Source organism: Panthera tigris, chromosome A1 (genome assembly GCF_018350195.1).
Source record: "Panthera tigris isolate Pti1 chromosome A1, P.tigris_Pti1_mat1.1, whole genome shotgun sequence".
NCBI lineage: Eukaryota > Metazoa > Chordata > Mammalia > Carnivora > Felidae > Panthera > Panthera tigris.
This window is the reverse complement of record NC_056660.1, coordinates 91,876,674-92,020,852: the sequence shown is the minus strand read 5'-3', so window position 1 is coordinate 92,020,852 and position 144,179 is coordinate 91,876,674. Positions and strand designations below refer to the sequence as shown.

Genomic DNA, 144,179 nt, shown 5'->3' with positions numbered 1-144,179 from the left:
TTAATCCAAGGTAGGGCAATAGCTATAAAAGGCTCTTCCATCCACGCAGTTGGACCACAGCAGTCGTATGAAGTGTTGTCTTTGGTTTAGAGCCATCTCACACTCCAATTTTGGCTATACTAGCTGAGCCACCAAATGGACAAGGACATTAGGTCAGTCTAACTCATTATATCATCCTAACTGCTGAAACTGAGTTACCTAATATTTTTCTAAGCCATCTTTGCCAGTCAAAGGTTATTAAATAAAGACAGACAGATAAAAACCAACAGTTATTAGCTGGTTGCTCTGTGCCAAGGACTCTAATTGGTATTTACACATTAATTATCTCATGTCACATCCAAAAGACAGATGCACGCCAACGGGTGTATGAATAAATATAATGCCTTTGTTTCTCTTAAGTTGTTTTAAACATAAGTGTCTGGCTGGGACTAGCCCAATATCCCTTGACCTCTTTTCCCCTTTTGTTTTCTAGGGTTTTGAGGGGTCGTCTGAAAGACGAAGGCAGGACTGAGGATGAGGCAGAGTTTGCAGAGTTTTGAGACAGTTACTCTGGGGATTCAACAAGAATGGTCAGCAGAAACTATTACTAAGGGCAGATAGAAGGGATTCACTGCCGACTGATCAACAGGATATCAAAACTTCTTCTAGGACAAGGGGAATAAAGGACACAGCCTGAAGATTCTCATCGTCTTCTCTGGAAGAAGAAAGAGGTAGCTAAAACAGTATCAACATATATATTAAATAGCACTCCAATTGAAAGGGCTACTCCTCTCTATGGTACCTTCTCTGGATACACATGGGTAGACACAAAGGTTAAAATCACTTTGTGAAATAGCTTTCTTTCTTTCTTTCTTTCTTTCTTTCTTTCTTTCTTTCTTTCTCTTTCTTTTTTAATGTTTATTTATTTTCACGAGAGACAGAGAGAGAGAGAGAGAGAGAGCGCACGCACAAGCGGGGTAGGGGCAAAGAAAGAGAAAGACACAGAATCCAAAGCAGGCTCCAGGCTCTGATCTATCAGCCCAGAGCCTGATGCAGGGCTCAAACTTGTGAACCGCGAGATCGTCACCTGAGTTGAAGTTGGAAGCTCAACGGACTGAGCCACCCAGGCTCCCCAAGAGCTTGCTTTCTTGAAAAATTCACACCAAGGGAAGTCCACGGGTTGGCATAGAACTAGAATAAGGAGGTAGACCTCCCTGTTTGTAGGTAGCTAACAAATAAGAGATCTGAGAATTGTTTACATTTTTTTAAATTTTTTTTTTTAATGTTTATTTTATTTTTGAGACAGAGAGAGACAGAGCATGAACAGGGGAGGGGCAGAGGGAGAGAGGGAGACACAGAATCCGAAGCAGGCTCTAGGCTCTGAGGTGTCAGCACAGAGCCTGATGTGGGGCTTGAACTCACGAACTGTGAGATCATGACCTGAGCTGAAGTCAGACACTCAACCAACTGAGCCACCCAGGCACCCATTCTTTTTCTTTTTTTGTTTAAAATTTTTTTTTAATGTTTATAAAATTGAGAGAGAGAGAGAATGAGTGGAGGAGGGGCAGAGAGAGAGGGGGACACAGAAACAGAAGCAGGCTCCAGGCTCTGAGCTGTCAGCACAGAGCCTGACATGGGACTTGAACCCATGAACCGTGAGATCATGACCTGAGCTGAAGTCTGGAGCTTAACTGACTGAGCCACCCAGGCGCCCCTTATTTACATTTTTATTAATCAATTTCTCTCTTATTCTTACCCATGAAAGACCTTCTCTTTTCATCTTCAAGCCAATGCTACAATCCTAACTCCACCATGATGACCTCCCCACAAATTCTCCAAGCCCAAAAACTTCATGCTGAGACCCCAGAACTGCACTCCTTTTCCAGAACCAAAATCTTCCTTCCTTCACTGCTTTTTGTAAGAAAATTGATGTTTTCCTTACTGGGTCTATGCGTTGAGATATTCAGGAAAGATATTTCATTTAAATCATATATGGCAGAAGGCGCCTGGGCAGCTCAGTCAGTTAAGCGTCCAACTCTTGGTTTCAGCTCAGGTCATGATATCACATTCGAGAGCCTGAGCCCCGCGTCAGGCTCTTTGCTGACAGCGCAAAGCCTGCTTGCAATTCCCTCTCTTCCTCTCTCTACCCCTCCCCTGCTTGCACTCTCCCTCTCAGAATAAATAAATTTTTAAAATAAAGCATACATTGTAGGATATGTGGAAATTATTCATCAAAACCCACAATATAACTATTAAGTGTAATTAATATAATGGTACTATTATAACCAGGTATTTCTTTATTATTTAACATCTTAAATATTTAGACTAATTAGAGAATAAATTAGAGAAGATTTCCTAAGTATTAGCAAAATGGCTTCCTAAAACTGAAGATCCCATCAAGAGATTAGATGTTTATACTTACGTGGAAACTCCATTTTTTAGTTGTACCCCATAATTAGCACAAATATCATTCTGTGAAGTGGATTTTAGGGTGGTATGAAGAGCAAATGAGATCATTTGTGTGAAAATATTCTATAACTACAGGACAGGGGCACCTGGGTGGCTCAGTCAGTTAAGTGCTCAACTCTGGGTTTCAGTTCAGGTCATGATCTCATGGTTCATAGGTTCCAGCACCACGTTGGGCTCTGCACTGACAGCATGGATCCTGCTTGGGATACTCTCTCTCTCCCCCTCCCCTGCTTGTGCATATGCTCTCTCTCAAAATAAATAAATAAACTTTAAAAAAAAAACCTACAGGACATAATGCAAGCCTAAAACATTAGCTCCCTTTCTCTCTTGCCCTTTCTTCAGATAAGACAGACTCACAGTAAACAGGGATAAAATCTGAGTCTGTCCCTCTCATAAATAACATAATGTCTCAGTTGCTAAAACATACTCACTACTGCTTCATGCTGAAGCTTGATGTTTGCCTTCAAATTAATATGGTATCTACCAACATAATTAAATTGAATTACCCAAAGTTGGTTCAACCAAGTACAAAGCATTAACTTTACTTTTAAGAGTCTGTAAAATTACAGACATCATAAAACTTCATTCTTCTGATTCTGATAGGATTTGTATGTATAGATAGATAAGAGCTAAATTACTCTAGCAAATGGGGGTCCTCCAGAAGAACTTGGAGGAGGGACATAGGAGATGGGCAGCTTTTCCAATTGGGTCTGACTGGACCCAGGAACCTATATACCAGGAGGGGACTGGCTATGTCAAAGAAACCTGGCATAATACAGTCTATGCTGTCATTTGGAGACATTTTGCCACCAGCCTGTAATAGGATATTGAAAGACTTCTCTCTTGTCTCAGAATTTCAACTAAAGCCCAAAGCTGAGGATAATCGGTACTAAGAATCCCCACATTGTAAAAAGAACTGTCAGGCACATGTCTGCAGAACTTAACATTTGCACAACTATCACCCTGTACTCCCACCAGCCTGTGTAATTAATAGATTCGAAATTCTGGAATTCCCATGTGTTAACGGAGATGTTGGACTAGCAAAGGTTCTCAAACTGAGGTCGAATTGGAAATGTGAGGAGGCATTTCTGGGAGTGCTATTGACATTGAACAGGCAAGATCCAAGGATGCTAAATATCCTGCAATATAAGGGAGACCTCTGCACAGCAGAGAATTTTCTCACCCAAATTCTCAGTAGCATTCCCACTAGGAAATACTGGCATATGGTGAAAGTCCTGTGGCTTCTCCATTCCCCCCACCCAAGGACAAGACTATTCTCCTACCCCAAATCCCAGCAGTAGGGATTCAAGAAATTAGCAGTGGCTGCAAAAAGGGGCAACTGACATCCATTCTCCAGGTAGACTCTACCTATGAATGGACTTGTTAATCTGTTTCTGTGCCCCTTTGAGAAGAGAATACAAGGGAATTAATTGAGGGAATATAGCTGGCTGAAGAGAGGGGCAGCAATGGAATGGACTGCCCCTACCTTTAGTTATGCCTCCTCTGGGCCAAGTGGACACCCCAGAAGTTATCTAAGCTTAAGCTGCATAGTTATCCAGGCACGTTCTGGCTGCCCACGGAGCAAGAAGAGAATGGCCATTTGATGTCTGCCACATGGTGGACTTGGCTAGCCAACAAAGAAATGCAGCACTCTTCTTACATAGGACACATTTGTTCTTCCTCCATTCTTCCTCCCAAACTCAACACACTGGAGGAAAGACAAATCCCAGGAGATGGAAGGAAAGAGGTAACATGAAGGAGACAGAAGCAATCCAGCCCTCCACCAACACAGGTCTTGTGAGTCTCCAGCCAAGCCTAGTGTAGAAGAGTTCTTTATTAGATAAAAAAAATGAGACTACAGCCTGATTAAGTTAAGCTGGACACGGGGTGGCTGCGTGGCCCAGTTGGTTAAGCATCCAATTTTGGCTCAGGTCATGATCCCACGGTTCGTGGGTTCGAGCCCCGCATCGGCTCTATGCTGACAGCTCAGAGCCTGGAGCCTGCTTCAGATTCTGTGTTTCCCTCTCTCTCTCTGCTGCTCCTCTGCTCATGCTCTGTCTCTCTCCGTTTCTCAACAATAAATGTTAAAAAAAAATTTTTTTTAATTAAGCTGGACTGGAATTTTATGCCCAACTGTCCGGTGGGATCTCTCCAAGATAGTGTTGAGATGGGAAAGACTTAGCTCATGTTTGGTGACAGAAATAAAAAAAAAAAAAGGGACATAAGAAACAAAGCTGTTTCATTCTTACATCTCACCAAATCCTGGTTAATAAGGAATTCTTGGCTGATAACTTTCTATATAAAGTATAGCAGTAATGCCAATATGTGAATAGAGAGACTTTTCAAGTAACCAAAAACTGCTTTTAAAAACTTTATAATAGCTATCTGTGTTGGCCAGGGTCAGTAACCACATGCGACAAATACATAGTAGCTCTCTTAGGCAAAGAGCAAACTTACTAAAGAATATCACAAACCTATAGTGTTCATTCATTCAATAAATATCTATCAAAGCTTCTTTTTCTTCTGTAGACTTGCCTTTCATCTTGCTGTCATTATAGGCAGTTGTTCCTAAAATTTCAGTCACTTAAGTGCACCCATGAAACAGGAATATAGAGTTCTTCATGTCCCCTGGACTTCAGTTTGCCTCCGTGTTGTGGCAGCACTGTGGTACCTGATGGCCATGGTGATTTGACCTTGTCATGCCCCCTGTGCCTACCTGAAGGACATCTAAGAGCCCTTCCTCTTTCTGAATTTGAATCATAGCCTTGATGTGGTCTTTCTTGTTTTGTGTCCTCATTCTTAATATAAAAAGAGTTTAACTGCTTCTTGGTTGTATTGGAGAAGCATTGGGACAAAATTTTAACTGGGTATTCTTTAACCAGTTTAAATAATAAATAAATAATTTTATTTATTTATTTTGAGAGAGAGAGAGAGAGAGAGAGGCAGGGAGGGGCAGAGAGAGAGAATCCCAAGCAAGCTCCACACTGTCAGTGCAGAGCCCGATGCAGGGCTCAAACTCACAAACCGTGAGATCACGACCTGTGCCAAAATCAAGAGTCAGATGCTTAACAAACTGAGTCATCCAGACACCCCTTAACTGGGTGTTCTTGAATCACTTTTACAATAAACCAATTCTATAATCTTGAAAATACATACATACATACATACATACCTATCCAGCACTACTATGTGACAGGTATTATTCTGGGCATCAGGATACAACAGTGAACAAGAGACAAATTCTTTCCCTCCAAAAAGCTCAACTTCCAATGGGAGAGTCAGGTAAAACAAACAAGAATGTATCCAGCATGGTAGATCATGCTAAAAGAAAAACCAAAACAGGGATGGGAAGAAGGAGTTCACTTGTGGGGGTGGGATGCATATTGCATATTTCTCCTTTAAATAAGAATGGTTAGTTCTGGAACATAACATGAAGTTGACATTGCAAAGACTTGGAGGACATAATGGCACCGAACAATGTGGCAGGAAGTGAAATACCACCACCACTAGATGCTTCCGCTGTCACGGAGATGAACACTGAGGGCTGCAGCTACCAACAAATTCTAACCATCCCTTCATTTTTGTCTCTTCCATTCATTTCACCACCTCGCTCCAGGCCAAATATCTATGTAGCTGAAGGCAAGCAGAATATGTCATCCCAAGTATGCCTTTTTGACATAAAAAAGATTTTGAGCTGAAGAAGGATTTAAGAAGCAGCAAATTCAGGAAAAGCTCTCTCTATCCTCCCCACTTTCTGCCTAAAGGCAGGATTTAAATTTTCTTACTGGAGACAGAGTCTTATCAGCCCAGAGACAGAACACGAAGAATCTGCAAACAAACCTCACACCATTAGTTTCCTCCCATAGATTTATCTTCCCATGGTTTGCTGCCCTTGGAAGCCTAAAATCACTTTCTTATGTCCTGTCATTTCTCCACAAATATATTTTTCTTTGTTGAAGATGCTACATAAGCTGGAGTTCTAAGCCACCACTTTGAGTTACTCTATTTGTAAAAGATGTGCTATGAACACATTAACAAGCTGTTTGTCTCTTGTTAATCAAGTCTCATGATGCTCACTCTTTTTTTTAATGTTTATTTTTATTTTTGAGAGGGGGGCGCAGCAAGAGAGGGGGACAGGGGATCTGAAGTGAGTTCAGCAACGAGCCCAATGTGCAGCTCAAACTTGCTAACCGTGAGATCATGACCTTAGCTGAAGTCAGATGCTTAACCGACTGAGCCACTCAGGCACACCCCAAGATGCTCACTCTTATTTTAGGTGTTCCCTCTAGGATTTTTTGCCTCCTATTTTCTCTGCAAGTGGCCAGCTCCTAATCAAGCCAGGTGGTAATTTGCTCAGTGTTTCTCAAAATGTGGTCCTTGGAACAGCTGCATCAGCATCATAGGATAACTTGTTAGAAACAGCAATCTCAGACCCCACAGCTACATCTGCTGAATTAGAAACTGGGGGGTGGGAGCCACTGTCTTTGTTTTAACAAGCCCTCCAGAGGATTCTGACAGAGGCTTAAGTTTGAGAACCACTGCTATAGGTCTTATAGCTATTCTGGATACTGTACCTTCTCAGAGTGGTTCCCCACACCTGGAGCAGCCATCTGCCTGACTCTCATTAGACCTCACATCCCTCTCACAGACATCTGTTGACCTCTTTCATGAAGCTTCCCCAACCCTGGGCACAGGAAATCTCTGCCTCAAAAGTCATTAAGAACTTTTCCTTACCTATAAAGTTCACATCAAACCTACAAAACCTTAAGAGAATAAAATGTGCAATATTGTATTTTGACAACAAAAAGTAGGATGGGTACCATGGTACCTGAGTTAGGAGGCCATGGAGAAAAAACATGTATTTTCTGTATGGCATTCAAGACATTGACAGAGCTGAGCAAATATTTTCAAAATGCTTATCTATTTATTGGAACAGTTGAATCCTGGATGTATTGTTGGCGAACTACCTATCATAGGCCCTTCATGGGTACAGAGTTTGCTCACAGTACAATGGAATCCATGTATGGTGAGATGATTAAAAACAAGGTTCTGGTAAAATTGTATAGCTTTTTATAAATGCAAATTTACACCCCTAGGTAATCTTCATGCAGTCCTTTTTCACCAGAGCAAAATGAGACTCCTGAGTTTCCATGGATTTATGATTCTCCTGAGTCCTGAGAAAAACATTCTAGTATTCTTCCCCAGTGAAATTTTACTTTGGAATACCTTGCAAAATGACTTTTTTCCTACTTCTCTCTAAATCACCTGCACATGTCTTTTGATAAGTTAATTTCTTTATTAATAACATTTAATTTTTCTTATTACAGAAACAATATATATTCACTGTAAAAATGAGAGATTGATTTCAAGTCACTGTTGTATTTTTCTTTTATTTTTATAATTCGATTTTATAATTAGTAGTATTTATCAGGAAAAAGGAACTATTTTGTAGAGATTAATGCAAGAAAGCAATTTGGACCTTCTTTCTTTAATGACAAAATGGCAATCTCTATCCTTGTTGTTTTAAAGTGTTGGTTGCCGGGGCACCTGGGTGGCTCTGTCGATTGAGCCTCCAACTTCAGCTCAGGTCACAATCTCATGGCTCATGAGTTTGAGCCCTGCATCGGGCTCTGTACTGACAGCTCAGAGCCTGGAGTCTGTTTCAGATTCTGTGTCTCCCTCTCTCTCTGCCCCTAACCACTCACAGTCTGTCTCTGTCTCTCTCAAAAATAAATAAACATTAAAAAAAAAAAAAGATGCTGGTTGCCAGTGTGTAATAATGCACACTGTATTTAAGTGAAAGTTTATGGTCAAATTAAGTAAAATATTATTTAATATGCATTGAATATCTCCCCATATCCTAAATGGAGTCACATTTTTGTCCAAACTCTTTTTTTTTTTCCTTCCAAATTTTTATTTAAATTCTAGTTAGTTAACATATAGTGTAGTATTGGTTTCAGGAGTAGAATTTAGTGGTTCACCACTTACATATAACACCCAGTGCTCATCACAACAAGTGCCCTCCTTAGTACCCATTACCCATTTAGCCTATCCCCCACCCATCTAAGACCAGTGTGATCTCTAGAACCCAAGAGGGCCTCAGGCCCAAAGACACTTAGAAGCATGGTCCTCCATCATTTGGCCAAAAGGGTATGAATTCTGCCAACAACCTGATTGAGTTGGGAAAGACTTTTCCCAGTCAGGCCCCCCGCTGAGAATGCAGCCCATCTAACACCTCAACTGCCACCTCATGAGGGCTGAGGTAGATGGCCCCAGTAAACCTTGCCCAGGTTCCTGACTCACACTAACTGTAAGATAATAAATGTGGGTTGTTTCAAGTCATTAAGTTCATGGTAACTTGTTACACAGCATAGGAAACTAATACACTGAGTCAACATGGAACCCTTTTCACTTGGAATCAACAAAGCTCAGTAACACCATTCCTTCATGTACGTGTGATGATTCCACTACAGAATGTGTGGCACTTATTTCTGTGAGGTTTCCTTCCTTTCAGAAAGGTCTGAAGTTATAAATGAACCCCCAGAGATACCTTTTCATTATTTCAAAGAACTAAGGATCACCTCTACTGAAAGACTATTTAGACTAATCTTAAAGAACTAGAGGGGCACCTACATGGCTCAGTCAGTTAAGCATCTGACTCTCTGTTTCGGCTCAGTCGTTATCTCACAGTTTGATGAGTTAAAGCCCCATGTTGGGCTCTGCGCTGGGACCATGGAGCCTGTTTGGGATTCTCTCTCTCCCTCTGTCTCTCTGCCCCTCCCCCACTCACACTGTCTCTGTCTCTCTCTCTCAAAATAAATAAATAAACTTAAAAAAAAAGAATGAAGAACTAGAAAAATCAAGAGTAGAATCTTTGATCTCTTCACCCCCTCATTCTATAAAGCAAAAACATAAGGATTTATTTGAATAACAATAGTGACTCAGTTAGCTATTCTTTCAATATACACTAGAAGAATTGGAATCACAAAATAACCTCTGAGCAGAGAGCGTTCCTCAGGTATTTTTATCTTTAAAACTCTTGTATACTTTTTGTATAACAAGCATCTATGGAAACACGTATTTACCAGGCTTGAGGCACCACTGACAATTTTTCACTCATTCCACAAATATTTACAAAGAACTGTGTGCCAGGCATTGTTCTAAATGCCTTTTTTAAAAAAGATTTTATTTTTAGGTAATCTCTACATGCAACGTGGGACTCAAACCCACCACCCTGAGATCAAGAGTCACAGGCTCCACCGACTGAGCCAGTCAGGCGTCCCCCCGCAAACACTTTTTAAATTTATTAGCCAGTAAATAGAATAGCAAAGAACTTTGCCCATGTGACACTTACAATTTAGGGAGAGGAACAAATAATAAGCCATAAGAATAATAAGCAACCAAGTTATGCCCTTAAAAGTGATAAGCATAGGGGCACCGGGTGGCTCACTTGGTTAGGCGTCAGACTCTTGATCTCAGCTCAGGTCTTTGAGCTCAGGGTCATGAGTTCAAGCCCGTCATTGGGCTCCACACTGAGTGTGGAGCAAAATAAATAAATAAAAGTGGTAAGCATAATAGCAAAATACAGTAAAGAAGGGGTAGCTGAGCACGGGGAAGGGTAAATGGGGTACAGTATGAAAGATGGTGGTGAGTCTAGGGCTCCATATACATATGGCATCTGAGCGAGGACTTACTGCAAAGGATGAATTCAGTCAAGCAGACATCTGAGGGAGGCACACTTCACATGGAGAGAACAATGCAAGCCAAGGCCCTGAGGCTGGAGGCGTGTCTGCCACTCCTCAAGGAAAACCAAGGGGCCACTTACATTAGCCCAGAAGGTCCCAAATTTTCTAAGTTCGGGTCACTCTTGGTGTCTCAGTAATTTTTTTTGCCCCATGCCAGGATAAATACCTAACAGCTCCTTTCATGGAGTCATGATAGCCAAAACACCAAATACATACTTATATCCTAACAGTTTAGTAGCCATTTGGAAAAAACAATTCACAGACATTAAAGGACAAACTGTTCCCCTTAATTATTAAATAACCATAATTAATTACTTGCAAAGGAGATGTATATGCCTCTTAGACACGACAGAGCTCCTTCAACATCGGCATCAGATTAGACACTGCCATCTTTTTTTTTTTTTTTTTAATTTTTTTTTCAACGTTTTTTATTTATTTTTGGGACAGAGAGAGACAGAGCATGAATGGGGGAGGGGCAGAGAGAGAGGGAGACACAGAATCGGAAACAGGCTCCAGGCTCCGAGCCATCAGCCCAGAGCCTGACGCGGGGCTGGAACTCACGGACCGCGAGATCGTGACCTGGCTGAAGTCGGACGCTTAACCGACTGCGCCACCCAGGCGCCCCGACACTGCCATCTTTATTAACGATTCCATACTGAGTTCTATACAGACCTGCTTTTTATCCCATCAACTTCTGAAGACCCAGCTTTGCAAAAATATGATGTCACCCAAAGGCAAGTAGAGCAACCTAATATTTATGCTTGGAAGCCGTTTGCTTGGTTCCTGACAGATGTCATTCTGTTTCTCTCAAAAACCAGAATGTTTCAGGGACACGTGGGTGGCTCAGTCGGTTAAGCGTCTGACTTCGGCTCAGGTCATGATCTCCTGGTTCCTGGGTTCCAGCTCCAGGTCCCCATATCAGGCTCCGTGCTGACAGCCTGGAGCCTGGTTCGGATTCTGTGTCTCCCTCTCTCTCTCTCTCTGCCCCTCCCCTGTTCATGCTCTGTCTCTCAACAATAAACATTAAAAAAAAAAAAAAAATGTGTGTTTAAATCAAATGTATCAGAGCATCATAGTAAGTTTGCTGAGGTACCCCAGGGATGTCACAGCACCCAGTTTAGGAACCGGGGAGTTAACATAAACCTAAACTTCTTTCTTTCTCATGGCACCAGCTACTTCTAGCCTCGTGAGTAGCTTCCATGGGTTCCTTTCTAAACTTTCTCCTTCCCAATCGACTTTTTGAGTGGCCCTGACTGTCTTAATAAAATCATAAGGCTCAAGGAGATAGAGGTAAAGATGTATAGTATATATAATTGTGCACCTGATTACATGAATGCAATTGTTCAGAGGCCTCTATCCTGGTGAAGGACTCTTCGCCCCCACCCTCTGGGTTCTTTAAAGGATTTACCCCATTTGAATGTTTTAAACACCAAACAGATCAAAACATAATTAACAAATTAAAATATGTCCTTTTACACCTATAAACAATAGAAGGCAGGGAGAATATTACCTGTCCCCTCAAAGATAATTCTGTGTATGGTGGAAACCAATGATCTCATCTGCTAGAATTTGCTTTTAGACATTACCTTAAGGCTTATCGCTTCTCGGCCTTTTGGCTAAGATCATGTGTAGACATTACCTTAAGGCTTAACTGTTCAATTATTTTCAACATCATAGTAACAGTCTGAATCACTGAAAACTATTTTTTAAAGGGCAAAGGGGGCACCCAAGTGGCTCAGTCAGTCAAGCATACAACTTCCGCTAGGGTCATGATCTCAGGATTTGTGGGTTGAAGGCCCACATCCGGCTCTGTGCTGATGGCTCAGAGCCTGAAGCCTGCTTAAGATTCTGTGTCTCCCTCTCTCTCTGCCCCTCCCCAGCTAGAGCTCTGTCTTTCTCTCTCTTTCTCTTTTTCTCTCTCTCAAAAATAAATAAACTTTTTAAAATTTGAAAAAATAAATAAATAAAAGGCAAATAAACGTTTTAGCCCATTCTGGGACTTTCCAAGGACTTTGAGAAAACTAACACAGTTGACCCTTGAACTAAGTGGAAGTTAGGAACGCTGACCCTATGCACAGTTAAAAATCCACGTGTAACTTTTGATTTCCCTCAAAACTTAACTACTAATAGCCTATCAGTATTGACCAGAAGCCTTACCTATCACATAAACACATTATTTTGTATCTGATTAACACATATTTTGTATATTCTATGTGTGATATACTATATTCTTACAATAACATAAGCTAGAGCAAAGAAAATGTTAAGAAAATCCTAAGCGAAAAGACGCTTACAGTGTAGTACTGTAATGAAGAACACCCACACCGAAGTGGTTCCGTGCAGTGCAAAGCTGTTTTGCTCAAGGGTCAACTGTACTTTTATGCCAAGGGAAATTGAGTAGTCATTAGCTTTCAGAGAAGGGGAGACCAGAAAACACGTTCTCATTGTTAGAATCAATCACGCACCTTCATTTCTCGCGATCTCAAGTCACCTTCCAACTGCTCGCGTGACACAGAGTTAGCGGCAGGAGGGAGGCTGTCATAGCCCATTACCAACGCCACACACTGTGAACCAGAGCTGGCAGCAGCCTGGCATTCTCTCCCTCAAAGTGAGAATTAAATCTAATTGAACTTGCTTTATGCAGAGGTAAAAAATCATACGGTGGGTCCCTGACCCACCCCTGAAAAAATAAAAAAGGTCACGATTTCTTAACAAGTAAAATGAAGAGGAAATGAGTGAAAACTCTTGAGTTCTTGGCTAATTACAAAATTAGAGATGCGCTCTCCAACCACCAGCCCCGGGGGCCAGTCTTCCCCGGTGACCTGGCGCCATCTAGTGTCAATATCGTCTTAAGGGAATTCAAAAGGTCGTAAGGGGCTCGGAAAACACAACGGTGAAATCAAATGAAATCAACAAATATTTACTGAGCACCTACTATCTAAATACGATATGCTGGTTTCTTTCCCCAATTCTTCATAAGCCTTCTGAAGCTTGAATTGCCCTGAGGTTTGTGGAGATTATTTACACCGTGGTAGGGGGAAAGAAAGACAGCTCTTTTGGAAATTTTAATATGAGTGTGGAGGTGGCCATCAGGTTGCTCAGCTTGAGCGGAGCCCTGATTACATTTACTCCACCCCTTCCCAGAAAAATATGTGGCTATTTAGCATTTATATTGCACTTTTCGGTTCCAAACCACTTTACAGAACCTCTCTGATTAATTCCCCCAACACCCTTGCAAGTAGTTATTACTCCACACTATTAGTTTCTTTATGAAAGATTTTGATGATCGTTTCAACTGCATGCGGGTGAGTTGCATTTACTAAAGAGAATTTCTCCAAAGACTCATGTCCAGAGTCAAGGAACAATTACCATCTAACACCTTAATGTTTTCCCTTTTTTTCAGAGGGGAAAAAAAAGGATTCTAATTAATGTAAACAGTGGACAAATTACCCCTTTCCCCTTCAAGGATAAGAATGTCAGAATTAAAGGGAAGGAGTGGATCATATGCGATTTCTCCCCAGTCCTGCCTCACTGCTACCAGAGGACTCTCCCCTAAAATAATGGCATTACTGTGTCCTCAAAATATAGAAAGCCCAGGAGACAAGTAAGACAGACAGGCTGCTAAGGAGGACCTTATAAATTAAGAGTCTTATATATTGAGGAGCTGACTTTTTCTATTTGAAATCTAAGCATCCACAACTCCTAACTTACTCACTTTTCGTAAACGAACTATTCCTTGTAACATTTAAATTAGTGGTGTAATTTAGAACCAAAAAGAAAAAAAAAACCGTAGAGAAGTTGTACTTTACAATTTCTTTTTTTTTTTAATGTTTATTTTATTTATTTTTGGGAAAGAGAGCACGCATGCACGCACACAAGCGGGGAAGGGGCAGAAAGAGAGAGGGAGACACAGAATCTGAAGGAAGCTCCAGGCTCTGAGCTGTCAGCTCAGACCCCCACGCGGGCTCCATCCACTAACTGTGAGATCGTGACCTGAGCTGAAGTCAGTTGCACAACTGACTGAACAACCCAGGTGCCCCAGAAGTTGTATTTTAAAATGAGTAATATTCACATTTTTTTTCTGTACATAATTCAAGTTTGAACATCTTAACTGGACTCTTCCCTTTTTAAAAAGAAAACGATAAAGCATTTTTAAAATCACAAAGCACATTTACTACGTGACTCCCACACAATAAGGGATAAAATACAAGTGTCCCAAGAGAAAGACCACACATTAAGAAGCGTCCCAAGGTGGGGCACCTGGGTGGCTCAGTCAGTTGAGCAGCCATCTCAGATGGCTGCTGAAGTCATGATCTCACAGTTTGTTGAGTTCGAGCCCCACATCAGGCTCTGTACTGACAGCATGGAGTCTGCTTGGGATTCTGCCTCTCTTCCTCCCTCTACCCCTCTCTCATGTGCGTGCACACTCTCTCTCTCTCAAAAATAAATAAATGTTAAAATTTTTTAAAGAAGAAAAAGAAGCAGCAGCATCCCAGGGAAACACAGAACAGAACAAGGTGAAAGAGCGGGATCCTAAGCAAAAGTATGATGATAGGGGTGGGAGAAGCCAAGACAAACCCATATCATCAGTGAAAGGCCCGTCTCCCTCCCATTAATTTTTCTGCTTTCATGTTTGTCTTCATCCCCAGGATCACTGACCAAAGAGACACATGTGACAGGTATTTCCCAATGCATATCTGATGATGGGAAAACATTTCACATTAGAAATAATCATCCAATAATTTCAGCAAAAAAAAAAAAAAGATTATTCCATGGTATGTGAGAAGCAGTAAGTCAGAACTTTTGAATTATGTTGCGTGACTTAACGTATCGCATGCCATTTCCAAAATCCTTTCTGCAGACCCAGGAAGATGTTTTTGGCGATGTCTCAATGCTAGTTTTTAAAACAATCTCTACTTCCAGCCACTTTTAAGTAAGGAGATTCATTGCCATCCTGTTACTTAATGTATTTCAGTATACTTTAGGATTTAGGAAGAAAAAGTAGATAGTAGGAACCGAAATAAAAACTCTAATGAACATATTCATTGGGCTAGATTATTTCCTAACTGGAAAACTTATAATTTTCATTAACAAGAGATTTTACTTTGGGTTGTTGAAGGGAGCAGTGTGAGTCCATCTTGGGCAAATTGGAAAGTTCAAGTGAGTAAAAGGGAAAAGGAAGTGTATTCATGATCTATAACGCAGATAGCCAACGTTACCAACAAACCCTCAAAGCCCCCTCTCCCTCCCGCCATTGCCGACCAAAGAAGTCTAACCCCATGGCTTGTGTAGGATAATCATTCGATCACACTCCATTCAGATGTGGCCAGAAAGCCTAACTTCTTTCTGGAAAGCTGGCCTCATCTTCTTCATCAGGCTCCAACCTTGCTTAGTAGCATGGATAATTCAGATCTGCAATTGATAATATTTTAATTGCTTTTGTTTGCAACAGTTTAAATTATTTCATTTAAATACTCTGTCTATTCAAAGTATAGTGAGTTTCCATGATCTCTTTTGGTTTGGAATTTTTTTGTGTGTGTTTTGTTGTTGTTGTTGTTGTTGTCGTTTTGACAGAGACAGAGACAGTGTGAGCAGGGGAGAGGCGGAGAGGGAGAGAGAGAACCCCACATGAGGCTTGAACCCACGAACTATGAGATCATGATCTGAGGCTAAACCAAGAGTCAGGTGCTTAACCAACTGAGCCACCCAGGCTCCCCTCCATGATCTTTTTGGATGACTCAGACCCATTCTGCCAAATTTCAGTCTTTCAGATTTTGCTCCCTCACCTCCAACTTCCCCCAAATGGCCACTATATATGTAAAGGGAGCTCACTGTCCCCTCCTGGCAGCAGCAGGGAGTGGTCCTCAGGTCACTATGGCATCCTCTGGATCCACTCTGATCTTTGCTGCAAAGCGGCTAGATTGCCCGACCCCCTGGGGTGCTTTTGGCCATATCTGGCTCTTCAGGGTGACAGGAGAGCATCCACTTCTGGGCCCATGTTTGTCCCCAGTGTAGAGGGCCACACCCATGGAATCTGTCTATTCTCACTCCAGATTTCCTTCAGCTCCCAGATACCTATCTGGAAAGTCCTATAATCCCTGATGCCTGACCTACTTGGCCTCCCTTCATCCCTTCGGTAGAGGGGATGGTGGGACCTCAGACTTTTCTTCCTCTTTGTCAGTGCTTCTAATTCTTTTTCCTAGCAAACATAAAATGTTCTAATATTTGTACCGTACACTGGGGGAAACCAGAAGAGGTCTGGGGACATCTACAGGTGGCTTTCTGAAAATGTGATCACATTGTTTTTATAATATACAATTATAATGAACAAAAGGCCAAGTATTAGGAAAGTTACTAAATTTTGAAATTTTACAAAAAAACACAAGTAAGATATTTTCTAGTGTTTTAAGAGACACCTAAGGTTGATCCAATGGATATAAATTGTGTATCAGTCCAACATCACTTGTCATCAGGGAAATGCAAATCAAAACCACAATGAGATATCAACTCATGTCTGTCAGCATGGCTAAAACCAAAAACACAAGAAATAACAAGTGTTGGCAAGGATGTGGAGAAAAAGGAACCTTCAGGGGCGTCTGGGTGGCTCAGTCTGTTGAGCATCAAACTCTTTGTTTCAGCTCAGGTCATGATCTCCCAGTTTCATGAGTTCGAGCTCTGCATCAGGCTCTGTGCTGACAGTGTGGAACCTGCTTGGTATTCTTTCTCTCCCTCTCTCTCTGCCCCTCCCTTACTCACACTGTCTCTGTCTCTCTCAAAAATAAATAAACTAAAAAAAAAAAAGAAGAAAAAAAAGAAACTTCATGCACCATTGGTGGGAATGCAAATTGGTGCGGTCACTCTGGGAAACAGTATGGAAGTTCCTCAAAAAATTAAAAATAGAACAGTATTTCACTATGATTCAGTAATTTCACTGGGTTTTTACCCAGAATTCACAAAGATATATGCCGCTCTATGTTTATTGCAGCGTTATTTACAATAGCCAAAATAGAAAAGCAAGCCAAGTGTCATTATCAATTGATAATTGAATAAAGAAGATGTAATATATATATATATAATATATATATATATCAGCCATATATATATTATGTATATATTATATATATATCAGCCATATATAATATATATATCAGCCATATATATATTATGTATATATTATATATATCAGCCATATATATTATATATATATTATATATATATATCAGCCATATATAATATATATATATATATAACTCAGCCATAAAAAAGAATGAAATCTTGCCATTTGCAACAGCATGGACAGATCCAGAGGGTACAATGCTAAGTGAAATAAATCAGACAGAGAAAGCCAAATACCATACGATTTCACTCATGTGTGGAATTTAGAAAAGAAAACAAAGAAAGAAAAAAAATAGACAAACAAAACAACAGACTTTTTAGAAAACAAACTGATGGTTACCAGAGGAGAGGTGGGTGAGGGGACGGGCAAAACAGGTGATGGGGATTAAAGAGTATGTTTATCATGACGAGCACTGAGAAATGTACAGAACAGGTGAATCACTATACTATACACTTGAACCAAATATAACACTGTATATTAACTATGTAAACAAGTCAACAAATAAAGTTATGCTAAAAACAAAAAATAAATACATCGTATATCAGCTTTTATTCCTAAAATGGGCACAAGAAATGCCTGATCAAGTTTTGTTTTGTTTTTTTGTTATTTTTTGAGACAGAGAGAGGTAGAGACAATGCACACACACTCGCACAAGAGAGAGCAGGGGAGGGGCAGAGAGATGGGAGAGAGAGAATCCCAAGCAGTCTCCATGTCCAGCGTGGGGCCCACTGTGTGGCTGGATCCCATGAACCGTGAGATCATGACCTGAGCCAAAATCAAGAGTCAGATGTTCAACTGACTGAGCCACCCAGGCATCCCTCCTGATCAAGTTTTTAATGATGAGTTGTTCAAATTCCAGAGACTTGAGACTGATGAGAAACTTTACTATCACAAATGGGTGATAAATTTAAAATCATTGTTTACACCACATATTTTACAACCCTTCCAAATTTTGGAATTTTCTGAAACTCCAAAATGTATATTAGTTGAAACATTGAGAGAATTGATCAGCATTTTCTTTTCTTTTGTAGACAAATAAATGTTATAACTCTTGATAATAATGCCAAAGCGCTTCATTTCCAACCCAACTTTTCCCCACGTCAAGTATTCATACTAATGGTAAAGATAATTTGCAAAGAGGCTCATGCATTTTAAGAGCAGCCACACTGTCGCTAGCTCGGGCCTATAAAAGGGTACATCTGCTGTACTTCAGTGAAAGCATCTAATATGCAGAAAAACAGCTACAAGAGGTCTACCAGAAGCTCTCACCAGGTCTCCCTCTACTATGAACCTTGACGATAAATGCACAGGTTGCACCCCCTGCTCCTGAGCTCAACCTGGAAGAAGAGTGATCTCCAGCAGCATCAGAGGCCATGGGTCCACAATGGACAGCCACACACCCTACCCATCAGCTCGCTGCTGAAGTTCATGCCCGAGTGTAGAGCATGAAGGCCAAGCCCAGGGAGAGTACCTGATTCCATTCTGCTTAAGTCCCAGACAAGATTATCCATGTCCAGAAACTACCAGCCAAGGAGCCTGGTTACCTCAGGTCATGCCAGGTTTTCCTGAAGACCAAAGGTTAAAAGGTGCCTCTAACCCACTGGCAGGACATAGGTTGGGAAGCATCATTCTGTCTTAGTTTCGATTCCTACATGGGCATCAAGCCTTAGGGCCTAGCCAGGCCCTAAAAGGGACAGGGGAATCTTTTCCTTTTGTTATATATTTTTTTTAAGTAGGATCCACACTTGGTGTGAAATCTAACACAGGGCTTGAACTCACAACCCTGAGACCAAGACCTGAGTTGAGATCAAGAGTCAGATGCTTCATGGACTGAGCCACCCAGGCGACCCCCACAAGGAGTCTTTTAAACACTGCAGGGGTGCTTGGGTGGCTCAGTCAGTTAAGTGCTTGACTTCAGCTCAGATCATGATCTCATGGTTCATGGGTTCGAGCCCCATATCGGGCTCTGTGCTGACAGCTCGGAGCCTGGAGACCGCTTCAGATTCTATTGTCTCCCTCTGTCTCTGTCCCTCCCCTTCTCGTGCTCTGTGTCTTTCTCAAAAATAAATAAGCATTAAAAAAATTTTTTAAATACATAAATAATGAACACTGCAGCAGAATCCTATGACCTGAGTCCTAAGGGATGTGTTCTCCACCTGTTAAAGGAAGTCAGAAAGGTGTCTTCCTTTGAAGACAAAACTTGGCTTCCAAGCTCATTGTCTTGCTGCTAAATTCTATGTTGAGTTTCATAAGCTCAATATTAACACTTGCTTTTCATTTCCACCTTGAACTTTAAGAATGCAAACGTCTCTGCTCCCAACGAAGTTGTAGGCCTTGGCTGACTGCAGAGAAAGCCACGAGCATGGAAATAAAAATGGAGAAGCTCATCACTATTTTCCAGTGGACCCTGCTACATGGGCATTCAATGTACCTCAGCCCATCTCTACCCTCGTCTCTCCTTGCGCTTCTCTGCACAGGAACGTTGCCAAACTAGACAACGTGGCACTTCTCGAACAGGTGTCGAGCAATCCTCCTTTGCTCGTGTTACTCATTCTGCCTGGGAAGCCCCTCCCTTCCAGTCGCCAGCCAAAAACAAAACAAAACAAAAGTAAACATCTATCCTTTTCCATCAATATCCATCCTTTCCCGGGTCCCTCACCCTACTTGCTCCATGCTACACTCACGCGTCCTTGGCCTCAGCCCTCCACATTTTCCACATCCTCCTGCGTGTATCCAACTTCACCTTGTGCTGGCTGATTGTGCAAGTTCTTTCCATCATCCTGGCTGGTGGGCTCCTTGACAGTGGCGAGGAGGTCCTGTTTCCCTTTGTGTCTACTCTGTACTTATAGGCTCAAGTTTGAAATGATTAGGGCAGTAGTATCAGTTAGAAGTAGGTTTAGCTCTACTTAAAGAAAAATATTAGGGGCGCCTGGGTGGCTCAGTCAGCTAAGCCTCCGACTCTTGATTTCGGCTCAGATCATGATCTCATGGTTGGTGAGATGCAACCCTGCACCAGGCTCTGTGCTGACAGCGTGGAACCTGCTTGGGGCTCTCTTGCTCTCGCTCTCGCTCTCTCTGCCCTTCCTCCATTTACACCTCTCTCTCTCTCAAAATAATAAAATTTGAAAAAAAAAATACTAGGAGCTTAAATACATAGGGAGGATTCTCTCACAGCAGACGATCCAAGCATAGCGCTGTCTCAGGGTAGGCAGCCCAGGGCATGAAGTTACCAGGGACACAGGCTCCTCTTCATTTCCTGCCCTGCCATCCTCAGAATCTGACGTACATGCTCAAGGACGTGTCACACAGCTGTTCCAGTTGTCATGTATGAATTATAGTCAGCCAGAAAGGGAGAATGGGAAAAAGAGCAAAAAATAGTACACTTATAGCTCCAAAAATAAAACCTCAAAAAATAGGGACAACAAGCTACACACACCCACACACACAATATACCTGACAGAGAAAGAAGTCACAATTCGTGCCCATTGTTTCAGGGAGTGAAGGGATATGAGGGAGCCTGTCACAGGCAACCTGGAGAACAAAGGATTCAAATTACTGGCTTTGGTGCTTCCAAGTCCAGATATAAAGCACAAATATGGCTACTTGCAGAGACCATTTTCCACCCATGACGAGGGCTCTCTCAGCTGCACCAGCAGTCGGAAGGAATGCAAGAGTGCCAGAGACTAGCGAGTGGCCCTGAAAACTACCTCTGCCCTCTTCAGCTGAAAGGATCCACTGTTACGTTTGGGGATGTGTGATCATTCAAGAGCTGAACTTTGCTTCCTAAATGAAATGCTAGAATTCATCCAGACTCTGCAGTGGTGGAGCAGACATGGCGACCACATAGAGGGAGCTAGAGACAGCCCCCGCTGAGTTCTCATGACCCAATGTGGCTTCAAAGAGCATCACAAGTCTCCTTGACCTGACCCTATGGAGGCTCCGTGCAGCAGAGAAAGCCCAAGAACCTAAAGAAGTCTTGAGGTCAGTCAGATTAAAGAAGCAGGGAATATCTTCTAGAACTTGCACTTGAAGCCATTTGAGAAAGGCAGTATTTCATGGATGCTAGCAATGATGGAAGCTGATGACTAAAAGAGGCAGGAATAAGCCATTGTGACTGAGACAGACAGATGCCAGTATGGGCCAATGACCCAAGAATAAGGTGCCTCTTTCCCTCCCTACAAGAAGTAGGACGACTCAGAATTAACTAAATGGGGCTCAAGTTCAATGTTAAATTCCATTAAAAAAAAATAAAGCTAAAGGCACCTGGGTGGCTCAATCCATTGAGTAACCAACTCTCGATTTCTGCTCAGGTCATTATCTCACAGTTTGTGGGTCAGAGCCCCACATCGGGCTCCATGCTGACAGTGCAGAGCTTCCTTGGGATTCTCTCTCCCCCCTTCTCTCTGCCTCTCTCTCTCTCTCTCGCTCTCAAAATAAATAAATAAACTTAAAAAATAAAGTTATATGTTAGATATACAGTATCTTTAAAAACTACACCCAGGCCATCAGTGATGAAAGTAACTGCCTGATCTTTCTGAGGAAAGACTTGAGGAGATGGTGGGGTAGCTGAGCTGAGAAGGCTTCACAAAGCAGTATCAGACCCAAGTATAAGGACCAACTAAAAACTTACCTTGCTGACAAGGTGGTCATAGGAAAATGTTCTTGGCAGAGGTTCCTTGTATATAGAAGTGGTGGCGTCTCCAAGATGAAGGGAAGAGCCCCTGTGGGAGACAGATCGTTCCCACCCTTCTCCTTCCATGGGTTTTGGCTATACACACTTTGGATCCGACTGTGTTGCATTATTCTTCTTCTTTTAAGTCAAAAGTACTTGATGGAATTAAAAATTTAGGGGCACATGGCTGGTTCAGTCAGTTGAGCATCCGACTTCAGATCAGGACATGATCTTATGGTTCTCAGGTTAGAGCCCTGCATCAGGTTCTGTGCTGTCAGCACAGAGCCCACTTTGGATCCCCTGTCCCCCTCTCTCTCGACCCCTCCTCTCCTCGTGTTCTCTCTCTCTCAAAAATAAATAAATATTTTTTAAAAATTTAAAGAGAGTGCCTTGGATACCAGCTAGAGAAAGTTAAGTATATCTGTTTATGGATTCCATTTGGATGTTCATCTCTTCCTAAACTGGGGGAAAGAAACATGATCAAATAGGATGCATTAGCCCCAACTACCCAATTCTTTTTTAATGCTTTATTTTGTTTCAAGAGACAGAGAGAGAGAGCGCGCAAGCAGGGGAGGGGCAGAAGGAGAGAGAATCCCAAGCAGGCTCCACCCTGCCAGTGCAGAGCCTGATGCAGGGCTCAAACCCACAAACCATGAGATCATGACCTGAGCCAAAGTCAGACACCCAACTGACCGAGCCACCCAGGTGCCCAAAGCTATCTTTACAATAATGCCAGAATATTATTTGCCTTTTTTTTTTTACTCTCCTTAGTCAAGAGTGCAGTTTTCTAAAGAATATGTGCAGAGCAGAAATGAGAATCCAGCTGTCTTCTGTTTAAGCTGAGCACTTAAACAATTTGCAAAAATATAAAACAATGCTACTCTTCTCACTAAATTGTTTGCTTATTTTGGAAATTTTAGCTTTTTTTTATAAACATGTGTTTGTATTAAAATGCAATGTGTTTATTATAGTTATTTTTAATGAATTAATAACTACTTCTTAAATTTCTGTTGTAATTTCTAACATGGTAAATATCAATTGATATAACCAACACAAACAAATGCTCTTTGGAGGACTCCATAATGTTTAAGGTCATGTAGAGGGCTTTTGAAAGCAAAGAATTTGAGAGCCCCTGCTCTGGTGAATCAAACCTGAAAGAGTCTGAATGTAAGGACATCCTGAACAGTAGAAGACAAAAATAAGGCATGAAACAACTAGAGAAGTACTGAGTCTATGTACTGATCTATAGAGACTCTCTGTCCCTTCCCTCCATTCAGTGCCCAGACATCTAGGATTAAATCACCCCATTTCAGACAAGAGGTACAATTCTTTTCTGGGGAAACCAACCAAGTAAGGGGGAAAGTCTGACATTTGAGAGTCCCCTAATAAATAACTCTGTGCCCCCAGGATCATCCTACAGTGAAGCCACTAACAGACAGGCCCTGCCGGCACATAGAGCCTACACCAGCTTGTTAATGCCTCACATAAAGAAGAATGGACAATGTGTAGAAAGCTTCTAATGTGAGAGAAAATATCAAAACAGGCAAACAAGACAAGAGAAAGGCCATGGAGCAAAAGAAAAACTTGAAACACAAAATACTCATTGACATCCTAAGAGATGACTTCAAGAAACAAGGAAGGATTGCTTAAAAAAAAAAAAATAACAGAGAACTTGGAAATTTAAAACAAAATTGTGGGGCACCTGGTTGAGTGGCTCAGTTGGTTGAGTGTCTGACTCTTGATTTCAGTTCAGGTCATGATCTCACAATTCGTGAGATCGAGCCCCAAGTCAGGCCTGGGGCTCTGCTCTGTCAGTACGGATCCTGCTTGGGATTCTCTCTCTCCCCCTCCCCTGTTCACATGTGCTCTCTTTCTCTCTCTCTCTCTCAAAATAAATGAATGAACATTTAAAAAAATACAATTGTAAAAGATCAGTGAAGGGTTAGAAAATAAAGTTGAGAAAATGCCCTAGAAAATACAGCAAAAACATAAAAACGTGGGAACCAGGAGAGGAAAGGCAGTTGGAGGTTTAGAAGGTGCAATGTCTGACTTTAAAAAACAAAACAAAACAAAACAAAAGACAGAAAATAAAAGAGAGGAAATTATTAAAGAAACAATTCAAAAAAATTTCCCAGAGCTAAATGACAGATAGAATGGGCTCACACAAATATAAGCCACCAAAGAGGAAAAATGTCAGAAACAAAGGATAAGAAATCAAGATGCCATCATCACTTCCCAGGATGACAAATGACTAATGCCTTCTAAATACTAAGGGGAACATTATTCAGCCATAAAACAAAGAAAATCCTGCCATTTTTGACAATATGGATGGATCTTAAGGGCATCATGCCATGTGAATTAAGTCAGACAGCAAAAGACAAATACTTTATGAACTCACTTATTCTTGGAATCTGATAACAAAGCCAAAAAAAGCCAAATTTATGCCAGAAAAAAAAAAACAGTTTCTGAATGCTAATTGATGAAGACCAACAAGACTAAAATACAGGTGTTCTATCTGTAAGAATAAATTACAGATTTATTCTGTAATAATAAATTTATTCTGTAATAATAAATCCCTTTAGGGTCTAAACCCCCTAAAGGGGTCCCTGGAAGGCTCAGTCTGTTGATCATCCAACTCTCAATTTTGGCTCAGGTCATAATCCCAGGGTCGTGGGATCGATCCCCATGTCGGGCTCTGTGCTGAGTGTGGAGCCTGCTTAAGGTTCTCTCTCTCCCCTGCTCCTCTCCTGTTCACATGCACTCTCTCTCTAAAATAAAATTTTAAAAAATTACAATGAACCAGTACCCCTAATCATTAAAACTTAGCTTTGAGGCAGAATCAAACACGCAAGAACATCAGTACATATCTAGATATATGTACACTTTACACTGGCCTAAACCAATCAATTCTTGGTATCGTGCTGTCCATAGCCATGGGTTCAGCCAGTGGCCCTCTCACTGCAGTGAAGTGTCAGGAGACAGAGGCAATACGGTTGTGAAGACAGAAGATCTGTAGCTGCCCCCAGGGGCAGAGCTTGTCTGAGAAGAGAGCCCAAGTGGAGGGGACAGAACTGCCAGAGGAAAAGAAATTCCACCCCACTTTCATTTTTCGATCGCCTAACGAAGACATTGTGCCTTCTACCAGGATCTCTCAGTCAAGCATCTATCCACCAGTTTTCGGGAGGTCAGACGGACTTTTTTTTTTTTTGTCACAACTGAAAAAGTCCTAAATGATACAAAAATAAAAGATATTTGAGGCAGAGGCTCTTTCACGTTGGCAATGGCCTGCCAGACTGTGACTCCAGCCCAGCCTCCCACAATAGAGACACTTGAACCTGAAAGCACAAAGCTGCCCTCTGGCTGTGATGCATTTATGGCAGGAAGCCTGCATTTATCAACCTTATCCCTCATTTTAACATGTGCTCTGCTGCTGTAGCAGCATTAGGTAATATATTAGTTTCCAAAGCTTCCATGACAAATCACCAAAAACTGGGTGGCTTCAAACAATGGAAATGTATTCTCTTATAGATCTGGAGGCCAGAAGTCCGAAATCAAGATGCTGGCAGGGCCACCTTCCCTCCAGAGCTCTAAGGAAGATTTTATTCCTTGCCTCTTCCAATTTCTGGTGAATATTGGCATTCCTGGATTTGTGGGTACAAGCCTCTGAGGTCAAGTGGCTTCACATAGTTTTTAAAGACTCCCCCAAGTCGTTCTGACATGCAACAAAATTTGGAAGCCACTAGCTTCCTTTTTATTGTTATTTATTATTTTATTTATTTATTTTGTATTTTTATATATTTTTTAATATCTTTTTTTGAGAGAGAGAGAGACAGAGTGAATTGGGGAGGGTCAGAGAGAGAAGGAGACACAGAATCTGAAGCAGGCTCCAGGCTCTGAGGTGTCAGCACAGAACCCAACATGGGGATCAAACCCATGAACCATGAGATCATGGCCTGAGCCATGAGCAAACTGAGTCAGTTGCTTAACCAACTGAGCCACCCAGGTACCCCTATTGTTATTTTTTAAGTATGCCCCCATGCCCAGTGTGGAGTCCAAAGTGGTACTTTAACTCATGGCCCTGAGATCAAGACCTGAGCTGAGACTGAGTCAGACCCTGGGGTGCCTGGGTGGCTCAGTTGATTAAGTGTCTGACTCTTGATTTCACCTCAGGTCGTGATCTCATGACTTGTGGTTTCAAGCCCCATGTCGGGCTCTATGCTGACAGCTCAGAGACTGCTTGGGACTCTTTCTCTCCCTCTCTCTCTGCCCCTCTCTGCTTGTTTCCTCTCTCTTTCTCTCTCAAAAAAATAAATAAATAAACTGTAAAAATTTTATTAAAAACAAAACAAAACAAAACAAAAAAATTTGGCTGCTTAACCATCTGAGCCACCCAGGTGCCCCAGGAGCCAAAACTCTCCTAACAGTTCTTTGTTTCTGTAGATTTTCACTAATCTTCAAGTTCAAAACTCTCCAGTCTACTTTTTCTGTTTGTTTATTAGAACTCTTAAATTTTCTCTTGTGATTTTTCATATTAAAATGAAGTCATTTAACAAAAGTAAAACAAAAGAATATCTTCTTGGCTATTTGGTTATGTTTTCCCTTGTGACTGTGTTTCTAGGAACCTAGAAACAGCTTTCACCCTAGAGACCCACAAATCTGCCAGTCTCTGCCTCAAGTAGGCACATCTCTGCCAAAGGCAAAGGCAAGTTGCTTTGGATTTAATTCCTTTGAGTAAAGCTTTGTACCCATTTGAATTACATATCATTTTCAAAGAATTGCTCTAAATTCTAAAAGGAATTTAAACATTTAAATTCCTAAAAGGAATGATTAAACATTTAGTCTATAAAATATTAAACCCAGAGAAGAAAAACAAGGGATAGAATTTTGAATGCATCTTAATATGAGTGTGGAAAAGAGATACTCCTATTCCTTCTATTTCAAGAGAGATGGTTTGGAATGCTTTGGAATGAGGTCTCTGATCTTTGCATTGATTTACTTTTTTAATTTTTTTAATGTTTATTTATTTCTCTGAGAGAGAGAGAGAGAGAGAGAGAGTGGGAGAGGGGCAGAGAGAGAGGGAGACACAGAATCTGAAGCAGGCTCCAGGCTCCGAGCTGTCAGCCCAGAGCCCGACACGGGGCTCAAACTCACGAACTATGAGATCATGACATGAGCTGAAGTTGGACGCTTAACCGACTGAGCCACCCAGGAGCCCCAAGGTCTCTGATCTTTTTTTTTTTAATGTTTTTATTTATTTTTGAGACAGAGAGAGACAGAGCATGAGCAGGGAAGGGGCAGAGAGAGAGGGAGACACAGAATCTGAAGCAGGTTCCAGGCTCTGAGCTGTCAGCACAGAGCTCGACACAGGGCACGAACTCAAGAACTATGAGATCACGACCTGAGCTGAAGTCGAACGCTTGACTGACTGAGCCACCCAGGAGCCCCAAGGTCTCTGGTCTTTGAGAGAATCTTAGGGCACAGCATTGGTCCTGAGACTGGGTGCATTCAGGAAGATACCTACTCTCTTTTTACAGAAGTTTACCTTCTGTACATGTTACATGTACCTTCTGTTACATGTGAGCCACACATGTAGTTAAACTAGCTCTTACATACTGAAACCATCACCTATCTTCCCATTCTCCTTATTAATTTTTTTTTTTAGAGAGAGAGAGTGCATGAGCTGGGGAGAAAGGGAGGAGAAAAAGAGAGAGAGACAGAGACAGAGAGAATCTTAAGCAGACTCCCTGCTCAGCACTGAGTCCAACAAGAGGCTCAATCCCATGACCCTGGGATCATGACCTGAACTGAAATCAAGAATCAGATGCTTAACCAACTGAGCCACACAGGCGCACTCTTTATTAATTTTTGAATTAAATTTGCCATCATTCTAATCAAATATTTTAGGTAAAGTATTTCCCAGGGTGCCTGGGTGGCTCAGTCGGTTAAGCACCTGACTCTTGACTTCAGCTCAGGTCATGATCTCATGGTTCGTGAAGTGGAGCCCAGCATCAGGCTCTGCCCTGACAGCACAGAGCCTGCTTGAGCTTCTCTCTCTCTCTCTATGCCCTTCCCCGACTCACACTCTTTTTCTCTCTCAAAATAAATAAACTTTATATTTCTCTCCACTCACATTTTACTCCACTCTCCAGTTCATCTCCACTCACACTGAATCTTAAAGTTCTCAGCAAGGATATAACCAAAAGTTGTTGCATTATCCAAAATCCCAGAACAGAATGGATCACAGTTTATAGTTACCAAAAGAAGGATATTAGCTTTTTTTTTTTTTTTTTTTTTAGGCTGCATGGTTATCTGATATCCAGGAGGGGCCAACCTCCCTTTCTTTTTTTTTTTTTTTTATTTTATTTTTTAAATTTACATCCAAATTAGTTAACATATAGTAAAACAATGATTTCAGGAGTAGATTCCTTAGTGCCCCTTACTCATTTAGCCCATCCCCGCTCCCACAACCCCTCCAGTAACCCTGTTTGTTCTCCATATTTAAGAGTCTCTTATGCTCTGTCCTCCTCCCTGTTTTTATATTATTTTTGCTTCCCTTCCCTTATGTTCATCTGTTTTGTCTCTTAAAGTCCTCATATGACTGAAGTCATATGATATTTGTCCTTCTCTGACTGACTAATTTCACTTAGCATAATACACTCTAGTTCCATCCACGTAATTGCAAATGGCAAGATTTCATTCTTTTTGATTGCCGAATAATGCTCCATTGGGTATATATATATATATATATATATATCTCACATCTTCTTTATCCATTCATCCATAAATGGACATTTGGGCTCTTTCCATACTTTGGCTATTGTTGATAGTGCTGCTGTAAACATTGGGGTGCATGTGTCCCTTCAAAACAGCACACTTATGTCCCTTGGATAAATACCTAGTAGTGCAATTGCTGGGTCGTAGGGTAGTTCTGTTTTTAGTTTTTTGAGGAACCTCCATACTGTTTTCCAGAGTGGCTGCACCAGTTTGCATTCCCACCAGCAATGCAAAAGAGATCCTCTTTCTCCGCATCCTCACCAACATCTGTTGTGGCCTGAATGGCTAATGTTAGCTATTCTGACAGGTGTGAGGTGGTATCTCATGGTGGTTTTGATTTGTATTTCCCTGATGATGAGTGACATGGAGGATTTTTTCATGTGTTGGTTTGCCATCTGGATGTCTTCTTTGGAGAAGTGTCTGTTCATGTCTTTTGCCCATTTCTTCACTGGATTATTTGTTTTGTGGGTGTTGGGTTTGATAAGTTCTTTATAGATTTTGGATACTAACCCTTTATCTGATATGTCATTTGCAAATATCATCTCCCATTCTGTCGGTTGCCTTTTCATTTTGCTGTTTCCTTCACTATACAGAAGCTTTTTATTTTGATGAGGTCCCAGTAGTTCATTTTTGCTTTGGTCTCCCTTGCCTTCAGAGACATGTTAAGTAAGAAGTTGTGTGGCCAAGATCAAAGAGGTTTTTGCCTGCTTTCTCCTCGAGGATGTTGATGGCTTCCTGTCTTACATTGAGGTCTTTCATCCATTTTGAGTTTATTTTTGTGTATGGTGTAAGAAAGTGGTCCACGTTCATTTTTCTGCATGTGGATGTCATTTTCCCAGCACCATTTGCTGAAGAGACCGTCTTTATTCCATTGAATATTCTTTCCTGCTTTGTCAAAGATTAGTTGGCCATACCTTTGTGGGTCCATTTCTGGGTTCTCTATTCTGTTCCATTGATCTGAGTGTCTGTTCTTGTGCCAGTGCCATACTGTCTTGATGATTACAGCTTTGTAGTATAGCTTGAAGTCTGGGATTGTGATGCCTCCTGCTTTGGTTTTCTTTTTCAAGATTGCTTTAGCTATTTGGGGTCTTTTCTGGTTCCATACAAATTTTAGGATTATTTGTTCTAGTTCTGTGAAGAATGCCGGTGTTATTTTATATCTATTTTATATTACTAAGTGATTTCCCCACACAAGAAGTTTGACACCAATAACAAGCTATTTCTCAACTGTTCATTTTAACACATATTTACTAGATTAATATCACTTTTACATCATATTTTAATATTTGCTGAAGACTTTAATAAATCCTTGGGGCACCTGGGGGGCTCAGTCAGTTAAGTGTCCGACTTCAGCTCAGGTCATGATGTCATAGTTCATGAATTCAAGCCCTGCCTCAGGCTCTGTGCTGACAGGTCGGAGCCTGGAGACTGCTTCAGATTCTGCATCTCCCTCTCTCTCTGACCCTCCTCTTCACAAACTCCGTCTCTCTCTCTCTCTCTCTCTCTCTCAAAAATAAATAAACATTAAAAAAAAGACTTTAATAAATCCAAAATACTATATTCTCTGTCTTCCAAAGTCATATAGCCATAGGATACAAGGGAACTCAGATCAAAGTCATCAATAGCCGTAATTTATTGAGTGCCTACTTTATTTATAAAATTTTTAAAATGTTGATTTACTTATTTTGAGAGAGAGAGAGAGAGAGAGCAGCAGAGGGGTAGAGAAAGAGAGAGAGAGAGAGAATCCCAAGCAGGCTCCGCACTTTCAGCACAGAGTCCAATTCAGGGCTTGATCTCACCATCCATAAGATCGTGACCTGAGCCAAAATTAAGAGTTGGACACTTAACCAACTAAGCCATCCAGATGCCCTTAAGTGCATTTTTCCATACAGTACATTTTTCCAGAAGTGAGATACCAAGAGGTCCAAAGGCACTCCTGAGTGAGAAAGGTTTGCTTGGTTATGAGGGAAAACTAGCACTAGGATCAGAAGAGCCACTAAGCAAGAAAATCAGTAGGAGAGAAGGACCACAGACACAGAACTATACGTCTCAGGGGGCAGATGCTCAGGTCATTCTTTGTCTTGCATCCACTCCTTCCTTTTCAGGTAACTGCACTCAGCTTCCCTTGGAAGATCCACTCTCATTGGCCGCCATTACGGATCCTTGACCGAGTGACTGAGTGGGCAGTTAGTCAGACAAGAGCCAGAGGCAAAGACGGTGACAAATAGGTGACACATTAGAAGCCTGAGGGCACAACATCCTCACTTAGAGGATTTTAACATCCTGGCTTTACAGTTTCCAGCTCCCAGAGGCCACAGGTTCAGAACACAAGGTCTCCTCTTCAACCTCTGCCCCAAGGTAACCTATAGCTTCACTGGGATACATTTGCATTGTGGTTTCAACCCCCTCCTGGGGAAAGACGGCCATGACAGTTCTGGTAAGAATCTTGTGGGCTAAAAACTCCCCCTTCCAGCTTGTAGGAGGAGTCCTTCTGATGAAGCAACCTCAGTCACCACGACCCATAATCTATGCAAACATAAAAACAAAAGGCACCCCTAACCCAGAGCAGTTGACACCTCTGTGCCTGTCCACTCTCCCTCCTTGAGAGCGTACTCTCCTTAATAAACTGTTTTGTGCTCTCTTCCTTCCTTCCTTCTGGCTAGCTTTATTTGAGTGCTAATCCTCACATAAATCCTTCATCGGGAATCGAAGAACCGAGATCACTATTCAACAATGCAGACTAAACCAGAGGATGCAAAACTCCCAGGTCAGAGTCAAAACACCTGGCCACTCACAGCAATGGCAGTTGCCAGAATATTTGCATTTTTTTGTGTCAATTCTCTGAGCCCCACTTCCCAAAGGGCAATGCAGAGAGATTTAGGGGACACCCACCTGCACACGGGGGAGTGTGTGAAAAATTGACATGACTGGAGCCATTTTAAAATGGAGCAGGTACTGCAGAGAAACTGCCTTCTCCACCTTTGGACTGGGCAACAGGGCCGTTGTTTCAAGCAATTACTGGGAAAGGCAGTGGAAGAAAGGAAATCCTGATCACAAGACTGATAGTAAGAGACTTTCTGAGGACAGACTCAGTAGTCAATGTATAACCCAGAGTAACCTAGCCATTATCACACACACCCCTAGAAAGTTTCTTTCTTTTCTTCACCTCAGGTAGCTCCCTACTTTTCCTCATAAAAATCTCTTGCATTCACCCTACAAGCGGGACACTATTTGGATTCCTACCTGAATCTGTACTCCCTGAACTGCAATTCTTTTAACCCAAATAAAAGCACATTTGCCTCTCATTGTGCCTCTTTACTTTCAGGTTAACAGGTGTGTTGCAGGAACCTAGCCTTTTACAAGGACAGTAAGCATGCCTGCGCTGTGTTCCAGAGGGAGACGTTGTCTCTGTCTTCCAAGGCTGTTTGCTATACACGCATCATTGAAAAGATAGCCCAAAGCAAAGTCACTCAGTGCCTCTGTTCACAAGACAGGCAAAAACACAAGAGACACGGGAAGAATTGTCTCACAATATTGTTTGTGTTTTTCTTTTTCTTTCTTTCCTTCTTCCCAAGAAGTATGCTGAGTGTACAACCACTCAATTAAAATTGACTAGTCATCTAGAGCTTGTTTCCTTAATTCTCCAATGAGAAGTAAGGACCAGAATATCCATATTAGGTGCTGTGCTTAACCACATCTCAGAAAAGCAGAGAAGTCTTGCTGGGAAATTTTGTCCCCGACAACAATCCCCAAACTTTAGCTCTTGGGAGAGGGCTTTGGGTTTCACAGAGAGAGACAGCTTGCAGCCATTTTAAGAAATCATCTTGTTTTGGGGGGCACATGGATGGCTCAGTCGGTTAAATGTCTGACTCTTGATCTCCACTCAGGTCATGATCTCACAGTTCATGAGTTCGAGCCCTGCATCAGGCTCTGTGCTGACAGTGTGGAGTGCTTGGGATTCTCTCTCTCTCTCTCTCTCTCTCTCTCTCTCTCTCTCTCTGCTCCTCCTCTGCTTTCACTCTCTTTCCCTCTCAGAATACATAAACTTAAAAAAAAAAAATCATCGGGGCACCTGGGTGACTCAGTCAGTTAAGCGTCTGACTTGGACTCAGGTCATGATCTCACAGTTCATGAGTTTGAGCCCTGCATCAGGCTCTGCACTGACAGCTCAGAGCCTAGAGCCTGCTTCAGATTCTGTGTCTCCCCTCTCTCTCTTCCCCTCCCCCTCATGCTCTCTGTCTCTCAAAACTGAATAACGTTGTAAAAACCAATCTAAAAACTGCATTGATTTTTTGATGCAATAAACATGCATCAATAATTTTAAAAAACTGAATAATGTTAAAGAAAAAAGATTTTTTTTAATTTTTTTTAAACGTTTATTCATTTTTGAGACAGAGAGAGACAGAGCACGAACGGGGGAGGGGCAGAGAGAGAGGGAGACACAGAATCGGAAGCAGGCTCCAGGCTCTGAGCCATCAACCCAGAGCCCGACGCGGGGCTTGAACTCACGGACCGCGAGATCGTGACCTGAGCTGAAGTCGGACGCTTAACCGACTGAGCCACCCAGGCGCCCCCCCCCAAAAAAAAAAGGTTTTTTTTTAATCATCTTGGTTTTTTTTTCCTGGGGTAGAGAGAACAGTATCTTCTGTGCCTCTGTAAATAGTCGATTTCATTTGCCAGGTCACTTTCAAATGATCTCAACTTAAAGATGAATATGCATCATGGAAATAAAAATATGTTTTCCCTAATTTCTTTTGTCTGATAAAATAACAAAGAAAAATGCTTGTGCTTGGGAGAGGTGGTTTTATTACAAATAAGAGGACTTTTTCTTCTTAACAGAAAAACTGTGGGCAAAAACCGAGGGAGCCCATTACGTTGAAGAGATCATGCCAGTGTGCTCACTTCGGCGCACATAATCTAAAATTGGAACGATGAAACACAGAAGATTAGCATAGCCTCTGTGCAAGGATAGTACATAAATTTATGAAGCATCCCACATTTTCATTGTACATCCCCGAAACTAAGATAACACGGTTAATTACAATGGAAAATAAATAAATAAATGATTTTTTTTTTAAAGAGGGATCATGCCAACAGATTTTTTTTTTCAAAGATTCAGATAAATTCATGGATAAGAAAGGGAAAGCAACTTACAGGGAACACTTAGATATTGGAGGCCATTATACCTAGCCGTGAGATGGTCTCTACTGTGACATTAAAAACATAGATACTAAACTAATCTGTAACTGTTTTATTATGTGTCATGATCTTATTCTGACCTCCAAAAGCTGCATTTAATATGATCAAACACAACGGGATTCTTGTTAATGCCTCATTGATATCATTGTCTTTTTCTGCTCTTTCCTGGCCAGATGAAACCGTGCTTCACCATCTACTGAACAAATGAGCAGATTCAGAATGAAATACTGCCAAGTACCCAGACCCCCATAGGACACTCACCATGCACCCCTACACACACAAAGAAGCCCCTCCCTGGCAGTTCTCTCCAGTTTATGACCTCATACAAGGCAGTAGAAGGTTCACCTTTTTTAATGACAGTGAATATTTGTGAGCACTTACTAAACTGTTTGTACACATTAAAACCATCCAAGGGAGGTGTTGGATCCTTCTGTCTTCAGGTGAAGATACTAAGGAGTCCGGCAATTCGCCCAAGCCCTCCAGTGCAGGGAATGGAGGTGGCATGCTCTCCCCTCTACCCCCACAGCCTTAGGAATAGTAGTTGTTATTCCCTACCTGGTAAGGTACCTGTCAGAGTCAACCCCCTTGCGTTTATACCATTTTCTCAACACATGTCTAGAATTTGAAATGTCACAAGGCGTCTCTTACCCTCAACGTTACGGCTATCATTTGGCACATTATGTGGTCTGGGTTTTTTAAGTGTGTTATTGATTTCTTGGAGCTGTAAATTTCTCACCCTTCACTCAGATGGGTGGAGAAAATGGACACTTTTTTAAATCTTGCCTATCATTCTTCTTATTGTGCCCACAAGCACCCACCAGCCAGTAGTAGCAGAGGGAAAACATTTACGTTTTAGTGTAATCCAGTCATCTGTCTGTCTGCGATTTTGAGGTATCTTTTGAGGTAACATCTCTTTTCAGGACTGCAAGGCAGAGCCCGCAGCCAGGATCATTCAGGAGACACAGCTAGATTTCTGCTTGGGACTCCCAGGTTGGGATAATGCCGGGCTTTCAGAAATTCCCCCATCTTCCCACCTGCCTTCAGATGGGATACTCACTCACAGCAGTGGAGAAAGGGATCTATGGTCTAGGTGGTGTCCTTTTGCTTTTCTGATCTCTACATCAACCACCCTATTTGGACTGATCACTTCTCTCTATACTTACATTTATTTCTTCTAATGTTTTTTTGTTTTTGTTTTTGTTTTTTGTTTTTTTTTTTAGAGAGAAGAGAGGGCAGAGAGAGAGAGAGAGAGAGAGAGAGAGAGAGAATCCCAGCCAGGCTCCACACTGTCAGTGCAGAGCCTGACATGGGGCTCAAACCCATGAACTGTGAGATCATGACCTGAGCCAAAACCAAGAGTCTGATGCTTAACCAACTGAGCCATCCAGGAGCACCTATGCCTACATTTATAGCACAAATTTACATTTATAATTACAGTGCTTCATATAACTTGTGGTTTGGTCTCTTTGGCTTGCTCTGGGCCTAGCAGTGCTCACTGGTTAATTTGGTTCCTGAACGTGTTGTGTGTGTAGGGGCCAGGGATAAGTCACCCCTAGATGCGCCACTTTGGCATGCCAATTATTTACAATTATTTAAAGCTAAAAGCCATCAAGGCCCAAAAAGCTCTGGAAGAAACTTTGGCCTTCCTCTTAACCACCTAAAAGAATTTAGGGATAGAGGACCTGCTCCAGGAAGAGAGCTATTACCATAGATCACTACATTATATGAACTAAATGTGGTAGACAGGGAAGAACCTAGCAAGACTTGTTTGACCAAAGTCCTCTCTTGGTCCCATTGTTTCTGAGCAGCCCAACAAACACTGTCTACCAAACATTTATTCCTTTCATCGCCTTGTGAATTGCATTCCCTCCCCCTGAAGTCTCTTCTCCTTAGTTCAGGATGACACATATACCTCATTTTGTTTCCCTGTCTTTGGTATCTCAGGTTTATGTGCATTCCCCATAAACACAAAATTAAATTTGACTTTCTCCTGTTCATTTAATGTCAGTTTGATTCTTAGACAAGCCAGAAGAATTTGGAAGGGCAGGGGAAAATTTTCCCTCCCCAACAAATGTCTCCTGTGTGATCCTGGCCCAGGGGCTCTGCCTCGCAGCCTTCAGCTACATGGTGACATCTGCCGCCCTGGCCCCCCCAACCTCCACCCCAATCTAGAGCAACTTCCTCTTAGAGGAAGACTCTAAGCAAAATTAGAGTCTCAGCAAAATTTCATGTGTTTCCTAGAGATTTGGGAGCCTTCTAGATCTTCTCTAGACCCTCCACTAAACAAAGGTGAGTGGGAAAGCTATGCTTAGGTCCCTCCTTTATGCCTAACAACAGTGGGTCACTGAGTTTAATTGGATGTGGTTTCTGTCACAAATTAGGGGGGAAATTGCAAATAATCCCCAACCCTCAAGAACAAAATATCAATCAAGGATGCAGCTCCCTGCCCTTGGCATTCCCTTCATATTATTTAAATATTTTAGGCCAGAGAGGAGAGGTTGAGATGTCTCTCACTCCCTACATACTCTGCCTCTCTTGTCCTTCCTTATCCCATAATCCCTCAGGAAATAGGATTTCATTCCATCCTTAGGGCAGCAAGTCTCATGGATTCATAGGTAGATGGGGGTGTTTATTTACCTTTATGGAAGAAACTCTGATACTCTGATCCAAATTATCTCTGTTTGGTTCTTGATATGCTTAAAATGTGAGAAAACTGTCTCTTCCTCAACAAAGTCTGTTGTTGCAAAATTCCTGCAAAATTCTGTCTTCAACGGCAGAAATTGAATGTTAATTCTTTATGCTTTTTATACTCCTACTGTAACAACCCCTTATGAATACCTCACCTCAGCCATATGAATTCCTCAGGGTATAGAGGAAAAATACATGGAAAAAGATAAAAAAGAAAAACACAAATATTTTTAAGAATACCACTCTAGTTACACTCATCTTTTCTTAACTTTTTTTCTAACTAAAACAGTGGACAGTTTTATTTTCACATTTCACAATACAAATGAAAGTTGCTTTTTTTTTTTTTTTTTTTTTTTGGTCCCACTACTCCCCTGCCAAAACTATTCTCTCTTTGATCAGAAGGGGGAGTAAGTCTTCCTTGTCATATTGTTAGAAAACACAGTAAGTCACAGCACTGGGATCTCCAGGTGAGGTAGGACACGTAGTATAAAATGGAGATAAAGAGGTTCCCATCTCTCCTTATCTGCCTGGTCTAGTCATTCCTGAGCACCATCAGGGGACGGGTGAGAGGTCTCATCATGGGGGACCCAGGCATTAGAGGCACACAGCCTCTAATAAGCAGCCTCATTCCAAAAGCCAGTCCCACTGGCATCTACCCAGGGGGAGGAGAGCCCATCGTTGGCATCATGGAAGGGCCCTCCATATGGGGTATTGGCATCATACCCGGATGAGGAGGACCCAGGAGACTTGGGGGAGTCAGGATCTTTGCCCCTGGAGGAGGGGGAGCAGGAGCAGAGAACAGAGTAGGAGGTATCTTTCCTTGTTGAAATGCTGAGGCTGTTTTGTTGATCAGATCGGGTTCTGACAGTAGGCTTTCACAGTCTCTTTGTGTTTCTTACCGCCTCAGTGTGTCTTTCTCACAGATGAGAGTCATGGACGAGGTGTGTGTCACAGGGGTCGCCATAAAACATAGGCCTGTTGCTCTGTAGGCATTGGCCACTCTGTCCTGAGCCGCCCGGAAATGACCCAACTACACTCATATTTAACGGCTATAAGTGTGTGCATATTTTCTATGACTCTTTTAGGTAAATACTGCTTCTCCTTTTTTTTTTCTTTAAAACGTTCCCCTATTCAACTTCAGAGCTGTTCTTTTATCCCTTATGCCACTTACGAGCTTTTCCGTTGACCTTTCTCTAGAGCAATAACAAGTACAGGTAAGTCTTTTACTCTTGATATAAAACTACTAGGAATAATTAAACTAAAGTCAGAAAGTGTTCCTCATCTTCTTATCATTTAGCAACACTTTGCTTGAGGTATCATTTCATTTCTGAGGCATGTTTACCCCCGTTTGTGTGATTCTGATGGTCTGACTTATCGCGCATTCAGTGGGTGTGGATTTCCATGGCTGAGAAACTTACCTCCACAGTTTCAGTATCAACAACAGTAGCAAGGCAGAAGCAAATGCCTAAGAGCTTCACTCTTCTGAAGGCAGCAAAATGAATACAGCGCACCAAAGAGAAGCAGCATGAGTTGCTCTAACGACATGTGGAAGATGCACAGAAATGATGGTGGCTACCGTGCATCCTGAAAACATCCTAGTTCTGAGGGAGGCCCAGCAAAGTGGGTGTGGTGGGGGGCGGGGGGGGGGTAAAATACTTGGAGTTCTCACTTTCCCACACAGGCTGGGGGCAGACCCAAGCCGGGCACTCACACCCGGGCACAGAACCCTGAGCTGCCTCCTAAGACACTAAGACAAGGGAAGCTAAAGCCAAGAAGGTTGGTTAGGATTTGGAAACTCCAACCAACCAACACTCTCTAAAGCTGATCGGAAGCAGACTAATCTGAGAAAGACACTGTCATCAGAAAAAAATTTTTTCAACCGGCATTAATTTATAGGTTCTGTGTTTCAGACTGTGTCCAAGCCGGTGAGAAGATCCTCCTTGTTCTTAAGCTGGGAGACTCTTCAAGGATGAAAACATTAACCCAAATAAGAATAATGCTCCATGGCACAAAAACAGACACATAGACCAATGGAATAGAATAGAAACCCCAGAACTAGACCCACAAATGTATGGCCAACTCATCTTTGACAAAGCAGGAAAGAACATCCAATGGAAAAAAGACAGTCTCTTTAACAAATGGTGCTGGGAGAACTGGACAGCAACATGCAGAAGGTTGAAACTAGACCACTTTCTCACACCATTCACAAAAATAAACTCAAAATGGATAAAGGACCTGAATGTGAGACAGGAAACCATCAAGCAGGAAAAGACCTCTCTGACCTCAGCCGTAGCAATCTCTTACTTGACACATCCCCAAAGGCAAGGGAATTAAAAGCAAAAGTGAATTACTGGGACCTTATGAAGATAAAAAGCTTCTGCACAGCAAAGGAAACAACCAACAAAACTAAAAGGCAACCAACGGAATGGGAAAAGATATTTGCAAATGACATATCGGACAAAGGGCTAGTATCCAAAATCTATAAAGAGCTCACCAAACTCCACACCCGAAAAACAAATAACCCAGTGAAGAAATGGGCAGAAAACATGAATAGACACTTCTCTAAAGAAGACATCCGGATGGCCAACAGTCACATGAAAAGATGTTCAACGTCGCTCCTTATCAGGGAAATACAAATCAAAACCACACTCAGATATCACCTCACGCCAGTCAGAATGGCCAAAATGAACAAATCAGGAGACTATAGATGCTGGAGAGGATATGGAGAAACGGGAACCCTCTTGCACTGTTGGTGGGAATGCAAATTGGTGCAGCCGCTCTGGAAAGCAGTGTGGAGGTTCCTCAGAAAATTAAAAATAGACTTACCCTATGACCCAGCAATAGCACTGCTGGGAATTTACCCAAGGGATACAGGAGTACTGATGCATAGGGGCACTTGTACCCCAATGTTTATAGCAGCACTCTCAACAATAGCCAAATTGTGGAAAGATCCTAAATGTCCACCAACTGATGAATGGATAAAGAAATTGTGGTTTATATACACAATGGAATACTACGTGGCAATGAGAAAGAATGAAATATGGCCTTTTGTAGCAACGTGGATGGAACTGGAGAGTGTGATGCTAAGTGAAATAAGCCATACAGAGAAAGACAGATACCATATGGTTTCACTCTTATGTGGATCCTGAGAAACTTAACAGAAACCCATGGGGGAGGGGAAGAAAAAAAAAAAAAAGAGGTTAGAGTGGGAGAGAGCCAAAGCATAAGAGACTGTTAAAAACTGAGAACAAACTGAGGGTTGATGGGGGGTGGGAGGGAGGGGAGGGTGGGTGATGGGTATTGAGGAGGGCACCTTTTGGGATGAGCACTGGGTGTTGTATGGAAACCAATTTGACAATAAATTTCATATATTAAAAAAAAAAAAAAGAATAATGCTCCAACGCCACCCAAACTGTAGATACCATGTAATTTTGCAATGTAAAATACACTAAGCTCCTGAGGCATCTGGCTGGCTTAGTCAGTAGAGCATGTGACTCTTGACCTCAGGATCCCAAGCTAAGGTCCCCACATTGGGCATAGAGCCTGCTTAATTTACAAATAAAAAAAAAAATTTCAGGGGCACCTGGGTGGCTCAGTCGGTTAGGCATACAACTTCAGCTCAGGTCATGATCTCACGGTTCATGGGTTTGAGCCCCACGTCAGGCTCTGTACTAACAGCTCAGAGCCTGGAGCCTGCTTTAGATTCTGTGTCTCCCTAGCTGTCTGCCCTTCCCCTGTTCATGCTCTGTCTCTCTGTCTCTCAAAAATAAATAAATGTTAATTTTTAATTAATTAAAAAATAAATTAATAATAATAAAAATTTTTTAAACTCTAAGCTCCTAAATGGATAGCTATTCACCCCTGTTCATGTAGCATTATTGACAACAGCCAAACAGTGGAAATAACCCAAATGTGTATCGACAGGTGGATGGATAAACAGAGTGGGCTATTCATACAATGGACTATTACTCAGCCTTGAAAAGGAAGGAAATCGTGACACAAGCTACAACATAAATGAAACTTGATGTCGTGGTAACTGACATAAACCAGTCACAAAGGGACAAATGTTAGATGGGGTACTCAAATATTCAAATTCACAGAGACAGAAAGAACTGAAGTTGCCAGAAGCTGGGGAGAGAGAAGAATAGGAAATTAGTGTTCTATGAGTTGAGTTTCCATTTGGAAAGATGAAAAAGTTCTGGAGATGGACAGTGGTGATGGTTGCACAGGACTGTGAATGTGCTTACTGCCAATGAGCTGTGCACTTAAAAATTGTTCAGGGGCTGGGGCGCCTGGGTGGCTCAGTCAGTGTCCAACTTCAGCTCAGGTCATGATCTCACAGTTCGTGTGTTCGAGCCCCACATCGGGCTCTGTGCTGACAGCTCAGAGCCTGGAGCCTACTTCGAGTTCTGTGTCTCCCTCTCTCTCTGCCCCTTGCCTGTTCACACTCTGTCTCTGTCTCAAAAATAAATAAACATTAAAAAAAATTTTTTGGGGGGGCGCCTGGGTGGCTCAGTCGGTGAAGCGTCCAACTTCGGCTCAGGTCATGATCTCGCAGTCCGTGAGTTCGAGCCCTGCGTCGGGCCCTGTGCTGACAGCTCGGAGCCTGTAGCCTGTTTCAGATTCTGTGTCTCCCTCTCTCTGCCCTCCCCCGTTCATGCTCTGTCTCTCTCTGTCTCAAAAATCAATAAACGTTAAACAAAATTTAAAAAAAAAATTTTTTTAATTGTTCAGGGGCACCTGGGTGGCTCCATCGGTTGAGTGTCCAGCTCTTGGTTTCGGCTCAGATCATGATCTCACAGTTTGTGAGATCGAGCCCCACATCAGGCTCTGTGCTGGCAGTATGGAGCCTGCTTGGGATTCTCTCTCCCTCTCTCTCTGCTCCTCCCCCACTTGCACTCTCTCCCTCTCTCTTTCTCTCTCAAAATACATAAATAAACTTTAAAAAATTGTTAAAAGGGAAATTTTACATTATATATATTTTACCACAACATAAACACACACACACACACACACCCTCCCAGAACTGTGTCCTTGTTCTGAATATAAAATGTTCCTCAAATATGCTCTTGTACTTGCTTATGTACGATTGAGGATTTGATTTTCTTTTTAAGGTCCCAGTCCTGGAAAGCACACTTTCACCCGCTGTAAACCCACTTCCTCTGCCTCAGGGGCACCCTCCTCACATTGGATTAGAGGACGCAGAGGAGGACCCCAGGACTTCTGTCTCTCAGGCTAAAGCATCTTGGTCCCATTCTGACACGTCCCTGCTTGCCCCAGGTGACAGCTACCACTCTTGGTGACAGCTGAACCCAAAGGGCTCTTTGCCTGCTCAGAAATCAGCCCGGCAATGACAGGTATCACTCTGAACATGCATTAAAGATTCAGAACAGTTTGAAACAGTGTGAGACAGGGAGGGAGGACAGCCAGGACCTCCAGGGCCTCACCCTAGCTCTTGACTGAGGAAGCGAAGTGAAGGGTCCTGATGGGGAAGTTAGATAATACAGTAAAATCTTGGTTTGTGAGCATAATTCCTTCTGGAAACATGCCTGTAATCCAAAGCACTTGTATATAAATGCGAATTTCCCTGTAAGAAATAATGGAAACTCATGTGATTCATTCCGCAACCCAAAAGTATTCACATAAAAATGATTACAGCACTGTAATATAATACAAAATAATAAAGAAAATACAAACTATAAAAAAATAAACTAATTAACCTGTACGTACCTTTGCAAACCTTCGTGGCTGGTGTGAGGGAGGTTATTATGGAGGACGACTATCATGATCACTAACGGAATCACTGCTATCTTTTGGCTCAATGGAATCTTTTTCTTTTCATGCAACTGTAACAAGGGACGTATCCAATGACACTTGCTTTTGCCTCCTTTTAAGGATGTCAAGGAAATGTGACATTACACTGATAATCACCCACAATCCTGCAGTGAGAGAGAAAAGAACCATTGGCTCAGTTGCATTCATGTGACATTCAGTGTCACGTACAACTCCTATTACAGGACATCGCTCGTTTATCAAGTTAAAATTTGTTAGAAATGTTTGCTCATCTTGCGGAACACTCCCAGAACAAGTTACTCGCCATCCAAGGTTTTATTGTACTCTAGTTACCCTTCCTTCTGACCTTGCACAAAACCACGTGAATGTCCCCCCCCACCCCCCGCCCCACCGGTGTGGACCCTAACCTGCTCGGAAGTACCATATTACCTCTGAGTCCAAATGCCTTCAACATGAGTTGGAGTAAGGGTTACAAACTGAGGCAGTAAATCCATCTGTGGCCTTTAGAAAGTACCTTCTATCAGGAATTGGAATGTGACTAGAAACATGTTGAGGTCCTTTCATCCTGACAGCCCTATGTGCCTGGTCTTCATCCTGGCCCCTCTGTCAACCACTCATCTGTGTGGAGGACTCCAAGTTAAGCTTCAGGGATGCACTTCCCCACTTGTCATAAAATCTCATTGCAGGGGTGCCTGGGTGGCTTAGTCGGTTGAGTGTCTGACTTTGGCTCAGGTCATGATCTCACAGTTTGCTAGTTCCAGCCCCGCATCAGTCTCTGTGCTGACAGCTCAAAGCATGGAGTCTGTTTCGGATTCTGTGTCTCCCTCCCTCTCTGCCCCTCCCCCACTCATGCTCTGTCTCTCTCTCTCTCTGTCAAAAATAAATAAACATTAAAAAAATTAAAAATCTCATTGCAGGCAGGCACACATCTGGTTCTTCTTTCTTGGGGGTTTTAAAAACAGGTTGGAAATCTCAAAAGAAGTTATTGGATAAAAACTTCTTAGCTGGATCAATGTAATAAATTGATTTTTTTTTCTTTTTTTTTTTTTCTTTTTTTTTTTTTAGTAAATAGACTTTTTGACAAGAATAGGTCAGTCCTGGTGTCCTTGCAGAATTTGTTCATTTCAAATCTGTCTGTGTGTTCCAGGGCTCACAGTGACAGAGTCTCAAACCTAAGACCTTTTGTGGGAGATTCAAGGAAAGAGGTGAAAACAATACCATATGAACAGGAAATAGGAGGGCACTTGGGATTGGCTCAGCTCAGGCTTGAATTAAACCATTCATTAAAGCTCTGAATTTTCTCTAAGCATTTGGCAGCAATTTCACCCACAAATGGCTTACAGTATCACTTAATTTCCCATTGGAGCTCTGGAGGAAATAATGATGCTAAGAATAAAATGAAATAATAGATGTGTAAGCACCTAGCTCAGTGTCTGGTACCATGTCAGCGCCTGGTTGAATTTGAAAAACAGTAATATCGTCTTTCATTCAACCAGTTCTAAAGCCATTTCTGTGTCGACACTTGATGGCGGTGTTGAATGGCAATGTTAAGTTGTCTGTTGGTTGCTTCGGTCTCCAATACATGTAACTCCTGGGTGTGGGAAGGAAGGCACGCAACAGGGCTCCTTCACCTACCACTTCACAGAAAGAAAAACCTAGAGGGTTCAGCTCAACTCTCTCTCCTAACCTCCAAAAATAGTTATGCTTCAGGAATGAGACAAGTCTAAGATAGAGCAACAGGACGAAAAAATCACATGAATCCACTGTCCCCACCCCTCCCCAGTCCTGTCCATAATAGGATTAAAAATGCTTAAAGGGTACAGTAGACCCCATGAAGACATGACTCACTTATCTTGTGGATTTAGGGAGACAGCTGCAGCCTCCTTGCACACCGTCTGCACTCTCAAGAGTGAAAGAAAATTGCCAGACCAAGACAACCGTATTGATACTGGCTTGTTTTTTCAAAGGATAAACCCTTACATGACAGAGCTTGGTTTTACGAGCCTAAATGGGAAAAGGTTCCTCAGTAGATATTGGAGTGCTCCTTATTTATAACTTGTTCAGCTAACGGCATGCTTCTTATGTCACCTGAACCACCTGAAAGTTTTGTTGTTGTTTTCACTGTTATTGTTTGAGAGAGAGAGAGAGGGCAAGTGCCAGCTGGGGAGGGGCAGAAGGAGATGGAGAGAGAGAATCCCAAGCAGGGCTTGAATCCACGACTGTGAGATCATGACCTGAGGCAAAACCAAGAGTTGGACACTCAACTGACTGAGCCACCCACATACCCCAAGAAAGATTTTATTTTTGATGTAGGCTTTTTGCTTGGAGCAGTAAGCCTAGGCTTCATTTCCTGTGTGCTTTCAGCATTATTTATTTTTCTTGATTTCTCTAAAACACTGTTGTCTTAGATTCTACTCCACCTCAGAGCCATTTTTATTCTTTAAAACCAGATAGGTGGTTTCTTTCCTTTGTTTGTTTTTGTTTCCTGACTTTTGTGTTTAGTGGGAATGAAGCCTCATGCTAGGGTATTCCTTGTGAGATAACCCGGTATCCTCTTATTATCTGCATTCTAATTTCAGAAGGCTCTAGAACCACCCTAGACAATGTGTAGGCAGAGAAGAGAAAAACTGCAATGAAACTACTACTTGAGCGGGATCTGTAGAGAAGACAGAAATGTCTAAATATGTTCATACCCTCTCTCTTGGTCACCAAAAGAACACTAATTTTCTTTTTTTTTTTAACATTCATTTTTGAGAGACAGAGACAGAGCATGAGTGGGGAGGGGCAGAGAGAGAGGGAGACACAGAATCCGAAGTAGGCTCCAGGCTCTGAGCTGTCAGCACAGAGCCCGATGCGGGGCTCGAACTCATGGACCACAAGATTATGACTTGAGCTGAAGTCAGACGCTTAACCGACTGAGCCACCCAGGCGCCCCAAGAACACTAATCTTCTAGGTGTAAGGCATCTTTCTTTAGCCCCCAACTGTGTCTCCCCCTCTCAGAACCATTTTACGAGGAGATTGAAAGCTTTGGTGAGAGACTCTGGGTTTGGGCTGGAGCACACGTTCAATGCTCAAAACATTACAATTCTGTCTTAGCCTTCACCTCCTGCTTGCCCAGGGCCTCAAGGTCAACCAGGGGTTGAGGCCTTCTCAGGTCTTTTCTGGGTATGCTCACAGCCTGGCAGATGGCTTTCTAGATTCCCAGGAATAAGTCAAAGCTTTTCAAAGCCTGCTGTGTATATCTTCTTTCCCAAATTTTCCTTCTAAGTTTCGGCCAGGCTTGTTTGTCCCAGCTGGTATCACAGCTTAAAGCAGCCCAGAAGTCAAACAATTGCTGCTTATTGTTCTTGACAAACACCTTGGAGATAGAGCCTTTCCCATAGTTTGGAGTCGGGTCAGGTAACTACAAAACCATTCCTCTTACTAATTGCATTTTGTTTCAAAATATATAGTTCTTTTTCATTAAAAGTATGCTATTTGTGTTAAAATGTAACTAGTGCTTTTTCAATGAAGTAATATAATTCTTACTTTTCTCACTTTTAATATTGGCTACATTCAATACTGATAGATTGATAGATATAACCCATATAAATGACATGTCTTTTGGGTCCTCAATGATTTTTACGAATGTTAAGGAGTTCCAATATCAAAACACTTTAAAACTACCAGCTTAGCTAAAAGTAAGAATCTAAAGTTAAAGGATTTTTCCTTTAACACTTTAAAACTACTTCTCCATTATGTTCTTGCATTCCATGTCATGGAAGAGAAGTGAGCATCAATTTTATTCTTGTTCCTTTATGAGTTATCTGTTCTTTCTTCCTGGAAGCTTTTAGAATTTTAACTGCTTTTTAGCTCTTAAATTTTATGGTAGCGTATGTAGGTGTAGGTTTCTTCTTACTTTTCCTATTCTGTACTCTATGAATTCTTTCTACTTTCGCTCATTCTGGAAAGTTCTCAGTCATTATTCCATAAAATATTTACTGCTCTGTTTATTTTTTTCTTCTCCTTTGAAGCTTTCTATTTTTATACAGACGCTAATATCTCTTTATTCACATCTCTTTACTTTTTGTTCCTTTTCTTAATCAGTGGCAGTTCCTCAAAGTAATTATATAGGGTTCTAATTAATGTTTTTATATTTTTTGAGTTCTCATTCTATTCTATTATCTTCATCTCTTTCATTGTGAAACATGAAAACAGAGGAAAATACATAAAACATAAATATACATAGTTTAACAAATTATTGCAGAGTGAATATTCATACAATCACCCCCAAGGCTGACTTCATGGGGGTGCAGTTACACAGGGACTCCCACTTAGAGGGGCTCCATGCTTGGTCTGATGACCTAGTGTCACTGGATATTTCTAATAATCTTAAAAACAAGGGACCCCACATTTCCATGTTGTATAGACTCCACAATTTATGTAGCTCCTCCTGATGACCATCCATGTCAAGAAATAAATAATTGCCTTATGTCCAAAGCCCCACCCTGTCCCTTCCCAGTTACAATCCCTTTTCTTCCCACGAAGATAAGATCTATCTTGACTTCTATGGCAACCACTTTATTGATTTTCTTAGAACTTTACTAGCTGTGTATGATCCTCAATACTATAGTTTAGTTTTCCCCGCCTTACTGAATATTTCATATTGCAGCACATCATCACGATTACAGATGCCACTAAAATACTATTTGTGAAAAATTATAGGGAATGGAAATCCTGACAAGATGGCTGATTATCATAGGCTCTTGCTTCCTCCTCCAAACCAACCCTGAAGATGTCACATAGAAAAGAGCCATGGGGCGCCTGGGTGGCTCTGTCGGTTAAACATCCAACTCTTGATTTCATCTCAGGTCATGATCTCACGGTCATGGGATCGAACCTCCAAGCTGGGTGTGGAGTCTGCTTGGGATTCTCTGTCCCTCTCCGTCTGTCCCTCCCCCACTCGCACACACTCATGTTCTGTCTCTCTCTCTCTCTCTCTTTTCTCTCTCTCAAAAAAGAAAAATAAAGAAAAGAGTCATGAATGGAGCTAAGGAATTAATGTAAAAAGAAAGCAGCATGTCACAATGATGACCTAATAAGGTACCTGCACAAACAATAATGAGCAAGCAATCCCACAATGAACGTGTAATAAATGTCCAGGAGAAAAGTACCTGGTGCAATAAAAGCACATAATGGAGATCTGACCAAGCCTGAAGTGTCTGAGATCTTCCCAGGAGTAACTTTTGCTCTGAGGTCCAAAGGACTTAACTGAGATGAGATCTTAGCTTTTGGAAGGAGCACGACAGGGCTGAAGGATTCTAAGAAGACAATATGTAGCAAGCAGACGAACCTGGAGAGAGAAGCAGGGTCCAGATCAGACAGGCTTTATCCCAAATGCAAAGATTTAAAATAGGTTAGTGACGTGATCCAGTTAGGTTTTAAATGGTTACCTGAGTTACAGAGAACGTACTGGCAGAGAAAAGTGGAAAAGAGAGACCCATTACATGGCCCCAAAGGCACTCCAGGTGAGATATGCTAATGGCTCATCTAGGGCAGTGGCAATGAAAGGGAAGAGACATAGATTGATCTGGAAGATATGAAGAAGTAAAATGGTCAGTTGTGGTTGGGGAGGTTGAAGCCAAAGGATGTATCCGGATTAAGAACAATGCCCAATTCCTGACATGCACATCTGGGGGAATTGTGGCAACTTTCGCTGAGTTAGGAAACCCAAAAAGGGGAACGTGATGGGGGGGGGGGTTGCGGGGGGGGGGGGGTGTCCCAAGAGTAAGCTTGGTAGAGTTTTAGACATGGTGGTTTAGCTTTCCTTGGAGACATCTTGTGGAAGTGTTGAGTGGACAGTGTGGACCTTAAAAGCCTTTCACGTGGCTTCAGGGGCTCCTGGGTGGCTCAGTCGGTTAAGCCTCTGACTTCAGCTCAGGTCATGATCTCACAACTCATGGGTTCAAGCGCCCCCCCCCCGCAACCCCTGCCTCCCATCAGGCTCTGTGCTGACAGCTCAGAGCCTGGAGCTTGCTTCAGATTCTGTTTCTCCCTCTCTCTCTGCCCCTCCCCTGCTCATGCTCTGTCTCTCTCCCTCTCTCAAAAATAAACAAACATTAAAAAAAAAAAAAAGCTTTCATGTGGCTTCAGATCACACACAGGAGTTTATCATTTAAGAAAGAAAAAAGAAACAGAAGGAAGGAAAGGAAGGAAGGAAGGAAGGAAGGAAGGAAGGAAGGAAGGAAAGAAGGAAGGAGGGAGGGAAAGAAAAGAAAAGGCACAAAAACAATAGTTACTTTGTGCATCTTTCTTATTCCTTTCTCCAGTTCCTGGAGAAGCTAATGAAGTCACAGAACTATTCTTACTGGGACAGTCTCATTCCCAGGTCATGACTCTATCTGAAGAGCTCTATAACCTATAACCTCTGATATACAACTATTCCCAGTCCCTGGACATTAAATAATACTAATACCAATAATAAAAATAATAATACATTTAACTCAAAACAACTCGAGAGAGCTCCTTAAAGAGCACCGTATAGATTCTGACCTCTTCTTTTTGGGTGCCTACAAACATATTGAACATAGGTGCTCATGGAGAATGATGATGAGACTGGACACAGAGCTCTTTCTCAGTAAAGGAGAGCAGTTAGGAAGAAGAATCTGACTTTCTGCATCAATAGTTTTTCAGACAGTATGTGCATCACTTTTCCTTAAAAGGCTGCAGATGTATTCCATATGAATGTAATACTTCAGCACTAATCATTAATAATTCAAGAGTTCCCACCATACCACTATTCCAACAAAGTCTGATGACTTCCATTGCATCAGTGATCAGTGTTTAAAAATGGACACTCATTTTACTCATCTCACAAGGGGGGGGGGGGGGGATAAGTAATCTACCATGCTAGCATGTTAGCCAAGGTCAAGACACTCTTCAAGCTTTCCCTTTGTTCTAATAGCAATGTCCCATATAGAAACAGGCGTTTCTTACTTGCCATGTCTGCTTCTCCTTGCATGATAAATAAAATTCTCTTAGCACCAATTATTAATTTATTAATTATCGCCAAGTAAAAATCTGTTAAAAATACCCAGAGGATGGGTCCTGGAGGTTCACAGCCGCAGATCCAACAGAGTTTATGAATTTGTTGCCAATGAATTAGGAGGCTTCCATATGCTCAGAGGCCATTATCTGAACCAAAAATAAAATTTCTAATTATTTCCATCCATAAAATGTCCAGCAGAATGCTATGCTATGCTAATTTTAAGAATATAGAGTAATGTAACAGATGTCATGGGTGGGCCACTACCTAGGAGGGACAAAACCCTTCAGTGAAGGAAGTGGTTTTTTTGGCATTATCATATTTCATGAGTTATGAGCTCCTATTATTGAATAAGAAACAACAGTGCATTATTGGAATGTCCTCTCTCGCCCAGACTCTGAAACAGGTGTTTTCCATGGTATCTTGTTCAATCCCCACAATTTACAAGGTGCATATGACCTGTGTTTTACAAAGGCAAATCCTAAACACATTAAGAAACTTGCTCCCAAGTCAAGTGCATAAGTAGACAGCAGAGCCATCAATTAATGCTTCATCTCTGGACCACAGAAACTCTACAGGAAATAATGGTAAGGAACAACTGGCACCCTGCACATGTTAGAAATTCTAGAAGGAGAAAAAGAAATCCCCCAATGATGAAAATTTTCAATGTGCTTTTCACTTCAGGTCAATTCTTGGTCGCGTCAGGATACAGAGAGCAGAAAAGACCTAAGCCACGGAAATCTTGTGAAAAGCTCCAAATCTGCTTCACCAATTCCTTTTCTTGTTTGGTGTAAGAGGTTAAATTAGGTTGCCAAGAACTAATGCACAAAGATCTAGCATTAACTTGAGTTACAGGGGAACAATAGTCAAACAGAATTAGAGTCCACAGCACATGTGAGCAAATGACTTCAGAATTCTTCCAATCTCCCTCTTTCTCTACGTGCAAACCAGGAATTAGACATTTCCTCAAGACAGAAGAGCAATGACAGCTATCACATTTTCACAACAACTTTTTTGATCGTTTAACGTCAAAACCCCTTGCTTTAGAATCTCTCTGCCACAACCTTCATTTTCCCCTCTTAGTTTTTGGGTTTCTTAATTTTTTTTCCTTTCCATAGAAACCTAGGCTTCATATAAAATATTTTCTTATGAAGCTGAGGGATCTGCTGTTATGGGAACACACTGGTTCTGTGAGGGTGCTCTCTTAGGATCCTGGCCACTTTGAAAGTCGTCTTATTCTGGGAGCAGGTCACCAATATTGGGTAGCCATATGATCCCTTTCAAGGTCATCTCCTTTGCCATCTTTTGGAATAGAAATGTGCCCAGCCAAGGTCTCCATATTTCTCCCTGATCCACCCATGAGATTAATCCATCAAGTTAAAGATTACTAGAATCCACTAAATTCCATTTTTGAGATCTGTCCCTTCCCAATATCCAAGGATACAGCAGTCAGCTAAGTATCCCTCTTCAATTTGGTTTAAATGACGTTGTATCTAGAAGATATTCTTTAACCTGTGACATGGCATTTAGCTGTTTCCTAGTTTCATTATAGATATTGCCCTCCTATATTTGATACATTGTATTCATTTCCATAGTTTTCAGGGACAGGAATAAGTTAAACTTGCTCTTATTTTATCATCTTTCCAGAAATTTCTCCAATATGAATATTTAAATACTGGATAAAATATTGAATATTCATCAAAGTTTGATTAAATATTGTATATTTAAATAGGCAGAGCCATAGAGTCTGGGTAGCTCAGTCAGTTGAGCATCCCACTCTTGATTTTGGCTCAGGTCATGATGTCACAATTCATGAGATCCAGCCACACGTCGGGCTCTATGCTGACAGCGTGAAGCCTGCTTGGGATTTTCTCCCTCCCTCTCTCTCTGCCCCTCCCCCGCTTGCTCACTCTCTCTCTCTCTCAAAATAAATATTTTTTAAAAATTTTTAATGTTCATTTTTGAGCGAGTGAGTGAGCGAGGGAGACAGAGCATGAGCAGGGGAGGGGCAGAGAGAGAGGGAGACACAGAATCCGAAGCGGGCTCCAGGCTCTGAGCTGTCAGCACCGAGCCCATTGTGGGATTCGAACCCATGAACCGAGAGATCACGACCTGAGCCAAAGTCAGACACTCAACCGACTGAGCCACCTAGGTGCCCCCCAAATAAATATTTTTTTTAATTTAAATAAATAGGCAGAGCTATACACTACTGAATATCAAGAAAAGATACCAAAAATGCAAACACCTAAAACCTCTTCTGATGGTCAGTGTTGAGAGTACTTACCTAAGCTTTGTTTGAGTGTGAACCTTTGACACAGGCTTGAGAAATCATGTCACCCACTCCCTTTTAAACACTGGCTTACCAGTACTGGTCTCCTGTGCAGCATGCTGGGACCCTATAGGAACACAGAGTTAGCAGGGAGGGTAACCATTCTACTAAGACATCCTATAGATAACCACCGACAACCTGGGTGGTTAGGCAGGCAGATTTGCTTGCACCGTGAGCAGGAACCACAAATCGGTGCTTTGCATGCCATTTAGTAAGGAATTACTTGATGAGCAGTGGAAATATCTTCCTAGAGTATGAATTTCATAGTTACACACTGCATATCAACTGAACCTGAACCACAGTATGAAGCAGCCCCAAGACCACATGGCCTGGGTCACCAGACTACACCATAACCCTTGTCACAATGGGCTACTCACTTCTCTGCAGGTCCCACAAACATCCCTCTACCCGAACTTTTCCATTTCTGCTTGTCGATGTTACCCATCTTTCCAGATCCAACTCAAATGCTTTTCCCCCTCCGTGAAGCCTTTATCGTTGCTTTCTCTGATCAAGATTATCCTTTCCCTACTTTGCATCTCTATTTTACCATCTGTCCTATGTCTCCATTCAGTCAATCATTAGTGTCCAGCACCTATGATCGTCCAAGCCCTATTCTAAGGAGTATGGCCACAGTACCAAAAAAGGCACAGTTCTTGTTCTAGGAGCTCATAGTCAAGTGGATGATACAAAGTAACAATCAAAAATAATTTTATGTCAAGTGCAGTTTGATGCTGTGAAGAAAAATTAAGCTAGGTAAAGGGTAAGATGACTAGAACGAATGACCCTGGAAGGGGTCAGAGAAGACTTCTCTGAGTATGTGACATTTGAGCAGAGACCAAATGGAGTGAGGGTGTGATCATGGTAAGGTGGGTGGAGAGCCTCTGGAGTAAACAGAATAGTTGCAGAGGCCCCAAAGCAGGAATTAAATGCTCTACTTACTTAAGGAACAGTAAGGGGATGCCTGGGTGGCTCAGTTGGTTGAGCATCTGCCTCTTGATTTGGGCTCAGTTCATGATCTCATGATTTGTGGGATCGAGCCCCACATTTTGGGCTCGGTGCTGACAGCGTGGAATCTGCTTTGGATTCTCTCTCTCCCTATCTCTATCTCTGCCCCTCTCCTGTTCATGTGTATATACTCTCTTTCTCTCCCTCTCTCAAAATAAGTAAACATTTTCTTCAAAAAAGGGAACCATTAGAAGGCTAGTGTTGCCTTGGATGGTAGGGAAGACAGAATGGAAGGAGATAACGTTTAGGAAGGCTAAGTGGAGTAGAGTCTGATAGGCCTTAATGACTTCAGGAACTGCTCTGGACACCTCAACATTCTTTTCTTGGGTGAACTCCCACCATCTCCCATGTGTCTCTATTGAATCTCCATCACAACACCCTACTTGCTCCCCAGCTACAAAACACATTGCCCACGTCAGGTCTCCTCTCATCCAGTCCACAGTGAGGAGGTGATCATGTGACACAAGCAGGGTCAAAAGTTTCAACAACTGCATTGCCACCTTGTGCCAGAGGCTGTCTGCACCCCACTCACCACTGCCAATGGGAGTCCTCATTGTCAAACAATTCATGCATAATCCAGATCCAGAATCTTATCCCAGCATCTGCATTTTGAGGTCAGACTCTGAGGAGGAGAATGGTATCCAGGAGTGTTCTGATGATGGACGCCTGAAAGGGGGAAGCAAGGAAGCAGAGTTGGCCAGAGGAAGAAGATGAGCCTCAACGCAGTCCCACTGGCGGTCTCCATGCTTCCCATGGGAAGTCTTGATGCTGGGATGACCCTTCAGAGTTATGCTGAGTTGGGACAAGATGACTGAGGCTTTGTGTCCTGGGTATTAATCAGCCACTGGAGATGGGCCACTCTGGGTAGGGGACATGACTTGGGCAAGGCAGTTCTGTTCAGCTGAGGCTGAAGACCTGTGAGGATCTGACACCTGAGGACTTCTGCCAGCAGCCCACCCAGTATGGGGGAATAAGTTCCTCCTTCCCAAAGGTGTACAGAGTAGCTAATCATGGTGTTCATCAAAGAAACTATGACTAGCAGTAAATCATGGATTCTTATGAGACTGTTTTAAAGCAGACATACATACATAATAAAAATGTCAATGTTCTGGGGTGCCTGGGTGTCTCAGTCAGTTAAGCGTCCAACTCTTGATTTCGGCTCAGGTCATGATCTCACAGCTCATGAGTTCAAGCCCCACACTGGGGACCCGCGCTGACAGTGCAGAACCTGCTTGGGATTCTCTCTCTCTCGCTCTCCCTCTCTCCCTGTCCTGCTCATGCTCTCTCTCAAAAATAAATTTAAAAAAATTTTAAATGTCAATGTTCACCTATTAGGTAAATGCCTAAAGACTGTCAACTATAAAATGCTTAATTCAACTTAATGTTGTGATAGGATCAAATGGAATGAGAGACTGAAGTACCTCATGTCAAGCTTGGCACTCAGTATATGTTTTCAAACTAAGTATAATAAAATGTGACCATTAATGTTCCAGTTCAAAAATCTACACGTAACTCCAGCATCATAAACAGATGTTTGTGAGGAAACTCATACTATAGACATTCAGTGAAGCTTCTGGTTGAACAGGTCAGGGCTTGGACTGAAAAAAAGATGGAAAGAATAAAGAAATTTTAATGAAGAGTCTGTTTACAAAGGAGGAGGCAGAATTCGGGAAACATGAGGCAGAATGAGGCACCCCATGACTAGCAATAACAGAAAGATACTACCACCCTTAGGCTTGATGGAACAAGGGAAGGAACGAGAAGTTACTAGAAACAAGAAAGTCCTAACTGTGGCAGAGAGCTCCCTGACAGGAGCTATGGCTTTTAGCAGCAGATTGAGGACACGGCCAAGCTACCCAGTGACCCAGCGGACAGTAATGCAGGGAAAGAAGTTCTCCAGCTCTCTCTCTCTCACCTTCTCATCTCATGCTGGTACCTCCCATTGGCCAAACCCAACAAGAAGTCAGAGTAAAGGGGTGCCTGGGTGGCTCAGTTGGCTAAGCATCCGACTTCAGCTTCAGGTCACGATCTCATGGCTCTTGTGTTTGAGCCCCATGTTGGGCTCTGTGCCGACAGCTCAGAGCCTGGAGCCTGCTTCCGATTCTGTGTCTCCCTCTCTCTGCCCCCCACCCACTTCCTCAAAAAGTTGTCAGAGGACATAAAAGTCAGCATCCCAGGCACAGTTAGAAGCATGGGTCTGTAGAGACAAGTGGAGACCATTTCACCACAGCTTGCTGAAATTCAATACACGACATTGAGTTTTAGATATAGTCAGGTATGTGTATCATTACAGATGAAATTGTTGTTGTTTTTAAGGACACTTTATTGATTCATATTGTTAGCTTTGGTGGGAATGGTATGAATGGTGAACACTTGGGTTCTTCTCTTGGTGTGTCTGAGGAGATTGCCAAAGACAGAAAAGATCTAGAAACAAAGAGAACGGGGAAGTGGGGGAAAAAGAAAGAAAGAGAGAAAGAAAGAAAGAAAGAAAGAAGAAAGGAAGGAAAAAAGAAAAAGAGAGAGAAAGAAAGAGAGAGAAAGAAAGAAAGGAAGGAAGGAAGAAAGGGAGAGAGAGAGAAAGAGAAAGAGAAAGGAAGGAAGGAAGGAAAAAAGAAAGGAAGGAAGGAAGGAAGGAAGGAAGGAAGGAAGGAAAAAAGAACGAGAGAGAAAGAGAGAGAGAGAAAGAAAGAAAGAAAGAAAGGGAGCAAGCAAGCACATCTTTTGAAGACTTAAGCGTGTCCAGACTCTTTTTGGGGAGAAACATAGAAGATTGTCCCCGAGATAGGTGGATCCAAACCACATCCGTGGCCACTCTTCGTGTCTTTGTTTAGTGATCTGTACACAAAGGATGCTACAGAGAATCTGTCCAGCCACTTTCCCAGAGTGGTCTTCGCATTTGACTTGGGTTTTCTCTCTCTTCCGGTCTGAGGAATGCAAACATCAATATTTATAGCACTTCCCTTATGTGTCATCAATATTGCTTACACATATATTTATAGGGTTACCACTGGCTCTGGAAAGAACATAATGCACATAATTAAGATATGTCTAAAGCCAACCAGGGAAGGGGGTAGGAGAGGATTAGTCACAGGGAAGAATCTGCCCAAGTTCCCTCCTTAACTAAATAAAGCCCTCTTCAGCAACACCACCAGCTCCCAGGGGAAAAGGGCCAAATTTCATGCCATGACTGTAACTGAAATATACAAATGTCTCAGAACCAAAGAATCTAAAGTCTACAACCAGTACCATCCCCAGTCCTATGGGAGCCAGGGGCACATCTTTCAAGTACACTTTGGTAGGAGGAGAGCCCCAATTCCAGGGCATCCTTTTGACTTTTTAAAAGGTCTGGTCCCGGTCAAAGCTCTCCCTTAAACTTTGGGCATCAGGGTGTCTATCTATGAAACAATAAGACTGAACTACATGATTTCAAAAATTCCTCCCAACCTAAAATGAACTTGAGAACTTGCCATTAAACCACTGCGCTTTTTCCACTCAATAAATCAATGAACCTCGCTATTGGTGTTTGAAAATGCGTACAGCAGCACCATCTAGCGGACAAAAGGTAGTAATACTAGCGACGATTAAGACCAATGAAATGAAATTTCACAAGGATAAAGTAATTTTTGTGGGACATTCCAGGGAAGATCTCTTAACTTCTTTGTAGATTGTGGCCCTCTTGGAGAATCTAACAAAAGTTATGGACCCTCCTGCCACCCAACAATGCAAAAGGCACACATACCAAAAATTCTGTGGGAATTTTGTGGGAATATGGGAACTTCCCCAGCTCTCCCCAATCATGCATGGGCCACAGTTTAAGAACCTCCTGTAGGGACACCTGGGTGGCTCAGCCAGTTAAGTGTCCCACTTCAACTCAGGTCATGATCTCACAGTTCATGAGTTCAAGCCGCACATCGGGCTCTGTGCTGACAGCTCAGAGCCCGGAGTCTGCTTCAGAATCTGTGTCTCCCTCTCTCTCTGTCCTTTCCTCTCTCTCTCTCTCACTCTCTCTCTTTCAAAAATAAGTAAACATTAAAGAAAAAAAAGAACCTCCACTGTACACATTGTAAGGAAAGTGAAAAATGATCCTATAATCATCAGGAATCAGTAAATGTTGTAACAGAGTTACAATTTTTTTTAACTTAACCAGAAACCAAACCTCCTTTTTTTTTTAATTTTTTTTTAAGTAGGCTCCACACCCAACATGGGACTTGAACTCATCATTCAGAGATCAAAAGTCACATGCTCTACTGGCTGAGCCAGCAAGGCACTCCAGATCCTTCTTTTTCCTACTGCGTAACAGAAAGAGTACCCACTTGCCCAGTCATTTGCTCCTACCACCTCTGATTCTTGACAGGGTGTGACAAAGATACAGGGGATGTTATGCCCAGAATTTGTGATCCTCAAAGACCACCAGGGAGCCCAGTCCGATGCAAAAGCAAAAGAGCCTTTATTCGAGCTAGCTCGAGCTCAATCCCCTACCTGCATCTACGATGCAGCGGTGAGACACCGGGGAGAGAGAGCGACTTTCAAAAGCACAAAGGTTTTATAGGGGTCTAGGGGCAGTTGGTGAGGTAATGGCTGTGGCCTCAGCCGAGTGGCTGGGGAAGGGTCATGGCCTCAGCCGATTGGCTGGGGAATGGTCGGAGCCCTGTTATGCAGGTCGCCAGGCGTGTTTTGATCAGGAAGTTTGAATGGGTGAGCCGGACGTTACTCAAGGGGAGGAGGCGTGGTCTGAGGTGTCTGCGATTTTCCCAGAAAGGGGGCATGTCGGGGACATAGTCACTCAAGGTGGAGGACACAGAACAAGATGGAGTGGGCCGGCGTAGGTCCGCCCTTTCAGGGAGGCTGGAAAACTGTTGAAAAAGAAGTGAGAATCTAGCACTGGCAGTACCCAGTAGAAGCAGAGCCAGGGGTGTGGTCCTGATCCTACCTTTCCTGGGCTCTAAGTCCATCTACCCCTGCCTGTTTCCATACCTCATCCTTCAAATCCATCAATTCTGGAAGCTGTTTGACATCCTTCCAATAAAGCCCTTCACCACTTTGAGTCAGTATGTGTTACTTACAATTAAGTAACACCAAAGGTTGTGATTGATACATACACCAAATCCATAGGGGTGAACTGAAAAGGTAAACTCTTCCTCAGTGCAACATACTTCATCATGTACTTAATAGCACTTTAACTTAAAGCAAAAGACCAAAAACTAATCAAAATTTCCAGAAGCCACGTCTTCTCTAAGGATGATCAAAATATTGGCGGAACATTATAGGCGTCCTTCTCTCGCGGGATGATCCTGCATTATGCTGTTTATACAGTCCTCCAAGAAATCATTTCTTGTTTTGGTATTTTCCCCTACATTTCACACCAGAATTTGGTTTAATACAATCTCAAATCCTTTTTGGAACAAGACAGAGTCTTTTACATATTTATATACTCACATAAGGGTTTCTGATGTTTAGCCAAGATAAATTAAGGGTGGATGAAACATGTTCTTAGGAAAAAAAAAAACTCATAACTATAGAATTGTTATATAATTCTATATATAAAAAATTATGGCCAGGGGCACCTGGGTGACTCAGTCAGTTAAGCATCTGATTCTTGATTTCAGCTCAGGTCATAATCTCACAGTTCATGAGTTCAAGCCCCACGTTGGGGTCCATGCTGATTGTGCACAGCCTGCTTGACATTTCTCTCTCTCCCTCTCTCTCTCTCTCTCTCTCTCTCAAAAATAAATATTTAAAAAAAAATTATGCCACATGGAAAAGAAAGACCCACCAACAGTAAAAATAGGTGTTTGGTTTTTAAACCCAAAGACAATAGGCCCAATATTTTTTAAAGATGATTTTCTTGATTTAAAAATCCTTTTGAAAAAATTTATCCAGGTATAGCTAAGACCATTTCCATACCCAAATCATTCTGTTTAAGGAACCATATGCTCCACTGCTAGCTAAGTATACTTTAAAATAATGTAATATAATTGTTCATAACCTTTCATCTAGTAATACCACTGCTGGGTATATGTCCTAATGGAATTATTTAAAATAAGAAAATGTTTGCATTAATACTAGGAAAAAAAGACAAAATTAGGGATTTTATTATAATGAATGAAATTTATTAAATATCACATAGCCATTACTATGAATGAATTAGAAGTCTGAAATAGCATGGGAGCAACATTATCATATAACTTTAGATGAAAATAAATAGAATAAAATATTGCTCCATACTAAAAAGAGACTAGGTAAAATTCATATTGAATGATGAATTTTTCTCATCGTTATTTTCTTTACTGCTCTTAGTAACTTTTTAACGTTTATTTATTTAATTTGAGAGTGACAGAGACAGAGCGAGTGGGGGAGGGGCAGAAAGAGAAGGAGAGAGAATCCCAAGCAGGATCCACACTGCCAGCACAGAGCCCAGTGCAGTGCTTGAACTTAGGAACTGTGAGATCATGACCTGAGCCGAAGTCAGAGGCTTAACCAACTGAGCCACCCAGGTGCTCCTGCTGTTAGTAATTTCTTAAACATTTATTAAAAACCTGATAGGCATTGTGCAAGAAACTCGGTATATAAAATGGAAAGGTTCTCCACCTCCAGGGAGTGTATGGTCTGTGGAGCAGAAGAAGGCAGCACATGAAAACAAGGAATACAATTACTCTGATGAAAATATGCAAATTAGGAAAAAACTAGACCAGTACCTAGGAGTGGAATGCTTTTAATGCTTTTATGTGTATGTTTTTATGTGTATGTTTTACTTCTTCAGAAAATGCCCAACTGTTTTCTAAAGTGGTTCTATCATTTTACATTCCCACCATCAGGGAATGTAAACATCCTTGCCAACACACTAGTTGCTCTAACAGATATGTAATGGTATCTTATCGTGGGTTTTAGTTTGCATTTTCCTAATGCCTAATAGTGTTGAGCATAATCTCATGTATTTATTTGTCTTCTGTATGTCTTTTTGGGCGAAATATCTTTTCAACATGGCCCAGCTTTTTAATTGGGTTGTTTTCTTATTGCGGTTTTAAGAATTTTTTTTAGGTATTCTGGATACAAGTCTGTTATTAGATATATGTCTTCCAAATATTCTCCTGCAGTCTACTGCTTGTAACAGTGTCTTCTGAAGAACAGAAGTTTTGGGGTGCTGGGTGGCGTTCAACTTTGGCTCAGGTCATGATCTCATGGTTCGTTGGTTTGAGCCCCACATCAGGCTCTGTACTGACAGCTCAGAGACTGGAGCCTTGCTTCAGATTCTGTGTGTCCGTCTCTCTCTGCCCTTCCCCTACTTGTCCTCTCTCTCTCTCTCTCTCTCTCTCTCTCTCTCTCTCTCTCAAAAATAAAGAGTGAAGAACAGAACTTTCAAATTTTGATGAAGCCAAATTTATCCTTTTGTTCTCCCAGAGACAGTGGATGTAAGAAATCTTTTCTCCTGTTTTCGCCTAGCAGTTCCACAGTTGTGGCTCTTACATTTAAGGCAATGATCTATTAGGAGTTGATTTTTTTATATTCTGTGAGATAGGGATCTAAGTTCATTATTTTGCGTATAGATAGCCAATTTTTCCCTCACCATTTGTTGGAAGGGCTATAACCGCCTCCATCACATTGCCTTTATGCGCTTGTTTAAAAAAAAAAAAAAAAAAAAAACAATTGTCCACAGATGTTGGGGTTACTTCTAGACTCTCCATTATGTTCCATTGATCTATTTGTCTATATTTATGCTAGTATCAAGCTGTTTTGTGTACTATAGCTTTGTAAGTCTTGAAATCAGGTAGTGTGAACCCTCCAAAGTCGAGTTGTTTTGGTTATACTTGATCCTTTGCATTTCCATATGAATTTTGGAATCAGTTTGCTGGGGTCTACAAAAGGGAAAAAAAAAAAAAAGGCTGCTGGGGTTTTGATTGGGATTGTGTTAACTCTATAGATTTTGGAGAGCATTTACATCTTAACAATACTGAGTCTTCAACCCACAAACATGGTATTTTCTTAGGTCTTCTTTAATTTCTCTCAGCAATATTTTGTAGTTTTCAGCCTATAAGTCTTTCACATCTTTTGTCAGATTATTCTTCCTAGGTATTTGATATCTTTGATGTTATGATCAATGGTATTATTTTCATTTCCAATTGTTTGTTGCTATTATATAGAGATTTTAAAATATTTTGGAGGTATATTGACCTTGTATACTGCAACCTTGTTAAACTCACTAACTAGTTCTAGAAAGTTTCTTAGAGGGAAACTTGTAGTTTTGGTATTGCATAGCTAATAATTTTGCCTGCCCCAGAATTTTCATTCTGGGAATATTACTTTGATAATCCTTTAGAGAACCATTTCTCTCCTATCTTTCGTCCATGTGTTTGAGGTGAGCATTTACTATACATTTGGTCAATTACCACAGTGATAATAGACTAGTGTGGAGATAAGCACATGACCAACTGATCCAGGAAGAGTCAATCGTGGAACTTACAGGAAAACATTGCATTTTTCTAGCTAGTTCAAAGTCGGACATTACTCATTTCCAACTCAAGACCACTGTGGTCAGAGAACACATTTTGTGGCACGTGAATCCTTTCAAATTCATTGAGATTTTAAAACAAAACTACCAGGGGCACCTGGGTAGCTCAGTTAGTTGAGCGTATGACTTGATCTCAGGGTCCTGAGTTCAAGCCCCACATTGGGCTCTGTGCTGGGCGTGAAGCCTACTTTAAAAAAAAAATTTTTTTTTTAAATAAATAGGGATGGCTGGGTGGCTCAGTCGGTTAAGCATCCAACTTTAGCTCAGGTCATGACCTCACGGTTCATGGATTCAAGTCCCACATCAGGTTGCAAGCTGACAATGCAAAACCTGCTTGGGATTCTTTCTCTCTCTCTCTCAAAATAAACTAAAAACAAACAAACAAACAAACAAACAAAAAACACCTTTAAATACATACATACATACATACAAAATCACCATATTGACTCAGCAATCCTACTTCTGGGTATATATCCAAAAAATTGAAATCAGGATCTCAGAAGGATACATGCTTTCCATGTCCAGTGCAGCATTATTCAAAATAGCAAAGACATGGAAACAATGTAAATGCCTATCAAGAAACGAATGATTGAGAAATGTAGCACATACATACGATGGAATGTTATACAGCCTTAAAAAAGAAAGAAACCCTGTCACACACACAACAGTATGAATGAAGCTGGAGAACATTATGTCAAGTGAAATAAGCCAGTCACTGGAGGACAAAGAGTGGGTCATGCCATGTACATGAATAAAATCTAAACAGTCAAAATTGTAGAAACAGAATAGCAGTTGCCAGGGACTAGGGAGAGAGGGAGATGAAGGGTTGCTGTTCAAAGGGTAGAAAGTTTCAGTTATACGACATGAGTACATTCTAGAGGTCTGCTGTACTTATGGGCCTCTAGATCTGCAGATCTAGAGATCTGCACGTTAACATTATTGTGCACTTAAAAATTTGGTAAGAGGGTAAATCTTCTATTAAGTGCTCTTGCCACAATAAAATATAAATGTTTTGAAATTTGTTTTATGGCCCACGAAATGGTCTATCATGACACATGTTCTGTGTGCACTTAAATAAGGTGTATTCTGTTGCTGTTGGGTTGATCAGATCAAGTTGGTTGATAGTGTTCTTCAAGCCCACTGTATCTTTTCTGATTTACTGCCTACTTTTTCTATCAATTATTGAAAAGGGGGTATTGAAATGTCTGACAATAATTGTGAATTTGTCTGTTTTTCCTTTCAGTTCTATCAATTTTTACTTAAGTATTTTGAAGCTCTTTTATTGATGCCTAAGTGTTTAAGATTATTACGTCCACTGACCCTTTCAATCATGACTAAATTACTGTCTTTATCCCAGATTATATTCTTTGCTCTGAATTTTCCTTTGCCTGATATTAATATAGATATACTAGTGTGGTTTTTTTCTTTTTCATTAATGGTAGCAGGGGATAACTTCTTCCATTTTTTTTTAACTTTTACCTTATTTGTGTCTTTATACTTGAAGTACATTACTTATAGGTATCCTATAGTTGAGTGTTGAATTTTTTACATCCAATCTAACAAGCTCTCTGTTTTATTTATTTTTTTATGTTCATTTATTTTTGAGAGAGAGAGTGTGAGCAGAGGAGGGGGAGAGAGAGAGAGGGAGACCCGAAATCCAAAGCAGGCTCCAGGCTCTAAGCTGTCAGACACAGCCCGACACAGGGATCGAACCCACGAACCGCAAGATCATGACCCGAGCCAAAGTTGGGACAACCCAACTGACTGAGCCACCCAGGCACCCCACAAGCTCTCCCTTTTAAATGGGATTTTTAAATTCTTTTTAATTAAGTAATCCCTCCACCCAACGTGGGGCTTGAACTCACAGCCCCAAGATCAAGAGTCACATGCTCTTCCAAATGAGCCAGCCAGGCATCCCTTAGGTGGGACTTTTAGACATTTAATATGGTTATTGATTCTGTTAGGTGTGCATCTACCATCTTGCTACTTGTTTTATTTTTGTTCATTATTTTTGTTTCTATTTACTTCCATTTGTTGTTTCTTTGTTCCTCTTTTCTGTCTTCTTTTGGATTTTTACAAGTCTGGCTGATGGGAGCAGGCACTATTCCCTTTAATCCTTTCAAATGTTTTTTTCCCCCTACCCTTTCTGCCCATGCATGCATTCCAGGGGGACCATCTACACATCTCTAGGCTTCTCTCTGTAAGCAGTTCTCCCTCTGGTATTCTGTTCTATGAACTTGAGCTGTTGGGTTTCCCCACTTTCAACTCTGTCTCCTCAACTCAGGAGTCTTGTCATATATATGTCATATATATATGAAAAAATATATATACATATATATGTTGTTTCGAGCAAGAAAGTAAATCTGGTCTATGTTACTCCATTTCATTTAAAAGTGCAAGTCCTTGGGGCACCTGGCTGGCTCAGTTGGTGGAGTGTGAGACTCTTGATCTCCAGGTCATGAATTCGAGCCCCACACTGGGTGTAGAGATTATTTAAATTTATTAATTAATTTTAAATAGTTTAAATTTATTAATTTAGTTTAAAAAACAAGTGCAAGTCCTCACTACCCCACTTTTAAAAATTGCTGTAGGGGCGCCTGGGTGGCTCAGTCGGTTGAGCATCTGACTTCTGATCTCACAGTTCCTGAGTTCCAGCCCCACATCAGGCTCTGTGCTGACAGCTCAGAGCCTGGAGCCTGCTTCGGATTCTGTGTCTTCCTCTCTCTCTGCCCCTCCCCTGCTCCCGCTCTTTCTCTCTCCCAAAAATAAATAAAGCATTAAAAAAAAATTTTAAGATGTAAAAGTATCTCAATAAAGAGCAGTCTTCTCCACAGTGGTGTTGGACCCACTGGATAACCACATGCGTAAAAAGGACTCTCAACCTAAATATCACAGCTTGTATAAAAATTAACTCTAAGTGGATCATGAATCTAAATATAAAATATAAAATTACATAACTGTTAGGAAGAAACATAGAGGAAAACCTTCAGGGGTGCCTGGGTGGCTCAGTTGGTTAAGCATCCAACTCTTGATTTTGGCTCAGGTCATGGAATCATGGTTTGCGAGTTCAAGCCCCACATTGGCCTCTGTGCTAACAGCACAGAGCCTGCTTGGGATTCTCTCTCTCTCTCAAAATAAATAGATAAGCATTAAAAAAAGAAGAGGAAAACCTTTAGTGACTGGTGATAAGGTTCTTAGACATGACATCAAAGTCACGATCCTTAAAAGAAAAAAAAATTGCTAAGTTGTAGTTCATCAAAACTTAAAACTACAAAAATATTGTGAATCTACAAAAAACTACAAAAACTACTATGAAGACAATGACAAGCAACAGGCAGAGAAAAAATACTTGCAAATCACATACTGGACGAAGAGCTCATACTCCAAATGCAGCAGCCCTCCCTTTCTACGGTTTCCGTTACGGACAGTCAGTCTCAATCCACAGGCAGACGATTCTCCTTCTCTGGCACCATCAGGTAGGTCGCAGCCTAACGCCATGTCACAGCACCTACGTCATTCCCCTCACCTCATCCCATCATGCGGGCATCTTATCATCTCACAGCATCATAAGAAGGGTGAGTACAGGACACTAAGATAGCTTGAGACCACATTCACATAACTTTTATTACAGTAGATGGTTATAATCGTATTTTATCTGTTGTTAATCCCTAACTGGGCCTAATTTAGAAACTAAGCTTTATCATAGGTGTGTACATACAGGAAAAAAACGCAGTATATAGGGTTCGGTACAGTCCATGGTTTCAGGCATCCAGTGGGGGAGCCTTGTACATAAAGGGGAGTACAGGCTATAAGGAACTCTCAAAACTCAACAGTAAGAAAATAACTGACTTAACTTCTAAAATGGTCAAAATTTGGGGTGCCTGGGTGGCTCAGCCGGTTGAGCATCCAACCTCGGCTCGGGTCATGATCTCAGAGCTTGTGGACTGACAGGACTGAGTGACATAACAAGCATAATAAGCATATGAAAGATGTTCAACATAAGTAGCCATTAAAGAGCTACAACCGAAAACCATGATCAGATACTGATGCACATGTAAAAGAATGATAAAAACAGAAGATGCTGACAATAGAATGGCTAAAATAAAAAAACCAAGAGGGGCGCCTGGGTGGCTCAGTCGGTCAAGCGTCTGACTCTTGATTTCAGCTCAGATCATGATCTCACAGTTCATGGGTTCAAGCCCTGTGTCGGGCTCTGCGCTGACAGAGCAGAGCCTGCTTGCGATTCTCTCTCCCTCCCTATCTCTCTCTACCCCTGCTCTGCTCTCTCAGAATATTAAAAAAAAAAAACAACAACAAAAACAACAAGTGTTGGCAAGGATGTGGTGAAAAAGTAAAGCTCTTGCACCATTGGTGGTAATGCAAATTGGTGCAGCCACTCTGGAAAACAGTAGGGAGGTTCCTCAAAAAATTAATAGATTACCATATGATCCAGTAATTGCACTACTGGGTATTTACCCAAAAAATACAAAAACACTAAAATGCACCCCTATGTTTATTGCAGCATTATTTACAATAGCCAAGATTTGGAAGCAGCCCAAGTGTCCATCAACTGATGAATGGACAAAGAAGTGGTGTATAATACACAATGGAAGGTTATTCAGCCATAAAAAAGAATGAAATCTTTCCATTTGCAACAACATAGATAGTGCTAGAGTTTAACGCTAAATGAAATAAGCCAGGGAAAGACAAATACCATATGATCTCACAGATATGTGGAATTTAAGAAATAAAACAACCAAAGGGAAAAAAAAGAGTGAGCAAGAGAGAGAGAAACCGGGGCGCCTGGGTGGCTCAGTCGGTAAAGCGTCCGACTTCGGCTCAGGTCATGATCTCACAGTCCGTGAGTTCGAGCCCCGCATTGGGCTCTGTGCTGACAGCTCAGAGCCTGGAGCCTGCTTCAGATTCTGTGTCTCCCTCTCTCTTTGACCCTCCCCCGTTCATGCTCTGTCTCTCTCTGTCTCAAAAATAAACAAACATTAAAAAAAAAAGTTAAAAAAAAAAAAAAAAGAGAGAGAGAAACCAAGAAACAGACTCTTAACTACAGAGAACAAACTGATGGTCACCACCAGCGAGGTGGGTGGGGGAGGATGGGTGAAAATAGGTGGTAGGGATTCAAGAGTACACTTACCATGATGGAAGAAACAAATAAAATAAAAAGAGATGAAGAGAGGTTGTGAACATATCCCTCTTAGATATATTGGATTGCCTCTGGCGGGTGTCTTGGTATAAATTGAATTAATTACAGTATACTAGTATTTATGAAGTTATTGCACCAAATAGGAAAACCTAACATGCAGAATAGGCACCTTGTAATAATAAATAGTTCCTTACACTGTTCTTCAATGGAACATAGCAACAATTTAATAAAATTGATGTGTATTTTCAACTTAAAGAAAAAAAAATATCCTGACAACTGTTAAGTGCTGTCAAGCATGTGGAGCAACCGGAACTCTAAAATATCGCTAGTAGGGATGCAAAACAGAAAAGCCACTCTGGGAAATAGTTCGGCAGTTTCTTATAAAACATACTTATCGTATGATCCTGCGATTACAGTCCTAGGTATTTACTCAACAAATGGCAACTTATTTTCACACAAAAAGGTGTGCACAAAATAGCTGTTCTATGTATAATCACGTGTGTGTATCCTAGGTCAATGACTAAAAAAATGGCATGTTCTATACAATGGGATACTACCCAGCAATAACAGGAAGTGAACTTTGATATACACAACTGGGATCAGTTTCAAAGGCCTTATGCTGAGTGAAAGAAGCCAGTCACTGTGTGATTCTATTTATGTAATATCCTCAAAAGAAGAACACTAGAATGACAGAGAACAGACCTAAGGCTGGCTGGCATTATGGGTGAGAGGAGGCTGTAAGTACAAAGAAATGGCATGAGGGAGTTTCAGGGGTGATGGAACTATATCCTCATCAAGGGCAAAGTTCTACAAGTCTGTGTGTCAAAATTCAGAGTTGCACATCTAGGAAACATTGATTTTACTGTATGTTAATTATAAAAGTTAAATGAGCTCTCGGGGCACGTGGGTGACTCAGTCAGTTAAGGGTCTCTTGATTCCAGCTCAGGTCATGATCTCACGGTTCGTGACTTGGAGCCTCACATCAGGCTCTGTGCTGACAGCTCGGAGCCTGGAGCCTGCTTTGGATTCTGTGTCTCCCTCTCTCTCTGCCCCTCCCCAGCTTGTGCTCTGTCTCTTTCTCCCTCTCTTTCTCAAAAATAAATAAAAACATTAAAAAAAATTTTTAATAAATAAAATGAAATAAAAGTTAAATAAGCTTCACAGAAAACTTTCCAGTAAACCTAACACTACATGGTGATGACCAGTTGGCCAGAGGTTCTAGGAAGAGCGTTCCAGGCAGAATTAAGAGCTCACACTCGTCTCTGGGCTAGAACACACCTATATTCAAGAAACAGTCAGGAGGTCAGTATGGCTGAAGTGGAGTAAGTATAGGAGTTGAGGAGAGACCGCCTGAGACACAAGACAGGACCAGATCATGTAGGTATCTGTGCCATGGGAAGGACTTTGGCTTTTGAGAGAAACGGGGAGCCACTACAGGGCTTTGAGCAGCCAAGTGACACAAACTGAATGTTCTTAAAAGGATCACTGGTTTCTGTGTGGAAAACAGACTGGTGGCAGCGGGGAGAGGTCAAAGAGGGAAGACAAATTTCAAGAAGCAATTTCAATAACCCAAGCAACAAGGACCGTGGCTCAGTCCAGAGTGGGTGTGACCGACGCGGGGAGAAACAGTCCGAGTTTAGATCTACTTTGAAGGTAGACCCGAGACAATTTTCTGATGGATGAGACCGAGAGAAAGAAATGCGTCAAGGATGACTGTACATTTTCTGGTCTGAGCAACCGAAAGGCTGGAACCGGCATCAGCTGAAGAGAGAACAGCTTTCAGTGGAACAGGCTGTAGGAAGGAACACTAGTTCCATTTTGAAAATGCAGAGTTTGTGGTTTTAGGAGACAGTCAAGCGAAAATTTCACCCTTGGCTGGAAAGACCAAAGCACACCTGGTGGCCCTGGGCACGCTGAGTGCACTGTGTGGTCCAGTGTGTGGGGAGGAGCTGTGGAGAGTGCTGGAGCACAGCAAGCACCTGTGCCACAGGAAGCTCACATAGACTGGCAGGTGTTGTCACTTGTCGGTTACATGTGTGGTCCGAGGGATCCAGGGGTGAAGCTCATCTGACTTAGTCCTCAAGACTTTCCCTGCTGCAGGAAGTAAGATTTTATATGGTGAAAAATGAGTCTCTGAGGACAAATTCTTAAATTCTCAAATTCGGTCTTTTCTTAAAGTACACATTTGAGATTATGCCCCCCACCCCGCCAATCTCTGCTGTAATTGGTAGAGTGAGGCTGGGGTGTTCAGTGGATATAGTGGCACATCACCAAAATGCAGTGTCCTGACTGAGAATGCAAGGTGAATGGCTGTGTGGTTTATCATATTCAAAAGATTTTATGTTGAACACATCTTGAGCCTTTTTTTCCATCCCCTTGTGGTAATGAGGCAAATTTTTTCACAAAAGAGATACTGATGTGAAATCATCACCTTCTATATATCAATTTAGTATTCTTCAAGGTGTTTGAAACTCATTAATAATATCTCAAGGGATATTATTGATAAGCCCTATTATAGAGCATCAGAAATAACAAGACCTAAATAATTTAACAGAATTTCATTTAATAAGTATATTTAAAGTTCATCTCTTCCAAAAACAGCATTTTAATTACATTCAAATTGTGTTCATTTTAAATATCAACAAACTCATCATTTACATACAGGGCTAGATATTAGAAAACAGAAGGACATTAAAACAAGTTTTATTTTTTAAAAGTTCTCACTTCCAAATTTAGAATACCATAAACTGTTAAATATATACCCAAACAAAATGCATATACAGTATCAGGAGAAAAAAAACACAAGTTGCTCTAATAGGAAAAAAAAACCTGTAATACACATACAGCAGAACATAATTCACATAGGCTCAATTTACAAGTGTATCTCAAAGTATAAAACAAACCAACAAAAAGCCAGTAATGACAAACACAGGCAAAAATCACAGCTGCCATTCTAAACTACTGCACCAACACACAATACTTTCCAAGAGAAAGACGGGTTCCCAAGATCTTATATTGACCCAGGACTTTTCACTTCTTTGTTTTCAAATGCAGAAGCAAAAAAGCCTTAAGAGTTTTCTTCTTGCCTTTAAATTAGATTCATGTTGGTTTTTCTTCAATAACCCAAATATATCATGAGAAGTGCTATCGAAGCTGTTCTATTTAGAGCTCAATAACCAAGACATTTCTTTCATTTTGTATTTCCCTGTACCTCTATTTTCCTTCAAAAAGCCACTGGGGAAACTTTACAGAGTGGTGGTAAAGAGACCAAATAATCCTGAGAAGACAAGGAAACAGGAGAGCTGGCACTATCACTGGTTTACCAAAAATTACACACACACACACACACACACACACACACACACACACACACACCGTTTATTAAACCATAAATGCAAAACAGTAAGAAATCTAAAAACGCAAGGAGCCTGAAAAGTACTGGAAAGCAAGCAGGAGGCATGCTGAATTGTGGTGTGGCTTTCGTTTGAAAGACATACACCAACCAGGCTCCTGCTAACTGCTGGGCACTTTTTGTAACATGCACCATTTGTTTACATTTTTAACTTGTCCAAGCTGAGTTTCTCTAGCCAAAGCAGAGAGGTCGTAATTACCGTGCTCAGGTAAGAAAGGTGTGAAGGTTGTAAGATGAGAGGAGGGGGTAAGATGCAGGACCAGGAATAAAACTAAGCACTAAATCTGATCCAGTCAAAGACAGGAAAGAACGCTGATTTTCTTCAGATTTTACTGCACTTTATAATCAAAGAAAAAAGAACATCTCTCCTTTTTTTCGTAATGTAGCTCAGGTTTAAAATGGCAGAATGAATAGTCTTTAATCAGCACACACTATTTTTAAAAGGGACATTTTTAGAACTGGATTGTTTTTAATGACAAACCTTAAGAGTTATTTAGCTCTTCTAAAATGGTGCTCAGAGGTACTGATACAGGCCCTTCTTAAAAGGAAACAACTTACTTTGCATTAAAAAAATCATCAATAAGAGTTATGAGTCAGTGTTTTCAACAAACGAAATGTTTAACTTCAAATTAAGTATGTTTTTCAAGTAACTGCTGTTGTGCCAAATAGTGTTACCTGCTACTATTTTATTCAAGTATAAACATATAATTAACAAACATTACATAATCATTCTTTATGATCACTATAAAAATTTAAATTACCCTTTTCTCTTTTATATGAAGATGGTGGTTCTAAAGTAACATTAAGCCAGAAAAGCCCATTCATTCATCACACACATCTATCTCCACCTCAGTTTTTAGAAGTCAGTGCATTCAGTGGTTATAAGTAGGTGCAATGTTCTGTAGTTAAGAGATCTGAAAGAGTTAAAAAAAAAAGGGGGGGGGGTAAGTAATTTGAAAGATATCCTTAACAGTCATAAATACTGCCAGTACTCAAAGTCAAGTATAGTGTAACCTGAGTTCAGGTCAATCAGTCGTGGTTTTTTCTCCCGACGGAAGGCGTTCCCATAACTGGAGCAACTGTTCACCAACCTGAGGCTCGAGCTCCTGGATAAATCACAAGTCACACAACAAACACCAAGGGAAATGGATTGAATTTTTTTTAATCACCAAAACCTATGTTGATAGAAATATAAGAGAAGTACTTTGAATTTCATTTTTCTACCAGAACATGATAAAATCATGCAACCTATGTTCAGGTTTGTGAAGTTCACTTCCAGACTTCAAGATTGCAGTTAACCCTCAAATACAGCAACTATTTGTGACAAAACGGTAAAGAGATTTCCATGGAGTTCTTCTGGAGTTTTTACTATGTGGAAATCATGATTTTTTTTTAAATGGAGATTTACCAAAACCACTCCACTTCAACTTTCAAAGGTTTACTGTGAAACCTAGCGTATTCGATGTTTGGGGGGGTTGTTAAGAAATTATGATGAGTATATAATATTCTTATCTTAGGAATTAGGCTTATTTCAAAATCCTTAGTATAGAATAAAAATTAAAATATTCTGATACAACTGAAAAGAATGTCATTTATAGTCTTCTTGTGATACGATGTGCATTTAAAAAGAACCCAAACACTTTTCATATGGCGATTTAAAGCGAGCCACACTGGTTTAAATAGATTACTAGCCGTGTGACCTTAGAATAATTTCTCCTATTTCTCCTACCTAAAATTGAGCTAATAAAGCAATATGCATTAAATTAAATGACTTCATGGAAAGCAGCTAGCACAGCAGTCCATATATATGTTAATTCCCATCCCCTTAACCAGCTTAAAATACATGTCAGCAGCAATGATGAAGGCAAAGCAAACATAACAGAAACAAAACAAGTCACAAAAATATCAAAAGGCTGTTTTTATATTGCATCATTAGTTAAAGGCACAAAGATGTCAGATGCTGTTGTTACCCTCAGTGAGATTACTTCAGAATTACACTCCGTTTTGATCAGAGCTTCAGTTACTAAGACAACAGGAGCCTCCATGAAGTAACTTATGAAAGACTTTGTCCGTAATGATGGAGAGAAGCCAAATTTACCAAATGTTAAAAAAGCAATGAGCTCTGTCAAACACCAGTACGAGCAGGTTTTTATACTAACTCTTTTACAAACCTAAGCCACCGTCTCCCGTGTACACACAGAATATACAATTTGTACTCCTACGTCTCCCTCTCAAACGGACCACTGCGTAGCAGCAAAACAAAACCAAGAGACCGGAGGAAGGCAAATATGAAAGGTCACCGTATACCTGCCCGTCTCTGCTGATCTGGACCTTCTTGTTGTCGTTCCAGGGGTTAAGTAGATGGTGTGCAAACTGGAAGGGAAGACTCTCCTTCCGGACCCACTCCACCTTAAACACTCCTCCCAGTCCAGCGGAGCCCCAGTCCTGGCTCTTCTCCCTTCCTATCTCCGAAGACATCCTAGAAAATCCCTGTGGGTCAAATGAGGGCAAGGGGAAAGGTAAGGAGGATATTAAATGTCTGAATAAAATTTACCAGAGAAAGCTCTCCATTTTTTTTTCTTTAATTTTAAGGTAAAGTGTAATATAAAAACAATAGATATCTAACAAAAACAAAAAGAAGTTGTTGTTTTTTATAAAAAAGATGTATTAGCACATTTCTAGCCTTCTAACATAATTTTAGTATGAACAGATATTTTCTAAATAATGTATTAACAGCCCTAAACCCACATTTATTCCATGATAAATGGATATACTCTAACCTATAAGTTTTACTTCCAAATATTATACATCAAGTCAAGATGAGTTAAGAAACATACTCAAGTTTCTGGATTGTCAATTCTAACTTGCTTGCCTATTTAAATAAACATTTTACCAAAAAAGTCAAGCTTCTCATTACTCTTAATCCACCTGAAAAACAGTAAATCTAAAGTTACCTTCAGAAGGAGAAATGGTTTATCTAAAGAGATTCTGGTAAGACAAGGAAAACAAAGGGATCCCTATTATCATTCCCCTGAAGAGGTACAATACATTCCTCATTTTGTCAAGCAAAATGCATTCTTGCATTCTGATGCAATAAAAAGCCAGGGTGTTTTTGGTTTTTGTTTTAATCTCTGTGGTCTAACCTGCAGCCAGAACAACCCCATTTTACTGGTTCAGGATGGCTCACCTGGAAATGTCCAGATCCTTGAACAGAAAATACCAAGTAAACCATGCTGCTTTCCCAAAAGGCTCGATTTAGCTTCCGCTCATTACTAGGGGTTGTAGACCAGATACCCTTCTGCTGAGAAATTTCAAGGTTTCTCAAATTGCTACTCTTCATTATGAAGTATCGAATAGGCATGTTTGGTCTTGGTGAAGGAGATTTTGAGCCCTATAAAAGAATGCATAAGTTCTTGAAAGGTAATTTGACCTTTCAAAATCAATAGGCTCCATTAAATAACATCTTCATAAACATATAAACCAAAGTATTTTACCAAATATCCAACAAGTGCAAATAGCTCCATTGTGCCTGAAAAGCTACACAAGGCTCCCTCAGAATGAGGTTACAGAGCCAAAACCAAGCACTCATTTTCAGAGCATTCAAAATCTCTTATCAAGAAGGATTTGGGATTACAAACTTTGATTTATATTCCAAATGTATTTTCAGAAACTATTTTAATACACTTTCAAAGGCTGAAAACAAAGCAAAAATTTGCTCCAGCTTCCCGCCTGGATACAGCTTCCAGGCAACAGTGCAGGGAAGGGAAACAGAATCCAGCAGTCTCAGTGAACTGCAGAGAGAGAGCCTGGAATTGAGAGGCCAGGGTTAGAATTTGCACAGCAGTGTGCTGGATATAAGAGATTTGCACAGAAGGAGAGTTCCCAAGGAACTGAAGAAGGGTACCCACAAGTTTCTGACAAGTACTGACCTGCACGTGAGTGAGAAAACATGATTTAACGCCAGGGAAAGATCCAGACAAAAGCAGTAAACTAAGTAATTCCTGGAGCTCACACGGGGATCGGAGTATTTGATGTTCTCCCCAGCCAGAATTGAAACAACTGTTAATACATAGGGCATCAGCCCACAGAAGGCTCATGCCTTAGTACTGAAACTAAATTAGTACCAGAATAAAATCTGCTCGGAACCTGCTAAAACACTTAAAAGAAAAATCTTAAAAACATTTAACTGATTGCCACTTACTTAGTGGTATACCAGAGAGATGTCTGACACTACTTAAAGGAATACAACAAAAATCTAGCAGCCAAATGAAATTATAAGGAATGCAAAGAAACGGAGGAGAACAGATCCATAACCAGGGAAAAAATGAACCAACAGGAAAAGATTCACATCTGACAGATGATGGAATTAGGAGACAAAAAAATGTCAGAGCAGCTATTATAAATATATTCACTGTGTTCAAGAAGGTAAAGTAAACATGCATGTGCCTTAAAGGAGAAATGGAAAGTGTTTTTTAAAGGCCCAAAGGGCATTCTAGAGATGGAGATATAATATTTAAAGTGAAAAATACATTAGAAAGAATGCACAGCAGATGAGACACTACAAATAAAAACATCAGTGAACTTGAAAACATAGCCAGAGAAACCATCTCAAATGAAACAAAGAAACCAAAAAAGAATTGAAAAAAATGAAGACAGCCTCAGTGACCTATGGTATAGTATCAAGTGGTCTTGCACTTATATATCCCTAGTCCCAGAAAGGAGGGGGAAGCGATGAGACATAAAAAATACGTGAAGAAATAATTATCTTAATTTTTCCAAATTTGATGGAAACTATGAATACGAACTACAACTATGGAAACTATGAATAAGAACTACAAACGGGCGGGGGGAGTGGGGTGGCGCCTGGGTGCTTCAGCCAGTTAAGCTTCCGACTCCTGGTTTCAGCTCAGGTCATGATATTGCAGTTTGTGACTTCAAGTCCCATGTCAGGCTCTGTGCTGACAGTGCACAGCCTGCTTGGGATTCTCTCTCTCACTCTCCACTCTCTCTCTGCCTCTCCCCTTCTCTCTCTCTCTCTCTCTCTCTCTCAAAGTAAGTAAATAAACTTAAAAAAATTAAAATTAAAAAAAGTTCTCATCATAAGAAAAAACATTTAAAAAAACTACAAATAGAAACATATCAAAATCAAATTGCTGAAAACCAGTGATAAAGAGAAAATCTTAAAAGCAGGTAGAGGAAAAAGATACATTACATACAGAGAAACATTATATACAGAGAAACAAAAATGATAGTAAACCTCCCTCAGAAACTATGTAAACGAGAAGATAATGGAGTGACTTCTTCGCAGTAACAAAAGAAAACCACTGTCAACCTAGAATTATATACACAGTAAAAACAGCTTTTGGGGTGCCTGGGTGACTCAGTCGGCTAAGCTTTCAACTCTGGCTCAGGTCATGATCTCATAGTTCGTGAGCTCAAGCCCCAAGTCAGGCTCTGTGCTGACAGCTCAGAGCCTGGAACCTGCTTCGGATTCTGTGTCTCCCTCGCTCCCTGCCCCTCCCCCACTCACAGTCTATCTCTCTCTCTCAAAAAATGAATAAACATTACAAAAAATTTTTAAATAGCTTCCAAAAATAACAGTGAAAAATGGTTTTTCAGACAAAAGCTTAAAGAATTCATTTCCAGAATATCTGTACCAGAGAAAATGTTCAAAGAAGGTTTCCAGACAGAAGCGTATGATCCAAGATAGAAATCCTCATCAACACAAAAGAATAAAGAACACAAGAACTGGTAAATATTTAGTAAACATAAAACACATTTTTCTGACTTTTGGTACAAGATAATTTACTATGAAGTAAAAAAAAACCAATACACTGCAGCAAGTATAACAAATATACAAATAAAATGTATGAGACAAGTAACACAAAGAACTAAAGGGTAAAATAAAAATACACTGTTGCAAGGTTCTCAAACTATACCTGAGGTGGCATAAAACTAATTCAAGATATACTAGGGAAAGTTAAAAAATGGCTACAGTAGTGAATTCTACCAAACATTTAAGGAAAAAATCATATCAATCCCATGCATCTCTTGCAAAAATGAAGTAGAAATAAGACTTCCCAAATAATCTTATGAGGCCAGCATTACCCTGATACCAAAACAATACAAAAATAACACAAGAGAACTATAGAATATCCCTCATGAACAAAGATCCCAAATTTAACAGAAGTTCTGATTAAGCAAAATCAAATCCATTAATATTTAACACCATAATATGTCATGATCCTGCAAGGTATAAACATTAGAAAAGCAGTCAACAAAACCCAATTTATTAATAGAAGAAAAAAAATTGTGTTATCATTTCAACAGATGTAAAGACAAAAAAAGCACTGAACATAATTCAACATTTATTCCTAATAAACCCTCTCAGCAAACTAAATCCAAAAAGAAACATCCCACAGTTACATTATGATAAGTGGTGACAGATTTAATGAGGGATGGGGGTTGGGAGGGGGGGTTGTTTTCCCTCAAAGGTCTGTTCTCAACACTGTTATTAAACATTTTACTGGAGGTTCTAGCCAGAGAGAACAGGCAAGAAAAAAAATAAACAGAATCAATACTGGAAAGGAAAAAAGTGAAACTACCTTTATTAATAGATGAAATGGTTATCCATGTAGAAAGTCCTGAGAAATCTCATATAAAGCGAACAATTAATAAATGAAGTAAGATCACATCATATTGGGTAAATATACAAAGGTCAAATGTATTTCTAAATCATAGCAATGAATAACTGGAAATTAAAAATTTTACAAACAGCATCAAAGATATAAAATATTTAGTGATCAACTTAACAAAAAATGTATAATACCTGAACTCTGAAATTTACAAAACACTTGTGAAAAATTAAAGAATATCAAAAGAAATGCATATATATACCACACTTAATAGACTATAAAACTAAAAACTGTTATCAATTTTCTTCAAACTGATCTACAAATTCAATGCAATTCCACTCAATACCAAAATATGTTTCTGTAGAAATTAACAAGCATTTTCTAAAGCTTATATGAAAGACCATTAGAACACCCTGAATACCAAAACAATTTTTTTTATTATTTTTTGAATGTTTCTGTATTTTTGAAAGAGATGGAGACCAAGCAGAAGAGGGGCAGAGAGAGAGGGGAGGACAGAGGATCCGAAGCAGGCTCTGTGCTGACAGCAGAGAGCCTCATGTGGGGCTCAAATTCACAAACCATGAGATCATGATCTGAACCAAAGTCGGACACTTAACCCACTCAGCCACCCAGGCCCCCCAAAACAATTTTTAAAAAGAACAAAAGAGTTGGAGAAAAAAATTAACTGGTTTCAACTTAGTATAAAGCTACTATAATCAAACTACCGTAGCAAAGGCAAAAACAGAGTAGTATACAGATCAATGAAACAGGATACAGTCCAATAAATTGACCACATATTTACAGTCAATTGATTTTTGACAAAGATGCCAAGATAATTTCAATGGGAAAGGGAGAATCTTTCCAACAAATGGTGCTAGAACAATTGTATAGGCAAATGCCAAATTACGATCCTTGATCCACCCATACTATAAACAAAACTTAACTCAAAACAGATCATATGCCTAAATATAAGAGCTCTCACTGTCACACTTCTAGGAGAAATACTTTGTAATCCTGAGTTAAACAAAGACGTCTTAGAACACAAAAAAATATGAACCATAATAGAAAAATAGATGACACCAAAATAGAAAAAAATAAATATGGTAGACTTTATCAAAATTAAACACTTGCTCTTCAAAAGACACTGTTAAGAAAATGAATATGCAGGCACAGCCTATTAGAAAAAGTTGCAAAACATATATAATTAAGACTTGTATCTAGAAATATATTTTTAAATCTTACTACTAAATTAAAAAGACAACCCATAAACAACCAAAAAGTTGAACAATTTGAACAGCTACTCCACACCAAAGAAAATTCAAGAATGGTAAATAAGCACATAAAAAGATGCTCACCATCATTAGTCATCAGGGAAGTGCAAATTAAAAACAAAATGGGAGATCACTATATACCCACTAGAATGGCCAATAGTAAAGAGATCACTATTGTCAAGAATATGGAGTAAATGGGACTCTCAATAGATGATGGAAGGCAATAAAAAAAGTACAGCCATTTTGGAAAATGGTGGGGATAGCTTCTTGTAAAGGTAAACGTACACTTAACCATACAACCCAACAATCCTATTCCTGGGTATTTACCCAAGAATAGAAACCATACGTACACACAACGACTTGCCCTCAAATATTATAGCAGCTTTATTCACAACAGCCCAAAAGTGGAAACAATCCAAATGTCCATCAACGGGTGAATGGATAAACATTCTATGAGTATGAGCCAAAGAGTGGAATACGATTCAGCAAAAAGAAGTAATAAACTAATAATACACTGAATAATTTGGATGAATTTCAAAAGTGAAATAAGCCAGTCACAAAAAATTACATGCATAGGATTCCATTTACAGCAAATTCCAGAAAAGGCAAAACTCTAGGGACAGAGAGCAGTTCAGTTCAGTGGTTGTCATGATCCAAGGGTGATGGGAATGTTCTGTACCTGGCTGTGATACAGTTACATAATTATATACATTTGTCAAAATTCACTGAATTGTACAGTTTAAAGTGGTGAATTTTACTGTGCGTATCTAAATAAAGGTATTTTAAAATAAAAACCTCAAAACCTAAGAATGCAAATCCACAAAAAAACATTTTATTTTCCTCTTATTTAACAAGAGTGTTTCAGCAGATATTTTCCTCGCCAGAACACAACATATAGCTAAATAACCCTAATGAAATACTTACTCAGTACCAACAACAGGAGAAATAAAAGTAACATATTCTAAACATTTGAAATCATTTGTATTACAAATTTTTTAAAAGATACATAGTTCTCAATTCCCTACCAACATCTATCTTCCTAACCCCACCCTGTCTTGTATTTTTTTAATATAACCACTGAATTGGAAAAATCAATAAATAACTGAAAAAAAAAAAACTAATTTGAGACCATCTTTTTAACAAAAGGGTTCTAATGATACAGAAAGGAAAAAACAGATGGTTGAGTTATGGCATATAACTCGGTAAATGATCAGTTAGTTTTAAAACATCCCAAGATGGTAACAACGAGAAATGTTTGGCAAGCAAGGAAGACTAAAAAATTTACTCAAGTGTTTCAAGTTTACCAGATTCAATTTATATCAAGAACAAAGACCATGATGAGTAACTGAAAAGTAGAACTGTTCTATAATTTTGCTTAAATCTGCAACATTAGATGTGCTAGGGATCAACTTGTGGATACCCTACCTTTCCTGAGGGTGGAGGAGAAGGGCTGGCACAAGGACTCGGGTAACTACTGCTGTCTGTAGATTTCACAGAAGATTGATCTGATCGGTCATCAGTGCTTCGTTTAGGATGTAAAATTCCTCTATCTTTGTACTTCTGAGGTGGGTGTAGTGCTGGAGATGGAGATTTCATCAATACTCTTGAGTGAGAAGGAGGAAGCAAAGATCAGTTACATACAAGCTCGTGATTGAAAGCAGATGCCATTTCAAACCAAAGTTTCAGGGGCGTTATGATTTATGGAGTAGTATTTAAAAAGGGAATTTCATTCTTCTCTTACATTGTTTTTTAATTTTTATTTTTGAGAGACAGAAAGACAGCACAAGTGGGGTAGGGGCAGAGAGAGACACACACACAGAATCCAAAGCAGGTTCCAGGCTCAGAGCTGTCAGCACAGAGCCTGACACGGGGCACGAACTCGCAAACCATAAGATCATGACCTGAGCCGAAGTCAGACACTTAACTGATTGAGCCACCCAGGTGCCCCCTCATACATTTAGAAGTTTAATACCATCAGGGACATTAAGGGACACTTACAAAAAGAGGTAAAAATATATTTATTAGCGATCTACAAAAGTCCTTAACTTAATGTTAACAAATACTCAAAGTAGGATTTCCCTTACAAAATTCCTAGCCTCTTGTATGATGGTTTAGGAAAAGAGGTCTTTAACATTCCTGGCAGTCAGGAATTTTATAATTTTTCTAAAAGTATATGTCTTTGTGGAATAACCAGACATAAAAAAGAAAAGATACTATTGAGTATGTCCTAAAGTCATTCACTAGTAAAGTTCACAGCACCACCTATAAATTATACTTGTCAAAATACTGGATTTAATCAAGCCGTGAGAGCTAACTGCCAGTTTACACAAAATATATATGGTATGGCAACAAATAATGCCAAGAAGAAACAGACAAATCCAGAATGTGGTACACCTCACAGTATCACCACCCCACTTTCTTCAAAAGAGTCAAGAGGACCTGCTCTGGATCACGAGAGACTCAAGACACATGACGCCCTGAGAAATGCATGAGCCATTTTACTGGGACTGATCATTGGAATTCGATTATGTAGGAAAAATTCCTCTATTTTTAAGAGATGCATATTTAAATATGGAAGGGTAAGATGACATGATATGTGGGATTTATTTTAAAATATCTAAACCAGAAGCATTTGGGTGGCTCAGTCAGTGACTTTGGCTCAGGTCATGATCTCACAGCTCGTGAGTTCGAGCCCCACCTTGGGCTCTGTGCTGACAGCTCAGAGCCTGGAGCCTACTTCGGATTCTGTGTCTCCGTCTCTCTCTGCCCCTCCCCTGCTCCTGCTCTGGCTCTCTCTCTCAAAATAAAAATTAAAAAATTTACAAAACTTTTTTAAAAAAATAAATAAAATATATAAACAAACAAAGCAGGAGAGAACAAAGAAAATTTGGTTAGATACGGATATGGAGTTCATTACGGTATATCATTTAGTTTGCTGTGTTAAATAATATTTATAATAAGCGTTTAAAACAAAAAACGATGTGTTCAATAATTCATAAGCTTCCAGAGAGTCTTGTAATTAATAATTACTCTTCCTTCAAGACAAGTTAAAATAGCTTATCCCCACAATTCGCCCCTGCTTTAATCAGTATCTTTAATCCAGGATTATTTCTTTCACAAATGAAATAAAATAGCTAAAGCCTAAAGGTATTAACAAAAGAATATATAAGGAATGCACATCTGAATCATCAACAACTTAAGAAGCATAAAAAACAACCTTTCAGGGGTTTTTTCCTTCATGAATTGATGTCCAATGCATTATCTAAATTCAACCCCTAAAATCCCATCGTTCCTACCCTAGAACCTCAGAGACCTGAAAATTAGGCAAAAGAACTTAATGACGGTAAAACCGGGACTCAAACTCACAAACCATTAAGATCATGACCTGAGCCGGAACTGAGTTGGATGCTTAACCAAATGAGCAACTGAGGCACCCTAAAATGTTTTTATTTGAAGAAATTATGAGGGCGCCTGGGTGGCTCAGTTGGTTGAGCGTCCGATTCTTGGTTTTGGCTCAGGTCATGATCTCACAGTTTGTGGGTTCAAGCCCCACATCGGGCTCACACTGTCAGAAAGAAGCCTGCTTGGGATTCTTTCTCCCTCTCTTTCTCCCCCTCCCCTACTCGTGCTCTCTCTTTCTCAAAACAAATAAACTTAAAAAGTTTTTAATTAAAAAAAAATTATGTGGGGCACCTGGGTGGCTCAGTCGGTTAAGCGGCCGACTTCGGCTCAGGTCATGATCTCGCGGACCGTGAGTTCGAGCCCCGCGTCGGGCTCTGTGCTGACAGCTCAGAGTCTGGAGCCTGTTTCAGATTCTGTGTCTCCCTCTCTCTGACCCTCCCCCGTTCATGCTTTGTCTCTCTCTGTCTCAAAAATAAATAAACGTTAAAAAAAAAAATTTTTTTAAATTATGTACCATATATCTTGCCAATGTACAGTGAAAACATGAACTACAGATACTTTTTCTCTAAGAAGTAATCTCACAGACTGTAATTTCTCCTTTCAAGTATAAATTTTCCTAAGAGTCCTCATTCTTTTCCCCACCAAATATATCAACTTCAAGGCATTATCTATCAATAACACCAAAAGCCTGAAAGTAGATGAAGTTCTGTATCTCCCCGTTCAACAGGTAAGAATGAAGAGTGCCAAACTACAACTTGTAAGGAAATGAAAATGGTATCACAGGTGAAAAACTGAATTTATAAGACAAACAATATCTGAATTGTAACTAATATTACACTTTATAATTTTAATTGTATTAAATCTCTTTTACTAAATAAGCATGTATTACTTTTATTGAGAAACAAGTAGCCTTTCTCCTAAAAATGTGTGTGCATGTGTGTATGTATGAATATATAGGCACACACGTATATACATCTGTATGTATACACACAGACCCATACATACACAACACACAGAGTCTCTACGAACCTAACATATTTTTATAGATGGGCCTAGGAATAACACTACCACCTAGCAATGTCTATGGAAATCTATTCCCATATTCTAAACCATTTTTCGAGTAAGCTTTTAGATCGATATTTCCAAAAAGTGGGCAGTGTCTAAGAAGAAAATGTGCTTTTCACTCTTCTATCGCTCAGGAGGGCCTACATCAGAGAGAAACATTCAGGAACGCACATGATGAAAAGGTTTTCTTGGCAAACGACTGAATTATTCCTCAAATGCAGTATGTGAAGAACTTGGGAACCAGTACGAATTACTTCTCTGTAATTCAAGTCTGACCTTCTAATGAAGCCTTATGCTTCATTCAAATGTGCAAATCTGACCAAAAGAAAGTACTAACAGCCCCATTCGATCCTTACAAAACAGTAAACATCATGTATCTTTTATGTTTCCACTGTTCTATTTTTCTTTTTAACAATGAAATATTCTTACTACACAGACTTTCTACCAGTACTGCCGAAATTAGCATCACAGGCAAGAATGTCGTGTTCATTATCAATTCTAACAGGGTAAAAAAAATTTTAAACTGATATAAAGAAATTCTGATTCTTATAAAATATAAATTTGATTCTAACAAATGGGTTTTTTTTTACACAACAAATATTTCTGAATCATGGCCAATGATTCATTATTACCACTATTATATCATCATAATATGTTTTTTGATAAATAATTCAATATAAGAACTCTCTTATTAATAATAATCATATAGTAAATAAAAATACCATGTATAATTGCTAAATGTTAGAAAGAAAAGAAGAACCTGGCTAAACTGTAATAGATTTTGCCACTAGAGTAAATTTGTTTACTTCTGTATCATATGTCTCTGCTGGATAAAATAAAAACTCTTTGAAGGAAGAGCTCTTGTCTGTTTGGTACACTGCTATCTCTCTTACACCAAGAACAACACACATTCAATGTGTCACTGAGAAAGTGAATGAATAATTGATCTTCTGTAGGAATACTAGTCAGCACTACTGATACCCAGGTAAGACTTGTGAAGAGGCTGTTCTTTTAAATGGCCATAACCCATACTTCTTGCTATAAGACATATGCGAAAGATGTTGCTTGCCATGTATCAACTAAAATACAGAATTTTAATATACTGCTATCTTTTTAACAGACCCTAAATCTGTGAAGTCTTGAAATTAAACATTTTTAGTCTTTCCCAATAAAAAATTTCCTTATTAAATGACTCACAGATACCAGTAGCTTAAAATCCCTCATATTATCTTACTACTTACAAGAACTATGTTTTAAAAGTAAAACACTCTTCGCATTTTATTGTAACCTTTTATGTACACTCTAGGCAATTTTTAAATATTATCAAAACATCTGATTCTATGAGAAATAACTCATTTTCCTGGAGAAAATGTCCCCGTTTTGATAAAATGTTATAAATGTACCTTTCTGCAGTAGCAGACTCATCAGAAAATTCAGTATCTGCGGAAGTTTTCCTGCTATTATTGGACCTCCAAGATGATGCCAAAGGAAGTTCTTCTGAAGACATAGGCCTTGGCCTCTGGCCTATCCCAGACGGCTGCTGTAAACCTGCACACTGTTCCTCAGTGCTTAAAACAGCTATAATTGCTCTTACGGTAGCTTCATCAACTTGAGACCAAGGTTTGGATGGAGCTCTCATTCGGCGTAAAAATAAGCTGTGCCACTTCTGTCTGAGCTGCAGCAATAAACTGGCTGCCTGTAATGAAAGTTCAAACAGGTACAAGCAAAATGTATACCCCACTTGCGAGACACCCATTTACTAGTTAAAGTCTGCAACTGTTTCCAAAGAACACTCTGCAACTTGTAAGGAGTTAATGTATTCTAAGGTATTACATTTTATGTAATTTACTATTAATTTCATTCTTTCTGTTGCCCGAATGAGATAAAAATTCTTATTTACCATATTGGAGGCACTAGAGACACAAATCAAATGAAACAGTCCGATGGAAGAGACAGTAAACAATGTGTGGCAGAGTGTGATTAAAACTGGAAATGGTAACAGCATAGTAAATGAAGAAAAATACATTTAGTTCCATTCGTGCTTTAGTGCCTACAGAACATCCAAATGATGATGCCCAGAAGGCAGCTAGATTCACAGAAAGGTTCACAGAAAGGCCTAAGCTAAAAATATAGACAGACTTGGGAGTCATCAGTGCTTAAGTGGTTACTGAATCTACACAGAGAGGTAAGGTCCCTGGAGATTGCACAGAGACATGAAAAGAGCAGAGAAAGGCCCGGAGTAGTGGAGAACATCTAACATTTAAGGCACAGACACACAGAGAAGAGTCAGTGAAAGAACCTAAGAAGGAATGACCTTTGAAGAAAGAAGAAGAATCAGAAAAGATTCATGTCACGGTTAACTTGTGGCAAAGAAGTTGGGACAGGGGTGAGGAGGAAAAATGGGGAAGGGCAGAATTATGAAAGGAAGGGTATGGACAATAAATAGTGCCCAACAGGAGAGAAAGAATGAATTCAAGGACGGCAGGCTGGCTTGGACAATGTGGGGCACATGCTGACCTTGGCAAGTACAGTTTCAGTGAAGGGAATGGCTGGTGAAAAGGGAAGTGAGACAACTGTCGGCTGAAGTGATGAATGAACAGACAGTAAAAAAGTTAAACCTAGCCAGCTGTCAATTACTGACAGCTCAGCCGACCACATCCCCCCAAAAAAGGATATAGAATGATCTTTTAATACTAACAGTTGACAATTAGAAGTGGTTCAATGATGTAACAATCACACTGCTTCAACTTTTTCTTTGTTGTAGTTTTCAAATTGTCAATTTTTAGCTATTTAACAGATTTTAAAAGCTAAATAATCATGCTGTATCTAGTCTCAGAGTTCAAGTCTAAATGTTTATGTGAAAAATTATTGCAGCAAACTTTCAACATGGCAAAGCAACTTTAAACTCTAATTTAGCCAAATGAAATATAATCTGAAATTATATTACATTTCCCTTGTCTTTAAACTGTTTGGTGTAACAGAATATTGATTTAGTGGATTTCACCACTTAATGCACATTCTCCTCCTTTTCTTCCCCCAGTAATATTATTGACCAAAAATGTGCATTTCTGGGGCACCTGGGTGGCTCAGTTGGTTAAGCATCGGACTTCAGCTCAGGTCATGATCTCACAGTTTGTGAGTTTGAGCCCCGTGTCAGGCTCTGTGCTGACAGCTCAGAGCCTGGAGCCTGCTTCAGATTCTGCCACACCAAGGCTTTTCAAATCCTCTATTAAAATAAACCCCATGGGGTATGTCAGAGAATGCATGAGGGCCCTGTGAAAACTGAAAAACAAACTATATTCTCAAGTACTAAGGGCTCAATAGTAAAGATATAATTTTCATCATGTTGTATGTCAGTTCGTACTACCAGAATGAAAGAAACTTACCACACTACTGAAAAGCAACTTACCTCAGGCTCTAGTTTGAAATTGAGCCACTCATCAAGTTTCAAAGCTGCCAAATTAGCAGTGGTTCTGTCCTCCATTTCACTATCACTACTGTCATTAGGAACACCATCCGCTGTTCAAACACATATTGAAAGGCAAAAATTTCACTCTTACCACCATATAGCAAAAGAAGTAAGTAAACACAGATAATGTGTATTTACACAAATGCTCCATACTAAGAGTTTGGGTGTGGAGCTCTTCAAAGCCAGCAGTTCACAAATTAAGTCTCAATACTTACAAAGCGGGGGGCGGGAAGCAAGACATAATCTCTATAATCTCTAATCAAAATGCAACAAAATAAAAAAGACTATAACTTAAAAATCAAAACAAAGAGCACCTGGGTGGCTCAGTCTGTTAAGCATCCAACTCGTGATTTCAGCTCAGGTCATGATTTCAAGGTTCATGAGTTCGAGTTCTGCACTGACAGTGCAGAGCCTGTTTAGGATTCTCTCTCTAACTCTACCTCTCTCTCTCTCTCTCTCTCTCTCTCTCCCCCTCCCTCCCTCCTTCTCAAAATAAATAAATAAACTTTAAAAAAATCAAAACAAAATCTTTAAATAATAACTGAATAAAGATGAAAACTAAGAATATAATTTAAAAAGGGAAGAAAACAAGAAATGCTCATGTAAATTCATAGGTTTCAATTTAAAAGAAGAAAAGGAGAAACCACACCCATAAATACATCTTAGAAAAACAGTATAAACCCCAAAGGAAAAAAAAATGAAGAAAACAGTGAGGGAAAAAAACTGATATATTAGATAAAACAAAATGGCAGTAGTCAAAACTATAATCCAGTTCCTTGAAAAGATGAGGCACCCCTCTGGTAAGTTTAATAAAGGGAGAAGGAAGCTCAAATCCATATACAAAATCAGAGCTGAGAATAAGATTATAAAAATTAATACAAACTGTTTTAATCTAAGAAGATCCAGTATCCATAAAAAATAATAAATTTTAAACATTCAAAGAAATCTATTCTTTTGTACGAAACAAACTGAAAACAAAAAGAAATTACCAAAACAAAGAACAAGAGGTAGGAAAGCCCAGACTATTTCAGGAAGAAACCAAAGGTGTCCTGAAAGAACACCAAACACAGAAATCCAGTTCATCAAGTCTCTCAAACTTTGAAGAAAACAAACAATGGCCAATTCCTTGCATGAGACAAGTCTGAACTAATCCTAAAACCTGATATAAATAAATAAACAAACAAACATTTCTGAATATTCCCAACATACATACCTCACTAATGAGCAATTTTAAATAAAACGCTAGCAAAATATGAGCAATGCAGTAAGTCCTCCTTAGTCCAAGGAAGGTTTATTCTTATGATAAATATGATAGTCCCATAAGAAAATATATACAGTACAACAGCAGGCTAAATAAATTTTGATATGAACAAATGCCCACAAGCTATTTAATAAATTTCAAAATGTGTTTTAAAACTTCAAAAAAAGAGGGGTGCCTGGGTGGCTCAGTTGGCTAAGCGTCCGACTTCAGCTCAGGTCACGATCTCGCGGTCCGTGAGTTTGAGCCCCGCGTCGGGCTCTGTGCTGACCGCTCAGAGCCTGGAGCCTGTTTCGGATTCTGTGTCTCCCTCTTTCTCTGACCCTCCCCTGCTCATGCTCTGTCTCTCTCTGTCTCAAAAATAAATAAACGTTAAAAAAAAATTTTTTTTTAAATAAAAAAAATTTAAAAAAATAAAACTTCAAAAAAAGAACAATTCTGGAGCAACTGGATGGCTCAGTCAGTGAAGCATCCGACTCTTGATTTTGGCTCAGGTCATCACCTCTCAGTTCATGAGATCAACCCCGTGTCAGGCTCTGCACTGAGAGGACAGAGCCTGCTTGGGATTCTCTCTCTCCCTATCCTTTCCCTCTCTCTCCCCTCCCCTACTCACATGCGCTCCCTCTCAAAATACGTAAGTATTTTTAAAAATTTAAATTTCAAAAGAATTCTTTTTTATTTATTTATTTTTATTTGAGAGAGAGAGAAAGAGAGAGAGGGAGAGCATGCGCAAGTTGGGGAGAGGGTCAGAGGAAGAGAGAGAGAATCTTAAGCAGACTCCATGCTCAACACAGAGCCTGACACGGGGCTCGATCCCATAACCCTGAGATCCTGACCTGAGCCGAAACCAAGAGTCAGACACTCAACCAACTGAGCCACCCAGGTGCCCTTTCTACCTTATTTTAATACAAGTACTTTCATTAAAACAAAAATTACTGTCATCATCAATATCACTTTAGAATTTAAACCTTTAAAATGCAACAAGAAAAAGCAGGCCATTAACATGGTTTTCCCAAGTCATGAAAAAGAAATAAAAGGAATAAATTTTTATAACAAATTAAAAATTACCACTTAAAGGTACTCTAAGTTAATAGAAAGTCAAAAGGATTAGTAAGAGCTTAGTAAAGCAAGAGCAAATACAATATACTCTCCTGGGGGCACCTGTGTGACTCAGTCAGTTAAGTGTCCAACTTCGGCTCAGGTCATGATCTCACAGTTCAAGCCCCATGTTGGGGCTCTGCACTGACAGCCCAGAGCCTGAAGCCTGCTTCAAATTCTGTGTCTCCCTCTCTCTGCCCCTCCCCCTCTCTCACTCTGTCTCTCAAAAATAAATAAACATTAAAAAATAAATTTTAAATATACTCCCCTGTTACATAGTATTCCTTACTAGAAGATCAGCAGGAAAATGACACAAAGAGTAACTCAAGAACAACAACAAAATCTTAAGAATCATCGTAAGAATATATCCAACCTTTGTAAAACTTACCAAAGAAAAGATATTGCTAAATTTAATAAAAGGTGAATAGAAGAATATACTATATTCCTAGAAGTAAACTCTTAATTAAAATCACAAAAGAACTATTGGTTACAGAAAAGATTACAAGAAGATGACTACTGAATATTCATTATTAAAAATAGGAAACATTATAAAAAATAGCTTATAACAGAAAGGCAGAGTTACAGGGAGATCCTTTGCTACCAGACATAAGAACTTACTGAAAAACAAAATTACTAAACAAGATGGCACAACATAAAGGCAAAAATTTAAAGGAACAAAATATATAGAAAGTTTAAAAATGCCAATGTAAGATGTAATAATGACAAAGATGCCAGGGGCACTTGGCTGTCTCACTTAAAAGATAGGTAACTCTTGGTCTCAGGGTTATGAGTTCAAGCCCCACACTGGATGTAGTGATTACTTAAATAAATATTTAAAAAAAAATAAAGATGGCAAATGTAATATACAACAATATGCAAGCTTTCAAAAAGAAGATAAAGATTATTTAATAAATGGTACATATGAAGGGAAAGCTGAAAAATATAATAACTGAAATGAAAAATAAATTAAAGGGAATCAACATCAAGTTAGATGATGCAGAACGGATCAGCGATCTGGAAGGCAGGGTAGTAGAAATCACCCAAGCTGAACAGCAAAAACTGAAAAGAATTTCTAAAAATTAGGATAGATTAAAGGGACCTCAAGGAGAGTGTCAAGCATACTAACATTTGCATTATATGAGTCTCAGAAAAGACAGCGGGGAAGTGCATAAACTTTATTTGAAGAAACAACAGATGAAAACTTCCCTAAACTGGAGAAGGAAACAACATTCAGGTCCAGGAAGCACAAAGAGCTCCAAACAAGATAAACCCAAAGAGGTCCACCAAACATATAATTAAAAGCCCAAAAAGTACAGATAAAGAGAAAAGAATACCTTAAAGGCAGCAAGAGAAAAAAAAAAAAAAATGAGTTACACACAATGGAAACTCCATAAGGTTATCCAGCTGATTTTTCAGCAGAAACTTTGGAGACCAGAGGAATGGGCATGATATAGACAAAGTACTGAAAAGAAGAAACTTACAACCAAGAATACTCTACCCAGCAAAATTATCTTTCAGAACTGAAGGAAAGACAAAGTTGCCCAGACAAACAAAAGCTTAAGGAGTTAATGACCACTAAACTGGCCTTACAAGAAATGTTATAGGGATTTATTTAAGCAGAAAAGGAAAGGCTGTGATTAAAAGTAAAAGAATTATGAAAGAAAACAATCTCACTGCTGAAAGCAAAAATACAGTAAAGGTAGTAGGTCAACAACTTATAAAGCTAGTATGAAGGTTAAAGAGAAGAATAGTAAAACCTACCTACCCTAATTACTTAGAAGATGTACAAAATAAAAAGATATAAAATACAGTGTCAAAAAATAAAATGTAAGGTGAGGGAATAAAAATATATTGCTTTTAGAATGTGTTCAAACTTAACCACCAATTTAAAATGCACTGCTGTATACACAGGTTGTTATAGATGAACCTCATGGTAGCCACAACAAAAAACCTATAATAGATACATAAAAAATAAACAGAACGGAATCCAAATATAACACTAAAGAAAGTCATCAAATCACAAGGGAAGGGAATAAAAGATGAAAGGAACAGAGAAGAACTACAAAAACAACCAGAAAATGATTAACTAACATATCTATCGATAATTACTTTAAATGTAAAAGGACTAAATGCTCCAAAGACAGAGGGTGGCCGAATGGATAAAAAACAAGATCCATCAAATATGCTGCCTGTAAGTGACTCACTTCAGACCTAAAGAAAGAGAAGGCCTCAAAGTGAAGGGATGGAAAAAGATATTCCATGCAAATAGAAACTGAAAAGAAAGCTAAAATACCAATAATCGTATCAGGCAAAACAGACTTCAAGACAAAGATTTGAAGAAGAGACAAAGAAGAGCCTTATAAAGGGGTTAATCAAGTAAGAGAATATAACAATTGTAAATATCTAAGCAACCAACACAAAAGCATCGAAACACAGAAAGCAAGTATTACAAGATGTAAAAGGAGAAATTAACAGTCACACACGATAATGGTAGCGGAACACAGCATCCACTTCCAGCAATAGCAAATCATCCAGGCAGAAAACCAATAAGGAAACACTGGTCTCAACACATTAGACTAGGTGGACTTAACAGATATATTCAGAATATTCCATCCAAACACAGCAGAACACACATTCTTTTCAAGTGTACATGAAACATTTTCCAGGATAGGTCGCATGTTAGGCCACAAACCAAGTTTCAATATTTTTAGGAAGACTTATATCATATCAAACATCCTTTCTGACCACAATGGTACAAAACTAGAAATCAATTACAAGAATAAACTGGAAAAAACACAAACACGTAAAGCCTAAGCAAAAGGCTACCAAACAAACAATGGGCCAATGAAGAAATCAAAAAAGAAAGGAAAAAAAATACCTGAAGACAAATGAAAACAGAAACACAATGCTCTAAAATCTACAGGATGCAGCAAAAGCAGTTCGAAGAGGCAAGTTTACGGAAATATAGGCACCTAAGTCAAGAAGCAGTAAACATCTCAATCTAACCTTGTACCTAAAGGAACTAGAAAAAGAACGAAGCCCAAAGTTAGTGGAAGGAAAGAAATGATGCAGATCAGAGCAAAAATAAATGAAATAAGAGACTAAAACACAATAGAAAAGATCACTGAAACTAAGAGCTAGTTCTTTCATGAATTGTTTTTAATGTTTTTTTTTTAATGTTTATTTTTGAGAGAGAGAGACAGAGACAGTGTGAGTAGGGTAGGGGCAGAGAGAGAGGGAGACGCAGAATCTGAAGCAGTCTCCAGGCTCTGAGCTGTCAGCACAGAGCCTGATGCAGGGTTCGAACTCACGGACCGCAAGACGTCAGCTGAAGTCGTATGCTTAACCACCTGCGCCATCCAGGCGCCCCTATGTTTATTTATTTTTGAGAGAGAGAGAGTGAGAGAGCGCAAGTAGGGGAAGGGCAGAGAGAGGAGGACAGAAGATCTGAAGGGGGCTCTGCACTGACAGGCTGAGAGCAGCGAGCCTGATGTGGGGCTCGAACTCACAAATCACGAGATCATGACCTGAGCCAAAGTAAGATGCTTAACCAACTGAGCCACCCAGAGGCCCCCTGCTCCCGCCAGAACATTTTAAACGCATTACGCCACTTTTAAGTGATAGTATATTTTGCAGCCATTAATATAAAAGATTTTTTAAAACTTATATTCTGCATAATGAAAATAACAATGTAAAATAGCTGAAGAAATATGTAAAAATATTAAACATAATTTTAAAATAATATTCAAAAGTGTTTGCATAAGGGAAATGAGATCATGGGTCACTATTAATATTATTTCCTTAAACAATTACCTTTATTTATGTTAAACTGTTATTTAACTTCAAGTGGGAGAGAAAAGTAAACCTATCAAGATTAATCAAAAATGCACAAATCAATACCAAGTTACCTTTAGAAAAATCAATTTTAAGAACTGAGGTATACTTCAGTAGTTTCTAATTAGTCTTACCATATCAAAAGGGAGCTACTACTACATAAATTTTGGTAATTTCAAAATTTATTTGGTCCAGTGAAAAAAATTTCATTGCAGATAGATTTTCATTTCCTTCATAATCCATTTACCTCGAAATGATGAAGGTTCTTGAAGAGCGTTACTTGCCAATCTAGCTGGTCCACAGAATACCAATATAGTGACGGGTGTCACTGCTGAACAACATCGAATATTAGCTATTCTATGGGCCCTGGTCATTTCATCATAAATAAGCCAATCTGTAGGTAGTGCTTGAATCGCTGCAGCCTGACCATTGGCTGGAGGAATCTATTAGAAAAATGGATTGAAGAATTGTTAACTGTATGTCACCTAGTTTACCGGCAATACTTTTAAAATGTAAAAAGTCCCTCAATGAAACAGATGAGGTGTATTAATACTCAAGCAAAAACGAAAGCACGTCCTTGTTCATATAGCTAGTAGTCCTCATTAGCTAACACACTACCTCTTCCAACTCTAAGATTCCATCAAAAATTTGTTCCAATGTTGAATTAGACATAGGTAACTAATTTCTTAAAGCAGGCTGGTATTTGGAGCATTTCTGGTTGATCTTCAACTATGTAAATTAGATCAGTTTGACTTCAAGGCCTAAGACAGCATTAAAAATGTTTTACCTTTTTATACTGAGGCTGACTGAGAACTGAAGTGGGATGAAACCGAACTTTTTTCTCCTTTGGCCCTGTCAGTACTACATTCTCTCTGTCCACATGGACTACATTAGGATACATGCCTGCCACCAATGCAGCTTTAACGACAGCCCAGTTCTCGGAATTTGTGTTAACATCTCGAATGTCACCACCGCCTCGTGCTCTAACAAAACCTAGAAGGAGGAAAAAACCACACCAACTTTTTCTATTGTGCAAAATATACTTTTAAACGTATGCATTTTTTACAAAAATTGTATAGCCCATGTAAGTTTAAGGATATTCAAATTCCACAGCAATTAATAAAATCTCCTCTGGTAAGTTTAAGATACAGATTCAATGTTCTAATAAAGTTTAGGTTTGTTCACTGGGGATGTGGGACTCTTAAAAAAAATACACACTCTTGCTATAAAGTTCTTCATAAGCTGCGATCAGAAATGTACTAAAATTTAAAAAAAGAAATGCACTAAAGTCACAGCTGAAAATTTAAAAAAATACACACTCTTGCTTTTTATAAAGTTCTTCTTAAGTTGCTGTGAGAAATGTACTAAAATTTAAAAAAAGAAATGTACTAAAGTCACAGCTGAAAATTTAAAAAAAAATACACACTCTTGCTACAAAGTTCTTCATAAGCTTCTATGAGAAATGTACTAAAATTTAAAAAAAGAAATGTACTAAAGTCACAGCTGAAAATCTAAACCACTCTTCTAACTGGTATTAATAACACTGTGGTTATGACAGACAAATTCTGGAGTGAAGTAAATATATTCTTGCTTGAATTTCCAAAGCCCTTCACATTTCCCGATATTTACAACAACTCGAAATCCTTTGGCTTGCTCCTTATATTATTTTACACTTTAGCTAATCTATGAATCCAGGCTCTGGTAGTCTTTGGCTATTTTTTCAATGTACCATGCTACTCAAAAGGAAATTTAAAGATACAATTCTAAATTGACATAGCAATACTGGCATTCTCTTTAAAAAAAAAAAAAAATTAAGTACCTTCAAGTGATTACTAGTTGTTTTATGTTCCACAAACATGAAGACCAGCATTCAGATCAACCTACTTACATTTTTTAACTTCTATTTCACAGAGCTAAATAATCACTTATTAATAGTGATAAAACAGAGCTACATTATCTACAATGATCTTTGCCAACAAATAGACTACAAATTGCTCACTGCCTACAGTATCAAAAGGTGTTCATAGATTTCTCAGCTACAGGCCTCCACAATATCATTTTTAAATCAACAAACTCTGAGATCACATAGGAGTCTACAACACAGTTCATAAATACAAGATCTACAACAATGTGAAAACATCATAAAAATAATGTAAAATGGCATCAGTTAACACTACAAATACTACGAGGTATAGGTAGGGTACTCTCAGTGGTCTAAATAGGTTCTCTGGGGAAAACATTACCTGATGCTCTAAGCTGACCAAGCAACTGAGTTCTCATACCAATGATTATTTCCATGGTAGCTTGCGAAAGAAAATTCTTTTCGCAAAAGGCTCGCTCCCACCCATCACTTCGTGCTTTCTGCCATGCCTACAAAAACATAATTATAGAACAAGACACATTTACCAAACTCCTTAGTTAGGCAGCAAAGTAACTGAAAACCACTACCTTAACCACTCAAGATCAATTCTCCTTCTAATTATTTGATAAAATCTAGGACTTCATTAAAAAAAACAAAACTCAGGGCACCTGGGTGACTCAGGTCAGTTATGCGTCCGTCTTCAGTTCAGGTTGTGATTTCACAGTTCGTGGGTTCGAGCTCCACATCAGGCTCTGTGCTGATAGCTTGGAGCCTGAAGCCTGCTTCAGATTCTGTGTCTCCCTCTCTCTCTGCCTCTCCCTGCCTTGTGCTCTCTCTCTCTCTCTCTCAAAATTAAATAAACATTTATAAATAAACAAACAAAGCTCAAAGATACAGAGAACAGATTGGTAGTTGCCAGAGGTAAGGGAGGAGAGGAAGTGAAATGGATGAAAGGAGTCAAAAGATACAAACTTCCAGTTACAAAATAAATTAAGTCCTGGGAAGGTAACTGTAGTAAAGCATGGTAACTATAGTTAATAACACTGTATTGTATATCTGAAAGTTGATAAGAGAGATTTTTTTTTGTCCACTTTTTTTTACTGAGGTATCACTGACATTTAACATTATACTCATTTCAGGTATACAAAATAGTGATCCAATATCCATATATTAATGTGAAATTATCACCACACCACAATAAATCTAGTTAACATACCAGAGAGTATATCTTAAAAGTTATCATCACAAACAGAAAAAAATTTGTAACTATATGCAATGATAGATGTTAACTAGACTTACTGTGGAGATCATTTTGCAATGCATACAATTACAGTATCAATGTGTTTTACACCTAAAACTAATATGTCAATGACGTCTCAATTTTTTTTATTAAAATTTTTAAATTAGGGGGCGCCTGGGTGGCTCAGTCAGTTGAGCGACCGACTTCAGCTCAGGTCATCATCTCGCAGTTTGTGAGTTCGAGCCCCACATCGGGCTCTGTGCTGACAGCTCAGAGCCTGGAGCCTGCCTCAGATTCTATGACTCCCCCTCTCCCTACCCCTCCCCTGCTCATGCTCTATGTCTCTCAGTCTCTCAATAATAAATAGACATTAAAAAATTAAAAAATAAAATTTTTAAATTAAATATAAAAAAATAAAATCTAAGACTTTATGATCAAATGAAATTTATCATTAATTTATACTCAAATGCTACGAAAGTCACTAAGTTTATAAAATCCCAATGAGAATTACGTATCCCTTAACTTAAATGACCAGCTGTGTAAACATGTTTAACTTTTCATATGTGTTTGCTAATTTTCTTCCACTGAAGTGTGGGAGGTTTTTAACTAAGCCATTATAAACACCACTTATATTTAAGGATTCTGCCACTCCAGTCCTCCAAAAATAAGCTCTATATCAACCTCTTAATCTATCTTTGAATGGGAAGTGGGATTTCTAGAAACCATCTATATGCAGTATAGGAAAACTTCTCTTTGAAAATGACTTTTCTTGCTTTGGAATACAACTGAAAGACCAAAGCAGTAATTTATCCTTTCTGCTCTTGAAGGAGCTGGGGGAAAAGCAAAGAATACATAGGAATTCTACTCCAAATCTGCCTCTAATTATTATCTACTCAACTAATCTACTGTAAGACGTGGTATCTAATAGACTCAATAGCATTGCATTATCCATTGTTCAATAATGCTCACAAAATAGCTTGCCAGTGTTTTCTTTAAACCGTATAGTGAAAAAATCGTCTATGCCTGGAAAAGAGTCACTTCTGCATAAACAAAATGAAATTTTTTTTAATGTTTATTTTATTTTTGACAGAGAGAGAGAGACAGGGCACAGGCAGGGGAGGGGCAGACAGATAGGGAGACACAGGATCTGAAGCAGTCTCCAGGCTTTGAGCTGTCAGCACAGAGCCCGATGCAGGGCTCAAATTCACGAACAGTGAGATCAACCCTGAGCCGAAGTTGGCACTTAACCAAATGAGCCACCCAGGCGTCCCAACAAAATGAAATTTTTAAAAAATGTATAGTCATAGCCCACATTCAAGAGAATTTAAGGACGCCTTTTCAAGAAATAACATATTCTTCTCCACATATCTGAAATTCTAAATTACATATCATTTCCTTTCCTCAGAATCCTATTTTCCTTATCTTTTCTTTCTTATTTATCATGTTCATCAATTTCTCACTACTGTTATCTTAAAAAGTTTTAAATGATATTTAGATTTTATTTTATAAAATTAAGTTCTTAGCATCGTGTCTTGAGAACACAAGAAAAAGACATACTCTAAAAAAAAAAATCAACACAGAGATACTAAATTCAAGATAAGTTTCTTCCTCGGTTTGTTCTACATACTTTGAATAATATACATTATCTCTTTTTTTTTTTAAGTTTACTTATTTATTGTGAGAGAGGGGGAGAGGCAGAGAGAGAATCCCAAGCAGGCTCCACACAGTGTGGAGCCCAACGTAGGCTCAAACGCACGAATCATGAGATCATGACCTGAGCCAAAATCAAGACTCAGACACTCAATCGACTAAGTCAACCAGGCACCCCATAATATACATTGCTTCTCAACTAAAATTTGAGAGCATTCCCTGTCCAAGATATGATTAAAAGGAACTTGGATATTAAAAAATACATATAAGTAAATAAATATATACATACACATATTCCTACAGGGAGAAAACTGAGAAAATAAAAGAAAAAAAGGTAGAGAAAAACAGTGATAATTTTAACACAAGGACAGCAGGAATGTATGTTTCTGAGCTATTTATAAAATGTGACTTTATAAGGAAACCAAATTAATGGAGTCCTAGCTCTTTTTTAATTTGTTACACTTGCCCCAGAAGTGTGTTCAACCAGCAACGTGTTCAGAAATGAAATGACAACAACGACCAGTACCTGGAATGCTCTGAGAAGTGCCATGTGGTCACTGAAAGTTCCTGCAGTGAAGCGTTTCCTACAGAGCATAGCTGCGCGCTTTTGAGAGGCCTGGGTTGGCAGTACAAAAGGGTCTCGATAGGCCAGGGTGCAGGCAATTGTAAGGATGGGGTCCAGACACTTTAACACGACAGCACACAGGACCATTTTTCCAAGATGTGGTTCTACGGGCAGGTCAGCCAAATGATACCCAAGCTCAGTGAGATCTTCCCACGCGTCCATTGCATCTATTGTCTAAATAAAAGCACACAAAACAGAATCTGGCAGGACCAACACGTTTCATGATGTTTAATCAAACCACATACTTAAAAATCATAAAGAAATAAAAATGTAAATTTTCTTTTGCCACATCTTATAGGAAACATCGTTTGCTTCAAATATTTTATATAAAAAAAGATCTACATCAACTGTTTTACTGTAATTACCATGAGAGTATTATTCAAAGTACATGCTTCTTTCAGATAATCTTTTTAAGTACAAAAATCAGACAAGATATATTCCCACTTTAAATTTCAAGTAAAATCAGTAAAGTGAAAACTATGAAGACACGAACCTTAAGCATGTGTACAGCATTTCTTACAATTAAAGCAGGTGGAGGTTCAGGAGCTTTCATTAGGAAATCGGCAATAGGACAATTAACTGGGGCTAATAGCTTAGTATGTAAACAAAGTTCCTGCAAATAAGAACAGCAAATAATGTTGAAATGCTGAAATTTATGGTGATTTTGTTTTTTAAAGAAATCATGGGAAACACAGTCCCCAAACCGACTAGTAGAGCCTCTGCTTAAAATGAACAGTAGAGGGAACCATGTCTTTCTATGAAAGACAGGCTCTAACCTTGCCCTAGGTGCTAGAACTTTAATATAATAAACACCCTCCATTACCTCCTATCAAGATTACCACTGCCCACACTGGCGATGTCTCCTCACACAGTTCTTATACATAACAGTAAGAGTTATTGTCCAAAAGTCTCTTTTTTTCCTTTACATTACATTCTAGAATCTTTTATCCGATCGACAAAGTGTTTGCCAGGTGCTAGGGACTATGCAGCAAGTTGGGAGAAAAAGAAGATAGACAAGTGTCTGCCCTGGTGGATTTTTCATTGTGGGAAAAACAGAATAATGACACAATTAGCTACTTAGTTACAACTTTTATAAATGCTGTGAAGGATACAGAGAACTAAAGAGGTAAAGGAAAATATTTAATCAAGTTCAGGAAAGGGCAGGAGGAGGCCATGGGAAGTCAAAGACAACATCTCTGGGGAACCAGCACTCAAACTTGGATGTAACGACTGAGTAGGAGGTAATTATCAAAGAAACAAGAGGGAGGATTCTAGGGAGAGGGGAGCACACAGAGGAAGCCCCTAATACAGAAACAAGGTGTGCTTGAGAAATTCGAACTACTGGTATGAGCAGAGAGAGAAGGAAAGACAAGATGTCAAAATTAAAACTAGAGACACAGGAAGGGCAGATAATTTAGGCTCCTGTTAAGAGTTTTGTATTTTATCCTAAGACCATAAGGCATGGAAAAGTGGGAAGTCATCCAGGTACATGAATACCAAAAACATGATCCAGTATCTCTGGAAATGTTTAGAAACCAACATCCATCTCAGCACACCAGATAATCAAATTAATGTGCTTCCGGTAGTTTTCCCTAGAAACTACAATGTCTGGCTGTTCTGTGAAGTGAGAAGACCTAAAGCAAAACAATAAAGGCCAGGAAATCTCAGCACACTCCCTTCTAAACTACCATCATAATCTCAGCATCTTAAACTGAGATTGTGGCATTATCTTTTGGACCTTAAATAATTTGTTTTCTAATCCTCAGTGAGAATGTGAAAGGTGAACACAATGTGGTCGTTAGACTTCTAAAATGTCGCATATAAAAAAAAGTATATTTATAAACTGTACCATAATTTAAATGCATTCAAGTAACTCTTTAAAATTTTAGAGGTTTATGGATTTTCTAGTATAGGAAAAAAATGTTAGGTACATAACCACCCTACATAATATACATTTTATAAGTTTGTTTTATGAGTTGATTATTTAAAAGTCCAACTAGTATAAGTTAAAATGGTCCTTTCTCCTCTGTCACCCACAAAAATAGCCTCTAATTTAGAGTTTCATAAATTCCTACCTGTAATGGCATTCTCAAAAGTTCTGGAGTCTGAAATTCCAACATATTCTGGAATCGGAGTCTGCTGAACAGCCGGAAACAAATTCCAGGTCTACATCTCCCTGCCCTTAAAAGTGAAAAAAAAAATTGAGATTCAAACAAGAAATGAAGACTATATCAAGGAAACTATACAAGCAGTGTGCTAAGGAGACAGAGCAATGGACCAGGGTCAGGACATCTGAGTGCAAATCCCTACTGTGATACTCCTCCCCTCTGAATCTTTCCAGAAGGCACTTTACCCATCTGGGATTCATTTATAAAAATTCATGAATGACACCTACCTGATAAGCCTTCTAAGGAAATGATTAAAAAAATTTTTTTTAGGTAAGATACATATGAGACTAAAAATAAAGAAAAAATACATGGTAATTTAAATTTCACCAGCTTTGTATATGTAAATGATGAATCACTGAATCCTACTGCTGAAACCAATATTGCACTGTATGTTAACTAACTAGAATTTAAATAAAAATTTGAAAAGAAAATAAATTTCATCAGCTTTACTGAACTGACACAAGCACTGTGCTCAGAGCTCAGTGCATATGCCGCTGTTTAGAATTGCACAAAGCAGGCATTAAACAGCTCCCAGGGAGCGGCATCCCCACCACCCTCCCCGTCACCATAGACTTGTATCATTTTCTGGGAAGCAGCAGAAAAATATCTCAAAGAAAAGCAGTCTCTTTTCATTTCACCCACGGTCATCATGTCCGCTAATGGCAAGGCTGAGTATGCTAAATGAGAGAGATACAGAAATATCCCTACCTTGGCAAAGCTCACAATCCAGACCCCCAAACATAAGTAACACACTGTTGTAGTTACAAAGTGACAAAAAATTAGACTCTGGACCACTGCTTCCTTCATCAGTACTTTCCTCACTATCAACCCATCTGCTTTCCCTCCTCTCCTGCCTCTTCTGAGATACCTCTGTCTTTTGCCAGTCCTTAAATGTTGATGTTCCTGTGAGGCTGGACCTCAGCCCTCTGCTCTCCTGCTCTACCCTCTCTCCCAAGGGGATCGTAATTATCCTCCTGACTTCAATTTCCATCCACTGAGATCTCTTCATCCTAACCCTACATTTACCCTTATGAAATCTTTTAGCCCCACTTAGGTTTTCCAGTCAAACTCAACACAACCAAAAGTTCACTCTTCTCCCCAACAGAACCACTATTCCCACTTTCCATGACGACGGCACCACCATCCACAAAATTTCTAAGACAGACACCTGTATGACATCCTTGACTCCACAGTATTCCTTACCCCTTAGTATCTCCTGAATGAATTATCTCCTTTATTTCTCCACTATCACAATCCACACTACTGTCATATCTACCTTATTTTAAATGCAAATATTAATGAAAGAGCCTCCTACTGGGTCCTCCTACCATCAGTTTTGTCTGTACCAACTCATTCTTCAAAGAGCTAAAAGAATATGATCATTGAACCATCCTCTGGTTTATTAAGAAGAAAGAGAGAAAACACAAAAGGGTCCTTAAGGACCTGTCCGCAACTTACCTCTTTCTGCTCTTTTCACCATTCTCCTCTAAACTAAACTCCACCCAAACAACTTTCTTGCTCACGCTTTTCTTTAGGCCTTTGCATAAGCCTTGCCTCTGCTAGAAAAGCCTTCCCACAACATCTTTTTTTTTTTTTAACATTTATTTTTGAGAGACAGAGAGCCACAACACCTCTTTATTCATATTTATCTCAGATTCTACCTTAACTCCTCTAGAAGCATAATCCAGGTGTAGCACAAATCACATAGTATTATCATTGCTTACTTTACTGGATTCCAAGAAGAACTACACCATTCCCCCCACCTCAAATTCTACTCATCAGACTCTAGTTTATTGATCATTGTATCCCTAACACTTGCACAGTGAAGGCTGTAAAAAAAAAAAAAAAATACCTGTTGAAAGAGATGACAAGAAAAATTTTTACAATTTCTGATTTTCATCCCTAATAATATACTATTAACAGCCTATAAACCTAGCTCAGTATATCAAGCCACACCTTGTCATAAGAAAACAAGTGATACAGTAATAGCAACAAGCCCTCAAGAACATCCTATGAAAGTATAAAGCACAGAAATAATGCATCCACCATCTTCAGCATATGAGGTACATCTTTTTTTTTTTTTTTTTTAACATTTATTTATTTTTGAGACACAGAGAGACAGAGCATGAACAGGGGAGGGTCAGAGAGATGGAGACACAGAATCTGAAACAGGCTCCAGGCTCCGAGCTGTCGGCACAGAGCCCGACGCGGGGCTCGAACTCACAGCCCTCACGGACTGCGAGATCATGACCTGAGCTGAAGTCGGCGGCTTAACCGACTGAGCCACCCAGGTGCCCCTGAGGTACATCTTTAAAGTCAGTATCTGATGTTGTTCTATCAGTTAAAATGAAAGAAAAAAATCAGTCAAATGATTATCGAAAAATACAATACTTTTTTAATCTTTTTTTAAAAAGAAAAAGTAACGCAAGCATAAGTAACCAAACTACAAAGCAATAAAATGAAAATTAAATCTCCTTCAAGAGCCCCACAAACCCACCTTCTCAGATCAACAATTGTTTTTTTAATGTTTCTCTCATACTTGACAATGCATTTGTGCCTAAATATATATTGGGGCGCCTGGGTTGCTCAGTCAGTTGAGCATCAGACTTCGGCTCAGATCATGATCTCACGGTTTGTGGGTTCGAGCCCCGTGTCAGGCTTTGTGCTGACAGCTCAGAGCCTGGAGCCTGCTTCGGATTCTGTGTCTCCCTTTCTCTTTGCTCCTCCCCCGCTCACACTCCATCTCTCTCACAAAAATAAACATTAAACTATATATACACATACATATATATATATATATATATATATATACACACATATACATATTTAGCACAAGCAAATACTATTGGATGCACGTTCTACACCTTACTTTTTTCAATTAATAATATATTCTGAAAACCCATTCCACTATAAAAATACATACATCTACATCTTTCCTTTTAACACTTACCTAGTATACCATTGTGTGACTACAGCATAATTTATCTAACTACAATACCTCACTACTAATGGACACTACAATGTTCTCAGGTTTTTTCACTATTACAAACAATGCTGCAGAAAACATTCTTAAACACATCCCTGCACACAGTGCACAAGTATACTCAGGACAAATTATGAGAAGGTGAATACAGTGGCAAAGGGCAGATTTGGATCAACAGTTTCAAACTGTCCTCTGAAGAAGTCACACCAGTTTACACTCCCATCAGCAAACCATGAAAGCTTACTGGCCTATACTTTTGCCAACTCTGTTGTATGTACTGTTAAACATTTTCATCAATGTCAATCCGGTGATAAGCAAAAAATATTACCTCATTAATTTACATTTCTTTTGGCATATATGAGGTGATATATGTGAGGTTCATGTATTGGTCTTTGTGAATTGATTTGGAAGGGGTTTTTTTGCAAAATACAGAAATTAGTCCTCTGTCCTATGTAGCAAATATTGAAGAGATTTTCCATTTAATTTTGTCTATGTTTCTTACATCTTCTGAGTATAGATTATACTAGGCAAAAAAATTTAAAATAAGCTGAATTCAACCTTTGAAAAAAAGTATATTTTAAAATGGATTGCTTTACAAAAATATAAAAATGAAGATTAACATGAAAATCTTAACATTTTATAGAAAGAATATATATTAAATATGTAATACATACCAAAATGTTTCCATTTTACAGGCAATTGAGTGAATGAATGTACATTACCTGCCTTTTCGTTGTATGGCACTAGCTTTGGAAATCCACACCATTTTTAACATTGTAACAAAATTCAGTGCATCGAAGGATTTCTGTAATTAAGTTTTCTTCATGTTAAAACTTTTATAAAAGGTGTTTAAGAAGAAACAGCAAGAAACATTATGAATATATTTTAACATGCCAAGTTTAATTTAAAGCCTCTTCGCCTGGGTGGCTCAGTCAGTTAAGCGTCCAACTTTAGCTCAGGTCATGATCTCGCAGTCTGTGAGTTCGAGCCCCGCCTCGGGGTCTGTGGCTGGCAGCTCAAAGCCTGGACCCTGCTTCAGATTCTGTGTCTCCCTCTCTCTTTCTGCCCCTCCCCTGCTGAGCACGTGCTCGCTCTCCGTGTCTCTCGCTCTCAGAAATAAATAGGGGTGCCTGGGTGGCTCAGTCAGTTAAGCGACCCGACTTTGGCTCAGGTCATGATCTCACAGTTCATGGGTTCCAGCCCCGTGTCAGGCTCTGTGCTGACAGCTCAGAGCCTGGAGCCTATTTTGGATTCTGTGTCTCCCTCTCTCCCTGCCCCTTCCCTGCTTGTGCTCTGTCTCTCAAAAATAAACACTAAAAAACAAACAAACAAAAAAAAGAATTTTAAAAAGAACCATTATTCCCTCCATACATCCTCAAAGATTCTAACGCAAAAATTCACTATAGAGAAATACTTTAAAAGAGTGGATTCCTAACTAGAATATATACTTAATCATTCAGTGACTTACACTTTCGCTTTCATAGGATAACTATATAGAGCAATTACAAATGCATTCTCATAATCGTTTAATTATAGGATCTTTAGAAAAAATAGTACCAATAGTTTTTAATAAAATGTCACATTTGTCAATTTTGTATGTAAACTAACTTCTGACACTATCATCATATTCTTAACTATGGTTTACTTGATAAATGATACCTATAGGAATTAATTTCTAAATTATTCGAAATTCACTTGTTCAGCTTTAGCTAATTTCAGGGCAATAAAATCTGAATTTTTATGGACTCACCATTCAGACTTTTAAAGATAATATTCATCATTATCCTCTTATAAAAAAACAAAATGTATTATCCCTTCTTTATAGTATCCAACTATAATGAAACGTCCAAATTTTATAATAAAATCTTGTGTTCTATAAGATATTCCTTAAAATTACTTTGAAAACATTATAAAGCAATTAATAAATTTTTTTCACATTAAAACATGATCATTTATATCCACTAGAACAGAGATCATTTGCTTTCCCCAACATAGATAGTATCTTTCCTTGAAAATCAACCACCTCTCACTTTCAACTCTTTCAGTAAAAGGACCTACCAAAGTTAAGGGCATTGAGAACTGCTGAGTATTCTAATGCTAAAGAAAATAAATGCTGTCTTTTATTTCCACTGGGTTGGCAGTAAATATTTTAGCCTTTGTAGAGAGTCTCTGTTGCAACTAATTCAAATCTGCCATCTGCAGTGTGAAAGCAGCCATAGTCAATAGGCAGAAGAGTGAACATGGCAGTGTTCCGATGGAATTTATTTTTATAAAAGCAGGTAATGAACCCATGTGTCCGCTATCATTTGCTGAACTTTAGTTTTGTCTGCTTCCTCTGAGTATGGTTCTCTCAAACTAAATATCTTTTGAGTATCTGCTACATGTGGAGCACCGGAGATTAAACATTGAACAGGAGGGACATGGTCCATGCCCACATGTAGAAGGAAAGCATACAAAATATGTAATCAAATTCCCACACTGTGACAAAATTTTCAGTGTAGCTAGCCAGCCCTTTACTTTCTTCCTAGTATTTAATCAGCAGAAGCTCATTTTTTTAATATAATTTGTTACGCTAACTGGATCTTATATTCTGAACTGTTTAAAGTAAAATATTCACTTCAGAGAAATCAACGACTACTATGGTAAATTCAGGCAGAACCAGAGATTTTCCCACTAAAGTGAATTCTGCTTATAAAAGCATTTATTGGAATGTAACTTAATCTTCTTCATTTAAATAAAATACAATTCCTCCAACCTACCTCTTTCACCTTACCAGAATCAATAACAAAGACAACATCATTGACTGTGATGCTGGTTTCAGCAATATTGGTGGAAAGGATCTGCAAAATGGAATGTTATGTTACAGTTAATACGAAAACAGGACCAATAACTAATAAAATGGAGAAAAGAAGATTTTATAAAGCTTACAATTTTTCGAACACCAGCAGGCGGGTTTTTCAATACCTTCTTTTGATCAGATGTTTGCATATTTGAATGAAGCATAAAGACTTGATATCTGTTGACAATGAAAGGGAAAATACACTATGGTACCTATCTGTTACTTAAAGCAGCAAATATAAAGCCTTAGCTTTTACCTGTGTGTGTTATCAGCAAACCGCTTGTCATCAAACAGGATGCGATCCCGCAGTCCAACAATTTCATCATATCCAGGCAGGAAAATTAATATTGCTCCTTGGAGAAGAATAACGTTTTTAACAGTAAACCTCTGGTTTTAAAAACCAGAACCAATCAACAGAACCATCTATAATGAACTCTATCACGTGTTTTTATGTACTAATAAGCTGTGATACTTATGATGTTTAAGAGATTATTTATGCAATACTGCCAATGGAATTACACAAAAATCTGTACACACAACATATTAATTTTGAAATCGAAGTATACACTGTTGTTCCAGTTATTTTGGACAGTAGTTATTTACCAGCATCGCAACCATGGCAGATATTGTATAGAAGGTGCATGATCAAATCCAAGTCTACTTTTTCATCATCAAAACTGTGATGATAAGCTTTCAGGAGCTCTCTGTCTTCTGCACTGAGGTCACTCCCATTTGTGTGTACCAGAGAACTTTCATCTAGATTTCCAAATTCCAGCGAAGCACTAGGAAAAAAAAGACAAAAACAACAACAACAAAAAAAAAAAAAACCACAAACTCAATTTTCATCAAAAATAGTAATCCTTTAAGGCCAACAATTCCCATGATATTCTTCTTCAAATTTTAAATACACCCTAAAGAGGGTAAGAGATACTTAATGTCCCAGCTACAATTCATGTTTTGGTTTACAGTACATTATCCAAAGTAAAATTTGTCAGTAAGTGATTTTTGAAAACACAATCTGAAGACATTTCTCCAAAGACAATATACAAATGGCCAATAAACACACTGAAAAGATGTTCAACATCATTAGTCATCAGAGAAATGAAAATCAAAACCACAATGAATACCACTTCACACTCACTAGGAGGACTACAATAAAAAAAAGACAAGAAAGTAAGTGTGGAGAGAGGGTGTGGAGAAACTGTAACCATCATACATTGCTGGTGAGAGCATAAAATGGTGAAGCCACTGTGAAAAAGAATATGGAGGTTCCTCAAAATGTTAAACACAGTGTGACCACACATCCCAGCAATTCCACTTCCACTGCTAGGTATATAAACAAGGGAAATGAAAATACATGTCCATATAAATATGTGTACACAAATGTTCATACCAGAATTATTGGTAAGAGTCAAAAAGTGGAAACCCAAATGTTCATCAATTGATGAATGGTTAAACAAATCGTGATGTATCCACAGAGTAAGTTATTAGTCAGAAAAAGAACACCTGCTACAACATGGATGAACCTTGGAACACATTATGCTAATGAAAGAAGCCAATCACAAAAAGACCAAGTATGATACCATTCCACTTAGATTAAGTGTACAGAATAGACAAACCTACAGAAACAGAAAGTACACTAGGTGTCGAGAGCTGGAAGAGTTGCGTTTTTTGGGGGGAGACGGGTAATGAAAACGTTCTCAAAATTGATTGTGGTAATGACTGTGTAACATGGGTGAACTAACTCATGTGGTATGTAAACTTTACCATAATAAAACTTAAAAGACACAAATTGTCAATCATCATTTATATTTCAACAGGTTGTTCACTCTTATAAACAATACTCTGAAGAAAAGTCTATGTTAAAAAAACAAACAAACCACAATTCTACAGGTACCAGCTTAACATGACTGCTAACTTGGTAATTCTATTCTAAAAGCAGATTGATTTCGCTACTTTCCAAAAGCCCAGAATCAGCATAAATTAAATAATTGCTTGCTTCTTCATCCTCTATATAAAAATATAAACTATTGCCATCACTAATAACTATCAATAAGATTTCTAGGAAGTTCAGTTCAGCTCATTTCTCTTAAAGAGCTTAGCAGAAAATGAAGCCTGATCTCAATAGGGAAAATATTAAACTTAAAATTGTAGTATTTTAAATTTAAGATCCTTTTTCAAATACTCCAAGTTTTTTGGTTTTTTACTTCTTAACAGGTAAATGAGGAGAGGAGTATGTTCTTTGTTTAAAGCTCTAACTTCAAGGGAGCCTGGTTGGCTCAGTCAGTTGAACACCCAACTCTTGATTTCAGTTCGGGTCATGATGTCATGGTCGTGGGATGGAGCCCCATGTCGGGCTACATACTGGGTGTGGAACCTGCTTGAGATGCTCTCTCTCTTTCCCTTTGCCCCTCTCCACTAGCACTCTCAAAAAAAACCCACTAACTTTACATATCAATTATCAATAATCCAACACACATTTTATTAATGAATTGCATTTTAAATGTTTAAAATTGGTGATTGATAATGTCATGATCTGTGGACTAAAAAGAAAGCCCAGGTAGCCAGGATAATTAGAATATTATCCAGATAACTCCTGTACTTGGTAATGTATAGTGTCTACTGAGATACTTCCTAGCACCCTAAGAAGCATTCAAAGTGGAGCATTCAAAGTATTAGCACTAAAAGGACTGCAAGTTCTGGGTGCTATTAACTGAAATGACCACAAATCCTACCATTGCTAAGAACTTTGTCACTCTAAACATCATTAGCATTTAATTGAAATTAAAACAAAAAGACTAATTTCATACTTCAAACATACTTCATCTAATACCTGAGACTATATCTATAGAATTAAATACAAAAACCCAACTCATATAAAACATTTATATGTTCTTCAATAAAAGATATTTTGATATATTTTAACTTCAAATTCCATTTTTTTCACTTTTGATTCTTATAGGTTGAAGACCGACAGATGCTATCCACGTATTACTAAACATGTTTTCTTCAGGTACCTTTTCCTTTAATAAAACATCTTTCTCTTTTCTTAAGATATCTAATCTAAAATCTACACAATCTGGGGGCGCCTGGGTGGCTCAGTTGGTTAAGTGTCCGACTTCGGCTCAGGTTGTGATCTCGCAGTCCGTGAGTTCGAGCCCCGCGTCAGGCTCTGTGCTGACAGCTCAGAGCCTGGAGCCTGTTTCAGATTCTGTGTCTCCCTCTCTCTTTGACCCTCCCCAGTTCATGCGCTGTCTCAGTCTCTGTCTCAAAAATAAATAAACATTAAAATCTACACAATCTGACCTAAATTTACCTAAAACCTTTAATTACCAAAATGAAGGCTTTCTTTCATAGGATTGTGAAAAGTATTGTCTGATTCTTCTTTTTTAAATCAAAGTAGAATCAGTTAAGGAGGATCAGTAGCACAGGAGGTAGACTGCAGTAATAGGATTAATTAGGTAGCTCCCATGAAGGTAAGATTTAAACAAAGATATGTGTTCTGTTCCTGTTTTATAACACATTGTTTCTCTTTCATGAATATTTTCTATTAGTTTTTGAAGTCTTCTTCTGGTCACTAACGCTTAGTCCCATCCAAGTTCCGGGTTTTTTGGTTGCTATTGTTGTCTGTTGGATTGTGGGTGCTTTTTCCCCTCAAAGATTCCCAGTGATCAATCCCCAACATTTTGTTCATCTTTAAAGACAATGAAAAAAAAAAAAAAACTCCATCTGCACAGGTGACAATTGCTGAGCGATGGTCATTTCACTGAAGGAATACCCAACCTTCTATAATTCTAATTCTTTTCCCTCGGCTTCGTCTGTTTTCCCAGGAAAGAATTCTCAAGTTTTCTGCTAAAGAACATAAGCTTCAAACAGGAAAAGGCAACAGGACAGCAGTGGAAGGGAGTGGATGGTACCTCAACTTTCAGTCTTTAGACTTTTCTGTTTGATGCCTCACTCCTACTCTCCCAATGTGCCTGGTACCTCCAAGTCCAACATGTCCGTGGCTTTATTTTTTAATATACTTCCCACTTCCTGCAAAGGTGGGGAAGTGGCATCACCTGGTGGGCGGGAGAAGGGAATCTGGAATTCTAAATGTTCCTCATAGAGAATTTCAATCAATTCTGGGATTTTGGGGGGTTTTTTGTTGTTGTGTTTTTTGTTTTTGTTTTGTTTTTGGCCTTTTCTTTCACTGTTATTCAGAAGTAGTTAAGTGAGGGGCGCCTGGGTGGCTCAGTCGGTTGAGTGTCCGACTTCAGCTCAGGTCATGATCTCACGGTTGACAAGTTTGAGTTCCGCGTCGACCTCTGTGCTAACAGCTCAGAGCCTGGAGCCTGCTTCAGATCTGTGTCTCCCTCTCTCTCTGCCCCTCCCTACTCACACTCTGTCTCTCTCTCAAAAATAAACATTAAAAAAAAAAAAAAATTCATTTAAAAAAAAAAAGAATTAGTTAAGTGAGCCTCTAAGAAGCTAAAATGAATCTGTTTCTCACTGGCACTTCCCTCTGTGGGCACTCAGGTTTCAGTTTTCTCAGCTCTGCCACGTCAACCAGCACCGATCCACTAGCCTTCTAGTACCCAAAAATTTACTAATTTCTTCGATCAGTTGCTATGACCTCTTCCAATCTCTTTCACTTTATTAGCTTGAACTTTCCTTCTGTACCATTTCAACGAGGTTTTGTGAAAATGCAGATAAATTACGTGTGTTCTAGCTACCATGTTTAACTGGAAATCCTTCTGTTTTTCAAAATAAAATAAATTATTACAGCATAGTGGGTCTTACCAGCACCCTACAAAAAAATTTTTTTTCCTTAGAATTCCTTAGAATTCAAAAACCAACAGCAAAAAAAAAAAAAAAAAAAAAAAAGCAAAAAAAAAAAACAAAACACAAAAGAAAATCTCTGAATAAGAGACTATAGCCTACAGCATCATACTGATTTTCACAGCTAAGCTTTTAAAAAAGAAGTTAGGGGACACCTGGGTGGCTCAGTCAGTTGAGCATCCAACTTCAGCTCAGGTCCTGGTCTTGCGGTTTGTGAGTTCAAGTCCCACATCAGGCTCTGTGCTAACAAACAGCTCAGAGCCTGGAGCCTGCTTCGGATTCTGTATCTCTCTCTCTCCCCCTCCCCTGCTCATGCTCTGCCTCTCTCTGTCTCTCAAAATGAATAAATGTTAAAAAAAATTTTTTTTTTAAATAAAAAAGAAGTTAGGGTTAATTAAGCACAGAATAAAGTTTTACCTGTAAGATTCCAGAAGATCCACAATTTCAGTCTGTCCAAAGTGTTTAGCCCAATCTAAAGCCATCCTGCCAAAATTCAAAGATATCGAACTATTAGAAAAATGATGTTTTCAAAATTATAAAACTAGTCACATTATTCATTCACCCATTAGAGATGTTCCAGCAATTGTTATAGAACAGCTTTTAACATAAAGACAAACGTAACAAATCAAAGACAGTATGTGTAGCTGGACCAAGACACACAAAGAACGGATGCAGTTTACAATTACCAGCCATTTGATGCTTTACTGTGCACGTTGGCTCCCATGCTAATTAACTGCTCTACTTGACTTGAAAAACCTCGTCCAGCAGCAACCATCAGAGCTGTTGCACTGGTTTCGCTATGCCTATAATCAACTAAAAACAGGAAAAGATAAATATAGGTTATATTTCCAAATTTTTTAAATCATTTTAATTTTTTTTAAGTTAAATGAAAGAAATAAATGACTGTCAGAAGAATTCACTTGGGACTTTGCACCTTAACCCCCTACATGGTAACAGTATTACATAACCTTAACTCAGATCATCCAAGGAGATGTCATTCATATGCTTTTAATATAAACACGATGGAGGAGGGGGGCCTGGGTGGCTCAGTCAGTTGAGCATCCAACTTTTGACTTCAGCTCAGGTCATGATCCCAGGGTCACAGGATTGAGCCCCATGTCAGGCTCCATGCTGAGTGCAGAGCCTGCTTGGGATTCTCTCTCCCTCGCCCTCTGTCCCTCTCCCCCACTCACACTCTCTCTAAAAAAATAATAAATAAATAAATAAACAAACAAACAAATAAATAAATAAAAATAAATGATGGAATAGGGACAATCATTTGGAAGGCAAGAGAAGGAAAGATAGTTGTTAAGCTGTCTTAAGCTCACCATGATAATTAAAACAGAAGAGGAAAACTAGTAACTTGCAGAACCCTTAAATAATTTTCCTAAGCCTGGATATGTCTTAATCATCAGATGACAAAATACAAAGAATTAAAAAGTTAATGTTCATCAGCAACTGGTAATGAATGCTTAAAAGTGCAAATGCAAAGTTCAAGACCATTTTTTGTTGTTCTTTCGTTTTGTTTTCATTCCACCATTCCAGGCTGTTACTTACTGAGATGTTTAATGGAAATAAAGCATTGGCAGAAAGTTTACAAACCATAAAATCCCTCCATGAGAAAAACAAAGTTCTATTGAGTTTAAGTTCTTTCCTAGAATATATGTCTCAAGGAATGCAATATATTAAAATTGCTTAGCACCAGTTTGCTTAAATTATAAAACTGGTAATTTCAAAAATAAAGAACCACTGGGGGGGGGGGGGGGAACCTCTGCAGTAAAATTTAAGATAATTACAAATGGAAAACTTTAGATACCCACTTATTCTCATTGTTTAATAATACTCTACAACATGGTAACCATTATTAATACAAATCAATGGTTCTTAAGATGGGGAGGAGGACTCAGAAGAGAATTACCTCAAGCTTCTTATTTCTAAAAGCACAGATAGCCATGATTTACTCTAGATTCAGAGTCGGTAAGTCTGGGATGGCCAGGCACACGCATTTTTAAAAAGGTCTGAAAAGATTATGACCTATACTCACTGTAAGAGAATTACAGCTTCAACTGAATAGTCATTTGATAGCCCTGGAGAACAGAACCAAAATGTGTATATTTTTGAGCAGCAGGCACGAATAAGTATGTATTTTCAGCAGCAGGGTATTAATAAGTATCCAACAATTCCTTAGTACTCCTCTCTTCAAGAGGCAGAGCCTAATTCCATTCTCCTAGAGTAAGAGCGAGACTACGTAACTCACTCTAAAAGGTACCTACAGCTTCCTGCTTGCTTTTTCTCCTTCTCTTTTGATCACTCACTCTGAAAGAAGCCTAGGAAGAATAAGACAGCCAGCCCTATGAAGAGGTCCACATGGCAACGAACTGAAGCCTTATGCCAAAAGCAGAGATGACTGGAGGCCTCTTGCCAAGAGCCACCTCAGCGAGCCTCCTCGGAACGAGATGCTCCAGTTCCAGTGAAACCTTCAGATGACCAAACCCCTGACAACAGCTTCACTACTGTTCTATGAGTCACTAGGAGCCAGAACCACTCAGTTTTGCCACTCTCAGATTCTTGATTCTCAGAAGCAGTGTGAGATAATAAATGTTTCAGGTTGCTAAGTTTAGGAATGATTTGTTATGCAACAATAGGTAACTAGGACAATAAGCATGACAAAGAATGCCTGCATCTTACTAATTACCAACTGCTTCCACAGGATCACATGGAGAAACTGACAACATTAAAAACAAACCTATGAAGCCCAGGGTCTCCTGGATTACATGAAGTATTTTCAACTCTGGTGCCAATTAAGGATTGAGATTTTAGAAGAAAAATAAAAAGACAGGAAGTCAATAACTGTTCAAAGAATTACTACAACATTTTAGTTTGCTTCACACAGCTTAAAATACTAGCATAGCGCACTCTAGAAAATGTCCAGTGACACTTTTATAAAGATGCAGGACCTGGATGCATAGGATGATGACATCCAAGTAATAGTATACACTAAAGAAATATCTAGGATGAAGGTCAAGAATAATACATTAATGTTTCATAAATATTTTAAGGCAACTTGCCTCAGAGTTCAAATTTTCCTAACTTTCAGGTAAGATGGCAAGGCATTTCTCTTTTGGAGAAAAAAAGATTGCCAGAAAACTGGAGATGAACAAATGTTCACATTTCCAAATACAAAAAGTTACTTTTCAAAATACAGACAATTTATTTTTTTAATGACTGATAAACTGGAAAAAAAAAAAAGTAGATCAAACTAAATTTACAAAGATCTTCATTTCCTTCTTAAGAGGTCTGTTAGATTAGTACATTATGGAATTATAACCATTTGAACAACTACACCTAAATATTGACGTAAAGCCTCTTCTAGCATACATAGCACATGGTCATTGACCCAGGCCTTCTGAGCTAATAAACTGAGAAGGTTTATTAATACACTAGGTAACAATTAGAACTGGGTGGCAGGGGCGGGGGGGAGGGGGGTTGTTAACCAAAACCAATGGGCCAAATCTAATTATGAGATTTAAAAACTCAAAAAAAATAAAAATAAAAAAAATCAGAACAACATGTAAATGATAGGGGGCATTCATTTAACAAAATCCCATGTTAAAAAAAAAAAAAGAGAAGAACTAGAAGTTTTAAAGGTGATATGAATCACTAAGACAATGTGGTTGGCAACGAGCTATACTAACCATAGGCTGAATTGATGTAAGTAAAGAGTAAAGATTTTTAGGCTGATTGACCTACTGTACCTGAAGCTACTCACTAAGAGACAATAAGTATTTAAAGCTATGACTAGATGAGAACCACATAAGGAGTCCGTGTAAATTGAAGCAAGGCCTAAGGACTGAGGCCTGGGCCATTGCATATTTAGAGGTCAGGAAAAGGGAAGATTCTGCGAAGGAAACCAAGAAGTTCCAGCTGGAATAGGATAGGCTGATTGAAGGAAATGTTTCAAGAAAGGAGTGATCAATAATAATAATAATAACACTGAGAAGTTTAGTTGAGGGGATAAACCACTTGACATCTAAATCATTTCCAGTACTGACTCTCTGGCCTTTCATTCTGTCTTTTGCCTAGAAGGCTTGAGAGTTCTGAAACTCACCTCCGGTTACCAATAGTCACTAGAATCAACTAACAAAATCAGACTAGGTCATTATGAAAACGTATCACATAACATAAAGCATGTGCATATGAATGAGTACTTGAGCTTATATAACTAACGGTATGTTAAAATTCTCCACTTACTAAATACAAAATCTAGAGCAAAGTTATCAATCTTTCTTTTCCTTCCTTTTTTGAAATCACAAATTTCAAAAAATCAAAGATATTCCCTTGGGAGGGAAGGAACATGTATTTATGGGTACAATATATATACAGAAATATGGGTACAATATATATACAGAAAAATACCTCTGCACTTAACTGCACATATATTCACAGACCCCCACATAGCTATTCTGAAGACAACTAGATTAAGAATCCCTGATTTAGGGGCACTTGGGTGGCTCAGTCGGTTAAGCGTCCAACTTCACCTCAGGTCATGATCTCACAGTTCATGAGTTCGAGTACCATGTCGGGCCCTACCCTGACAGCTCAGAGCCTGGAGCTTGCTTCAGATTCAGTGTCTCCCTCTCTCTCTGCCACTCCCACTCCCCCGCCCCACTCATGCTCTGTCTCTCTCTCTCTCAAAAATTAACATTAAAAAAAAAAAAAAAAGAATCCCTGATTTAACACAATATTTATTCTACTATGCTAATAAGATCTTGATCTGTCCATTTGAAATAAGTACTCCAAAAGAACAAATTATTGGTTGTGAACAACAAATGTAGTACATACATTCTGAATTAAACTACATTTCCACCATAAATAACTGTAAGAGTAAAAAAAAAATTTTTTAAGAAGTTATACATACCGCTAACATTTTCAGTTAAAATAAGGTGAAAGACCTGAGCGAAGGCATCGACATCTTTATGTAGCCATATGTCAGAAAGACAAGCATCCATTTCCTTTATTAACCATGGTTCAAGGCAATTCACATCTTTTTCTGTCTTTAAAAAACAAAACAAAAGCAGAGGTTATAAATTACCTGACAGCTTAACCTTTGCTTGCAAAGAATATGAGATGACACAATGGCCACAAGAACTACTAACCACATATAATAGCACAGGCTTTGACATAAAAGTTTCTCATCTGAATACACACACTCCACTTACAATATCGTATCTTGTTCTTACATTTATCTTTCATCTGAGAATGAGTTTGTAACCAAAGGAGCATGATTCAGTCAAAATATTACCTAAGTGTGTTTCTAGCAAAATGTTGCTAAATATACTTGTACACCAGTGGTTCTCTCTCCCAGCTGCACATCAGAGGGGCCAACACTGGTGTATTTCAACACTGATGCCAAGTTCATGAGAACCTCTGCTGGTGGAGGCAAGATTCCATAAGGGCTTTAAAATAAGTTCCTGAGGTGATGCTCATGTGCAACCAGTCTTAAGAAACACTGATTTAGGGGCGCCTGGGTGGCTCAGTCGGTTAAGCGGCCGACTTCGGCTCAGGTCGTGATCTCGCGGTCTGTGAGCTTGAGCCCCGCGTCGGGCTCTGTGCTGACAGCACAGAGCCTGGAGCCTGTTTTGGATTCTGTGTCTCCCTCTCTCTCTGACCTTCCCCTGTTCATGCTCTGTCTCTCTCTGTCTCAAAAATAAATAAACGTTAAAAAAAAATTTAAAAAAAAAAAGAAACCCTGATTTAATGGTCAAAAGGCTATTCACTGAACCAAATGCACCTGCATATGTACCTTCTCATGCTCAAAACAGTTAAATTCTTTTTCCAAAAAGTGCATAGGCCCAGCAATATTTTGCATCACACTAATCACCAGTGCCTTTTAAAGAATTCTAAACCAGAATTAAAGACCAGAAGGGACCTAGGAAATCAGCTAGTTCCAGTTTTCAACCTGGATTCAAACAGTTTCAATGGAACCCAAGGTAGCAGAAGCCCCATGTAGGGATGGGAGTGGACAGTAAAGACGAGCAGGCAGGGCTTCTACAAAATATTTCATTTGTAAAACATTCTGTGGCAAAATAGAAAAAAGAAAAGCAGAAGAAAAGAATAAACTGAGGGCTACAGCAGGTAACTGATTTTATAAAGTCACATAGCTGGTTGGTTGTAGAAACAACACCAGTATTGACTATGGGCTCTAATATCAAAAGTTTTTTCTCAATTTTCTCTTAACTGAACTTATCTTACATTGTTCTAATATCAAAAGTTTTTTCTCAATTTTCTCTTAACTGAATTTATCTTACATTGTTCAGCTCACAGGTTCTTAAACTTTTGAGATGATAGGGGCACCTGGGTAGCTCAGTGGGTTAAGCATCCAACTTTGCCTCAGGTCATGATCTTGTGGTTCATGGGTTCGAGCCCTGCACTGGGTTCTGCGCTGACAGCTCAGAGCTTGGAGCCTACTCTGGATTCTGTGTCTCCCTCTCTGTTTCTCCCCCACTCATGTTCTGCCTCTTTCAAAATTAATAAACATAAAAAAAATTTTAATAAAAAAAACTTTTGAGATGATAAAATATCAGGCAATGATAACATATATCCATAATATCTTTATTGTCTTCAAAAAAATCAGAGAAAATATTGAAATAATTTAAATTCATATAAAACAATAAAAAATGTTGCATTATTTGCCAAAAAAAGTGTGTTAGAAAGTTTTTCTGAAAAATGTGTTGTAGCCTAAGATAAACTAAGAGAATTACACTGTAATAATTCAGTAACATAATCTCATAAGATGTTCTTTAAACTACACAATTTCCACTCAAAATATCAGTGTGAAATCAACAAGGTCTTACCAACTGGCTGAAGACAGCATCACCACCATCATCCAACAAATCATACTCTTCAGTCACATTCGGAACAGTTCTCTGCCTCTGAGATTCAGGCTTGAATGTATTCTCTTGAGCCGAATACCATTCTGTAAGAGTAGTTTGTTGCTTCTCTTCTAAATTAGTAACAACAACAGAAAAAAAAAAGTACACAAATGCTTCACGTTGGGGAATATATTGTGCTTTTAAAAATTAAGTGAATCTGAAAATACTTCAAAGTTGGCTTTATTTTTTCAAAATACATTAATGAGAAACATCCAGTAATGTTTATGCTTAAATACATCATCTATTCCACGTTATTGGTGAGAAGTTTACTTCTAAGTCAGTCCAAATTTCAAGAAAACTATTTGAGCCATACTATAAATATTGCTTAAAACAATGACTAATATTCATACAGCACTTTGTAGAAAAACCATTCATTGAACTTCTATCACCAATGCCAATTGTTTGAGGTACAAGTGATCTACAATTTTTACCTTCAAAAGCTTAGAGATCTACTAGTTTTATGATCTACATATGAAATAGGAATTGCTAATTCCCACTGCTTTTATTCAAGTGGAGAATCCAAAGAACTTAAGATACTTGTCCAAGGTCACACAGACTAAACAAAGGAAGCAAAGCTTGAAGCCAAATCTCATATTGCGAATAATGAAGTTAAAAGTAAGCAAGAAGAAGGGCGCCTGGGTGGCTCAGTAGGTTAAGTGTCCGACTTCGGCTCAGGTCATGATCTCAGTTAGTGAGTTCAAGCCCCACGTCAGGCTCTGTGCTGACAGAGTGGAGCCTGGAGCCCGCTTCAGATTCTGTGTCTCCCTCTCTCTCTCTGCCCCTCCCCTGCTCATGCTCTCTCTCTCTCAAAAATAAACATTTAAAAAAATCGGAAAAAAAAAGCAACCAAGAAGAACCTCACCCTAACTCCAAAGCTGAGATATACTGTAAGTCGTGATTAAGAGATGTATTAATGGGCAAATAACGCTAAGTTGTAAGCACAGACGCAATTCATAACGAAATCAAGATTTGAAAACTTGGCATTTGTATCACAGATGAACCTGTTACTACTCACATGCCACTCCCTTCAATGCCTCCTGCCTACTCCCCATCCGGGTCCTGTGCAATGTGCTGTGGCGGGTCGCATTCTTACCGTATGCGGCATGTCAAACACTCGGCAGCACATAGTCTTCGGCCTCCTTAAAACAGTGGCTGCATCTCTGGATACAGACACACTCACCCTCCTCCACCCCCAGCATCCACTTTCAATTCCTCTCTATAGATGATAATTTATGGACATAAACCACCACGTAGCAGGTATACTTGGGACCAAACTCTAATATGATTTTATACAATTACGTGCAAGGGAAAAATACTTTCAAGTGTCCTTGTACCTCCACAAGATAAGACCAAAAAGTTAGTACTAGTAGTACTTTTGTTTTAAATTTGTTTGATAAAAAGCTTACCTCGTTGTTTTTCCTTTTTGTATTTTAACATTTCTTTGTTTGTGTATCCAGTAGTTCTTAAGATGTCTTCCAGAAACATTTCTTTTACTTCAAAAGGTCTTCCCTGTACTAAATAATAGGAATACTTTAAAGACTCAGTTTGCATCACAGAGACGATGCACATAAAAACATGAGAATCCTGAGTTAATGAACTGGAGTATAAAAATCCAAAAGCAATTCCAAAGGTCAAGTGATCCCCATGATATTGTCATGTCATTATATTTAAATATAATTCTGATTTTCATTTTACAGAACTGCTCATTTGCTTGTCTTTTCTAGGGTTTACTATCTACTTATCCTGTGTCTGTCATCATGGCAGACCCCAGGAATACAAATCATAAGCAGAAACACAGCTGCCTCCTACTCTCTTGAAGCTTACACGCTAGAAAGGGAGACAGACATTAATCCAATAATCCAGAATATAAATGTGAAAACAGAGTTGTAATAAATCCTCTCAGAGAAAAGCACAGGATACCATCACATAATAGGGGATTTGAATGAGTCAAGAAAATCATCCTCTCAGAGAAGATGAGGACCAAGAGAAGGGGTAAATGAAATACTAACCTGTATGCAGAAGAAATATACAATGAAGAAAACAAAAGCACATGCAAAGATCCTATGATGGGAAAGAGTATGATGTCTTCAAGAAACTAATTGGCGAAGCTAACTGGAACATGGTGGGAGATGGGGAGTAAAGAGGGGTTGTAGTTTGAGATGAGGCAGGAGAAACAGGTGAGCCTTATTAAGGATTTAGGTCTTCATCCTGAGGTAATGGTTATCCAAAGTTTAAGCTCAGCAGAGTGCTCAACATCCTCAGAATTCCAGGTCAGAAAAGACCACTCTGGCTGCAGTAGATAACACGGATTTAGAAGAGAGCAGAGGAGAAGCACCTGGATGGCTCAGTTGGTTAAGCATCGGACTTTGGCTCAGGTCATGATCTCATGGTTCGTGGGTTCAAGCCCCACATCAGGCTCTGTGCTGGCAGCTCAGAGCCCGGAGCCTGCTTTGGATTCTGTGTCTTCCTCTCTCTCTGCCCCTCCCCTGCTTATGTTCTCTCTCTCTGTCTCTATCTCTCTCTCTCTCTCTCTCTCTCTCTCAAAAATAAACAAATATTAAGGGGCACCTGGGTGGCTCAATCAGTTGAGCGTCTGACTTTGGCTCAGGTCATGATCTCACAGCTCATGAATTCGAGCCCCACGTCAGGCTCTGCTGACAGCTCGGAGCCTGGAGCCTGCTTCAGATTCTGTGTCTCCCTCTCTCTCTGCCCCTAACCCACTCACATTCTGTCTCTGTCCCTCTCAAAAATAAATAAACATTAAAAATTTTTTTAAATAAAATAAATAAAAGAGAGCAGAGGAATGGGGGTGCCTGGTTGGCTCAGTTGGTTAGGCATCCAACTCTTGATTTTGGCTCAGGTCAATTATGACATCAAGCCCCGCATCTACGCTGACAGCATGGAGTGTGCTTGGTATTCTCTCTCTTCTCTCTCTGCCTTTCTCCCACTCTTTCTTGTGTGCATGCGTGCACTCTCTAGATAGATAGATAGATAGATAGATAGATAGATAGATAGACAGACAGATAGATAAGAGAGCAGAGGGGATGGAAGAGACCAGGTTATCATCTGATAATTCAAGTAAAAGAGAACAATATTTGAATAAAACTGGTGATGATAAAAATGGACAAGAGACAGACTCCAGAGATAGGAAGCAAAATACACAAAACTCAGCATTAAATTGGATATGAAGGAATGATATGAAGGGTCAACCATGTTTCTTAGATGTCTGGCGCACAAAACCGGATAGATGATGAGGTCAATCTCAAAGGTAACAAGCAAAGCTAAAAGCAACAGACTGGCTGGTGGGAGCTGGGGTTTGGTTTTAGACATGTCAAATGTGAGGTGACAAAACGAGCTTTCAACTAGCAGATGTATAAGTTTTGTAAGAAAGACTGGTTTGTGATGTAGGTGATTAGCTTGATGGTATGATTAACTAAAACGGACAACACAGATTTTTATTTTAATTTTTTTTTTAACATTTATTTATTTTTGAGACAGGGAGAGACAGCATGAACGGGGGAGGGTCAGAGAGAGAGGGAGACACAGAATCTGAAACAGGCTCCAGGCTCTGAGCTGTCAGCACAGAGCCTGACGTGGGGCTCGAACTCACGGACCGCGAGATCATGACCTGAGCCGAAGTCGGATGCTTAACCAACTGAGCCACCCAAGCGCTCCAACACAGATTTTTGTAGAAGAGATTAAATATTTAGGTTGGGACATATTAGAAATGAGCTGCTTATAAGACATCAAAGCCCAAAGCTCTGGAGAACAGTTTGAATTAGAAACAAAGATTCAGGGAGCCCCCGGCTGGCTCAGTTGGTAGAGCATGGGACTCTTGATCTCAGGGGGTCATGAGTTCAAGCCCCACTCTGGGCATAAAGCTTACTTAAAGAAAATGTTCAAAATAAACAAAAAATAAACAGAAACAAAGATTCAGGGTCCATGAGTATAAAAAGAAAGTAGAAGCCACAGGCATGAATGAGAGCTTCCAGGGAAACTACCTGCGCATCTCTAGTACCTAGTAGAGTACAGCACAGACCAGGAAAGAAGAGGAAAACGAAGGAAGAAGGAAGGGAAGATGAATGAGAAAGAAGGAAAAAAAAAAAAAGGATCAAGGGAATAATCCCAAAGAATACCAATATATAAGCACCATGCAAAAGAGAAGCCCACCAAGGAGACCATGAGGGTACAAGTGCTAATGCAGAATTAGGAGACAGTGTTGTCAAATAAATTCTGGGATGTGAGCATTTCACATACAAAAAAGAGGGGCCAACCATGAGAAATATGGAAAATTTAAGTAAGATTTTTGTGTAAAATTTAAATAGTAGGCTTGGCAATTATATCAGTATCAAAACAATACTGGTAACAATACATGAGTGAACAGCCCCATACACTACAGAAATATAAATCATCTCAGCTCTTTGAAAAAGTAAAATGGCAAAAGCTGTCAAAATTAAAAACAGATACACTCTTTTACTCAACAATTGTACTTTCAGGAATCTATCCCTAGAAATAAGAGCACCAGTATATAAGGATATACATACAGGATGTTTATTATAACACTGTTTATGGAGGGGGTATGAGCAGAGTCTAGAACCAATCTGAGTGTTCAAAAATAAATGGTTAAATAAATCATGATACATTCATATTATGAAATATTAAAATAGCTGCTTAGGGGCTCCTGGGTGGTTCAGTCGGTTAAGCGTCTGACTCTTGGTTTCCGCTCAAGTCATGACCTCACGGTTTGTAAGTTCGAGCCCTGCATCATGCTCTGTGCTGACAGCATGGAGCCTGCTGGGGATCCTCTGTCTCCCTCAACCCCTACACCTCCCCTGCTCACTCGCTCTCTCAAAATAAATAAACGTTTTTTTTAAATTAAAAAATCATATTAAAAAAAAAAGTACACAGGAAGTAAACACAGGAGTGTAGACTGCTCTTTTCAAGGAGTCTAGCAATAAAGGGGAAGCTGTAGGACAGAATTTAAGGAGGATACAGGACCACAATAAAGCACATTTCCTTTTAAGAATGAAAAACTGTCTCACAACACAATATCAACGAGTATAGGTGGAAAAGGAGAGGATGGAAATATATACAGATGAATGATTAGGAGGCAGGTCTCAGAGAAAACAGAAATGGATGCACTCTACTTCAGAACATTCCCCAATTCCTATTACAATAAATATAATCATGCCAAAAGTATACTTTCATTAAAATCCTAGAAGAAATCTGACAATTTAACTTACTATAGATCACTGGACAACTTCCAAAATATCTTATAAAAAGATTTACATCCAAGGCGGCACTAGAAAGAATAAGTTTCAAAGTTGGGTGCTTTTGCAACAGATCTCTTAACTTTGTAAGTAAAAAATCACTAAATCGATCCCTTTCATGTACTTCGTCCTGCAGTAAACAAAAAATAAAACCATGGAATAGTTAAAACATTATGGATGACTAAGCCTTTAAAATTATGGGGCTGCTGGGTTTTATAGTAATTCAAATTAAATGTGAACAAGGCCAATTGGTACTCGTGAAAGTGTTGTATTATGGACAATTCAGAAATAATCAGACATTAACAACCAACTGAAACAAAGCACTGCCTCTTAACATAATATAAAAGACATACAAACTACAACAAATTCAGAATTAGTGGAGTCTAATTTAACATACTTTTGATAAATATACAATCTATTTAAACATGCTTCAATTAGCATCAGGGTACAGGTGCGCCCTTTGGTTTGAATGAACAAAACTAATAAGTTTTCTAAAGCTGCTTATTGCAAGCTTCTAAAACTTAATCTAATTGTTTTCTGACACAAACTGGATAAAAGCTTACAACTTTTTAATAAGGTGGTAATTCATCTACTTCATCAACAGCTACTTAATTTAGCAGCTTAACTATGAAGTTAAAGGACTATAAAGCGAGGACTGGGAAATACATATTAGCCAAAGGTGGAATCAGATGACTAAGCAGAGAGAGAAAAAAAAGAAAATTTTCACCCCATTCTGAGGAACACTAAGTAGTTGTATCATTTTCACATATAAAAAGCACTTTTTGAAAATCTACCTATACATTTAATTTGCCCTCATAAAACCTAATGGTAAGAATTCTTTACTTAATACAAGTAAAATTTATTTCTAATAATTACAGGCAATAAAAAGTAACTTCATTATAATACCTGTTCAAAAAAAAACTGGCTTTCACCCCTATTCTATTCTAAAAATATAATTAATTACATATTCAAATTCTTAAGCAATCTGAGCTGTATACGGCAAAACTCAGCAATATTCTTACCACAATAACATGTGTCACAGTCGACAATGTACTATCTCCCGCCATCAATGTACGAAGCAATACCCCATTAGTGCAAAATGTCAGAAGTGTCTTTGGAGAAACCCTTTTTAAAAAAAAAAACAAAAATAAAGCACACAATTACAACTCATAAATGTAATTAAAACATGGTTACATTAAATGCTAATCTCATATGTAAGTTTTATAAATGTTAAAGTTACTAATATAGCATAGCAGTTTGTATGCTTTATTAGCCAAGTTATTGAAATATGTATTTTATACCTGACGAACTCACAAAATTTTTATTACTAACAGCCTTTTATTAATTATTTTAAGAAACCATTAAATAGATTTTTTTTTTAAAAAAACCTTAAGGAGGCAAAATAACTTGTATTCGATCATAAATCCCCCTATGAAATGGGATTTTTATCCATGGCCCAAACTCTTTCTTCAACTATGTATTCAAAACCTTATGAAGTTCAGACATGACCTCAACATCCTATCAAAGACTTACTTGGAGCAAAATGATCATCTAACTTTTCGACTAACATAGTCCCTATTTAATGACATATAAACATTAATCTTTTCTAAGAATGCTAGGCTACAGGAGAACCATGGTTACCTGCTTTCTAATCGGATCTGATATCCAATCGTTTGACCAATCCTTTCTCTTCTCTCTGCAGCAACTCTTTCAGCCACAGCAATAGCTGCTAACCTTCTTGGCTGGGTACAAAATATACGGCAGGGGATACCATTTTTAAAGCAATCATCTAAAAGGAACTGAGGAATCTGAAATGAAAGTTTTAAAGTACTATAAAATGACATGACTATATACCCAGAAAGTCCAAGTCAATCACAACTGAAAAACTACTAGAATTAGAAAAGTTTGGTAACGTGTCCAAATAATCATAAAATCAACAACTTTTATGTAACTCTTAACAATCAGCTAGAAAATGTAATTTTCAAAGATCTGATTCACAAGAGAAACTAAAATGAAAATACTAAAAACAAATTCATACAGGGGCACTCAGTTGGTTAAGCATCTGACTCTTGGTTTCAGTTCAGGTCATGATCTCACAGTACCTGGGATCGAGCCCCACCTCAGGCTCTTGTGCTGACAGCAAGGCGCCTGCTTGGGATTCTATCTCTATCTCTGCCTCTCCCCTGCTCACTCTCTCAAATAAATAAATAAACTTTAAAAAAAATTTTGTAAAAAAACCAAATTCACAGAGAAATAAGGCTTGCACAAAAACAAATTCCACAAATATAAAATACAACTAAAAAACACTAACTGAATAAATAGGACACAATCTTGAATAGAAATAATCAATACTTCAAAAATGTCAATTCTATCCAAATTATTCTATAAAGTCAATGAAACAACAATCAAAATTCCACTGGAATTTTTTTAAATAGTGAAAAGCATAAAGAAAACAAAAATAGCCTAATACTGGGATGTACATGTCAGAAGGACTTAAAAAGTAAGTCTTTCTTACCGTACCACTACCAGTATTCTCCAAAAAAGTAACTACTATTGGGGCGCCTGGGTGGTTCAGTCAGTTAAGCATCTGACTTTGGCTCCGGTCATGATCTCACATTTCATAAGTTCAAGTCCCGCATCAGGCTCTGTACTGACAACTCAGAGCCTGAAGCCTACTTCAGATTCTGTGTCTCCCTCTCTCTCTGCCCCTTCCCCACTCACGTTCTCTCTCTCCCTCCCTCTCTCTCTTTCAAAAATAACTATTTTTAAAAAATAACTACTACTTCTTATGAACTGTTTCAGGGAAAAAGTGTTTACACAATTTAGAATATTTGTGTATATTAACAGGCTTTTATTCACACAAAGCGATTACCGTACTTAATGTTTATAAAATTTGCAGATTTCACTTAATACTCAGATCTACCTAATCCATTCTAATAGCTGAATATTCCATCCTAGGGATGTGCTATAATTTAACAAATATCATGTTAAATAATTTCTAGTTTTTTTAAGTTACTGATATTACTGCTTGCTATTATAAAAACTGCTGCAGTGAATATCTATCTTCACAAACTTTTATAAAGATATATATGCAGGGGCACCTAGATGGCTCAGTCGGTTAAGCGTCCAACTTTGGCTAAGGTCATGATCTCATGATTTGTGGCTCAAGCTCCACACTGGGCTCTGTGCTGACAGTTCAGAGCCTGGAGCCTGCTTTGGATTCTGTGTCTGTCTGTCTGTCTCTCTCTCTCTATCTCTCTGCCCCTCCCCTGCTCGTGATCTCTCTCTCTCTCAAAAATGAATATTAAAAAAAAAAGGTGTGTGTGTGTGTGTGTGTGTGCACACACACACACACACACACACAGGTCAGATGAAAGAGCATGTAAATGTTTTAAGGTGGGTTTTGTTTGTTTGTTTGTTTTAGAGAGAGCAGGGGAGAGGGGCAGAGGGAGAGAGAGAGAGAGACCCAAGCTGACTCCATGCTCAGCACAGAGCTCAACACAGGGCTAGATCCCATGACCCCAGGATTATTACCTGAGCTGAAATCAAGAGTCAGATACTAAACCAACTGAGCCACCCAGCCACCCCAAGAGTATGTAAATTTATATTGGAGAGAAGTATTATCAAATCGCCCTCCAAACAATTTATACCCTGCCCATAAAGCAGAAGATGCTGTTTTCCCAACACCTATGCAAATATGTATCGTAATGTTTTAGTTTCTGCCCCTCTGATAGTTGAAAAATATAATCATTGTTTTGATTTCATTTAACTGTAAGTGAGAGAGAGAGCATCATTTCATGCATGTTTCAGCCTCTAGGATTTTTTTAAACTTGACTAGTTTATACAGAAGCATAAATGAACACAAATAGGAAATATTTAAGGAAATAATTTTCTCTTAGGAAATATTTAAGAAGAGAAGATAATAAACTGGAATATTATGCTACATACTGTAAAACGACAAAAAGCAAAAAAGAGGGATCCTGGTGCAAAAATAATTAAAGACAGATAACAAAAATTCCAGAAATAGACCCAAGTACTACAGAAACTTCGTTTGATCAAAAGTGCTACCTTAAGTGAGGGGGGAAAAGATAATTAAATAAAAATTATATCGGAACAACTAGATATTAACATGAACAAAACAGTAAGATGGATTCCTACCTGACATGATATTATAAATTCCAGATGGATTTTTAAAACTATAAATACAAAAATACTAGAATAAAGTATTTATAGGAAAATGGTTTTTAATCTTGGGATAGGAAATGCCTTTCTCAGCATGGCTCAAAGCCCTAAAAAAAAGATTGACAGATGTGACTAAATAAATAATTAGTAAAGCTAATACACAAGATACCATAAAGTAAAGCTACAGAGCAAACAAAAAACTGAGAGAAATCATTTTTAGGATATCTAACAGATAACAGGCATGTAGGCATAATATTTAAAACACCACTAAATACTTTTCTGGTTATAAACACGGTCTTCTCTACCTCAGCTGAAAACCCAGACTCAGGAGGCCTCAATCCCTGCCTCCCTATTCCCAGAAAAGCCAAAGCTAACTATGTAGGAGGCTTTTTCAGAGGAGAAGACGACTTTGTCTTCCCAGAAGATAAACCCTCTACTTTCCTTTATGAGGCAGATAGCAACCCCAAACCACAGACAGGTTGGGACCTGCGCAAGCCTCAATGTCTACAGTCAACTTTATATTAACGTTTGGTATTATTAATATTGCTGTTAGTTTAACTCCTATGCACAAAACACTGACAGGCACTTTATAGACCTCTCTAAAAGTCATGGTGAACGGGAGCAAGTATTAGCTCCATTTTACAAATGAGGGCTCCCGCTCACAGAGGTTAACAAGACTAGCCCAGTCCATATTCCTTTCATGAGGCCAAACCACATCCCCGCTTCTATTTAAATGGAGGCCCAAGGTGCTAGTTTAAAAATATTTTAAAACATTTCCTTTCTACCAATTCTCAAAACATACTCCCAGTAACAATTTATTTTTGAAATAAACATTAAAGTACCCAAAAGGGGTTGTTTTTGTTAAAATACATGTAGTATAAATTTGTTATAAAACTGCCATGTGGAAAAAAATATTTTTTCTTCCATAAACAACAAAGAAGAAACCAACCTGTGTAGTCTTTCCAGACCCAGTTTCTCCTACGATCAAAACTACTTTATTTTCTTTAATTATTTTAACAATTTCTTCTTGTTTCTCAAACACTGGCAGAGACTGCCTGAAAGAATCAAATTCAGATTCTCCTCTTTTCACTGGAATCTGAGGTATGCCATTGTTGAGTCGCCCACTCGTTTTGCTCATTTCCCGGTTTTCTTTGAAAATGAACAAAAAACAAAAACATTTATGATCAACATTTTTTAAAAAGCATTACACACAAAGATAAGTAATTTCTCTCTTCAGTCTGTATAAAGTTAGCAAGCAATAGCTTAGTGTTGTACTCTATGCTTAACATTCTTTAAAAAATAAGTTATAAATTTCAGTAGTAATTAGAAAGCAAATTCTAAAAGTATTTCTCATGCATAACATTTACAAACAAAAATCAATCACTCCATACCCATTAAAAATAAAACGTGATTCTGATATCCTAAAACAGTTTTCAGGCTTGCTTCTATCAATAATTACACACAAAAAATTAAAATTTTGTAAGTAGGTAACAATGTGCATTATTTATAAAGTCTGTTATGTACAATATGAAAACACGTTATGAAAAGAAAAATATTCTCTGTGTTTAAAGCTAACTATGTAAGATTTATGTGAACAGATAGAATGATATGTGTAAACATAAAGTCCTAACGCTTAACAAATTTCCTAATTGAGAATTTTTGCCAACAGCTACATTTAATTAATAAGACAAGAATAAAAAAGCATAATGTTTTATATTCTTCACATAATTCAAAACATTTTTGTGTGCATGTATTTAAAACTTAATTCCCTCGCTATCTAAGACCATGTGTTTGATACACTCTGCAAACCTACTCCAACAGACGATGGAAATTATGAAATCTGTTGCTTTAGGTTATTAATGGTTTTCTCACTAGGAAGTTATTTTTCCAAATAATAAAATTACAGCTTCATTCTATAACCTAAATGTATCATTTATCTAGCTTTCAGCAAGTTAGTGTAATGAAGACTCTGTCCTCTTACCAGAAGCTAAAGCCCCAGTTCAAAATCGCACTCATTAGCGTGCCTCGGCAACGTTAATACAGCAAAGTCCAGACCTTGGAGCCAAATCCCAGCTCTGCAGTTTATGGGCTGGTTGAGTAGCCTTGAACAATTTATTTTACTGCTCTGCACCCCAGTCTACTCACCCTTGAAATAGAGGAAATTCTTACCTTGGGAGGGTTGCTATGAGGCCCTCTATAAAGAGTTTAGTATCCTGCCTAGCACACAATAAGTGCTCCAAAAATGATAGCTATTACTGTGACACTTAAAGATTTGTCTAACTTCATGACATGCCTTAACACTGCATTTCATTCCCAAATTTTCACAGTTCTTCATCATTTCTAACAGACTATTCAAACTGAGAAATCTTACTGCATCTTAGTGTTTTTTTTAATTAATTTAAAATGGAAAAAGAACAGTCATCAATTAATAGGATAAACAAGGAAGCTCCCCCAGAAAATACATACCAGCTTCAACTGCAAACACATTTCCTCTTTCTGTTTTAGGCAGAAGTTCAGTACGCTCTTTATTGGTGACAGGAAATCTTTGAATTAGGCTCCTAACAGCATGTTTTGTATTATGAGTCAAATTACAGGTCATCATTGCATGAGCTGTTTCTGATCCATCTTTCTTCTTCACAGTTAGGTATCTATTTGCTCCCTTTCTGAATATTAATAAAAATCATTTATTTACTATATATAGTCAATTGGTTCACATATGATGTATGCCTACTTAGGCAACACGTCTTAAGCAAAACATTGGAAAAAATCAAAATGCTTTGTGAGAAGATGCTGAAAATCCCCAAAAATTCAATAAGGAGGGGTTTGGTGCTGAAGTGGCCAAAAGACCATTTTCAATTAAAGTTTCAAAATGCTACCAATCCAGTTTTTAAACTGCAAAAATGGCTTACTTACCCACAAATGTTAAAGTCTAGTCTTAGCAGACTTCATGGTGGATGAAACATCACCAGTTAATATATGCTGGAAGCATACAGAGGGAGAAAACCAATCTGTTGAACAACAGAATCTAAAAATGATCATTAAAAAGTTATGGTTCACTGTCCAGACTAATATATCCCACTGAACGTTTCCATAGTATGCTGGTAATGTCACATCCCATGAAAACCTGTTAAAAGAACCAAGCTTAGTGGTTGGACCAAAAAAGCATAAATCAACATTACTGATAAGTATTTTTATATGCATATGGGGAGAAAAAAATTTTTCAAAGCTTCTGGCTCTAGCCTTCAGTTATAAGGTAATGGTGATTTATAACAGTTCTCAAGTGATTTGATGTAGGTATATTTATTTCTTCAACTGATCCAGACTGACAATGTCTTTTTTGACTTTTGTAGCTTCTAGAGTACTAGGTATAATGTTAGACACACAGGAAGTCCTCAAACGTGTTTTGAATGGTTTAATAATGCATGTCTATAATCCAGTACGATATAGTACTAGAAAAGAGCGCAAGCTCTAAAAGCATACCAACCTGGGTTTGAATCCTAGCTCTACCACTTAGTAGTTGTTGGGACCATAAGCAAATTATTTAACAGCTCTGAGCCTACGATAATAATAATACCTGCCTCAAATGATTATTCATATGATTAAATAAGATAATGCATGTTAAGGGAAAACATCTGTTAATGTTTGAGTAAGTTGAGCAGAATAAGCATTAAATGAATTAAAGCTGTTATTATAGTTTTAGTCTGGGGAAAAAAAAATCACTTATTTTTAAAAAGTTACCCAAAATACTTCATAAAAGGTTCTATCATTTGTTAATGTCACTATTATATTACAGAAATGAGCAACAAAGCCACAAATACAATGGTAAGTATATGTACAGTTTTTCTAATTTTCATTAGATTTAAAATTTTCAACAAAATCTTCACCGTAAAAATAACATAAAACTGGAGATTAACCTATACAGTTTTAGCTCTCTAAGACTTCTTAAGTGAGGCTTTTGATTTACCAAGGTTTTTAATTTCTGGAAACGTTTTATGGAATGCTTTAATGGATTATAAGCTTTCGGTGCTGTCATCTGCTTTTTAAAAAGTGTTTAGTCATCTTGAAATTATGGGATAAAAATGAAGTAACTAAATTTAACCTGATCTAGGAATTCCAGTTATTTCCATGGTAAATGACAATTGCTGGATTCTAAAAGATGATCTCTGTAGTAGGTTCTTTTCTATGGACCTTTCTGAAAATTCAGCACAGTCGTTATAGACTTAATCATCCATTCCCCATTTACTTCATAAAAATTTTAACTACAGAGGGCTGGAAGTGTGCTGGAATGATCACTAGAGCAAGACTCGGAAGGCTTGTGTTCACCTAGTAAAAAATCTTTCAACTAACTAGCTGTGTGATCAAAAACCATTTTATCTCTCTGACACTGTATACAACTTAATTCAAAAATCTCTACTATTTCTGTCAGTTCCAAGATGCTTTAATTTTCTTGGAAGTTGTCTTGGGAAAGCTATGCTATATTTCACCTGTGACTAATTTTATTCCATTCATTCAATCAATCATTAATCATATATTAAGCCCCTATTCTATGCCAGGTGCTATGCTAGAAGCCGGGATTACAGTTAAGTAAAACATACTCTCCTCAATAAGCTCACAACTAAAATCAGTCAGATTCAAACTTTCCTAACAGAGGCTGCCTACTAAGAATACATCATTTATGTACAAAAAGAACCCAAACTAAGCATGTGTGAGTACTCAACCATTACCATTCAAAATGTACTGAATTCACTTTGAACATAGGTGAGGGGGCAGAAAGGTATTATCAACTTGGTAGTTTTCATGTTTTAGTAAAAGATTCTACTTGTAGCTCTCAGTGCTCATTCCTACCATATTTAGCTCCACGGTGACACTGATAAATGATAAAAAGATGAGTGAAATGTTTGGTAAAATATTTGCATCGTTGTTTTGAGGATGAAAACATTCAATCTAGCAGAGATCTGTCCTACTATGTAAACACGCTGAGGTCTCATTTTGCTTTCATCCCAAATTGGCACTACTCTTTGAACAAAACCATTAAGGGACTCCTTTTCAGGGGCACCTGGGTGGTTCAGTCGGTTGAGCGTCCGACTTCGGCTCAGGTCATGATCTCACCACTTGTAAGTTCAAGCCCCGCATCCGGCTCTGTGCTGACAGCTCAGAGCCTGGAGCCTCTTTAGATTCTGTGTTTTACTCTTTGCCCCTCCCCTGCTCGTACTCTGTCTCTCAAGAAAATAAATAAACATTAAAAAAAATAATAAAAAAAAAAGAGAGACTCCTTTTCAAAGCAAAGTTAACTAGAAACTAGCCGCATAATGTGGAAGAGATGCTAAATACATTAATGCCACAAATAATTTTTTCAAATAATGAAATGTAAGCTCCATATGCAATTTTTAATATAAAAGTAAATGTGCTAAAATTATAGGCATGAACATCATAGTATCTAACTTTCAAAGTGTGAAAGTAATCAATACATGCTATAATTAAGTTTTGGCTTCCTTTTAAGGAAAAATAACTCATCAAATTTGATGCAATTTTAATATTAATCAATTTATCAATTTACACAGTATGTTACTCAACACTTAACTCAAATACCACCCTATGCCTTATTATTCTCCACTCTCCAAATCCATAGACACTTTAAAAAATCAGCTAAGGAGCCAAAATCTGAAATGACTTAAAAAGTTCACAACCACCAAGGACCTAATCTCTCAAAAAATAATACATATTTGTATGATGCTTTGCAAATGTGTAATTTCCTATTTCCTTAGTTTATACTTCCATTATGCAGAAAGATGCAAAGACCTAACTCCAAACCATTTTCTTCCTCATACTGTAATACAGAATTGCAGATTTATTAAAGTCTATTATCATCCTAATTTGTACTTTATTTTATGACTATGTGGAAATTAATAAACCAACCAGTTAGCTTTGTCCCTAAACAAAGCTGCTCTCATATCATGGACACTATAATTGTGGTACATTTGTTCATTCTGTGACTTTGGACTATAAGCAACTTAAAGATGAGACCTATCTAATAATTCGATTTTAACTGCTCACTGCTCCTAGGACATCACCATGAACTCACTGTAAACATCAAAAACTAAACATTAACTATATTCAAATCCTGGCTCTGCCACTCACTAGCCATGTGACCTTGGGGAAAATCACTTAACCTCTCCAATCCTGAACTGTCCCATCTGTTATACAGGTACCAGACATTATTAATAGAATCTACTGGTTAAGACTATTGTGAGGATTAAATAACCTACTTAGGGGCGCCTGAGTGGCTCAGTTGGTTAAGCGTCCAACATCGTCTCAGGTCATGATCTCAGTTTGGGAGTTTGAGCCCGTGTAGGCCTCTATGCTAATAGCTCAGAGCCTGGAGCCTGCTTCGGATTCTGTGTCTCCTTCTCTCTCTGACCCTCCCCAGCATACACTCTGTGTCTCTTTCCCTCTCTCAAAAGTAAATAAACATTAAAAAAAAAAAAATTTTTTTTTAAGCTAAGGGCCATGACCAAAGCTAGAGAACCAGGTAGTAAGAGACTAGGAGTCAAATCCAGGTTTCCTGCCTTTTCCTCCACAGGCTCTCTCTCAAATACATATTAAGGAACCATGATGCCAGGTACAAAAGAAAAAAAAAAAAAGGCAGAAAAACTATCTTATTAAGTTAATGAAGTTATGCTAGGCACTGGGGGAAGAAAGAAAAAAAAAAAAAACGTTTACTCAAAAGTGAACAGAAAAACCCATGAAAATATAAGTCACGTACACATTCTCATGCAAATAAAAAGAAAGAACGTGTAAGAAGTTCTTCATACATATGAAAACAAGTAAAGGCATTTGAAAATCACAAGGAACACTAGATAAACACTATACTACCTTTAATCAATGATAAATTGGGGAGGGAAAGCACTAAGAAATATCCTAAGAGGGCTTGCAGAGCACTAGGAATAGGAACTATGGACTAGATAAGAAGGCAGGGTTGCCTTGTTTCCCTTAGCATCTTTTTTCCTCTCTCTGTCTCTTCAGTGTTTTCTCACCCACCTTTTCTTGTCCTGATAGCTTCTATCTTGCTCTCTACCTTTCCCCAGGTTTCTCCATTCTGGATCATCCCTTAAACAGTTATGCTACTGAACAAAAACAGAGGTAGACTATTCCAATGGACTTCTTTACTAAGAGTAATTTCTTTTTCTTTTCTTTTTTTTAAGTAGGCTCCATACCCAGCACAGAGTCCCACACAGGGCTTGAACTCACGACCCTGAGATCAAGACCTGAGCTGAGATCAAGAGTCAGACACTTAACCGACTGAGTCACCCAAGCACCCCTCTAAGAGTAATTTCTAATGGTCATTTCGAAGTTAACTATTTATAATTCAAAACCAGTTTAGGGGCACCTGGGTGGCTCAGTCAGTTAAATGGCCGACTTCGGCTCAGGTCATGATCTTGCGGTCCGTGAGTTCGAGCCCCGCGTCGGGCTCTGTGCTGACAGCTCGGAGCCTGGAGCCTGTTTCAGATTCTGTGTCTCCCTCTCTCTGACCCTCCCCCGTTCATGCTCTGTCTCTCTCTGTCTCAAAAATAAATAAACGTTAAAAAAAAAATTTAAAAAAAAAGTTTAACCATAGAAATGATATAGCTGCTTTACAACAGACATTTGTTAAGACAGACCTGAAACCTCTAAAAGCAACTTTTTTTTAATATTTTTTTTAATGTTTGTATATTTTGAGAGAGAGACACAGAGAATAAGCAGGGGAGGGACAGAGAGAGCAGGAGATACAGAATTCCAAGCAGGCTCCAGGCTCTGAGCTGTCAGCACAGAGCCCAATGCAGGGCGGAACCCCCAAACTGTGAGATCATGACCTGAGTGGAAGTCGGATGTTCAGCCAACTGACTGAGCCACCCAGGCACCCCTCGTATCTGCAACTCTTCAACCCAAACAACAATGAAAACTGGAAGATCTTTCTAAGTTTGCAATGTGAAAATTAATAAAAGGAAACCTCATTAAAGTGGACTGGGGATGCTAGAAGAGGAGGCTGGTAGGGAAAGCCAAACCACTCATGTCAATTACAGGAAAAATTGCCAATTACAGACCCAACAGAAGACTCCTCCAGAGGAAAGTAGATTCAATTACAAGCCCCAACAGGAAAAGATGTACACTGCATCTTCTACAAGAAATCAACCACCCCAGCAACCCAGCCAATTGAGAAACCAACATCACCCTGAATTTCTTGCTTCTCTCCAATGGACTTTTGTTCAAAACAACCCCTCCCAACTTCCTCCTTCTTCTCCATAAAATAATGTTCCTCTCTTCTGTTTGTTGGACTTTCGGATGGTTTTGTACACTAGCCTGCTTGTCCCACATGGCAACTCTCTACTTCCAAAGAAACCCATCTTCTGCTGGTAAAATAACTGCCGGTTTTAAAGTTGACAGCAACAACTTCAGTTGGTATCAAAACCTGATTACATTGACAGGCTGTTTCCAGTATTTATCTTACTGTGAACAGCCTATATTTTTCGGCAGAAATATTGTGATTAAAGGTGATGCCTGCACCTTACGAGGAGTTATTACATAACATACTGCAAAAAAATCCTAAAATGTTCCTAAAATCTGAATCTCAAAATCTACTTAGTCCAGGTATTCTTGGATAAAGGATTATGGCCCTGTACTCTTTTCATTTTCAAGTGCTGTATTTAACCTACACAGAGGACTATGCTATGGGCATGATTGAAACCTAACCATTGCTTTGCACACTGGCCTTAGTAATGTTCAAAAGGCACATTCACCCCATTCGCAACTATGTGGATGGTACTAGAGGGTATTATGCTAAGCGAAATTAGCCAGTCAGAGAAAGACAAATAGCATATGACTTCACTCCTATGAGGCCTTTAAGATAGAAAACAGATGAACAGAAGGGAAGGGAAGGAAAAATATAAACACAGGGAGGGGGACAAAACATAAGAGACTCTTAAATACAGAGAACAAACAGGGTTACTAGGGAGGTTGTGGGAGGGGGGATGGGCTAAATGGGTAAGGGGCATTAAGGAATCTACTCCTGAAATGACTGCTGCACTACATGCTAACTAACTTGGATGTAAATTAAAAAAATAAATTAAATTAAAAATAAATAAATAAAAGCTGAAACACAGAAACAAAAAACAAACAAACAAAAGGCACATTCACCTAAGCTAAATCCCGTGTCACTCAGTAATGTATCACTGTGGGCATTCAAATACCAGACATTCCTACACCAAATACTTTCATCTTAAGACATTCCTGTTGTTTATTAATATATTAACCTAACAGTCATTTTTTTTCTCTCTTCTTAACCTAAACCCTGGTAAGCTGAAATTTGATCTTCCTTTCCCCCTCTCGGTGGCTCTTAACCAGACACAATTTTGCTCCCCAGAACATTCTGGCAATGTCTAGAGGCATTTCTGGTTGTTAAAACTGTGGGTGGAGGTGTTCCTGGCACGTATCAATATGGTTAGATATACTTCTAAATATCCTACGATACACAAGACAGCCTTCCACAATAAAGAATTATCCAGTCTAAAATGTTCATAGTGACAATACCAAGAAACTCTGCTATATATCAACCCCACCATCCTTATTCCCAAAATGAAATCATTCCACATAATTTTAGAGTTCTTCAATTTGGATGGTTCAAGTGACTTTTTCCCCCCTACAGATGAGGGACTCTGAAAAAAATATACTGTTTCTTCCTGGTCCATTCTATTTAATCATTTCTAATCATAAGATTCTTAAGTTGGTAGGAAAGAAAACGATTATGTATTCTAAAATTACCACTACAGTATGGTAACCTTAAAAGAAATAGTTCTGTAAATAATTGTACTTACTATCTTTAGTCCATCCACTCTTTTTAAAAAATGAGACTTAGTTTCTATGAAAAAAGAAAACATCCTCCTCAAGCAAGCAACTTCATCTTTTAAGCTATTTTTCTTACATCTTAAATTTTATTTATTTATTTATTTATTTATTTAATCTCTAAGGGAAAACAAAAGAGGGAAGGATAAGAGGAAAAGGAAAAAGCTGAGTTTGGTACAGACATGAATCAGTTTATCTACATACAGTATAATTAAGAATGTGAATCTAAAACAGTAATAACTACTTCAAGAGAAACACTTCTCTTTTTTTGGCAAATAATTCTTTTTAAATAAGAAAAACTATCAGCTTACCCTTTACTTTTAGAAACCAAACCAAGAGACTGACTCAATCGATGAATAAAGGCTCTTTCAGTACTGGTCAAAGAGGAAGGAAATTCCATTTCTACATGAAAAAAAAGAAAAAAAAAAAACACAAAGTACCATTTGGGAATATACAATTTTCTTTCAAGGTACTTCAATATAGACACATAAATGTAAAATATGAAAAAAATCATACAAATAATCAAATTTATAGGTTATGTGAAAAGTAGATATTAATTCAAGAACTACTAAATGTCTGCCAGAATTGTGATATTAGTAAAAATTACAGAAACATATGATAGAAGGCTCTAATGTTCACCAAAGATTACTCTTATTTGGGCTGGAATCTTCAATTGGTACGATGACTGATGAACATATTTTACTCTTTTAACTTAAGTCCTTACTGGCTTCATTAACAAAAGGCTCACTTCCTTCCATGATGAAGTATGCTCAAGCATTATGAATGCTCAACGTCAAACTCCACATGGTCTTGCTTTCAAAACGGTACAGACTTATCTCAGACTGGATTTGTTGTTAAACACTATTGCTGAGGCTCTGTGTAATGTAAGTTCACTCTGTCCAGGTCATTGCCTGTTCGGGACCGTAAACTCCGGGTTAACGAACGGGTACCCTATTTAGGCCAGCAAACCGGACTGGGCACTCAATATGCTGTACTGATGACCGCGGGTCGGCTGCCCGTTCTGCACTGCGTGACCCAGGACGAGCAGCCTTCTAACCCTAAGAGGTGTGAGAAACGTTTCATCTACCAAAGTCTGATTGTTTTTAAGTGTTTAAGGGTGATGCTATCGGGATGTAAACAATGCACTACGTGTTCCCAATGCATTTATTTGCCTGATTTCCTTCTCTTCTACTTCTGTAGCTTAAACATGCCTCCGCTAAGGCTGCCACAATTTCCTTTAAAAAAAAAAAAAAAAAAAAAAAAAAAAAAAAAAAGTAGGGGCTTACCAATACCTAAAAGCTGTGGCTAAGCCGCCCCAGGCTGCCTACAGGCCTCTCTCTGGGGAAAGAAACGCCCCCTGTAAAGGAGCAACCCGACTCTTTTCACCTGATTAATGCCGGGCAAGTGCCTTCACCCTGCAGACGCGCAGGACGCCGCGCATCCCACAGAGGGCCACCAAGCGTGGCCCCCGGCCGCCGTGGGGGCCGGGACGGGGGACGGCCCGGGTCTGCCCTCCCACCTCTGAGGCAGCCCCTTCACTCGGTGGGCCCGGGCTTGGGGGAGGCGGGGCAGCCGGCGGGGTCCCTGTCAGGAACCTCACCTCTCTGGTCCCCGTAGCGGAAGCGCTCCAGAGCGATATTGACTGCGATCTTCACCTCCTCGTCTATACGAATGTCCTTCAGCCCCTTTGCCCGGCCTCCGCCCCCAGGACCGCACGGAGCGGGGCCGCCCCCGCCGCCAGGCGCGGGCGGCCGCGGGGAGACGCTGCTCGGCCTGGACATGGCCCTGAAAAGTTCTCCCCTCGGGGGAGCGGCCAGGCCTGCCGGCTGACGGTCAATGACAGGCGCAGAAGGCCACCGCCGGGACTGGACCGCTCCGCAGACTGTCTGCGCTGGGCCGGGGTCACCAGAGACCCCACCCCCACCCCCTACCCCGTCACCACAACAGCAGAGGAGGAGCCGGCGCCGCTGAAGCCCAGGCGAGGCCTGCAGCGCGGGCGTGATGACGTCACCGGGGCCGCAGGCGCCGGTGACCTCAGCGCGCCCGCTTCCCCGCTGCCGCAGGCCAATCTCGGTTTTCTCTGTCTTCCCGCGTGCCCACCCACAGGTCCCCCGCACCAAGGGGCTCTCGTGCAGCCTTTTATTCACTGACTCATTCTTTCCTTAAATCCTTTTTTAATTCATTCCGTGAGCAGGTGTGCGCTCCCACCGTGTTCCGACAGGCACTACGCTAAGCCCAAGGCGTACGTTGGGGCCCGGACAGACGTGGTTCCTGCCCGTATGGAACTCACATTCTAGTGGGGGTCAGGTTGCCAGATTTAGCTCATAAAAATGCAGGCTGCCCAGTCTGTTAGCATTTCAGGTGACGAATAGTTTTTTTAGTATTCGAATTTCCCATGCAATATTTGGGAACACCTATAGTAAAAATACGTTATTCTACCTGAAATGCAGTTTTAACAGAGCGCTCGTATTTTATGTGACCATCCTAAATGAGAATGACAGACAATAAACAAGTACATGGTTAGATGATAGTTATAAGTGTTAGTTGAGATGATGGAATAGGAAGGTGGAACCCTTTATTTTGGAAGGTCAAAGATTGTGAGAGTTTGGACTTGCTTGTATACAACTCCATTAACATAAACCTAGTCACAGCCACCCTAACTGCTTCCACTCGGGCCTTCCCATGATTCATTCTGCAGAGAGCAACCAGAGTGATCTTTTTAAAAATATAAGCCAGGTAGGATAACCCTCCTACATAAAGCACTCCAGTAGTGCTCCATTGCAACTACTAAAAACCCTCAATTTTTTACCATGACCGTCTCAGGACCCTGCCTGAACTGGCCTCTGCCCTACCTCCAAGGAATCTCATCTCCACCACTCTCATGTTCACTTAACAGTGCTCAAATGCACTACTTTCTTTCTTTCCCTTGTACACACCAAGTTCATTACCGTCAGGGGAACTCTCCACTTTGAATAGTTTCCTCCTACTTAGGACAATCTTCCTCCCAGTACCCCATGTGGATGCCTCTTTCTTGTCATTTAAGGCAGGACTCAGTTACCTAGACAGGCTCTCTCACATCAATCTGTTATCACTCTCACCACTGTTTGAAATTATTTTATTTATTTATAATTTGCTCTTTTCATTAGAATATAGGCTCAAGCGCAGGAACCTTGGTTATCTTGTTTGTTGGTTTCATCAGCAACTAAAAACTGCAGAGAAATATTCATTGGTTAGCCATATTTTAGAATCTGGAATTGGGATTGTTCATCTCTACCCTCTGAAAACTTTCTTCATAATCCTTGAACTCCTAATCTCTTTGGTTGGTTGGCAACTAGAATGAGTTCTGAATAAGCAGAAAATGAAGGCCAGCTTCATTCCAAGACAAAACTCAGATGGTAGATAATATCTGGATGCACCAGATATGCTGTGATAAAACATTTTTTACTTATTTTTTTAAATTCCTTTTATATTATTTTATTTTTAAGTAATCTCTACACCCAATGTGGGGCTCAAACTCTCAACCGGGAGATCAGGAGTCACATACTCCATCGACTGAGCCAGCCAGGCGCCCCTGTGACAAAACATTTTATATGGGGCCAGACACATATTGTTTTCAATCTCACTCCAAAACTTCTTAGTTCCATCATTTATTGGCTCCATCATTCATTAGTTTTGTGGCTTGACTACTTACGCTGAAGTTCAGGTTTCCCATCTTATTGAATACTCATTTTATAGGATTGTTGTGAATATGGTATAATATGTAAGTATCAAGCATTGATTTAATGTTGTGTTCATTCTTTCATTCTTTCCTTTCTTTTTAAACAAATGCCAAAAATCTTAGGACTCCATGCTGACAGCACAGAGCCTGCTTGGGATTTTCTCTCTCCCTCTCTTTCTCTCTTCCCCTACCCTGCAAGCCTGGTACACAAGCTCTCTCTCTCTCTCTTTCTCAAAATAAAAAAAATTAAAGCCTTTTTTAAATGCCTAAATACTTATATTCCTGGTGCCTACGAAGAATAGGGAATATGTTCATTCAAATAAAAAATACTTGCCCAAAGGTAGGTAGCAATAAATTATAAGGTTAACCAGCTCCTACATTCTCTGGTATTTTTCCTTACCCCTGGAAATATCTGGGTGCTGAAGGTGAAACACCACAATTCTTTTTACATGTGCTTCAGAGAAAAAATTAAAGTAGGGAATGTATAGGATATTTACAAATGATTTCAAGTTATCCTTGGCATAGAATAGACCTAAAGGTTTCATCCTTGTTTTTACCACTTAGAATTGTGTAGCCTCATGTAATTATTTAACCTCCTTGTGCTTTAATTTCCCCATCCATAAAATGGATCTGATAACACCCATGTCACAGTGTTATTACCGGGATGAAATCAGATTATATTACCTTTATGCAGATGAAGTGCTTACCGTAATTCCTGGCTCCTGGCTCAGCCTTAGCATTCTGTTATAGTTCAATGCTTTTTACTTCAATAGACAGAAAACCCAAGCAAAAAAGACCCCAAGTGGAGCGCCTGAGTGGCTCAGTCAGTTAAGTGTCTGCCTTCCCCTCGGGTCATGATCTCACAGTTTGTGAGTTCGAGTCCCACATCAGGCTGTCTGCTGTCAGCACATAGCCTGCTTCAGATCTTCTATTCCCCTGTCTCTCTGCCCCTGCCCCATTTACTCTCTCCCTCTCTCTCTTAAAAAAAAAAAAAAAAAAAAAAAAAAAAAAGACCCAAGTAAGGACATTTCTTACCTTATATAACAAGAAGTCTAAGGGTAGGGTGGTTCCAGGGTTGATTATTTCAACATGGCACATGATGCCCTCAGTCACCTAGCAACTGTCCACCTTACCCCTCTGCCATCCTGAGAGTGTTTGCCACTCCTCTCTTGGTTGCACATCTAGGTAATCACATCATAACACCACCAAATAAAGGGCAAGAACAGTAACTGCCCACTGCCTGATGTCCTTTTTTTTTTTAATGTTTATTTATTTATTTATTTTGAAAGGGAGAGAGAGAATGAGTACAGGAGTGGCAGGGAGAGAGAGAATCCCAAGCAGGCTCTGTGCTGACAGCACAGAGCCCAACATAGGGCTCAATCTGATGAATCATGACCTAGGCTGAAATCAAGAGTCGAACACTTAACCAACTGAGCCACCCAGGTGCCCCTCTGATGTCCTTTTTTTTTTTTTTTTTTTTTTTTTTTTTTTGAGAGAGAGAGAGAGGGTGCAAGTGAGTGAGGGCAGAGAGAGAGAATCCCACAAGGGGCACAGAGAAAGAGAGAGAGAGGTGGGACTCACCTGAAGTGGGGCTCGAGCTCACCCAATGTGGGACTCAAACTCACAAACCATGAGATCATGACCTACACCGAGGTCAGATCCTTAACCAACTAAGCCACCCAGTTGTCCCTCTGATGTCCCTAAGAGACTTCTCTGAAGTCCCAGGAGTAGACATCCTTTTGTCTTGTAGCCAGAATATGACTAATCCAATAACCACCAAAGAGAAATGAATGGGATTACCATGAAAAGTGTGGTCTTTTCTGTAGCAGATGTCACCCAGAAGAGAGTAGACAAAATTAGGGTTCTCTTAGCGAGTAATAGGGGATGGAGAATGGCTATTAGGTCAACAACCAAGGAAGTTATGATAATCATCAGTGATGTTCACCAAATATTTCTGGTTTGCTTCTTTTCCAAGTGGGTAGCAGAATTGTACTTCCTGGGGGCTCCTGGGTGGCTCAATCGGTTGAGTATCCGACTTCGGCACTGGTCATGACTTCAGCTCAGGTGGTGATCTCACGGTTTGTGGGTTCAGGCCCCGCATCAGGCTCTCTACTGTCAATTCGGAGACCACTTCAGATCCTCTGTCCCCTCTCTCTCCACCCCTCCACTTGCCTCAAAAATAAACTTAAAAAAAAAAAAAAAGAATTGTACTTCCTGGCCCCCTTACATATGATTAGCTTCAGCAAATGGGTAGTGAATTGAAATGATATATGTCACTTTCAGGTTGGCCTCACTTTTCACTGTGATTAGCTGTGAATAGCTAGCAAAGCACGTACAGGAAAAAAAAGTGAACTATCTTATTCCATTCGACTGATTTAAATAACCAAAAACTACAAAAGAAGATGATAAGGAATAAAAAAATTAAAGATTACATAAATGAAAAGATACACGTGTTCAGGGGCCAGAAGACTCACTAATGTTAAGATAATAATTTTCCTCACATTGGTCTATAAATTCAACAAAACCCCACTCAAAAGCCCAGCACATTTTTTTCCTAAAAAATTAACAATATGATGCTTCATATGGAAATGCACTAGAATGGCCAAAACAACTTGGAAATAGAAAAAAAAAAACAGTTTGAGGACTAAAACTACCTGATTTAAAGACTTATTATAAAGCCACATTTAACAACACAACATGGTAAAGGGGCGCGTGGGTGGCTAAGTTGGTTAAGCATCTGACTTCAGCTCAGGTCATGATCTTGTGGTTTATGAGTTCAAGCCCTGCATCAGGCTCTGTGCTGACAGCTCAGAGCCTGGAGCCTGCTTCAGATTCTGTGTCTCCCTCTCTCTCTCTGCCACTACCCAACTCGTGCTTTGTCTCTCTCCCTCTCAAAAATAAATAAAAATATTTTTTAAAAATTAAAAAAAAACGCAGTGTGGTATTGACATAAAGATAGGTAAGTAGATTAGCAGTACAGAATACAGTCCAGAGACAGACCCACATGTATTTGTACAACTGACTTTTGACGAAGGTAAAAAAAGACAGTCCAAAGGAGAAAGGATAGCCTTTCTAACAAATGGTGTTTGAACAATTAAATGGCCAAATGCAAATAAAAATTTAAAAGTACTATCAAACCTGGGGCACCCAGCTGGCTCAGTGCAGTATGTGACTCTTGATCTCAGGGTGTGAGTTCAACCCCATGCAGGGCATGGAACCTACTTTAAAAACATTGTTATAAAAAATAATAATAATAATAATAGGAGCATCTGGGTGGCTCAGTCAGTTAAGTGTCCAACTTCGGCTCAAGTCATGATCTCACAGTTCACGGGTTCAAGCCCCGCATCGGGCTCTATGCTAACAGCTTAGAGCCTGGAGTCTGCTTTGGATTCTGTGTCTCCTCTCTCTCTGCCCCTCCTCCCACTCATGCGCTCTCTCTCGCTCTCTCTCTCTCTTTCTCCCTCTCTCAAAAATAAATAGACATTAAAAAAATTTTTTTAGGGGCACCTGGGTGGCTCAATCGGTTAAGCATCCAACTTCAGCTCATGTCATGATCTTGCTCATGGGTTTGAGCCCCACGTCAGGCTCTGTGCTGATGGCTCAGAGCCTGGACCCTGCTTCAGATTCTGTGTCTCCCTCTCTCTCTGCCTCTCCCCTGCTCACGCTTTGTATCTCAAAATAAAGATTAAAAAAAATCTTATAAGAAATTCTTTTAATAATGATAATATCAAACCTTACTTCACATCACACACAAAAATTAACTCAAAACGAATTACAGGCCCTTATCTAAATATGAGCTAAAACTGTAAAATTTCTGGAAGAAAACATAAGAGAAAATTTTTGCAACCTGGGATTAGAGAAAGATTTGTTTTAGATGTGACACCAAAAGCACAAACCACAAAAGAATAAATTGGGTTCCATATAAAGTACATACTTCAGGGGAGCCTGGGTGGCTCAGTGGGTTAAACGTCTGGCTCTTGATATCATCTCAGGTCATGATCTCACAGCTCAGGAGTTCGAGCCCCACTTTGGGCTCTGCACTGACAGCTTAGAGCCTGCTTGGAATTCTGTCTCCCTCTCCCCCTGCCCCTCCCCTGCTCGCTCTCTATTT

General features: G+C 39.3%; 1 protein-coding gene and 1 non-coding gene across 11 annotated transcripts; one reads left to right on the top strand and one right to left on the bottom strand.

Annotated features, from left to right (window-relative positions):
• Positions 1 to 33,441: 33,441 nt before the first annotated feature.
• Positions 33,442 to 138,282, bottom strand: YTHDC2 (YTH domain containing 2). Of its 10 annotated transcripts, XR_006215998.1 has the most exons (40): positions 137,951 to 138,282; positions 136,662 to 136,752; positions 128,941 to 129,137; positions 127,424 to 127,623; positions 123,934 to 124,100; positions 123,315 to 123,417; positions 122,266 to 122,422; positions 118,429 to 118,536; positions 116,945 to 117,093; positions 115,009 to 115,144; positions 110,777 to 110,903; positions 110,508 to 110,573; positions 105,873 to 106,051; positions 105,526 to 105,622; positions 105,359 to 105,446; positions 105,190 to 105,270; positions 103,153 to 103,235; positions 99,355 to 99,460; positions 97,773 to 97,892; positions 97,181 to 97,453; positions 94,147 to 94,273; positions 92,691 to 92,896; positions 92,151 to 92,346; positions 85,654 to 85,763; positions 83,648 to 83,940; positions 79,203 to 79,380; positions 73,059 to 73,262; positions 72,179 to 72,361; positions 70,886 to 70,977; positions 70,633 to 70,785; positions 68,355 to 68,553; positions 53,328 to 53,461; positions 51,746 to 51,857; positions 49,510 to 49,610; positions 47,870 to 48,006; positions 47,591 to 47,769; positions 42,374 to 42,582; positions 42,091 to 42,230; positions 36,593 to 36,716; positions 33,443 to 33,673 (listed from the first exon to the last, which is right to left on the bottom strand). XR_006215998.1 is itself a non-coding variant. In XM_042982477.1 (30 exons), exons 1-29 carry the CDS (start codon positions 138,129 to 138,131, stop codon positions 70,897 to 70,899), a joined length of 4,287 nt encoding a protein of 1,428 aa, XP_042838411.1. In that variant the 5' UTR covers positions 138,132 to 138,282; the 3' UTR covers positions 69,003 to 70,785; positions 70,886 to 70,896. The 10 variants fall into 10 exon arrangements, 1 of the variants encoding a protein (XP_042838411.1); XR_006215997.1 differs by lacking the exon at positions 68,355 to 68,553 and having other exon boundaries at positions 33,444 to 33,673; XR_006216016.1 differs by lacking the exons at positions 68,355 to 68,553; positions 73,059 to 73,262 and having other exon boundaries at positions 33,442 to 33,673.
• LOC122232090 lies at positions 33,649 to 33,759 on the top strand. Its single transcript, XR_006209441.1, has one exon. It is a non-coding gene; the product is annotated as a U6 spliceosomal RNA (small nuclear RNA).
• Positions 138,283 to 144,179: the final 5,897 nt, after the last annotated feature.

What these genes read in the sequence shown, in the direction of transcription:
- YTHDC2 (XM_042982477.1), bottom strand. Translation starts at nt 138,131, where the DNA reads ATGTCCAGGCCGAGCAGCGTCTCCCCGCGGCCGCCCGCGCCTGGCGGC. An exon ending in GCCATACAACGAAAAGGCAG is followed by an intron (nt 99,461 to 103,152) that starts GTAATGTACATT and finishes TTCACTTTTAAG; the next exon opens with GGCAGGGAGATGTAGACCTG. An exon ending in GTCAGCCTCAGTATAAAAAG is followed by an intron (nt 92,347 to 92,690) that starts GTAAAACATTTT and finishes TTTTTCTAATAG; the next exon opens with ATTCCTCCAGCCAATGGTCA.